The sequence below is a fragment of the Camelina sativa genome, chromosome 2 (assembly GCF_030686135.1).
Source record: "Camelina sativa cultivar CO46 ecotype springtype chromosome 2, ASM3068613v1".
NCBI lineage: Eukaryota > Viridiplantae > Streptophyta > Magnoliopsida > Brassicales > Brassicaceae > Camelina > Camelina sativa.
Window position 1 is genome coordinate 6,059,010 of NC_141881.1, and position 144,179 is coordinate 6,203,188.

The window sequence follows — 144,179 nt, forward strand, 5'->3', positions numbered from 1 at the left end:
CATAGCTGTTTACAGCTTCTAAACAATGTTTTCCTTATTTTAGCCTGTTTTGGGACAAAATGGGTATAAGTGGCTTTTAAACTCTCCACATCTATCTTAAAGTCTTATAATTAGTTAGTTTCAATGGATTAAGACACATTTTAACCCCAGAAACACTAACATAGCTGTTTACAGCTTCTAAGCAATGTTTTCTTGGTTTTAGCCTGTTTTGGGACAAAATGGGTATAAGTGGCTTTTAAACTCTCCACATCTATCTCAAACTCCTATAATTAGCTAATTGCATTGGATTAAGACACATTTTAACCCCATAAACACTAACAAAGCTGTTTAGTGCTTCTAAGTAATGTTTTCTTGGTTTTAGCCTGTTTTGGGACAAAATGGGTATAAGTGGCTTTTAAACTCTCCACATCTATCTCAAACTCTTATAACTAGTCAGTTGCATTGGATTAAGAAACATTTTAACCCCAGAAACACTAACAAAGCTGTTTAGTGCTTCTAAGCAATATTTTCTTGGTTTTAGCCTGTTTTGGGACAAAATGGGTATAAGTGGCTTTTAAACTCTCCACATCTATCTCAAACTCTTATAACTAGTCAGTGGCATTGGATTAAGACACATTTTAACCCCAGAAACATTAACATAGCTGTTTACAGCTTCTAAGCAATGTTTTCTTGGTTTTAGCCTGTTTTGGGACCAAATGGGTATAAGTGGCTTTTAAACTCTCCACATCAATCTCAAACTCTTATAATTAGTTAGTTGCATTTGATTAAGACACATTTTAACCCATAAACACTAACATAGCTGTTTACAGCTTCTAAGCAATGTTTTCTTGGTTTTAGCCTGTTTTGGGACAAAATGGGTATAAGTGGCTTTTAGACTCTCCACATCTATCTCAAACTCTTATAATTAGACAGTTGCATTGGATTAAGACACATTTTAACCCATAAACACTAACATAGCTGTTTACAGCTTCTAAGCAATGTTTTCTTGGTTTTAGCCTCTTTTAGGACAAAATGGGTATAAGTGGCTTTTAAACTCTCCACATCTATCTCAAACTCTTATAATTAGTAAGTTGCATTGGATTAAGACACATTTTAACCCCAGAAACACTAACATAGCTGTTTACAGCTTCTAAACAATGTTTTCTTGGTTTTAGCCTGTTTTGGGACAAAATGGGTATAAGTGGCTTTTAAACTCTCCACATCTATCTCAAACTCCTATAATTAGTTAGTTGCATTGGATTAAGACACATTTTAACCCTAGAAACACTAACAAAGCTGTTTAGTGCTTCTAAACAATGTTTTCCTTGTTGTAGCCAGTTTTGGGACAAAATGGGTATAAGTGGCTTTTAAACTCTCCACATCTATCTTAAAGTCTTATAATTAGTTAGTTTCAATGGATTAAGACACATTTTAACCCCAGAAACACTAACATAGCTGTTTACAGCTTCTAAACAATGTTTTCCTTGTTTTAGCCTGTTTTGGGACAAAATGGGTATAAGTGGCTTTTAAACTCTCCACATCTATCTTAAATTCTTATAATTAGTTAGTTTCAATGGATTAAGACACATTTTAACCCCATAAGCACTAACAAAGCTGTTTAGTGCTTCTAAGCAATGTTTTCTTGGTTTTAGCCTGTTTTGGGACAAAATGGGTATAAGTGCTTTGTTAGTGTTTCTGGGGTTAAAATGTGTCTTAATCAAATGCAACTGTCAAATTATAAGAGTTTGAGATAGATGTGGAGAGTCTAAAAGCCACTTATACCCATTTTGTCCCAAAACAGGCTAAAACCAAGAAAACATTGCTTAGAAGCTGTAAACAGCTATGTTAGTGTTTATGGGTTAAAATGTGTCTTAATCAAATGCAACTAACTAATTATAAGAGTTTGAGATTGATGTGGAGAGTTTAAAAGCCACTTATACCCATTTTGTCCCAAAACAGGCTAAACCCAAGAAAACATTGCTTAGAAGCTGTAAACAGCTATGTTAATGTTTCTGGGGTTAAAATGTGTCTTAATCCAATGCAACTAACTAATTATAGGAGTTTGAGATAGATGTGGAGAGTCTAAAAGCCACTTATACCCATTTTGTCCCAAAACAGGCTAAAACAAAGAAAACATTGCTTAGAAGCTGTAAACAGCTATGTTAGTGTTTCTGGGGTTAAAATGTGTCTTAATCCAATGCAACTGACTAGTTATAAGAGTTTGAGATAGATGTGGAGAGTTTAAAAGCCACTAATACCCATTTTGTCCCAAAACAGGCTAAAACCAAGAAAACATTGCTTAGAAGCACTAAACAGTTTTGTTACTGTTTATGGGGTTAAAATGTGTCTTAATCCAATGCAACTAACTAATTATAGGAGTTTGAGATAGATGTGGAGAGTTTAAAAGCCACTTATACCCATTTTGTCCCAAAACAGGCTAAAACCAAGAAAACATTGCTTAGAAGCTGTAAACAGCTATGTTAGTGTTTCTGGGGTTAAAATGTGTCTTAATCCATTGAAACTAACTAATTATAAGACTTTAAGATAGATGTGGAGAGTTTAAAAGCCACTTATACCCATTATGTCCCAAAACAAGCTAAAACAAAGAAAACATTGCTTAGAAGCTGTAAACAATTATGTTAGTGTTTCTGGGGTTAAAATGTGTCTTAATCTAATGCAACTGACTAGTTATAAGAGTTTGAGATAGATGTGGAGAGTTTAAAAGCCACTAATACCCATTTTGTCCCAAAACAGGCTAAAACCAAGAAAACATTGCTTAGAAGCACTAAACAGCTTTGTTAGTGTTTATGGGGTTAAAATGTGTCTTAATCCAATGCAACTAACTAATTATAGGAGTTTGAGATAGATGTGGAGAGTTTAAAAGCCACTTATACCCATTTTGTCCCAAAACAGGCTAAAACCAAGAAAACATTGCTTAGAAGCTGTAAACAGCTATGTTAGTGTTTCTGGGGTTAAAATGTGTCTTAATCCATTGAAACTAACTAATTATAAGACTTTAAGATAGATGTGGAGAGTTTAAAAGCCACTTATACCCATTTTGTCCCAAAACAGGCTAAAACCAAGAAAATATTGCTTAGAAGCACTAAACAGCTTTGTTAGTGTTTCTGGGGTTAAAATGTGTCTTAATCCAATGCAACTAACTAATTATAGGAGTTTGAGATAGATGTGGAGAGTTTAAAAGCCACTTATACCCATTTTGTCCCAAAACAGGCTAAAACCAAGAAAACATTGCTTAGAAGCACTAAACAGCTTTGTTAGTGTTTATGGGTTAAAATGTGTCTTAATCCATTGAAACTAACTAATTATAAGACTTTAAGATAGATGTGGAGAGTTTAAAAGCCACTTATACCCATTTTGTCCCAAAACAGGCTAAAACCAAGAAAACATTGCTTAGAAGCACTAAACAGCTATGTTAGTGTTTCTGGGGTTAAAATGTGTCTTAATCCAATGCTGTTAGGATTTATGAGACAAAGCTCATAAGAGAGGGTAGACAAACACTTGGTGAATGAATCCCCCTTTACCCACAACAAACTAACTCGATCTCAAGGGGAAGAAGAGGACATCAACTTGTGATGAACTTCCCATAATCTAGGCTTAGTAAAGAGTAAATAAGAAGAGTTTAGGTGGGATTTGATAAGAGAATAGGCTGCCTTAAGGGCAGCCCCTAACCGCTAATCTCCTAAACACTCTACATTGTTGATATGAACAAGAACACAAGTAGAGAGGGAAAACGGTTTCTCTTAGTATTAGGTAATGTTATGATTGTAATACATTGAAGCGGAATTACATCTTAATATAGGAGAACAAGGTCTTGTGACCGTTAGAGAGAAGAAGAAGATGAGAGTGACTTGTGACCGTTTGTCTCGAGTAGAGGAAGTAGAAAGCGACTTCTCTCTTCCTTCACCTAACCAAAAGCTCACGTGAATATCCCTTCCTTCCTTTTCCTTCTTCCTTCCTTTTCCTTGTTCCTTCCTTTTCCTTGTGGGATTTCCTTTCTTCTTCTTATGGGCCTCTCTCTCCCTTGTAAGGCCTCGTTTTCCTTTCTCCCAAGCCTCTCAAACTCGGCCTTTCTATCCCATGGACCGAGAGCAGCCCTAAGGGGACGACCGTACGGACATAAGGGAAGGCTGACCGTACGGACACGAGATTGGCACATCTCTTATGTGCCTTCATGAGCCTCCACGGCCCTTCTTCTTCTGCTCACGGCCTTACAGACCTTTCTCCTTGTGTTGGCAGCCTCACCGGCCGCTTCTCTTCTTCTTCCATGGCTCGGCCTTACCGGCCTCACCTCTCTCTTCCTTCTTACATCCTAATACTCCCCCGCACGCTTGATCGGCGGTCACCATGGGGACCAAAGATCAAGGGTGGACTAGTGTCATCTACCTCATTAAAAACCTCAACAAAGAAAACCTCTTGGGATAAAACTTTGTTAAGGGAAAAAGAGTATAGACTTCACTATCCATGATGTCCCTTGACCTTGGTTTGTAAAGAACCAGCTCTCTTCTCTTCATGTTTTGAACCGCTACTCTTCCTTAGCCCACCAAGAAAATGCCTCCGTGCCGCTTGTTCCTCCTCCGGCTGAACCATGTGCCGAGCCTACTCATGAGGACAATGATCATCTCGTGACCTCAACCGATGCTCTCCCACAGGAATCTATGGTTGCTCTTCCCCGGCGAAGTCAACGTCTAAAGTTTCATCCTTCGACATGGAAAGATAAGCGGGTCTACTACAACAATCAGGCCGTGGCCCATCCTATCCAAGCGGTGTGTTCACTTGACCTGGTTCCTCAGGAACACGCTGCCTTCCTCACCAAGATTGATGCTTAATTCGTTCCTCAAACCTATGATGAAGCCAAAGAGCACAAAGAGTGGTTAGCGGCGGTTGATGATGAGACCGATGCTATGATCCGGAACCACACTTGGGACGAAGAGGATCTTCCCAAGGGAAAGAAGGTGGTCAGCTCAAAATGGGTCTTCACAATTAAGTACCTGAGCAATGGCGATGTGGAGCGCTTTAAGGCTCGCCTTGTGGCTCGCGGTTTTACACAAACATACGGTGCCGACTATACGGACACGTTTGCCCCGGTCGCCAAGCTGCACACCGTTCGTGTCGTTCTCTCCTTGGCTACAAACCTCTCGTGGGACCTTTGGTAGATGGACGTCAAGAATGCCTTCCTTCAGGGGGAGCTTGAAGAGGAAGTGTATATGCACCCACCTCCGGGCTTAGAACATCTTGTGGCTCCGGGCAAAGTTCTCCGCCTTCGCAAGGCCATCTACGGCCTCAAACAATCCCCTCGGGCGTGGTACCACAAACTCAGCTCGACACTTCGCACCAATGGTTTTCGACGCTCGGAAGCCGACCACACATTGTTCACTCTACGGACTGCCGGCGGTCGCGTCGTGGTGCTCGTCTATGTCGATGATATAATCATCACTGGCGATGACAAGGAAGGTATTTCCACTACCAAGACTCTCCTTCACTCAGCCTTTGACATCAAGGACCTCGGCGAACTGAAATATTTCCTTGGGATTGAAATCTCTCGATCGCCGGAAGGACTCTTTCTCTCCCAACGGAAGTACACGCTGGACTTGCTCAAGGAAACTGGTAAGCTGGGGGCTAAACCGGTCTCTACGCCACTAGAAGAAGGCTACCAGGTCAAGCGAAAGGGGGAGATGAAGACGTTACCGAACAAGTTGGCTGAGCCATATGAGGACGTGGGCAGATATAGGCGGCTGGTTGGGAAGCTGATCTACCTCACCATCACACGGCCGGATCTGTGCTATGCTGTGAACCAAGTAAGCCAGCACATGAAAGCACCAACAAACTTTGATTGGAACACTGTTGAGAGGATCCTATGCTATCTAAAGGGAAGCCCTGGCCGCAGCATTTGGATGGGAAAGAACAACAATACCGAGCTCGTTGGCTATTGCGACGCAGATTATGCGGGCGACACAACCGATAGAAGGTCTACAACAGGATACTGTACGTTTGTTGGTGGGAACCTAGTCACTTGGAAGTCGAAGAAACAGAAGGTGGTGTCTCAATCAAGTGCCGAGTCAGAATATAGGGCCATGAAGAAGCTCACAAACGAGCTAACTTGGCTCAAAGGTCTTCTCAAGGACCTTGGAGTGGAGATAGATGAACCCATCACTATGCACTGTGACAACAAGGCGGCAATACATATAGCAACCAACTCTGTTTTCCATGAGAGGACCAAGCATATCGAAGTAGACTGCCACACAGTGCGAGAGAAGATTGAAGAAGGGGTTGTCTTACCATGTCACACGCCGAGCAAGGACCAACTGGCCGATATTTTCACAAAAGCCACTAGTCCACAGATTTGCGAGTATATCTCTAGCAAACTTGGACTAGTCGATCCTACACATCCATGAGAAGACTCCTCTAACCCGTGGAGAGCACACTCTTTTCCTTGATATGGTTTTGTCCCATGTGGTTTTCCATATTAAGGTTTTTAACGAGGTGGTCTTGTGCGGGTTCCAAGCTTAGCCGTTTCACTTGACTAAGCTTGAGGGGGAGTATTGACCATGTTACTTAAGACTTGGAGGTTGTCCGTACGGACGTCCGTACGATCGTCCTAATGGCCACCCTTAAGGTTGAGGCCTATTGAGAGAAATGAGAAGGCTTGGGGTTGGAAACAATACCAAGCCCATTAGAAGGATCTCGAAGAAGAATGTAACCGTTGGAGGATAAGAGTCACGAGATAGCTTCCCTTAGGGAGACAAGGTCACGTCGCTTTCTATCTTGGGATCGCTCCCTTCTCTCTCTTTATGTCTCTATCTACAAGTTGTCGAGTTGGTGGGATTGTTAACCTAGTTTTCATTCTATTTAAGGCCTTTGGCCGACATTGTAAAAGCTATTCTAATACAAGCTCTCATTTTATCTCACATTCTCTCTAATTTGCTTCCGCATACTCAATTTAAACCAACAGAGATTGATGTGGAGAGCTTAAAAGACACTTATACCCATTTTGTCCCAAAACATACTAAAACCAAGAAAACATTGCTTAGAAGCTGTAAACAGCTATGTTAGTGTTTCTGGGGTTAAAATGTGTCTTAATCTAATGCAACTAACTAAGTATAAGAGTTTGAGATAGATCTGGAGAGTCTAAAAGCCACTTATACCCATTTTGTCCCAAAACAGGCTAAAACCAAGAAAACATTGCTTAGAAGCTGTAAACAGCTATGTTAGTGTTTCTGGGGTTAAAATGTGTCTTAATCCAATGCAACTGCCTAGTTATAAGAGTTTGAGATAGATGTGGAGAGTTTAAAAGCCACTTATACCCATTTTGTCCCAAAACAGGCTAAAACCAAGAAAACATTCTAAACAGCTTTGTTAGTGTTTATGGGGTTAAAATGTGTCTTAATCCAATGCAACTAACTAATTATAAGAGTTTGAGATTGATGTGGAGAGCTTAAAAGACACTTATACCCATTTTGTCCCAAAACATACTAAAACCCAGAAAACATTGCTTAGAAGCTGTAAACAGCTATGTTAGTGTTTCTGGGGTTAAAATGTTTCTTAATCCAATGCAGCTAACTAATTATAAGAGTTTGAGATAGATGTGGAGAGTCTAAAAGCCACTTATACCCATTTTGTCCCAAAACAGGCTAAAACCAAGAAAACATTGCTTAGAAGCACTAAACAGCTTTGTTAGTGTTTCTAGGGTTAAAATGTGTCTTAATCCAATGCAACTAACTATTTACAGGAGTTTGAGATAGATGTGGAGAGTTTAAAAGCCACTTATACCCATTTTGTCCCAAAACAGGCTAAAACCAAGAAAACATTGCTTAGAAGCACTAAACAGCTTTGTTAGTGTTTATGGGGTTAAAATATGTCTTAATCCAATGCAACTAACTAATTATAAGAGTTTGAGATTGATGTGGAGAGCTTAAAAGACACTTATACCCATTTTGTCCCAAAACATACTAAAACCAAGAAAACATTGCTTAGAAGCTGTAAACAGCTATGTTAGTGTTTCTGGGTTAAAATGTGTCTTAATCCAATGCAACTGACTAGTTATAAGAGTTTGAGATAGATGTGGAGAGTTTAAAACCCACTTATACCCATTTTGTCCCAAAACAGGCTAAAACCAAGAAAACATTGCTTAGAAGCTGTAAACAGCTATGTTAGTGTTTCTGGGGTTAAAATTTGTCTTAATCCAATGCAACTGTCTAATTATAAGAGTTTGAGATAGATGTGGAGAGTCTAAAAGCCACTTATACCCATTTTGTCCCAAAACAGGCTAAAACCAAGAAAACATTGCTTAGAAGCACTAAACAGCTTTGTTAGTGTTTATGGGGTTAAAATGTGTCTTAATCCAATGCAACTAACTAATTATAGGAGTTTGAGATAGATGTGGAGAGTTTAAAAGCCACTTATACCCATTTTGTCCCAAAACAGGCTAAAACAAAGAAAACATTGCTTAGAAGCTGTAAACAGCTATGTTAGTGTTTCTGGGGTTAAAATGTGTCTTAATCCAATGTAACTAACTAAGTATAAGAGTTTGAGATAGATGTGGAGAGTCTAAAAGCCACTTATACCCATTTTGTCCCAAAACAGGCTAAAACCAAAAAAACATTGCTTAGAAGCTGTAAACAGCTATGTTAGTGTTTCTGGGGTTAAAATGTGTCTTAATCCATTGAAATTAACTAATTATAAGACTTTAAGATTGATGTGGAGAGTTTAAAAGCCACTTATACCCATTTTGTCCCAAAACAGGCTAAAACCAAGAAAACATTGCTTAGAAGCTGTAAACAGCTATGTTAGTGTTTTTGGGGTTAAAATGTGTCTTAATCCAATGCAACTGACTAGTTATAAGAGTTTGAGATAGATGTGGAGAGTTTAAAAGCCACTTATACCCATTTTGTCCCAAAACAGGCTAAAACCAAGAAAACATTCTAAACAGCTTTGTTAGTGTTTATGGGGTTAAAATGTGTCTTAATCCAATGCAACTAACTAATTATAAGAGTTTGAGATTGATGTGGAGAGCTTAAAAGACACTTATACCCATTTTGTCCCAAAACATACTAAAACCAAGAAAACATTGCTTAGAAGCTGTAAACAGCTATGTTAGTGTTTCTGGGGTTAAAATGTGTCTTAATCCAATGCAGCTAACTAATTATAAGAGTTTGAGATAGATGTGGAGAGTCTAAAAGCCACTTATACCCATTTTGTCCCAAAACAGGCTAAAACCAAGAAAACATTGCTTAGAAGCACTAAACAGCTTTGTTAGAGTTTCTAGGGTTAAAATGTGTCTTAATCCAATGCAACTAACTAATTACAGGAGTTTGAGATAGATGTGGAGAGTTTAAAAGCCACTTATACCCATTTTGTCCCAAAACAGGCTAAAACCAAGAAAACATTGCTTAGAAGCACTAAACAGCTTTGTTAGTGTTTATGGGGTTAAAATGTGTCTTAATCCAATGCAACTAACTAATTATAAGAGTTTGAGATTGATGTGGAGAGCTTAAAAGACACTTATACCCATTTTGTCCCAAAACATACTAAAACCAAGAAAACATTGCTTAGAAGCTGTAAACAGCTATGTTAGTGTTTCTGGGGTTAAAATGTGTCTTAATCCAATGCAACTAACTAATCATAAGAGTTTGAGATAGATGTGGAGAGTCTAAAAGCCACTTATACCCATTTTGTCCCAAAACAGGCTAAAACCAAGAAAACATTGCTTAGAAGCTGTAAACAGCTATGTTAGTGTTTCTGGGGTTAAAATGTGTCTTAATCCATTGAAACTAACTAATTATAAGACTTTAAGATAGATGTGGAGAGTTTAAAAACCACTTATACCCATTTTGTCCCAAAACAGGCTAAAACCAAGATAACATTGCTTAGAAGCTGTAAACAGCTATGTTAGTGTTTCTGGGATTATATGTGTCTTAATCCAATGCAACTGACTAGTTATAAGAGTTTGAGATAGATGTGGAGAGTTTAAAAGCCACTTATACCCATTTTGTCCCAAAACAGGCTAAAACCAAGAAAACATTGCTTAGAAGCTGTAAACAGCTATGTTAGTGTTTCTGGGGTTAAAATGTGTCTTAATCCAATGCAACTGTCTAATTATAAGAGTTTGAGATAGATGTGGAGAGTTTAAAAGCCACTTATATCCATTTTGTCCCAAAACAGGCTAAAACCAAGAAAACATTGCTTAGAAGCACTAAACAGCTTTGTTAGTGTTTATGGGGTTAAAATGTGTCTTAATCCAATGCAACTAACTAATTATAAGAGTTTGAGATTGATGTGGAGAGCTTAATAGACACTTATACCCATTTTGTCCCAAAACATACTAAAACCAAGAAAACATTGCTTAGAAGCTGTAAACAGCTATGTTAGTGTTTCTGGGGTTAAAATGTGTCTTAATCCAATGCAACTAACTAATTATAAGAGTTTGAGATAGATGTGGAGAGTCTAAAAGCCACTTATACCCATTTTGTCCCAAAACAGGCTAAAACCAAGAAAACATTGCTTAGAAGCTGTAAACAGCTATGTTAGTGTTTCTGGGGTTAAAATGTGTCTTAATCCATTGAAACTAACTAATTATAAGACTTTAAGATAGATGTGGAGAGTTTAAAAGCCACTTATACCCATTTTGTCCCAAAACAGGCTAAAACCAAGATAACATTGCTTAGAAGCTGTAAACAGCTATGTTAGTGTTTCTGGGATTATATGTGTCTTAATCCAATGCAACTAACTAATTATAAGAGTTTGAGATTGATGTGGAGAGCTTAAAAGACACTTATACCCATTTTGTCCCAAAACATACTAAAACCAAGAAAGCATTGCTTAGAAGCTGTAAACAGCTATGTTAGTGTTTCTGGGGTTAAAATGTGTCTTAATCTAATGCAACTAACTAAGTATACGAGTTTGAGATAGATGTGGAGAGTCTAAAAGCCACTTATACCCATTTTGTCCCAAAACAGGCTAAAACCAAGAAAACATTGCTTAGAAGCTGTAAACAGCTATGTTAGTGTTTCTGGGGTTAAAATGTGTCTTAATCCATTGAAACTAACTAATTATAAGACTTTAAGATAGATGTGGAGAGTTTAAAAGCCACTTATACCCATTTTGTCCCAAAACAAACTAAAACCAAGAAAACATTGCTTAGAAGCTGTAAACAGCTATGTTAGTGTTTCTGGGGTTAAAATGTGTCTTAATACAATGCAGCTAACTAATTATAAGAGTTTGAGATAGATGTGGAGAGTCTAAAAGCCACTTATACCCATTTTGTCCCAAAACAGGCTAAAACCAAGAAAACATTGCTTAGAAGCACTAAACAGCTTTGTTAGTGTTTCTAGGGTTAAAATGTGTCTTAATCCAATGCAACTAACTAATTACAGGAGTTTGAGATAGATGTGGAGAGTTTAAAAGCCACTTATACCCATTTTGTCCCAAAACAGGCTAAAACCAAGAAAACATTGGTCAGAAGCACTAAACAGCTTTGTTAGTGTTTATGGGGTTAAAATGTGTCTTAATCCAATGCAACTAACTAATTATAAGAGTTTGAGATTGATGTGGAGAGCTTAAAAGACACTTATACCCATTTTGTCCCAAAACATACTAAAACCAAGAAAACATTGCTTAGAAGCTGTAAACAGCTATGTTAGTGTTTCTGGGGTTAAAATGTGTCTTAATCCAATGCAACTAACTAATTATAAGAGTTTGAGATAGATGTGGAGAGGCTAAAAGCCACTTATACCCATTTTGTCCCAAAACAGGCTAAAACCAAAAAAACATTGCTTAGAAGCTGTAAACAGCTATGTTAGTGTTTCTGGGGTTAAAATGTGTCTTAATCCATTGAAACTAACTAATTATAAGACTTTAAGATAGATGTGGAGAGTTTAAAAGCCCCTTATACCCCTTTTGTCCCAAAACAGGCTAAAACCAAGATAACATTGCTTAGAAGCTGTAAACAGCTATGTTAGTGTTTCTTGGATTATATGTGTCTTAATCCAATGCAACTGACTAGTTATAAGAGTTTGAGATAGATGTGGAGAGTTTAAAAGCCACTTATACCCATTTTGTCCCAAAACATACTAAAACCAAGAAAACATTGCTTAGAAGCTGTAAACAGCTATGTTAGTGTTTCTGGGGTTAAAATGTGTCTTAATCTAATGCAACTAACTAAGTATAAGAGTTTGAGATAGATGTGGAGAGTCTAAAAGCCACTTATACCCATTTTGTCCCAAAACAGGCTAAAACCAAGAAAACATTGCTTAGAAGCTGTAAACAGCTATGTTAGTGTTTCTGGGGTTAAAATGTGTCTTAATCCATTGAAACTAACTAATTATAAGACTTTAAGATAGATGTGGAGAGTTTAAAAGCCACTTATACCCATTTTGTCCCAAAACAGGCTAAAACCAAGAAAACATTGCTTAGAAGCTGTAAACAGCTATGTTAGTGTTCTGGGGTTAAAATGTGTCTTAATCCAATGCAACTGACTAGTTATAAGAGTTTGAGATAGATGTGGAGAGTTTAAAAGCCACTTATACCCATTTTGTCCCAAAACAGGCTAAAACCAAGAAAACATTGCTTAGAAGCTGTAAACAGCTATGTTAGTGTTTCTGGGGTTAAAATGTGTCTTAATCCAATGCAACTGTCTAATTATAAGAGTTTGAGATAGTTGTGGAGAGTCTAAAAGCCACTTATACCCATTTTGTCCCAAAACAGGCTAAAACCAAGAAAACATTGCTTAGAAGCACTAAACAGCTTTGTTAGTGTTTATGGGGTTAAATGTGTCTTAATCCAATGCAACTAACTAATTATAAGAGTTTGAGATTGATGTGGAGAGCTTAAAAGACACTTATACCCATTTTGTCCCAAAACATACTAAAACCAAGAAAACATTGCTTAGAAGCTGTAAACAGCTATGTTAGTGTTTCTGGGGTTAAAATGTGTCTTAATCTAATGCAACTAACTAAGTATAAGAGTTTGAGATAGATGTGGAGAGTCTAAAAGCCACTTATACCCATTTTGTCCCAAAACAGGCTAAAACCAAGAAAACATTGCTTAGAAGCTGTAAACAGCTATGTTAGTGTTTCTGGGGTTAAAATGTGTCTTAATCCAATGCAACTGACTAGTTATAAGAGTTTGAGATAGATGTGGAGAGTTTAAAAGCCACTTATACCCATTTTGTCCCAAAACAGGCTAAAACCAAGAAAACATTCTAAACAGCTTTGTTAGTGTTTATGGGGTTAAAATGTGTCTTAATCCAATGCAACTAACTAATTATAAGAGTTTGAGATTGATGTGGATAGCTTAAAAGACACTTATACCCATTTTGTCCCAAAACATACTAAAACCAAGAAAACATTGCTTAGAAGCTGTAAACAGCTATGTTAGTGTTTCTGGGGTAAAATGTGTCTTAATCCAATGCAGCTAACTAATTATAAGAGTTTGAGATAGATGTGGAGAGTCTAAAAGCCACTTATACCCATTTTGTCCCAAAATAGGCTAAAACCAAGAAAACATTGCTTAGAAGCACTAAACAGCTTTGTTAGTGTTTCTAGGGTTAAAATGTGTCTTAATCCAATGCAACTAACTAATTACAGGAGTTTGAGATAGATGTGGAGAGTTTAAAAGCCACTTATACCCATTTTGTCCCAAAACAGGCTAAAACCAAGAAAACATTGCTTAGAAGCACTAAACAGCTTTGTTAGTGTTTATGGGGTTAAAATGTGTCTTAATCCAATGCAACTAACTAATTATAAGAGTTTGAGATTGATGTGGAGAGCTTAAAAGACACTTATACCCATTTTGTCCCAAAACATACTAAAACCAAGAAAACATTGCTTAGAAGCTGTAAACAGCTATGTTAGTGTTTCTGGGGTTAAAATGTGTCTTAATCCAATGCAACTAACTAATTATAAGAGTTTGAGATAGATGTGGAGAGTCTAAAAGCCACTTATACCCATTTTGTCCCAAAACAGGCTAAAACCAAAAAAACATTGCTTAGAAGCTGTAAACAGCTATGTTAGTGTTTCTGGGGTTAAAATGTGTCTTAATCCATTGAAACTAACTAATTATAAGACTTTAAGATAGATGTGGAGAGTTTAAAAGCCACTTATACCCATTTTGTCCCAAAACAGGCTAAAACCAAGATAACATTGCTTAGAAGCTGTAAACAGCTATGTTAGTGTTTCTGGGATTATATGTGTCTTAATCCAATGCAACTGACTAGTTATAAGAGTTTGAGATAGATGTGGAGAGTTTAAAAGCCACTTATACCCATTTTGTCCCAAAACAGGCTAAAACCAAGAAAACATTGCTTAGAAGCTGTAAACAGCTATGTTAGTGTTTCTGGGGTTAAAATGTGTCTTAATCCAATGCAGCTAACTAATTATAAGAGTTTGAGATAGATGTGGAGAGTCTAAAAGCCACTTATACCAATTTTGTCCCAAAACAGGCTAAAACCAAGAAAACATTGCTTAGAAGCACTAAACAGCTTTGTTAGTGTTTCTAGGGTTAAAATGTGTCTTAATCCAATGCAACTAACTAATTACAGGAGTTTGAGATTGATGTGGAGAGCTTAAAAGCCACTTATACCCATTTTGTCCCAAAACAGGCTAAAACCAAGAAAACATTGCTTAGCAGCACTAAACAGCTTTGTTAGTGTTTATGGGGTTAAAATGTGTCTTAATCCAATGCAACTAACTAATTATAAGAGTTTGAGATTGATGTGGAGAGCTTAAAAGACACTTATACCCATTTTGTCCCAAAACATACTAAAACCAAGAAAACATTGCTTAGAAGCTGTAAACAGCTATGTTAGTGTTTCTGGGGTTAAAATGTGTCTTAATCCAATGCAACTAACTAATTATAAGAGTTTGAGATAGATGTGGAGAGTCTAAAAGCCACTTATACCCATTTTGTCCTAAAACAGGCTAAAACCAAGAAAACATTGCTTAGAAGCTGTAAACAGCTATGTTAGTGTTTCTGGGGTTAAAATGTGTCTTAATCCATTGAAACTAACTAATTATAAGACTTTAAGATAGATGTGGAGAGTTTAAAAGCCACTTATACCCATTTTGTCCCAAAACAGGCTAAAACCAAGATAACATTGCTTAGAAGCTGTAAACAGCTATGTTAGTGTTTCTGGGATTATATGTGTCTTAATCCAATGCAACTGACTAGTTATAAGAGTTTGAGATAGATGTGGAGAGTTTAAAGGCCACTTATACCCATTTTGTCCCAAAACAGGCTAAAACCAAGAAAACATTGCTTAGAAGCTGTAAACAGCTATGTTAGTGTTTCTGGGGTTAAAATGTGTCTTAATCCAATGCAACTGTCTAATTATAAGAGTTTGAGATAGATGTGGAGAGTTTAAAAGCCACTTATACCCATTTTGTCCCAAAACAGGCTAAAACCAAGAAAACATTGCTTAGAAGCACTAAACAGCTTTGTTAGTGTTTATGGGGTTAAAATGTGTCTTAATCCAATGCAACTAACTAATTATAAGAGTTTGAGATTGATGTGGAGAGCTTAATAGACACTTATACCCATTTTGTCCCAAAACATACTAAAACCAAGAAAACATTGCTTAGAAGCTGTAAACAGCTATGTTAGTGTTTCTGGGGTTAAAATGTGTCTTAATCCATTGAAACTAACTAATTATAAGACTTTAAGATAGATGTGGAGAGTTTAAAAGCCACTTATACCCATTTTGTCCCAAAACAGGCTAAAACCAAGATAACATTGCTTAGAAGCTGTAAACAGCTATGTTAGTGTTTCTGGGATTATATGTGTCTTAATCCAATGCAACTAACTAATTATAAGAGTTTGAGATTGATGTGGAGAGCTTAAAAGACACTTATACCCATTTTGTCCCAAAACATACTAAAACCAAGAAAGCATTGCTTAGAAGCTGTAAACAGCTATGTTAGTGTTTCTGGGGTTAAAATGTGTCTTAATCTAATGCAACTAACTAAGTATACGAGTTTGAGATAGATGTGGAGAGTCTAAAAGCCACTTATACCCATTTTGTCCCAAAACAGGCTAAAACCAAGAAAACATTGCTTAGAAGCTGTAAACAGCTATGTTAGTGTTTCTGGGGTTAAAATGTGTCTTAATCCATTGAAACTAACTAATTATAAGACTTTAAGATAGATGTGGAGAGTTTAAAAGCCACTTATACCCATTTTGTCCCAAAACAAACTAAAACCAAGAAAACATTGCTTAGAAGCTGTAAACAGCTATGTTAGTGTTTCTGGGGTTAAAATGTGTCTTAATACAATGCAGCTAACTAATTATAAGAGTTTGAGATAGATGTGGAGAGTCTAAAAGCCACTTATACCCATTTTGTCCCAAAACAGGCTAAAACCAAGAAAACATTGCTTAGAAGCACTAAACAGCTTTGTTAGTGTTTCTAGGGTTAAAATGTGTCTTAATCCAATGCAACTAACTAATTACAGGAGTTTGAGATAGATGTGGAGAGTTTAAAAGCCACTTATACCCATTTTGTCCCAAAACAGGCTAAAACCAAGAAAACATTGGTCAGAAGCACTAAACAGCTTTGTTAGTGTTTATGGGGTTAAAATGTGTCTTAATCCAATGCAACTAACTAATTATAAGAGTTTGAGATTGATGTGGAGAGCTTAAAAGACACTTATACCCATTTTGTCCCAAAACATACTAAAACCAAGAAAACATTGCTTAGAAGCTGTAAACAGCTATGTTAGTGTTTCTGGGGTTAAAATGTGTCTTAATCCAATGCAACTAACTAATTATAAGAGTTTGAGATAGATGTGGAGAGGCTAAAAGCCACTTATACCCATTTTGTCCCAAAACAGGCTAAAACCAAAAAAACATTGCTTAGAAGCTGTAAACAGCTATGTTAGTGTTTCTGGGGTTAAAATGTGTCTTAATCCATTGAAACTAACTAATTATAAGACTTTAAGATAGATGTGGAGAGTTTAAAAGCCCCTTATACCCCTTTTGTCCCAAAACAGGCTAAAACCAAGATAACATTGCTTAGAAGCTGTAAACAGCTATGTTAGTGTTTCTTGGATTATATGTGTCTTAATCCAATGCAACTGACTAGTTATAAGAGTTTGAGATAGATGTGGAGAGTTTAAAAGCCACTTATACCCATTTTGTCCCAAAACATACTAAAACCAAGAAAACATTGCTTAGAAGCTGTAAACAGCTATGTTAGTGTTTCTGGGGTTAAAATGTGTCTTAATCTAATGCAACTAACTAAGTATAAGAGTTTGAGATAGATGTGGAGAGTCTAAAAGCCACTTATACCCATTTTGTCCCAAAACAGGCTAAAACCAAGAAAACATTGCTTAGAAGCTGTAAACAGCTATGTTAGTGTTTCTGGGGTTAAAATGTGTCTTAATCCATTGAAACTAACTAATTATAAGACTTTAAGATAGATGTGGAGAGTTTAAAAGCCACTTATACCCATTTTGTCCCAAAACAGGCTAAAACCAAGAAAACATTGCTTAGAAGCTGTAAACAGCTATGTTAGTGTTCTGGGGTTAAAATGTGTCTTAATCCAATGCAACTGACTAGTTATAAGAGTTTGAGATAGATGTGGAGAGTTTAAAAGCCACTTATACCCATTTTGTCCCAAAACAGGCTAAAACCAAGAAAACATTGCTTAGAAGCTGTAAACAGCTATGTTAGTGTTTCTGGGGTTAAAATGTGTCTTAATCCAATGCAACTGTCTAATTATAAGAGTTTGAGATAGTTGTGGAGAGTCTAAAAGCCACTTATACCCATTTTGTCCCAAAACAGGCTAAAACCAAGAAAACATTGCTTAGAAGCACTAAACAGCTTTGTTAGTGTTTATGGGGTTAAATGTGTCTTAATCCAATGCAACTAACTAATTATAAGAGTTTGAGATTGATGTGGAGAGCTTAAAAGACACTTATACCCATTTTGTCCCAAAACATACTAAAACCAAGAAAACATTGCTTAGAAGCTGTAAACAGCTATGTTAGTGTTTCTGGGGTTAAAATGTGTCTTAATCTAATGCAACTAACTAAGTATAAGAGTTTGAGATAGATGTGGAGAGTCTAAAAGCCACTTATACCCATTTTGTCCCAAAACAGGCTAAAACCAAGAAAACATTGCTTAGAAGCTGTAAACAGCTATGTTAGTGTTTCTGGGGTTAAAATGTAGCTTAATCCAATGCAACTGACTAGTTATAAGAGTTTGAGATAGATGTGGAGAGTTTAAAAGCCACTTATACCCATTTTGTCCCAAAACAGGCTAAAACCAAGAAAACATTCTAAACAGCTTTGTTAGTGTTTATGGGGTTAAAATGTGTCTTAATCCAATGCAACTAACTAATTATAAGAGTTTGAGATTGATGTGGATAGCTTAAAAGACACTTATACCCATTTTGTCCCAAAACATACTAAAACCAAGAAAACATTGCTTAGAAGCTGTAAACAGCTATGTTAGTGTTTCTGGGGTAAAATGTGTCTTAATCCAATGCAGCTAACTAATTATAAGAGTTTGAGATAGATGTGGAGAGTCTAAAAGCCACTTATACCCATTTTGTCCCAAAACAGGCTAAAACCAAGAAAACATTGCTTAGAAGCACTAAACAGCTTTGTTAGTGTTTCTAGGGTTAAAATGTGTCTTAATCCAATGCAACTAACTAATTACAGGAGTTTGAGATAGATGTGGAGAGTTTAAAAGCCACTTATACCCATTTTGTCCCAAAACAGGCTAAAACCAAGAAAACATTGCTTAGAAGCACTAAACAGCTTTGTTAGTGTTTATGGGGTTAAAATGTGTCTTAATCCAATGCAACTAACTAATTATAAGAGTTTGAGATTGATGTGGAGAGCTTAAAAGACACTTATACCCATTTTGTCCCAAAACATACTAAAACCAAGAAAACATTGCTTAGAAGCTGTAAACAGCTATGTTAGTGTTTCTGGGGTTAAAATGTGTCTTAATCCAATGCAACTAACTAATTATAAGAGTTTGAGATAGATGTGGAGAGTCTAAAAGCCACTTATACCCATTTTGTCCCAAAACAGGCTAAAACCAAAAAAACATTGCTTAGAAGCTGTAAACAGCTATGTTAGTGTTTCTGGGGTTAAAATGTGTCTTAATCCATTGAAACTAACTAATTATAAGACTTTAAGATAGATGTGGAGAGTTTAAAAGCCACTTATACCCATTTTGTCCCAAAACAGGCTAAAACCAAGATAACATTGCTTAGAAGCTGTAAACAGCTATGTTAGTGTTTCTGGGATTATATGTGTCTTAATCCAATGCAACTGACTAGTTATAAGAGTTTGAGATAGATGTGGAGAGTTTAAAAGCCACTTATACCCATTTTGTCCCAAAACAGGCTAAAACCAAGAAAACATTGCTTAGAAGCTGTAAACAGCTATGTTAGTGTTTCTGGGGTTAAAATGTGTCTTAATCCAATGCAGCTAACTAATTATAAGAGTTTGAGATAGATGTGGAGAGTCTAAAAGCCACTTATACCAATTTTGTCCCAAAACAGGCTAAAACCAAGAAAACATTGCTTAGAAGCACTAAACAGCTTTGTTAGTGTTTCTAGGGTTAAAATGTGTCTTAATCCAATGCAACTAACTAATTACAGGAGTTTGAGATTGATGTGGAGAGCTTAAAAGCCACTTATACCCATTTTGTCCCAAAACAGGCTAAAACCAAGAAAACATTGCTTAGCAGCACTAAACAGCTTTGTTAGTGTTTATGGGGTTAAAATGTGTCTTAATCCAATGCAACTAACTAATTATAAGAGTTTGAGATTGATGTGGAGAGCTTAAAAGACACTTATACCCATTTTGTCCCAAAACATACTAAAACCAAGAAAACATTGCTTAGAAGCTGTAAACAGCTATGTTAGTGTTTCTGGGGTTAAAATGTGTCTTAATCCAATGCAACTAACTAATTATAAGAGTTTGAGATAGATGTGGAGAGTCTAAAAGCCACTTATACCCATTTTGTCCTAAAACAGGCTAAAACCAAGAAAACATTGCTTAGAAGCTGTAAACAGCTATGTTAGTGTTTCTGGGGTTAAAATGTGTCTTAATCCATTGAAACTAACTAATTATAAGACTTTAAGATAGATGTGGAGAGTTTAAAAGCCACTTATACCCATTTTGTCCCAAAACAGGCTAAAACCAAGATAACATTGCTTAGAAGCTGTAAACAGCTATGTTAGTGTTTCTGGGATTATATGTGTCTTAATCCAATGCAACTGACTAGTTATAAGAGTTTGAGATAGATGTGGAGAGTTTAAAGGCCACTTATACCCATTTTGTCCCAAAACAGGCTAAAACCAAGAAAACATTGCTTAGAAGCTGTAAACAGCTATGTTAGTGTTTCTGGGGTTAAAATGTGTCTTAATCCAATGCAACTGTCTAATTATAAGAGTTTGAGATAGATGTGGAGAGTTTAAAAGCCACTTATACCCATTTTGTCCCAAAACAGGCTAAAACCAAGAAAACATTGCTTAGAAGCACTAAACAGCTTTGTTAGTGTTTATGGGGTTAAAATGTGTCTTAATCCAATGCAACTAACTAATTATAAGAGTTTGAGATTGATGTGGAGAGCTTAATAGACACTTATACCCATTTTGTCCCAAAACATACTAAAACCAAGAAAACATTGCTTAGAAGCTGTAAACAGCTATGTTAGTGTTTCTGGGGTTAAAATGTGTCTTAATCCAATGCAACTAACTAATTATAAGAGTTTGAGATAGATGTGGAGAGTCTAAAAGCCACTTATACCCATTTTGTCCCAAAACAGGCTAAAACCAAGAAAACATTGCTTAGAAGCTGTAAACAGCTATGTTAGTGTTTCTGGGGTTAAAATGTGTCTTAATCCATTGAAACTAACTAATTATAAGACTTTAAGATAGATGTGGAGAGTTTAAAAGCCACTTATACCCATTTTGTCCCAAAACAGGGTAAAACCAAGATAACATTGCTTAGAAGCTGTAAACAGCTATGTTAGTGTTTCTGGGATTATATGTGTCTTAATCCAATGCAACTGACTAGTTATAAGAGTTTGAGATAGATGTGGAGAGTTTAAAAGCCACTTATACCCATTTTGTCCCAAAACAGGATAAAACCAAGAAAACATTGCTTAGAAGCTGTAAACAGCTATGTGAGTGTTTCTGGGGTTAAAATGTGTCTTAATCCAATGCAACTGTCTAATTATAAGAGTTTGAGATAGTTCTGGAGAGTCTAAAAGCCACTTATACCCATTTTGTCCCAAAACAGGCTAAAACCAAGAAAACATTGCTTAGAAGCACTAAACAGCTTTGTTAGTGTTTATGGGGTTAAATGTGTCTTAATCCAATGCAACTAACTAATTATAAGAGTTTGAGATTGATGTGGAGAGCTTAAAAGACACTTATACCCATTTTGTCCCAAAACATACTAAAACCAAGAAAGCATTGCTTAGAAGCTGTAAACAGCTATGTTAGTGTTTCTGGGGTTAAAATGTGTCTTAATCTAATGCAACTAACTAAGTATAAGAGTTTGAGATAGATGTGGAGAGTCTAAAAGCCACTTATACCCATTTTGTCCCAAAACAGGCTAAAACCAAGAAAACATTGCTTAGAAGCTGTAAACAGCTATGTTAGTGTTTCTGGGGTTAAAATGTGTCTTAATCCATTGAAACTAACTAATTATAAGACTTTAAGATAGATGTGGAGAGTTTAAAAGCCACTTATACCCATTTTGTCCCAAAACAAACTAAAACCAAGAAAACATTGCTTAGAAGCTGTAAACAGCTATGTTAGTGTTTCTGGGGTTAAAATGTGTCTTAATACAATGCAGCTAACTAATTATAAGAGTTTGAGATAGATGTGGAGAGTCTAAAAGCCACTTATACCCATTTTGTCCCAAAACAGGCTAAAACCAAGAAAACATTGCTTAGAAGCACTAAACAGCTTTGTTAGTGTTTCTAGGGTTAAAATGTGTCTTAATCCAATGCAACTAACTAATTACAGGAGTTTGAGATAGATGTGGAGAGTTTAAAAGCCACTTATACCCATTTTGTCCCAAAACAGGCTAAAACCAAGAAAACATTGCTCAGAAGCACTAAACAGCTTTGTTAGTGTTTATGGGGTTAAAATGTGTCTTAATCCAATGCAACTAACTAATTATAAGAGTTTGAGATTGATGTGGAGAGCTTAAAAGACACTTATACCCATTTTGTCCCAAAACATACTAAAACCAAGAAAACATTGCTTAGAAGCTGTAAACAGCTATGTTAATGTTTCTGGGGTTAAAATGTGTCTTAATCCAATGCAACTAACTAATTATAGGAGTTTGAGATAGATGTGGAGAGTTTAAAAGCCACTAATACCCATTTTGTCCCAAAACAGGCTAAAACCAAGAAAACATTGCTTAGAAGCACTAAACAGCTTTGTTAGGGTTTCTTGGGTTAAAATGTGTCTTAATCCAATGCAACTAACTAATTATAGGAGTTTGAGATAGATGTGGAGAGTTTAAAAGCCACTTATACCCATTTTGTCCCAAAACAGGCTAAAACCAAGAAAACATTGCTTAGAAGCACTAAACAGCTTTATTAGTGTTTATGGGTTAAAATGTGTCTTAATCCATTGAAACTAACTAATTATAAGAGTTTGAGATTGATGTGGAGAGTTTAAAAGCCACTTATACCCATTTTGTCCCAAAACAGGCTAAAACAAAGAAAACATTGCTTAGAAGCTGTAAATATTGATCAAGAGAATAAGCCTAAGGCAGCCATGGCCGTCCGTACAATTATGGGGCCGTCCGTACAACCAAGCAATAAGGCCGAGTCATGTAAGTGTGTAAAGACAATGAGGAGGCCTGCTCTCCTTAGGCCCATGAGAAGGATCTAGAATGTCGCTTGTAGCCGTTAGAGAGGAGGAACAAGTGGAGTCACGGGTTATGTTGTGTTTAAGGAGACTAGGACGGGTCACTATCACCGTTGGGATTAGTTCTATCTCTCTCCTTGTCACTATCACTTATACGATCGGTTGGTAGAGGGTGTAGCCCTAATTTTCCCTTGATATATATAGGCTTTAGCCTACATTGTAATATGTATTCTTATGGAACAATAACCTAATCTTTTCTTCTTCCTCATTCTCTTTGTCTACCGATATCTCTCATCAATCTCTTGATTCTCTTCTTTATTCTACAAAGTCTTACAGATAACATTGCTTAGAAGCTGTAAACAGCTATGTTAGTGTTTCTGGGATTATATGTGTCTTAATCCAATGCAACTGACTAGTTATAAGAGTTTGAGATAGATGTGGAGAGTTTAAAAGCCACTTATACCCATTTTGTCCCAAAACATACTAAAACCAAGAAAACATTGCTTAGAAGCTGTAAACAGCTATGTTAGTGTTTCTGGGGTTAAAATGTGTCTTAATCTAATGCAACTAACTAAGTATAAGAGTTTGAGATAGATGTGGAGAGTCTAAAAGCCACTTATACCCATTTTGTCCCAAAACAGGCTAAAACCAAGAAAACATTGCTTAGAAGCTGTAAACAGCTATGTTAGTGTTTCTGGGGTTAAAATGTGTCTTAATCCATTGAAACTAACTAATTATAAGACTTTAAGATAGATGTGGAGAGTTTAAAAGCCACTTATACCCATTTTGTCCCAAAACAGGCTAAAACCAAAAAAACATTGCTTAGAAGCTGTAAACAGCTCTGTTAGTGTTTCTGGGGTTAAAATGTGTCTTAATCCAATGCAACTGACTAGTTATAAGAGTTTGAGATAGATGTGGAGAGTTTAAAAGCCACTTATACCCATTTTGTCCCAAAACAGGCTAAAACCAAGAAAACATTGCTTAGAAGCTGTAAACAGCTATGTTAGTGTTTCTGGGGTTAAAGTGTGTCTTAATCCAATGCAACTGTCTAATTATAAGAGTTTGAGATAGTTGTGGAGAGTCTAAAAGCCACTTATACCCATTTTGTCCCAAAACAGGCTAAAACCAAGAAAACATTGCTTAGAAGCACTAAACAGCTTTGTTAGTGTTTATGGGGTTAAATGTGTCTTAATCCAATGCAACTAACTAATTATAAGAGTTTGAGATTGATGTGGAGAGCTTAAAAGACACTTATACCCATTTTGTCCCAAAACATACTAAAACCAAGAAAACATTGCTTAGAAGCTGTAAACAGCTATGTTAGTGTTTCTGGGGTTAAAATGTGTCTTAATCTAATGCAACTAACTAAGTATAAGAGTTTGAGATAGATGTGGAGAGTCTAAAAGCCACTTATACCCATTTTGTCCCAAAACAGGCTAAAACCAAGAAAACATTGCTTAGAAGCTGTAAACAGCTATGTTAGTGTTTCTGGGGTTAAAATGTGTCTTAATCCAATGCAACTGACTAGTTATAAGAGTTTGAGATAGATGTGGAGAGTTTAAAAGCCACTTATACCCATTTTGTCCCAAAACAGGCTAAAACCAAGAAAACATTCTAAACAGCTTTGTTAGTGTTTATGGGGTTAAAATGTGTCTTAATCCAATGCAACTAACTAATTATAAGAGTTTGAGATTGATGTGGAGAGCTTAAAAGACACTTATACCCATTTTGTCCCAAAACATACTAAAACCAAGAAAACATTGCTTAGAAGCTGTAAACAGCTATGTTAGTGTTTCTGGGGTTAAAATGTGTCTTAATCCAATGCAGCTAACTAATTATAAGAGTTTGAGATAGATGTGGAGAGTCTAAAAGCCACTTATACCCATTTTGTCCCAAAACAGGCTAAAACCAAGAAAACATTGCTTAGAAGCACTAAACAGCTTTGTTAGTGTTTCTAGGGTTAAAATGTGTCTTAATCCAATGCAACTAACTAATTACAGGAGTTTGAGATAGATGTGGAGAGTTTAAAAGCCACTTATACCCATTTTGTCCCAAAACAGGCTAAAACCAAGAAAACATTGCTTAGAAGCACTAAACAGCTTTGTTAGTGTTTATGGGGTTAAAATGTGTCTTAATCCAATGCAACTAACTAATTATAAGAGTTTGAGATAGATGTGGAGAGTCTAAAAGCCACTTATTCCCATTTTGTCCCAAAACAGGCTAAAACCAAAACAACATTGCTTAGAAGCTGTAAACAGCTATGTTAGTGTTTCTGGGGTTAAAATGTGTCTTAATCCATTGAAACTAACTAATTATAAGACTTTAAGATAGATGTGGAGAGTTTAAAAGCCACTTATACCCATTTTGTCCCAAAACAGGCTAAAACCAAGATAACATTGCTTAGAAGCTGTAAACAGCTATGTTAGTGTTTCTGAGATTATATGTGTCTTAATCCAATGCAACTGACTAGTTATAAGAGTTTGAGATAGATGTGGAGAGTTTAAAAGCCACTTATACCCATTTTGTCCCAAAACATGCTAAAACCAAGAAAACATTGCTTAGAAGCTGTAAACAGCTATGTTAGTGTTTCTGGGGTTAAAATGTGTCTTAATCCAATGCAACTGTCTAATTATAAGAGTTTGAGATAGTTGTGGAGAGTCTAAAAGCCACTTATACCCATTTTGTCCCAAAACAGGCTAAAACCAAGAAAACATTGCTTAGAAGCACTAAACAGCTTTGTTAGTGTTTATGGGGTTAAAATGTGTCTTAATCCAATGCAACTAACTAATTATAAGAGTTTGAGATTGATGTGGAGAGCTTAAAAGACACTTATACCAATTTTGTCCCAAAACATACTAAAACCAAGAAAACATTGCTTAGAAGCTGTAAACAGCTATGTTAGTGTTTCTGGGGTTAAAATGTGTCTTAATCTAATGCAACTAACTAAGTATAAGAGTTTGAGATAGATGTGGAGAGTCTAAAAGCCACTTATACCTATTTTGTCCCAAAACAGGCTAAAACCAAGAAAACATTGCTTAGAAGCTGTAAACAGCTATGTTAGTGTTTCTGGGGTTAAAATGTGTCTTAATCCATTGAAACTAACTAATTATAAGACTTTAAGATAGATGTGGAGAGTTTAAAAGCCACTTATACCCATTTTGTCCCAAAACAGGCTAAAACCAAGAAAACATTGCTTAGAAGCTGTAAACAGCTATGTTAGTGTTTCTGGGGTTAAAATGTGTCTTAATCCAATGCAACTGACAAGTTATAAGAGTTTGAGATAGATGTGGAGAGTTTAAAAGCCACTTATACCCATTTTGTCCCAAAACAGGCTAAAACCAAGAAAACATTGCTTAGAAGCTGTTTACAGCTATGTTAGTGTTTCTGGGGTTAAAATGTGTCTTAATCCATTGAAACTAACTAATTATAAGATTTTAAGATAGATGTGGAGAGTTTAAAAGCCACTTATACCCATTTTCGCCCAAAAGAGGCTAAAACCAAGAAAACATTGCTTAGAAGCTGTAAACAGCTATGTTAGTGTTTATGGGTTAAAATGTGTCTTAATCCAATGCAACTAACTAATTATAAGAGTTTGAGATTGATGTGGAGAGTTTAAAAGCCACTTATACCCATTTTGTCCCAAAACAGGCTAAAACAAAGAAAACATTGCTTAGAAGCTGTAAACAGCTTTGTTAGTGTTTATGGGGTTAAAATGTGTCTTAATCCAATGCAACTAACTAATTATAAGAGTTTGAGATTGATGTGGAGAGCTTAAAAGACACTTATACCCATTTTGTCCCAAAACATACTAAAACCAAGAAAACATTGCTTAGAAGCTGTAAACAGCTATGTTAGTGTTTCTGGGGTAAAATGTGTCTTAATCCAATGCAGCTAACTAATTATAAGAGTTTGAGATAGATGTGGAGAGTCTAAAAGCCACTTATACCCATTTTGTCCCAAAACAGGCTAAAACCAAGAAAACATTGCTTAGAAGCACTAAACAGCTTTGTTAGTGTTTCTAGGGTTAAAATGTGTCTTAATCCAATGCAACTAACTAATTACAGGAGTTTGAGATAGATGTGGAGAGTTTAAAAGCCACTTATACCCATTTTGTCCCAAAACAGGCTAAAACCAAGAAAACATTGCTTAGAAGCTGTAAACAGCTATGTTAGTGTTTCTGGGGTTAAAATGTGTCTTAATCCAATGCAACTAACTAATTATAAGAGTTTGAGATTGATGTGGAGAGCTTAAAAGACACTTATACCCATTTTGTCCCAAAACATACTAAAACCAAGAAAACATTGCTTAGAAGCTGTAAACAGCTATGTTAGTGTTTCTGGGGTTAAAATGTGTCTTAATCCAATGCAACTAACTAATTATAAGAGTTTGAGATAGATGTGGAGAGTCTAAAAGCCACTTATACCCATTTTGTCCCAAAACAGGCTAAAACCAAGAAAACATTGCTTAGAAGCTGTAAACAGCTATGTTAGTGTTTCTGGGGTTAAAATGTGTCTTAATCCATTGAAACTAACTAATTATAAGACTTTAAGATAGATGTGGAGAGTTTAAAAGCCACTTATACCCATTTTGTCCCAAAACAGGCTAAAACCAAGATAACATTGCTTAGAAGCTGTAAACAGCTATGTTAGTGTTTCTGGGATTATATGTGTCTTAATCCAATGCAACTGACTAGTTATAAGAGTTTGAGATAGATGTGGAGAGTTTAAAAGCCACTTATACCCATTTTGTCCCAAAACAGGCTAAAACCAAGAAAACATTGCTTAGAAGCTGTAAACAGCTATGTTAGTGTTTCTGGGGTTAAAATGTGTCTTAATCCAATGCAACTGTCTAATTATAAGAGTTTGAGATAGATGTGGAGAGTTTAAAAGCCACTTATACCCATTTTGTCCCAAAACAGGCTAAAACCAAGAAAACATTGCTTAGAAGCACTAAACAGCTTTGTTAGTGTTTATGGGGTTAAAATGTGTCTTAATCCAATGCAACTAACTAATTATAAGAGTTTGAGATTGATGTGGAGAGCTTAATAGACACTTATACCCATTTTGTCCCAAAACATACTAAAACCAAGAAAACATTGCTTAGAAGCTGTAAACAGCTATGTTAGTGTTTCTGGGGTTAAAATGTGTCTTAATCCAATGCAACTAACTAATTATAAGAGTTTGAGATAGATGTGGAGAGTCTAAAAGCCACTTATACCCATTTTGTCCCAAAACAGGCTAAAACCAAGAAAACATTGCTTAGAAGCTGTAAACAGCTATGTTAGTGTTTCTGGGGTTAAAATGTGTCTTAATCCATTGAAACTAACTAATTATAAGACTTTAAGATAGATGTGGAGAGTTTAAAAGCCACTTATACCCATTTTGTCCCAAAACAGGCTAAAACCAAGATAACATTGCTTAGAAGCTGTAAACAGCTATGTTAGTGTTTCTGGGATTATATGTGTCTTAATCCAATGCAACTGACTAGTTATAAGAGTTTGAGATAGATGTGGAGAGTTTAAAAGCCACTTATACCCATTTTGTCCCAAAACAGGCTAAAACCAAGAAAACATTGCTTAGAAGCTGTAAACAGCTATGTGAGTGTTTCTGGGGTTAAAATGTGTCTTAATCCAATGCAACTGTCTAATTATAAGAGTTTGAGATAGTTCTGGAGAGTCTAAAAGCCACTTATACCCATTTTGTCCCAAAACAGGCTAAAACCAAGAAAACATTGCTTAGAAGCACTAAACAGCTTTGTTAGTGTTTCTAGGGTTAAAATGTGTCTTAATCCAATGCAACTAACTAATTACAGGAGTTTGAGATTGATGTGGAGAGCTTAAAAGCCACTTATACCCATTTTGTCCCAAAACAGGCTAAAACCAAGAAAACATTGCTTAGCAGCACTAAACAGCTTTGTTAGTGTTTATGGGGTTAAAATGTGTCTTAATCCAATGCAACTAACTAATTATAAGAGTTTGAGATTGATGTGGAGAGCTTAAAAGACACTTATACCCATTTTGTCCCAAAACATACTAAAACCAAGAAAACATTGCTTAGAAGCTGTAAACAGCTATGTTAGTGTTTCTGGGGTTAAAATGTGTCTTAATCCAATGCAACTAACTAATTATAAGAGTTTGAGATAGATGTGGAGAGTCTAAAAGCCACTTATACCCATTTTGTCCCAAAACAGGCTAAAACCAAGAAAACATTGCTTAGAAGCTGTAAACAGCTATGTTAGTGTTTCTGGGGTTAAAATGTGTCTTAATCCATTGAAACTAACTAATTATAAGACTTTAAGATAGATGTGGAGAGTTTAAAAGCCACTTATACCCATTTTGTCCCAAAACAGGCTAAAACCAAGATAACATTGCTTAGAAGCTGTAAACAGCTATGTTAGTGTTTCTGGGATTATATGTGTCTTAATCCAATGCAACTGACTAGTTATAAGAGTTTGAGATAGATGTGGAGAGTTTAAAAGCCACTTATACCCATTTTGTCCCAAAACAGGCTAAAACCAAGAAAACATTGCTTAGAAGCACTAAACAGCTTTGTTAGTGTTTCTAGGGTTAAAATGTGTCTTAATCCAATGCAACTAACTAATTACAGGAGTTTGAGATTGATGTGGAGAGCTTAAAAGCCACTTATACCCATTTTGTCCCAAAACAGGCTAAAACCAAGAAAACATTGCTTAGAAGCACTAAACAGCTTTGTTAGTGTTTATGGGGTTAAAATGTGTCTTAATCCAATGCAACTAACTAATTATAAGAGTTTGAGATTGATGTGGAGAGCTTAAAAGACACTTATACCCATTTTGTCCCAAAACATACTAAAACCAAGAAAACATTGCTTAGAAGCTGTAAACAGCTATGTTAGTGTTTCTGGGGTTAAAATGTGTCTTAATCCAATGCAACTAACTAATTATAAGAGTTTGAGATAGATGTGGCCACTTATACCCATTTTGTCCCAAAACAGGCTAAAACCAAGAAAACATTGCTTAGAAGCTGTAAACAGCTATGTTAGTGTTTCTGGGGTTAAAATGTGTCTTAATCCATTGAAACTAACTAATTATAAGACTTTAAGATAGATGTGGAGAGTTTAAAAGCCACTTATACCCATTTTGTCCCAAAACAGGCTAAAACCAAGATAACATTGCTTAGAAGCTGTAAACAGCTATGTTAGTGTTTCTGGGATTATATGTGTCTTAATCCAATGCAACTGACTAGTTATAAGAGTTTGAGATAGATGTGGAGAGTTTAAAAGCCACTTATACCCATTTTGTCCCAAAACAGGCTAAAACCAAGAAAACATTGCTTAGAAGCTGTAAACAGCTATGTTAGTGTTTCTGGGGTTAAAATGTGTCTTAATCCAATGCAACTGTCTAATTATAAGAGTTTGAGATAGATGTGGAGAGTTTAAAAGCCACTTATACCCATTTTGTCCCAAAACAGGCTAAAACCAAGAAAACATTGCTTAGAAGCACTAAACAGCTTTGTTAGTGTTTATGGGGTTAAAATGTGTCTTAATCCAATGCAACTAACTAATTATAAGAGTTTGAGATTGATGTGGAGAGCTTAATAGACACTTATACCCATTTTGTCCCAAAACAAACTAAAACCAAGAAAACATTGCTTAGAAGCTGTAAACAGCTATGTTAGTGTTTCTGGGGTTAAAATGTGTCTTAATCCAATGCAACTAACTAATTATAAGAGTTTGAGATAGATGTGGAGAGTCTAAAAGCCACTTATACCCATTTTGTCCCAAAACAGGCTAAAACCAAGAAAACATTGCTTAGAAGCACTAAACAGCTTTGTTAGTGTTTCTAGGGTTAAAATGTGTCTTAATCCAATGCAACTAACTAATTACAGGAGTTTGAGATTGATGTGGAGAGCTTAAAAGCCACTTATACCCATTTTGTCCCAAAACAGGCTAAAACCAAGAAAACATTGCTTAGAAGCACTAAACAGCTTTGTTAGTGTTTATGGGGTTAAAATGTGTCTTAATCCAATGCAACTAACTAATTATAAGAGTTTGAGATTGATGTGGAGAGCTTAAAAGACACTTATACCCATTTTGTCCCAAAACATACTAAAACCAAGAAAACATTGCTTAGAAGCTGTAAACAGCTATGTTAGTGTTTCTGGGGTTAAAATGTGTCTTAATCCAATGCAACTAACTAATTATAAGAGTTTGAGATAGATGTGGCCACTTATACCCATTTTGTCCCAAAACAGGCTAAAACCAAGAAAACATTGCTTAGAAGCTGTAAACAGCTATGTTAGTGTTTCTGGGGTTAAAATGTGTCTTAATCCATTGAAACTAACTAATTATAAGACTTTAAGATAGATGTGGAGAGTTTAAAAGCCACTTATACCCATTTTGTCCCAAAACAGGCTAAAACCAAGATAACATTGCTTAGAAGCTGTAAACAGCTATGTTAGTGTTTCTGGGATTATATGTGTCTTAATCCAATGCAACTGACTAGTTATAAGAGTTTGAGATAGATGTGGAGAGTTTAAAAGCCACTTATACCCATTTTGTCCCAAAACAGGCTAAAACCAAGAAAACATTGCTTAGAAGCTGTAAACAGCTATGTTAGTGTTTCTGGGGTTAAAATGTGTCTTAATCCAATGCAACTGTCTAATTATAAGAGTTTGAGATAGATGTGGAGAGTTTAAAAGCCACTTATACCCATTTTGTCCCAAAACAGGCTAAAACCAAGAAAACATTGCTTAGAAGCACTAAACAGCTTTGTTAGTGTTTATGGGGTTAAAATGTGTCTTAATCCAATGCAACTAACTAATTATAAGAGTTTGAGATTGATGTGGAGAGCTTAATAGACACTTATACCCATTTTGTCCCAAAACAAACTAAAACCAAGAAAACATTGCTTAGAAGCTGTAAACAGCTATGTTAGTGTTTCTGGGGTTAAAATGTGTCTTAATCCAATGCAACTAACTAATTATAAGAGTTTGAGATAGATGTGGAGAGTCTAAAAGCCACTTATACCCATTTTGTCCCAAAACAGGCTAAAACCAAGAAAACATTGCTTAGAAGCACTAAACAGCTTTGTTAGTGTTTCTAGGGTTAAAATGTGTCTTAATCCAATGCAACTAACTAATTACAGGAGTTTGAGATTGATGTGGAGAGCTTAAAAGCCACTTATACCCATTTTGTCCCAAAACAGGCTAAAACCAAGAAAACATTGCTTAGAAGCACTAAACAGCTTTGTTAGTGTTTATGGGGTTAAAATGTGTCTTAATCCAATGCAACTAACTAATTATAAGAGTTTGAGATTGATGTGGAGAGCTTAAAAGACACTTATACCCATTTTGTCCCAAAACATACTAAAACCAAAAAAACATTGCTTAGAAGCTGTAAACAGCTATGTTAGTGTTTCTGGGGTTAAAATGTGTCTTAATCCAATGCAACTAACTAATTATAAGAGTTTGAGATAGATGTGGCCACTTATACCCATTTTGTCCCAAAACAGGCTAAAACCAAGAAAACATTGCTTAGAAGCTGTAAACAGCTATGTTAGTGTTTCTGGGGTTAAAATGTGTCTTAATCCATTGAAACTAACTAATTATAAGACTTTAAGATAGATGTGGAGAGTTTAAAAGCCACTTATACCCATTTTGTCCCAAAACAGGCTAAAACCAAGATAACATTGCTTAGAAGCTGTAAACAGCTATGTTAGTGTTTCTGGGATTATATGTGTCTTAATCCAATGCAACTGACTAGTTATAAGAGTTTGAGATAGATGTGGAGAGTTTAAAAGCCACTTATACCCATTTTGTCCCAAAACAGGCTAAAACCAAGAAAACATTGCTTAGAAGCTGTAAACAGCTATGTTAGTGTTTCTGGGGTTAAAATGTGTCTTAATCCAATGCAACTGTCTAATTATAAGAGTTTGAGATAGATGTGGAGAGTTTAAAAGCCACTTATACCCATTTTGTCCCAAAACAGGCTAAAACCAAGAAAACATTGCTTAGAAGCACTAAACAGCTTTGTTAGTGTTTATGGGGTTAAAATGTGTCTTAATCCAATGCAACTAACTAATTATAAGAGTTTGAGATTGATGTGGAGAGCTTAAAAGACACTTATACCCATTTTGTCCCAAAACATACTAAAACCAAGAAAACATTGCTTAGAAGCTGTAAACAGCTATGTTAGTGTTTCTGGGGTTAAAATGTGTCTTAATCTAATGCAACTAACTAAGTATAAGAGTTTGAGATAGATGTGGAGAGTCTAAAAGCCACTTATACCCATTTTGTCCCAAAACAGGCTAAAACCAAGAAAACATTGCTTAGAAGCTGTAAACAGCTATGTGAGTGTTTCTGGGGTTAAAATGTGTCTTAATCCAATGCAACTGTCTAATTATAAGAGTTTGAGATAGTTCTGGAGAGTCTAAAAGCCACTTATACCCATTTTGTCCCAAAACAGGCTAAAACCAAGAAAACATTGCTTAGAAGCACTAAACAGCTTTGTTAGTGTTTATGGGGTTAAATGTGTCTTAATCCAATGCAACTAACTAATTATAAGAGTTTGAGATTGATGTGGAGAGCTTAAAAGACACTTATACCCATTTTGTCCCAAAACATACTAAAACCAAGAAAACATTGCTTAGAAGATGTAAACAGCTATGTTAGTGTTTCTGGGGTTAAAATGTGTCTTAATCCAATGCAACTAACTAATTATAAGAGTTTGAGATAGATGTGGAGAGTCTAAAAGCCACTTATACCCATTTTGTCCCAAAACAGGCTAAAACCAAAAAAACATTGCTTAGAAGCTGTAAACAGCTATGTTAGTGTTTCTGGGGTTAAAATGTGTCTTAATCCATTGAAACTAACTAATTATAAGACTTTAAGATAGATGTGGAGAGTTTAAAAGCCACTTATACCTCTTTTGTCCCAAAACAGGCTAAAACCAAGATAACGTTGCTTAGAAGCTGTAAACAGCTATGTTAGTGTTTCTGGGATTATATGTGTCTTAATCCAATGCAACTGACTAGTTATAAGAGTTTGAGATAGATGTGGAGAGTTTAAAAGCCACTTATACCCATTTTGTCCCAAAACATACTAAAACCAAGAAAACATTGCTTAGAAGCTGTAAACAGCTATGTTAGTGTTTCTGGGGTTAAAATGTGTCTTAATCTAATGCAACTAACTAAGTATAAGAGTTTGAGATAGATGTGGAGAGTCTAAAAGCCACTTATACCCATTTTGTCCCAAAACAGGCTAAAACCAAGAAAACATTGCTTAGAAGGTGTAAACAGCTATGTTAGTGTTTCTGGGGTTAAAATGTGTCTTAATCCATTGAAACTAACTAATTATAAGACTTTAAGATAGATGTGGAGAGTTTAAAAGCCACTTATACCCATTTTGTCCCAAAACAGGCTAAAACCAAAAAAACATTGCTTAGAAGCTGTAAACAGCTATGTTAGTGTTTCTGGGGTTAAAATGTGTCTTAATCCAATGCAACTGACTAGTTATAAGAGTTTGAGATAGATGTGGATATTAGAATGTACCAAGGAGGAGAGAGGAGAGGCCGGTAAGGCCGAGCCTTGGAAGAAGAGAAGAAAGGCCGGAAAGGCCATGTAAAGGCCGGTAAGGCCATGTCCGTGTCCGTGAGCGACCATGTACCGTGTCCGGTACCATGTACCGTGTCCGGTACCATGTACCGTGTCCGTGAACGGACCCATGTCCGGTGAGCGGCCAGTTAGGCCGTGAACACGATGAAGAGAAGGCCCGTCCGTACAGGCCCGTCCGTACAGGCCCGTCCGTATAGGCCCGTCCGTACGATGAAGAGAAGGCCCGTCCGTACGGTCGTGCTCTTAGGGCTGCTCTCGGTCCATGTGATGGAAAGGCCGAAGTTTGAGTGGCTTAGGAGAAGGAAAACGAGGCCTTACAAGAGAGAGAGGCCCATAAAGAAGAAGAAAGGAAAACCCACAAGGAAAAGGAAGGAAGGGAGAAGATTCACGTGAGCGTTTGGTGAAGGAAGGAAGTCGCTTTCACCAAGTTGAATTGAGAACGTCCCTATCACCTTCCTCTTCTCTCTTTGTGTCTAACGGTCATATGACCCTCTTCTCCTATATTAATGTATAATCTCTCATATGTAATATAACACAACACAATATTATTCAATAGAAGAGAAACCGATTTCCTCTCTATACTTGTGTTCTTGTTTCATATTAACAATGTAGAGAGTTTAGGATTAGCGGTTAGGGGCTGCCCTTAAGGCAGCCTATTCTCTTCTCAAATCCACCTAAACTCTTCTTATTTACTGCTTTACTTAGCCTAGATTACTGATTCTTAATCCTCCTTCTCCTAAGTACACAAACTCTAAGTGTTGTGATACTAGAAGAGGATAAGTCTCAAACTAGTGCTTCTCCTAGTTAGGATCCGCTTACTCTCTAGTATTTGGGTTCTATCTAGCTTGTTTATGGGGAGTTCATCACAAGTTGATGTTCTCTCCTCCCCCTTGAGAATGAGTTAGTTTGTTGTGGGTAAAGGGGGATTCATTCACCAAGTGTTTGTCTACCCTCTCTTGTGAGCTTTGTCTCATAAATCCCAACATGGTATCAGAGCAGGTTCTGTTCTTGGTGATTTAAACTCATTCTCAAAGTCGTTTTCTTAGGAGTTAGCTTAGTTAAAGTTTTAGACTTTGCTTAGGTGTTAAATCGCTTAGCTTAGTTTCTTTAAAGCTTTAATTTTGCTTTTGTTGATTAAATCGATTCTCTAGCAGCTCATTGTTGAGTAAGCTTGGTCTCTTGTCTTGTTAGAATTTGTAGACCAAGTGTGTGGAAAGAAATCGATTTTACAAGCCCCATCCTTAAGCTTTACCGATTTGGTAATAGCTTTGTTTATTTTGGGATGTGTGGGAAGTGATGAACCATTGAGCAAATTGTGTTGTTCATGGTGAGGATTCACGGTTCTTGTGTGCTTGTATGAGCCACGAAATTCTTAGGATTTAGCTCTCTTAGGATTTAGTTAATTTTCCTCTAAAGGTTTGATTTTGCTTTTGTTAAATTTCCTTTAAAGGCTTAATTACTAAATCGCTACTTCTTCTTCTCAATGTTGAGAAAGCTTTGTTTCTGGCCCTATGGTGTGTCCAGATTCAAGCTTGAAGAAGAGAGAGATCTTAATTTTCGCATCTCATGTCCGCTTGGTCAACTAGACTAAAGCTGTTCAAAGATGCATTCTTTTAACCGTTGGACAATAGGCTGTTCCAAAGGCTTTTGTTGTTTCTTCTTTGCTTGGGACCACGAAAAACATCTTCTATATGTTATTTTCGTGGATCTAAAGCCTTAAGTTCTTGGAGAACACTTTGTTTAAGTGATTCTACCATGAGTTAGGTCCAAACCGTTGGAGAAATTAATTTTCCAAACGGTCCATGTGTTTCAGCCATTAAAGCACCAAAGTCTTGTTGAATGTTGGATGCTCTTGGCTGTCAAAGCTTCTGCAAACTCAAGAAAACAGAGTATAACTCTGTCCATAAGAACTCTTGAGCAAATTCTCTATTCTACTCTCCACTCACCTTATACTTCCGCCCATATACTCTACTATACTCTATACTCTTGGTTACTAATTCTCTGGTTACTTATTCTCTAAATTCTATTTTATTTTCAGTAATATTCTATATTCTCTATTCTCTAATCTCTAACAATCTCTTGTTTAGAATCTGTTCCATTGAATTTGGTTTCAGCTTCAGCCTTGAAGATTGTGTGGAGCTCGCCTACTATCTCAAGAAGAAGAAGTGGCGAGGTTGAAGGCTACAAGATAGCCATGTAAGAGCGCAGCACAATGCCTGGAGTTAGAACCAAGGGCCACCAAGTCTTTGTTAAGCTGGTGGAAGGTGATGAATCAGTCCAAGAGCATGTGTGTTAGTGCCAAGTTGTTGATCGGATGTGCACAATGGTCTTTAGGAAAGGTGATGCACAAGGTTTCAACTGTTGATTGGATGTGCACAAGAACGGTGATGCACAAGGCTTCAACTGAGGTGATGAGGTTTCAGCCCATCATCAAGTAAAGGTTACGGGGGAGATCAAGTGACTTCAGACCGTACCTCACAGATTCTGCTCGGCCACAAGCAAAAGTCTTTACTTAAAGCTCAGCCGAAGCGTCTCAAAGATCGACTCGGACGAAACCCTTCCACTGCGATTCGGCTTCCGCGTTCTTCATTAAAGTTCGAGACCACAGAGTCATCTTGCCAGTGGAAGTGGAATCATACCAATCCGAGCAGCCGTTCGAAAGTTATGTCCGATTCAGTGGGCATATGTCAGTCTGACAAATAAAACTGACCGGGTTTAAAACCATGGTTAGAGGAGCGGTCTCAAGGAGGAATTCCAAACCGCAACAGTGATCAACTCTCTCCCTCCTATCCATCAAAACACCATAAAGGCTGTGCTCTAAACTCTTCTCTATTTTAATTCATAAATTCATTACCTTAGCTTCATTACTAGTCTTTAGTCTTTAATATGATTCTTCTTAAATTGTCACACTTTTAGAATTTTTCTTTGATATTCCTCATAGCAAACACTTATTCTTTTCTTCTTTATCACTTGTTCAAGGGTGAAGGAGACTATGAGAGCCTCAAAGGAATTCTAAAGGAACAAGGATGGAGATCATAAGGAATGTGCTAAAGGCAAGGAGGGCTAAGGAAGTGTAGCGGTTCAAAGGCTTAAAGAGAAGAGAGCTGGTTCTTGACAAACCAAGATCATTGCGACATCAAGGAACGTGGAGACTACACTCTTTTTACTTAACAAAGTTTTCTCCCAAGTGGTTTTCTTTGTTAAGGTTTTTAATGAGGTAGTCCTCACGTGTCCACGCTTGATCTTTGGTCCCCATGGTGCCCTGCAGATCAAACGTGCGGGGGAGTATTAGAATGTACCAAGGAGGAGAGAGGAGAGGCCGGTAAGGCCGAGCCTTGGAAGAAGAGAAGAAAGGCCGGAAAGGCCATGTAAAGGCCGGTAAGGCCATGTCCGTGTCCGTGAGCGACCATGTACCGTGTCCGGTACCATGTACCGTGTCCGGTACCATGTACCGTGTCCGTGAACGGACCCATGTCCGGTGAGCGGCCAGTTAGGCCGTGAACACGATGAAGAGAAGGCCCGTCCGTACAGGCCCGTCCGTACAGGCCCGTCCGTATAGGCCCGTCCGTACGATGAAGAGAAGGCCCGTCCGTACGGTCGTGCTCTTAGGGCTGCTCTCGGTCCATGTGATGGAAAGGCCGAAGTTTGAGTGGCTTAGGAGAAGGAAAACGAGGCCTTACAAGAGAGAGAGGCCCATAAAGAAGAAGAAAGGAAAACCCACAAGGAAAAGGAAGGAAGGGAGAAGATTCACGTGAGCGTTTGGTGAAGGAAGGAAGTCGCTTTCACCAAGTTGAATTGAGAACGTCCCTATCACCTTCCTCTTCTCTCTTTGTGTCTAACGGTCATATGACCCTCTTCTCCTATATTAATGTATAATCTCTCATATGTAATATAACACAACACAATATTATTCAATAGAAGAGAAACCGATTTCCTCTCTATACTTGTGTTCTTGTTTCATATTAACAATGTAGAGAGTTTAGGATTAGCGGTTAGGGGCTGCCCTTAAGGCAGCCTATTCTCTTCTCAAATCCACCTAAACTCTTCTTATTTACTGCTTTACTTAGCCTAGATTACTGATTCTTAATCCTCCTTCTCCTAAGTACACAAACTCTAAGTGTTGTGATACTAGAAGAGGATAAGTCTCAAACTAGTGCTTCTCCTAGTTAGGATCCGCTTACTCTCTAGTATTTGGGTTCTATCTAGCTTGTTTATGGGGAGTTCATCACAAGTTGATGTTCTCTCCTCCCCCTTGAGAATGAGTTAGTTTGTTGTGGGTAAAGGGGGATTCATTCACCAAGTGTTTGTCTACCCTCTCTTGTGAGCTTTGTCTCATAAATCCCAACAGTGGAGAGTTTGAAAGCCACTTATACCCATTTTGTCCCAAAACAGGCTAAAACCAAGAAAACATTGCTTAGAAGCTGTAAACAGCTATGTTAGTGTTTCTGGGGTTAAAATGTGTCTTAATCCAATGCAACTGTCTAATTATAAGAGTTTGAGATAGTTGTGGAGAGTCTAAAAGCCACTTATACCCATTTTGTCCCAAAACAGGCTAAAACCAAGAAAACATTGCTTAGAAGCACTAAACAGCTTTGTTAGTGTTTATGGGGTTAAATGTGTCTTAATCCAATGCAACTAACTAATTATAAGAGTTTGAGATTGATTTGGAGAGCTTAAAAGACACTTATACCCATTTTGTCCCAAAACATACTAAAACCAAGAAAACATTGCTTAGAAGCTGTAAACAGCTATGTTAGTGTTTCTGGGGTTAAAATGTGTCTTAATCTAATGCAACTAACTAAGTATAAGAGTTTGAGATAGATGTGGAGAGTCTAAAAGCCACTTATACCCATTTTGTCCCAAAACAGGCTAAAACCAAGAAAACATTGCTTAGAAGCTGTAAACAGCTATGTTAGTGTTTCTGGGGTTAAAATGTGTCTTAATCCAATGCAACTGACTAGTTATAAGAGTTTGAGATAGATGTGGAGAGTTTAAAAGCCACTTATACCCATTTTGTCCCAAAACAGGCTAAAACCAAGAAAACATTCTAAACAGCTTTGTTAGTGTTTATGGGGTTAAAATGTGTCTTAATCCAATGCAACTAACTAATTATAAGAGTTTGAGATTGATGTGGAGAGCTTAAAAGACACTTATACCCATTTTGTCCCAAAACATACTAAAACCAAGAAAACATTGCTTAGAAGCTGTAAACAGCTATGTTAGTGTTTCTGGGGTTAAAATGTGTCTTAATCTAATGCAACTAACTAAGTATAAGAGTTTGAGATAGATGTGGAGAGTCTAAAAGCCACTTATACCCATTTTGTCCCAAAACAGGCTAAAACCAAGAAAACATTGCTTAGAAGCTGTAAACAGCTATGTTAGTGTTTCTGGGGTTAAAATGTGTCTTAATCCAATGCAACTGACTAGTTATAAGAGTTTGAGATAGATGTGGAGAGTTTAAAAGCCACTTATACCCATTTTGTCCCAAAACAGGCTAAAACCAAGAAAACATTCTAAACAGCTTTGTTAGTGTTTATGGGGTTAAAATGTGTCTTAATCCAATGCAACTAACTAATTATAAGAGTTTGAGATTGATGTGGAGAGCTTAAAAGACACTTATACCCATTTTGTCCCAAAACATACTAAAACCAAGAAAACATTGCTTAGAAGCTGTAAACAGCTATGTTAGTGTTTCTGGGGTTAAAATGTGTCTTAATCCAATGCAGCTAACTAATTATAAGAGTTTGAGATAGATGTGGAGAGTCTAAAAGCCACTTATACCCATTTTGTCCCAAAACAGGCTAAAACCAAGAAAACATTGCTTAGAAGCACTAAACAGCTTTGTTTGTGTTTCTGGGGTTAAAATGTGTCTTAATCCAATGCAACTAACTAATTATAAGAGTTTGAGATAGATGTGGAGAGTCTAAAAGCCACTTATACCCATTTTGTCCCAAAACAGGCTAAAACAAAGAAAACATTGCTTAGAAGCTGTAAACAGCTATGTTAGTGTTTCTGGGGTTAAAATGTGTCTTAATCCAATGCAACTGACTAGTTATAAGAGTTTGAGATAGATGTGGAGAGTTTGAAAGCCACTTATACCCATTTTGTCCCAAAACAGGCTAAAACCAAGAAAACATTGCTTAGAAGCTGTAAACAGCTATGTTAGTGTTTCTGGGGTTAAAATGTGTCTTAATCCAATGCAACTGTCTAATTATAAGAGTTTGAGATAGTTGTGGAGAGTCTAAAAGCCACTTATACCCATTTTGTCCCAAAACAGGCTAAAACCAAGAAAACATTGCTTAGAAGCACTAAACAGCTTTGTTAGTGTTTATGGGGTTAAATGTGTCTTAATCCAATGCAACTAACTAATTATAAGAGTTTGAGATTGATTTGGAGAGCTTAAAAGACACTTATACCCATTTTGTCCCAAAACATACTAAAACCAAGAAAACATTGCTTAGAAGCTGTAAACAGCTATGTTAGTGTTTCTGGGGTTAAAATGTGTCTTAATCTAATGCAACTAACTAAGTATAAGAGTTTGAGATAGATGTGGAGAGTCTAAAAGCCACTTATACCCATTTTGTCCCAAAACAGGCTAAAACCAAGAAAACATTGCTTAGAAGCTGTAAACAGCTATGTTAGTGTTTCTGGGGTTAAAATGTGTCTTAATCCAATGCAACTGACTAGTTATAAGAGTTTGAGATAGATGTGGAGAGTTTAAAAGCCACTTATACCCATTTTGTCCCAAAACAGGCTAAAACCAAGAAAACATTCTAAACAGCTTTGTTAGTGTTTATGGGGTTAAAATGTGTCTTAATCCAATGCAACTAACTAATTATAAGAGTTTGAGATTGATGTGGAGAGCTTAAAAGACACTTATACCCATTTTGTCCCAAAACATACTAAAACCAAGAAAACATTGCTTAGAAGCTGTAAACAGCTATGTTAGTGTTTCTGGGGTTAAAATGTGTCTTAATCCAATGCAGCTAACTAATTATAAGAGTTTGAGATAGATGTGGAGAGTCTAAAAGCCACTTATACCCATTTTGTCCCAAAACAGGCTAAAACCAAGAAAACATTGCTTAGAAGCACTAAACAGCTTTGTTAGTGTTTATGGGGTTAAAATGTGTCTTAATCCAATGCAACTAACTAATTATAAGAGTTTGAGATTGATGTGGAGAGCTTAAAAGACACTTATACCCATTTTGTCCCAAAACATACTAAAACCAAGAAAACATTGCTTAGAAGCTGTAAACAGCTATAATAGTGTTTCTTGGGTTAAAATGTGTCTTAATCCAATGCAACTAACTAATTATAAGAGTTTGAGATAGATGTGGAGAGTCTAAAAGCCACTTATACCCATTTTGTCCCAAAACAGGCTAAAACCAAAAAAAACATTGCTTAGAAGCTGTAAACAGCTATGTTAGTGTTTCTGGGGTTAAAATGTGTCTTAATCCATTGAAACTAACTAATTATAAGACTTTAAGATAGATGTGGAGAGTTTAAAAGCCACTTATACCCATTTTGTCCCAAAACAGGCTAAAACCAAGATAACATTGCTTAGAAGCTGTAAACAGCTATGTTCGTGTTTCTGAGATTATATGTGTCTTAATCCAATGCAACTGACTAGTTATAAGAGTTTGAGATAGATGTGGAGAGTTTAAAAGCCACTTATACCCATTTTGTCCCAAAACAGGCTAAAACCAAGAAAACATTGCTTAGAAGCTGTAAACAGCTATGTTAGTGTTTCTGGGGTTAAAATGTGTCTTAATCCAATGCAACTGTCTAATTATAAGAGTTTGAGATAGTTGTGGAGAGTCTAAAAGCCACTTATACCCATTTTGTCCCAAAACAGGCTAAAACCAAGAAAACATTGCTTAGAAGCACTAAACAGCTTTGTTAGTGTTTATGGGGTTAAAATGTGTCTTAATCCAATGCAACTAACTAATTATAAGAGTTTGAGATTGATGTGGAGAGCTTAAAAGACACTTATACCAATTTTGTCCCAAAACATACTAAAACCAAGAAAACATTGCTTAGAAGCTGTAAACAGCTATGTTAGTGTTTCTGGGGTTAAAATGTGTCTTAATCTAATGCAACTAACTAAGTATAAGAGTTTGAGATAGATGTGGAGAGTCTAAAAGCCACTTATACCTATTTTGTCCCAAAACAGGCTAAAACCAAGAAAACATTGCTTAGAAGCTGTAAACAGCTATGTTAGTGTTTCTGGGGTTAAAATGTGTCTTAATCCATTGAAACTAACTAATTATAAGACTTTAAGATAGATGTGGAGAGTTTAAAAGCCACTTATACCCATTTTGTCCCAAAACAGGCTAAAACCAAGAAAACATTGCTTAGAAGCTGTTTACAGCTATGTTAGTGTTTCTGGGGTTAAAATGTGTCTTAATCCATTGAAACTAACTAATTATAAGATTTTAAGATAGATGTGGAGAGTTTAAAAGCCACTTATACCCATTTTCGCCCAAAAGAGGCTAAAACCAAGAAAACATTGCTTAGAAGCTGTAAACAGCTATGTTAGTGTTTATGGGTTAAAATGTGTCTTAATCCAATGCAACTAACTAATTATAAGGGTTTGAGATTGATGTGGAGAGTTTAAAAGCCACTTATACCCATTTTGTCCCAAAACAGGCTAAAACAAAGAAAACATTGCTTAGAAGCTGTAAACAGCTATGTTAGTGTTTCTGGGGTTAAAATGTGTCTTAATCCAATGCAACTGTCTAATTATAAGAGTTTGAGATAGATGTGGAGAGTCTAAAAGCCACTTATACCCATTTTGTCCCAAAACAGGCTAAAACCAAGAAAACATTGCTTAGAAGCTGTAAACAGCTATGTTAGTGTTTATGGGTTAAAATGTGTCTTAATCAAATGCAACTAACTAATTATAAGAGTTTGAGATTGATGTGGAGAGTTTAAAAGCCACTTATACCCATTTTGTCCCAAAACAGGCTAAAACCAAGAAAACATTGCTTAGAAGCTGTAAACAGCTATGTTAATGTTTCTGGGGTTAAAATGTGTCTTAATCCAATGCAACTAACTAATTATAGGAGTTTGAGATAGATGTGGAGAGTTTAAAAGCCACTAATACCCATTTTGTCCCAAAACAGGCTAAAACCAAGAAAACATTGCTTAGAAGCACTAAACAGCTTTGTTAGGGTTTCTTGGGTTAAAATGTGTCTTAATCCAATGCAACTAACTAATTATAGGAGTTTGAGATAGATGTGGAGAGTTTAAAAGCCACTTATACCCATTTTGTCCCAAAACAGGCTAAAACCAAGAAAACATTGCTTAGAAGCACTAAACAGCTTTATTAGTGTTTATGGGTTAAAATGTGTCTTAATCCATTGAAACTAACTAATTATAAGAGTTTGAGATTGATGTGGAGAGTTTAAAAGCCACTTATACCCATTTTGTCCCAAAACAGGCTAAAACAAAGAAAACATTGCTTAGAAGCTGTAAATATTGATCAAGAGAATAAGCCTAAGGCAGCCATGGCCGTCCGTACAATTATGGGGCCGTCCGTACAACCAAGCAATAAGGCCGAGTCATGTAAGTGTGTAAAGACAATGAGGAGGCCTGCTCTCCTTAGGCCCATGAGAAGGATCTAGAATGTCGCTTGTAGCCGTTAGAGAGGAGGAACAAGTGGAGTCACGGGTTATGTTGTGTTTAAGGAGACTAGGACGGGTCACTATCACCGTTGGGATTAGTTCTATCTCTCTCCTTGTCACTATCACTTATACGATCGGTTGGTAGAGGGTGTAGCCCTAATTTTCCCTTGATATATATAGGCTTTAGCCTACATTGTAATATGTATTCTTATGGAACAATAACCTAATCTTTTCTTCTTCCTCATTCTCTTTGTCTACCGATATCTCTCATCAATCTCTTGATTCTCTTCTTTATTCTACAAAGTCTTACATGGTATCAGAGCAAGTTCTTCGATTCTCTACAGTCTAATCTCATTCTCCTACTCATTTCTACACTCTAGTCTCCTTATCTTCGTTTCTTCTTACTCGCATCTCTTTTATTCTCCGGGTAAAAGCTTTACCCATCGGTCCATAGAAATCCGACCATGGAAAACGCCAAGCCCATTGTTTCACCGGTTGTCCTAAAGGGGACAAACTACTTGCTGTGGACAAGAACCACAAGAACCGCCCTTGGAGGTCGTGGCCTTTGGAGTCATGTCGAGTCCGACTATGTCCCAAAGAAAAACCCCAAAGGAGAGGACGCTTCCGAGGCGGAAGCGGAGGAAGAGAGCGAGAGGAAGGCCAAATGGTTCCAAGAAGACCAAGTTGTCCTATCTGTTCTCCAAAACTCTCTGGACACGCCTATCCTTGAGGCCTACTCATATTGCGAGACGGCCAAGGAACTGTGGGAAACACTTAAAGGCGTGTATGGTAATGTCTCTAACATGACTAGAGTCTTTGAGGTCAAGAAGGCCATAAATGATCTTAACCAAGATGATGTGGAGTTCACTAAGCATCTTGGTAAGTTCCGTGCACTATGGTCCGAGCTTGACATGTTGCGGCCAAGTACACTTGAGGCAAGTGTGCTAAACGAAAGAAAGGAGCAAGACAAAGTCTTCGGACTCCTACTTACCTTGAACCCGTCCTTCAACGACCTCTTGAAGCACATCCTAAGGGCAGAGAAGCTCCCCTCCTTTGAAGATATTTGCTCCCAAATTCAGAAAGAGCAAGGATCCCTTGATTTGTTTAGCGGTAAGGGGGAGCTTGCTTCGGCCAACAAAGGAATGTACAAGCAAGAGGAGAGGAAGTTGTTGGTGTGCGACCACTGCAAGAAGCGGGGTCATCTGAAAGACAAGTGCTGGGTTCTCCATCCTCATCTCAAGCCGGCCAAGTTCAAAGCCAACCTCTCAAAGGAAGCGGTTAGCGATAAAGGAGCCGGATCATCAAAGCAGGGAGATGAGGTGGCCATGACCGCAGCCTACGGAGATGTGGTGAGGAAGTCAGACCTTGAGGCTCTCATCCGCTCCATTGCTTCACTCAAGGAGTCTGGTATCTCTTTCTTTACTTCTAGGCCTAGCAAATCGCTTGTTATTGACTCTGGAGCCTCACATCATATGATTAGTAACCCTAGTTTAATTGACAACATAAAACCGGCCTTAGGAAATGTTGTTATTGCAAATGGAGAACAAATACCAGTAAAGGGAATAGGGGACTTGAAACTATTTGATAAAACCTCAAAAGCTTTCTTTATGCCTACCTTTACCTCCAATTTACTATCGGTTAAGAGGGCCACAAATGATTTGAATTGTTATGCAATCTTTGGTCCTAACAATGTTTATTTTCAGGATATTGAGACTGGAAAGGTTCTTGGAGAAGGGCAAGGGAGTGGAGATCTCTATGTCCTAGAGAAAACCGATCCAAATTTATCCTCTACTAAGTCTTGTTTTGTTGTTGATTCGAATATGGTGTGGCATGCTAGGCTAGGCCACCCACATTCACGTGCTTTAGGGTTGATGTTTCCTAATATTTCTTTTGATAATTCTACTTGTGAACCTTGTATTCTTGGAAAACATTGCAAGTCTATCTTTCCTAAGTCAACTACTATTTATGAGAATTGTTTTGATTTAGTTCACTCAGATGTTTGGACATCACCATGCCTATCTAGAGATAATAACAAGTATTTTGTGACTTTTATTGATGAAAAATCAAAATACACTTGGATTACCTTGTTGCCATCTAAAGATAGAGTATTTGATGCCTTTATCAATTTTCAAAATTATGTGACTAATCACTTCAATGCTAAACTTAAGGTACTTAGGTCTGATAATGGGGGGGAATACACAAGTTGCAAGTTCAAAGAACATCTCTCCAAGCATGGCATTCTCCATCAAACTAGTTGTCCCTACACGCCACAACAAAATGGTGTGGCCGAGAGGAAGAACCGGCACCTCATGGAAGTGGCGCGGGCAATCATGTTCCATTCGAGTGTTCCTAAACGATATTGGGGTGATGCCGTGATGACTGCATGCTACCTAATCAACCGAACACCAACTAGAGTTCTTCATGACTTATCTCCATTTGAAGTACTAAACAAATTTAAACCATCTCTTGATCACTTACGAGTTTTCGGCTGTGTTTGTTTTGTGTTAGTACCAGGAGAACAAAGGAGTAAGCTGGATGCCAAAAGTACAAAGTGTATGTTCATTGGCTACTCCACCACACAAAAGGGGTACAAATGTTATGATCCGGCCACAAGTCGACTATATGTCTCTCGAGATGTCCGGTTTCTAGAACATGTGGGCTACCATGACAAGAGGGATTGGAACAGCCTTAAAGATCTCTCTCACTCACCTAATGACCGAGCTTCGAGTCTACGGTTCCTTCTTGATCACCTTGGCAACCCATCTCCACCAACGGGTGCCGTGCGGCCAACACTAAGTCAAATTTCTACCGATGGTGGGTCTGACCAAGGAGATGCAAATGACAATGGTTCAGCCCAAGATGGTGAATCTCTCGAGTCTGGCCTACCCATAACCGGTGTTCCCGTCCCTGGCCCTACAACGGACACGCATGCTCCGGCGGCGGCCTCTACCGAGGAAAACACGGAGACGGCTCCTACGGACGGTACGTCCACCGTGTTGCCTAGCGTGGATCCACTTCCGGCACCAGTCCTGCGTCGGAGCACCAGACCTCGATCGGATCCCTCCACTTGGAAGAACAAGCGTGTCTATTACAACAGCCAAGCTGTCGCTCATCCCATTCAGTCCGTTTGTTCCCTTGAGCTGTTACCTGCTGATCACCAAGCTTTCTTCGGCCAAGTGGACGCCAATTGGATCCCGCAGACATATGATGAAGCCAAGGAACATCAAGTTTGGTTAGATGCGGTCAAGGATGAAACTGGCGCCATGATCCGGAATCATACGTGGGACGAATCGGATCTTCTTCAAGGCAAGCGGGCAGTTAGCTCCAAATGGGTGTTTACCATAAAGTATTTGAGCAATGGTGACATTGAACGGCATAAAGCCAGGTTAGTGGCCCGTGGCTTCACCCAAACCTATGGCGCGGACTACACGGACACCTTTGCACCCGTGGCCAAGCTCCATACGGTTCGGGTTGTGCTGTCTCTTGCTGTCAACCTCTCATGGGACTTATGGCAGATGGATGTGAAGAACGCCTTCCTTCAAGGTGAACTTGATGAAGAAGTGTACATGACGCCTCCTCCCGGCCTTGAAGACATGGTTACACCCGGAAAAGTCTTGAGGCTACGTAAGGCCATCTATGGCCTTAAGCAGTCCCCACGAGCGTGGTACCACAAACTAAGCTCCACTCTCAAGACTGATGGTTTTACGCGATCGGAGGCTGATCATACTCTCTTCACGCGTCGCACCTCTATTGGTTGGGTGGTGGTGCTCATATACGTCGACGACATCATCGTGACTGGTGATGATAAGGCGGCCATTCAGGACACCAAGGACTCTCTCAAGTCGGTATTTGACATCAAGGACCTTGGGGAACTCAAATACTTTCTTGGTATTGAGATTTGTCGCTCACCGGAAGGACTCTTCCTCTCACAACGCAAGTATACTCTTGACTTGTTAGAGGAGACTGGCAAGCTTGGTGTGTCTCCGGTTGCTACGCCCCTTGATGAAGATTACCAGCTCAAGCGAAAGGGGGAGAGCTTACGGGCAAAAGAAGGCCGAGGCCGACCTAAGGAACCAATGGACGAGCCATTCTTAGACGTCACACGCTACCGCCGGCTTGTAGGTAAGCTGATATACCTTACTATCACACGACCTGACATATCCTATGCTGTGAATCAGGTTAGCCAACATATGAAGGCACCAAGCAAGTACCAATGGAGTCAAGTCGAAAGGATCCTAAGCTATCTCAAGGGCAGTCCGGGTCAAGGTATTTGGATGGGCAAGAATGACAACACCGAAATCGTTGGCTATTGTGATGCGGATTACAATGGCGACACGCTGGATAGGAGATCCACCACTGGGTACTGCACGTTTGTTGGAGGCAACTTGGTTACATGGAGGTCTAAGAAACAAAAGGTGGTTTCATGCTCTAGCGCCGAGGCCGAGTATAGAGCTATGAGGAAGCTCACTAACGAGATGACATGGCTGAAGGGCCTACTCAAGGACTTAGGCATCGAGACAAAGCAGCCCATGACCATGCACTGCGACAATGAAGCGGCTATCCACATTGCCACAAACTCAGTCTTTCATGAGAGGACCAAGCACATAGAAAGCGATTGCCACAAGGTGAGAGAGAAGATTGAAGAAGGAGTGGTGTTACCATGCCACACAAGGAGTCAAGATCAGCTAGCTGACATCTTCACCAAGTCTGCAAGCTCCAAGGTTTGTGATCACATCTACAGCAAACTTGGACTTGTAGACATTACACGGCCATGATCAAGCTTCCCTAATCCGTGGACAGCACACTCTTTTTCCCTTGACTTGGTTTTGTCCCATGAGGTTTTCTAAGTCAAGGTTTTTAATGAGGTGCTGCTTCACGGGTTCCAAGCTTAGCCATTTCACTCGGCTAAGCTTAAGGGGGAGTATTGATCAAGAGAATAAGCCTAAGGCAGCCATGGCCGTCCGTACAATTATGGGGCCGTCCGTACAACCAAGCAATAAGGCCGAGTCATGTAAGTGTGTAAAGACAATGAGGAGGCCTGCTCTCCTTAGGCCCATGAGAAGGATCTAGAATGTCGCTTGTAGCCGTTAGAGAGGAGGAACAAGTGGAGTCACGGGTTATGTTGTGTTTAAGGAGACTAGGACGGGTCACTATCACCGTTGGGATTAGTTCTATCTCTCTCCTTGTCACTATCACTTATACGATCGGTTGGTAGAGGGTGTAGCCCTAATTTTCCCTTGATATATATAGGCTTTAGCCTACATTGTAATATGTATTCTTATGGAACAATAACCTAATCTTTTCTTCTTCCTCATTCTCTTTGTCTACCGATATCTCTCATCAATCTCTTGATTCTCTTCTTTATTCTACAAAGTCTTACAGTAAACAGCTAAGTTAGTGTTTCTGTGGTTAAAATGTGTCTTAATCCAATGCAACTGTCTAATTATAAGAGTTTGAGATAGATGTGGAGAGTCTAAAAGCCAGTTATACCCATTTTGTCCCAAAACAGGCTAAAACCAAGAAAACATTGCTTAGAAGCACTAAACAGCTTTGTTAGTGTTTATGGGGTTAAAATGTGTCTTAATCCAATGCAACTAACTAATTATAAGAGTTTCAGATTGATGTGGAGAGTTTAAAAGACACTTATACCCATTTTGTCCCAAAACATACTAAAACCAAGAAAACATTGCTTAGAAGCTGTAAACAGCTATGTTAGTGTTTCTGGGGTTAAAATGTGTCTTAATCCAATGCAACTAACTAATTATAAGAGTTTGAGATAGATTTGGAGAGTCTAAAAGCCACTTATACCCATTTTGTCCCCAAACAGGCTAAAACCAAGAAAACATTGCTTAGAAGCTGTAAACGACTATGTTAGTATTTCTGGGGTTAAAATGTGTCTTAATCCATTGAAACTAACTAATTATAAGACTTTAAGATAGATGTGGAGAGTTTAAAAGCCACTTATACCCATTTTATCCCAAAACAGGCTAAAACCAAGAAAACATTGCTTAGAAGCTGTAAACAGCTATGTTAGTGTTTCTGGGGTTAAAATGTGTCTTTATCCAATGCAACTGACTAGTTATAAGAGTTTGAGATAGATGTGAAGAGTTTAAAAGCCACATATACCCATTTTGTCCCAAAACAGGCTAAAACCAAGAAAACATTGCTTAGAAGCTGTTTACAGCTATGTTAGTGTTTCTGGGGTTAAAATGTGTCTTAATCCATTGAAACTAACTAATTATAAGATTTTAAGATAGATGTGGAGAGTTTAAAAGCCACTTATACCCATTTTGTCCCAAAACAGGCTAAAACCAAGAAAACATTGCTTAGAAGCTGTAAACAGCTATGTTAGTGTTTATGGGTTAAAATGTGTCTTAATCCAATGCAACTGACTAGTTATAAGAGTTTGAGGTAGATGTGGAGTGTTTAAAAGCCACTTATACCCATTTTGTCCCAAAACAGGCTAAAACCAAGAAAACATTGCTTAGAAGCACTAAACAGCTTTGTTAGTGTTTATGGGGTTAAAATGTGTCTTAATCCAATGCAACTAACTAATTATAGGAGTTTGAGATAGATGTGGAGAGTTTAAAAGCCACTTATACCCATTTTGTCCCAAAACAGGCTAAACCAAGAAAACATTGCTTAGAAGCTGTAAACAGCTATGTTAGTGTTTCTGGGGTTAAAATGTGTCTTAATCCATTGAAACTAACTAATTATAAGACTTTAAGATAGATGTGGAGAGTTTAAAAGCCACTTATACCCATTTTGTCCCAAAACAGGCTAAAACCAAGAAAATATTGCTTAGAAGCACTAAACAGCTTTGTTAGTGTTTCTGGGGTTAAAATGTGTCTTAATCCAATGCAACTAACTAATTATAGGAGTTTGAGATAGATGTGGAGAGTTTAAAAGCCACTTATACCCATTTTGTCCCAAAACAGGCTAAAACCAAGAAAACATTGCTTAAAAGCACTGACCAGCTTTCTTAGTGTTTATGGGTTAAAATGTGTCTTAATCCATTGAAACTAACTAATTATAAGACTTTAAGATAGATGTGGAGAGTTTAAAAGCCACTTATACCCATTTTGTCCCAAAACAGGCTAAAACCAAGAAAACATTGCTTAGAAGCACTAAACAGCTTTGTTAGTGTTTCTAGGGTAAAAATGTGTCTTAATCCAATGCAACTAACTAATTATAGGAGTTTGAGATAGATGTGGAGAGTTTAAAAGCCACTTATACCCATTTTGTCCCAAAACAGGCTAAAACAAAGAAAACATTGCTTAGAAGCTGTAAACAGCTATGTTAGTGTTTCTGGGGTTAAAATGTGTCTTAATCCAATGCAACTGACTAGTTATAAGAGTTTGAGATAGATGTGGAGAGTTTAAAAGCCACTAATACCCATTTTGTCCCAAAACAGGCTAAAACCAAGAAAACATTGCTTAGAAGCACTAAACAGCTTTGTTAGTGTTTATGGGGTTAAAATGTGTCTTAATCCAATGCAACTAACTAATTATAGGAGTTTGAGATAGATGTGGAGAGTTTAAAAGCCACTTATACCCATTTTGTCCCAAAACAGGCTAAACCAAGAAAACATTGCTTAGAAGCTGTAAACAGCTATGTTAGTGTTTCTGGGGTTAAAATGTGTCTTAATCCATTGAAACTAACTAATTATAAGACTTTAAGATAGATGTGGAGAGTTTAAAAGCCACTTATACCCATTTTGTCCCAAAACAGGCTAAAACCAAGAAAATATTGCTTAGAAGCACTAAACAGCTTTGTTAGTGTTTCTGGGGTTAAAATGTGTCTTAATCCAATGCAACTAACTAATTATAGGAGTTTGAGATAGATGTGGAGAGTTTAAAAGCCACTTATACCCATTTTGTCCCAAAACAGGCTAAAACCAAGAAAACATTGCTTAAAAGCACTGACCAGCTTTCTTAGTGTTTATGGGTTAAAATGTGTCTTAATCCATTGAAACTAACTAATTATAAGACTTTAAGATAGATGTGGAGAGTTTAAAAGCCACTTATACCCATTTTGTCCCAAAACAGGCTAAAACCAAGAAAACATTGCTTAGAAGCACTAAACAGCTTTGTTAGTGTTTCTAGGGTTAAAATGTGTCTTAATCCAATGCAACTAACTAATTATAAGACTTTAAGATAGATGTGGAGAGTTTAAAAGCCACTTATACCCATTTTGTCCCAAAACAGGCTAAAACCAAGAAAACATTGCTTAGAAGCACTAAACAGCTTTGTTAGTGTTTCTAGGGTTAAAATGTGTCTTAATCCAATGCAACTAACTAATTATAGGAGTTTGAGATAGATGTGGAGAGTTTAAAAGCCACTTATACCCATTTTGTCCCAAAACAGGCTAAAACAAAGAAAACATTGCTTAGAAGCACTAAACAGCTTTATTAGTGTTTATGGGTTAAAATGTGTCTTAATCCAATGCAACTAACTAATTATAAGAGTTTCAGATTGATGTGGAGAGTTTAAAAGACACTTATACCCATTTTGTCCCAAAACATACTAAAACCAAGAAAACATTGCTTAGAAGCTGTAAACAGCTATGTTAGTGTTTCTGGGGTTAAAATGTGTCTTAATCCAATGCAACTAACTAATTATAAGAGTTTGAGATAGATTTGGAGAGTCTAAAAGCCACTTATACCCATTTTGTCCCCAAACAGGCTAAAACCAAGAAAACATTGCTTAGAAGCTGTAAACGACTATGTTAGTGTTTATGGGGTTAAAATGTGTCTTAATCCAATGCAACTAACTAATTATAAGAGTTTGAGATTGATGTGGAGAGTTTAAAAGCCACTTATACCCATTTTGTCCCAGAACAGGCTAAACCAAGAAAACATTGCTTAGAAGCTGTAAACAGCTATGTTAGTGTTTCTGGGGTTAAAATGTGTCTTAATCCATTGAAACTAACTAATTATAAGACTTTAAGATAGATGTGGAGAGTTTAAAAGCCACTTATACCCATTTTGTCCCAAAACAGGCTAAAACCAAGAAAATATTGCTTAGAAGCACAAAACAGCTTTGTTAGTGTTTCTGGGGTTAAAATGTGTCTTAATCCAATGCAACTAACTAATTATAGGAGTTTGAGATAGATGTGGAGAGTTTAAAAGCCACTTATACCCATTTTGTCCCAAAACAGGCTAAAACCAAGAAAACATTGCTTAAAAGCACTGACCAGCTTTCTTAGTGTTTATGGGGTTAAAATGTGTCTTAATCCATTGAAACTAACTAATTATAAGACTTTAAGATAGATGTGGAGAGTTTAAAAGCCACTTATACCCATTTTGTCCCAAAACAGACTAAAACCAAGAAAACATTGCTTAGAAGCACTAAACAGCTTTGTTAGTGTTTCTAGGGTTAAAATGTGTCTTAATCCAATGCAACTAACTAATTATAGGAGTTTGAGATAGATGTGGAGAGTTTAAAAGCCACTTATACCCATTTTGTCCCAAAACAGGCTAAAACCAAGAAAACATTGCTTAAAAGCACTAACCAGCTTTCTTAGTGTTTATGGGTTAAAATGTGTCTTAATCCATTGAAACTAACTAATTATAAGACTTTAAGATAGATGTGGAGAGTTTAAAAGCCACTTATACCCATTTTGTCCCAAAACAGGCTAAAACCAAGAAAACATTGCTTAGAAGCACTAAACAGCTTTGTTAGTGTTTCTAGGGTTAAAATGTGTCTTAATCCAATGCAACTAACTAATTATAGGAGTTTGAGATAGATGTGGAGAGTTTAAAAGCCACTTATACCCATTTTGTCCCAAAACAGGCTAAAACAAAGAAAACATTGCTTAGAAGCTGTAAACAGCTATGTTAGTGTTTCTGGGGTTAAAATGTGTCTTAATCCAATGCAACTGACTAGTTATAAGAGTTTGAGATAGATGTGGAGAGTTTAAAAGCCACTAATACCCATTTTGTCCCAAAACAGGCTAAAACCAAGAAAACATTGCTTAGAAGCACTAAACAGCTTTGTTAGTGTTTCTTGGGTTAAAATGTGTCTTAATCCAATGCAACTAACTAATTCTAGGAGTTTGAGATAGATGTGGAGAGTTTAAAAGCCACTTATACCCATTTTGTCCCAAAACAGGCTAAAACCAAGAAAACATTGCTTAGAAGCACTAAACAGCTTTATTAGTGTTTATGGGTTAAAATGTGTCTTAATCCATTGAAACTAACTAATTATAAGAGTTTGAGATTGATGTGGAGAGTTTAAAAGCCACTTATACCTATTTTGTCCCAAAACAGGCTAAAACAAAGAAAACATTGCTTAGAAGATGTAAACAGCTAAGTTAGTGTTTCTGTGGTTAAAATGTGTCTTAATCCAATGCAACTGTCTAATTATAAGAGTTTGAGATAGATGTGGAGAGTCTAAAAGCCAGTTATACCCATTTTGTCCCAAAACAGGCTAAAACCAAGAAAACATTGCTTAGAAGCACTAAACAGCTTTGTTAGTGTTTATGGGGTTAAAATGTGTCTTAATCCAATGCAACTAACTAATTATAAGAGTTTCAGATTGATGTGGAGAGTTTAAAAGACACTTATACCCATTTTGTCCCAAAACATACTAAAACCAAGAAAACATTGCTTAGAAGCTGTAAACAGCTATGTTAGTGTTTCTGGGGTTAAAATGTGTCTTAATCCAATGCAACTAACTAATTATAAGAGTTTGAGATAGATTTGGAGAGTCTAAAAGCCACTTATACCCATTTTGTCCCCAAACAGGCTAAAACCAAGAAAACATTGCTTAGAAGCTGTAAACGACTATGTTAGTGTTTATGGGGTTAAAATGTGTCTTAATCCAATGCAACTAACTAATTATAAGAGTTTGAGATTGATGTGGAGAGTTTAAAAGCCACTTATACCCATTTTGTCACAAAACAGGCTAAAACAAAGAAAACATTGCTTAGAAGCTGTAAACAGCTATGTTAGTGTTTCTGGGGTTAAAATGTGTCTTAATCCAATGCAACTAACTAATTATAAGAGTTTGAGATAGATGTGGAGAGTTTAAAAGCCACTTATACCCATTTTATCCCAAAACAGGCTAAAACCAAGAAAACATTGCTTAGAAGCTGTAAACAGCTATGTTAGTGTTTCAGGGGTTAAAATGTGTCTTTATCCAATGCAACTGACTAGTTATAAGAGTTTGAGATAGATGTGAAGAGTTTAAAAGCCACATACACCCATTTTGTCCCAAAACAGGCTAAAACCAAGAAAACATTGCTTAGAAGCTGTTTACAGCTATGTTAGTGTTTCTGGGGTTAAAATGTGTCTTAATCCATTGAAACTAACTAATTATAAGATTTTAAGATAGATGTGGAGAGTTTAAAAGCCACTTATACCCATTTTCGCCCAAAAGAGGCTAAAACCAAGAAAACATTGCTTAGAAGCTGTAAACAGCTATGTTAGTGTTTATGGGTTAAAATGTGTCTTAATCCAATGCAACTGACTAGTTATAAGAGTTTGAGGTAGATGTGGAGTGTTTAAAAGCCACTTATACCCATTTTGTCCCAAAACAGGCTAAAACCAAGAAAACATTGCTTAGAAGCACTAAACAGCTTTGTTAGTGTTTATGGGGTTAAAATGTGTCTTAATCCAATGCAACTAACTAATTATAGGAGTTTGAGATAGATGTGGAGAGTTTAAAAGCCACTTATACCCATTTTGTCCCAAAACAGGCTAAACCAAGAAAACATTGCTTAGAAGCTGTAAACAGCTATGTTAGTGTTTCTGGGGTGAAAATGTGTCTTAATCCATTGAAACTAACTAATTATAAGACTTTAAGATAGATGTGGAGAGTTTAAAAGCCACTTATACCCATTTTGTCCCAAAACAGGCTAAAACCAAGAAAATATTGCTTAGAAGCACTAAACAGCTTTGTTAGTGTTTCTGGGGTTAAAATGTGTCTTAATCCAATGCAACTAACTAATTATAGGAGTTTGAGATAGATGTGGAGAGTTTAAAAGCCACTTATACCCATTTTGTCCCAAAACAGGCTAAAACCAAGAAAACATTGCTTAAAAGCACTGACCAGCTTTCTTAGTGTTTATGGGTTAAAATGTGTCTTAATCCATTGAAACTAACTAATTATAAGACTTTAAGATAGATGTGGAGAGTTTAAAAGCCACTTATACCCATTTTGTCCCAAAACAGGCTAAAACCAAGAAAACATTGCTTAGAAGCACTAAACAGCTTTGTTAGTGTTTCTAGGGTTAAAATGTGTCTTAATCCAATGCAACTAACTAATTATAGGAGTTTGAGATAGATGTGGAGAGTTTAAAAGCCACTTATACCCATTTTGTCCCAAAACAGGCTAAAACCAAGAAAACATTGCTTAGAAGCTGTAAACAGCTATGTTAGTGTTTCTGGGGTTAAAACGTGTCTTAATCCATTGAAACTAACTAATTATAAGACTTTAAGATAGATGTGGAGAGTTTAAAAGCCACTTATACCCATTTTGTCCCAAAACAGGTTAAAACCAAGAAAATATTGCTTAGAAGCACTAAACAGCTTTGTTAGTGTTTTTGGGGTTAAAATGTGTCTTAATCCAATGCAACTAACTAATTATAGGAGTTTGAGATAGATGTGGAGAGTTTAAAAGCCACTTATACCCATTTTGTCCCAAAACTGGCTAAAACAAAGAAAATATTGCTTAAAAGCACTAACCAGCTTTATTAGTGTTTATGGGTTAAAATGTGTCTTAATCCATTGAAACTAACTAATTATAAGACTTTAAGATAGATGTGGAGAGTTTAAAAGCCACTTATACCCATTTTGTCCCAAAACAGGCTAAAACCAAGAAAATATTGCTTAGAAGCACAAAACAGCTTTGTTAGTGTTTCTTGGGTTAAAATGTGTCTTAATCCAATGCAACTAACTAATTATAGGAGTTTGAGATAGATGTGGAGAGTTTAAAAGCCCCTTATACCCATTTTGTCCCAAAACAGGCTAAAACCAAGAAAACATTGCTTAGAAGCTGTAAACAGCTATGTTAGTGTTTCTGGGGTTAAAATGTGTCTTAATCCAATGCAACTGACTAGTTATAAGAGTTTGAGGTAGATGTGGAGTGTTTAAAAGCCACTTATACCCATTTTGTCCCAAAACAGGCTAAAACCAAGAAAATATTGCTTAGAAGCTGTAAACAGCTATGTTAGTGTTTCTGGGGTTAAAATGTGTCTTAATCCAATGCCACTGACTAATTATAAGAGATTGAGATAGATGTGGAGAGTTTAAAAGCCACTTATACCCATTTTATCCCAAAACAGGCTAAAACCAAGAAAACATTGCTTAGAAGCAATAAACAGCTATGTTAGTTATTCTGGGGTTAAAATGTGTCTTAATCCATTGAAACTAACTAATTATAAGACTTTAAGATAGATGTGGAGAGTTTAAAAGCCACTTATACCCATTTTGTCCCAAAACAGGCTAAAACCAAGAAAATATTGCTTAGAAGCACTAAACAGCTTTGTTAGTGTTTCTGGGGTTAAAATGTGTCTTAATCCAATGCAACTAACTAATTATAGGAGTTTGAGATAGATGTGGAGAGTTTAAAAGCCACTTATTATTAGAATGTACCAAGGAGGAGAGAGGAGAGGCCGGTAAGGCCGAGCCTTGGAAGAAGAGAAGAAAGGCCGGAAAGGCCATGTAAAGGCCGGTAAGGCCATGTCCGTGTCCGTGAGCGACCATGTACCGTGTCCGGTACCATGTACCGTGTCCGTGAACGGACCCATGTCCGGTGAGCGGCCAGTTAGGCCGTGAACACATTGAAGAGAAGGCCCGTCCGTACAGGCCCGTCCGTACAGGCCCGTCCGTACAGGCCCGTCCGTACGATGAAGAGAAGGCCCGTCCGTACAATGAAGAGAAGGCCCGTCCGTACGGTCTCGGCCCTTAGGCCTGCGCTCGGTCCAGTAGATAGAGAGGCCGAGTTTGAGAGGAGGAAAGCGAGGCCCTACAAGAGAGAGAGGCCTATGGGAAGATCACATGTGCCCTTGGTTGGTGAAGGAAGGAAAGGTCACTCTCACCAACACCAAATCGAGAATGTCACTTTCATCACTCTCTTCTTCTCTCTAACGGTCATATGACCTTGTATTCTCCTATATTAAGCTTTGTATTTCACCTCATATGTAACACAATACAATATTATTCAATAGAAGAGAAACCGATTTCCTCTCTATACTTGTGTTCTTGTTTCATATTAACAATGTAGAGAGTTTAGGATTAGCGGTTAGGGGCTGCCCTTAAGGCAGCCTATTCTCTTCTCAAATCCACCTAAACTCTTCTTATTTACTGCTTTACTTAGCCTAGATTACTGATTCTTAATCCTCCTCCTCCTAAGTACACAAACTCTAAGTGTTGTGATACTAGAAGAGGATAAGTCTCAAACTAGTGCTTCTCCTAGTTAGGATCCGCTTACTCTCTAGTATTTGGGTTCTATCTAGCTTGTTTATGGGGAGTTCATCACAAGTTGATGTTCTCTCCTCCCCCTTGAGAATGAGTTAGTTTGTTGTGGGTAAAGGGGGATTCATTCACCAAGTGTTTGTCTACCCTCTCTTGTGAGCTTTGTCTCATAAATCCCAACATGGTATCAGAGCAGGTTCTGTTCTTGGTGATTTAAACTCATTCTCAAAGTTGTTTTCTTAGGAGTTAGCTTAGTTAAAGTTTTAGACTTTGCTTAGGTGTTAAATCGCTTAGCTTAGTTTCTTTAAAGCTTTAATTTTGCTTTTTGTTGATTAAATCGATTCTCTAGCAGCTCATTGTTGAGTAAGCTTGGTCTCTTGTCTTGTTAGAATTTGTAGACCAAGTGTGTGGAAAGAAATCGATTTTACAAGCCCCATCCTTAAGCTTTACCGATTTGGTAATAGCTTTGTTTATTTTGGGATGTGTGGGAAGTGATGAACCATTGAGCAAATTGTGTTGTTCATGGTGAGGATTCACGGTTCTTGTGTGCTTGTATGAGCCACGAAATTCTTAGGATTTAGCTCTCTTAGGATTTAGTTAATTTTCCTCTAAAGGTTTAATTTTGCTTTTGTTAAATTTCCTTTAAAGGCTTAATTACTAAATCGCTACTTCTTCTTCTCAATGTTGAGAAAGCTTTGTTTCTGGCCCTATGGTGTGTCCAGATTCAAGCTTGAAGAAGAGAGAGATCTTAATTTTCGCATCTCATGTCCGCTTGGTCAACTAGACTAAAGCTGTTCAAAGATGCATTCTTTTAACCGTTGGACAATAGGTTGTTCCAAAGGCTTTAGTTGTTTCTTCTTTGCTTGGGACCACGAAAAACATCTTCTATATGTTATTTTCGTGGATCTAAAGCCTTAAGATCTTGGAGAACACTTTGTTTAAGTGATTCTACCATGAGTTAGGTCCAAACCGTTGGAGAAATTAATTTTCCAAACGGTCCATGTGCTTCAGCCATTAAAGCACCAAAGTCTTGTTGAATGTTGGATGCTCTTGGCTGTCAAAGCTTCTGCAAACTCAAGAAAACAGAGTATAACTCTGTCCATAAGAACTCTTGAGCAAATTCTCTATTCTACTCTTCACTCACCTTATACTTCCGCCCATATACTCTACTATACTCTATACTCTTGGTTACTAATTCTCTGGTTACTTATTCTCTAAATTCTATTTTATTTTCAGTAATATTCTATATTCTCTATTCTCTAATCTCTAACAATCTCTTGTTTAGAATCTGTTCCATTGAATTTGGTTTCAGCTTCAGCCTTGAAGATTGTGTGGAGCTCGCCTACTATCTCAAGGAGAAGAAGTGGCGAGGTTGAAGGCTACAAGATAGCCATGTAAGAGCGCAGCACAATGCCTGGAGTTAGAACCAAGGGCCACCAAGTCTTTGTTAAGCTGGTGGAAGGTGATGAATCAGTCCAAGAGCATGTGTGTTAGTGCCAAGTTGTTGATCGGATGTGCACAATGGTCTTTAGGAAAGGTGATGCACAAGGTTTCAACTGTTGATTGGATGTGCACAAGAACGGTGATGCACAAGGCTTCAACTGAGGTGATGAGGTTTCAGCCCATCATCAAGTAAAGGTTACGGGGGAGATCAAGTGACTTCAGACCGTACCTCACAGATTCTGCTCGGCCACAAGCAAAAGTCTTTACTTAAAGCTCAGCCGAAGCGTCTCAAAGATCGACTCGGACGAAACCCTTCCACTGCGATTCAGCTTCCGCGTTCTTCACAAAAGTTCTAGACCATGGAGTCATCTTGCCAGTGGAAGTGGAATCATACCAATCCGAGCAGCCGTTCGAAAGTTATGCCCGATTCAGTGGGCATATGTCAGTCTGACGAATAAAGCTAGCCGGGTTTAAAACCATGGTTAGAGAAGCGGTCTCAAGGAGGAATTCCAAACCGCATCAGTGATCAACTCTCTCCTTCCTATCCATCAAAACACCATAAAGGCTGTGCTCTAAACCCTTCTCTATTTTAATTCATAAATTCATTATCTTAGCTCTATTACTAGTCTTTACTCTTTAATATGTTCTTTTAAAGTTTTCTTTAGAATTTTCTTTGATATTCCTCATAGCAAACACTTATTCTTTTCTTCTTTATCACTTGTTTAAGGGGTAAAGGAGACTATGAGAGCCTCAAAGGAATTCTAAAGGAACAAGGATGGAGATCATAAGGAATGTGCTAAAGGCAAGGAGGGCTAAGGAAGTGTAGCGGTTCAAAGGCTTAAAGAGAAAGAGAGCTGGTTCTTGACAAACCAAGATCAATGCGACATCAAGGACCGTGGAGACTACACTCTTTTTACTTAACAAAGTTTTCTCCCAAGTGGTTTTCTTTGTTAAGGTTTTTAATGAGGTAGTCCTCACGTGTCCACCCTTGATCTTTGGTCCCCATGGTGTCCCATCGATCAAGCGTGCGGGGGAGTATTAGAATGTACCAAGGAGGAGAGAGGAGAGGCCGGTAAGGCCGAGCCTTGGAAGAAGAGAAGAAAGGCCGGAAAGGCCATGTAAAGGCCGGTAAGGCCATGTCCGTGTCCGTGAGCGACCATGTACCGTGTCCGGTACCATGTACCGTGTCCGTGAACGGACCCATGTCCGGTGAGCGGCCAGTTAGGCCGTGAACACATTGAAGAGAAGGCCCGTCCGTACAGGCCCGTCCGTACAGGCCCGTCCGTACAGGCCCGTCCGTACGATGAAGAGAAGGCCCGTCCGTACAATGAAGAGAAGGCCTGTCCGTACGGTCTCGGCCCTTAGGCCTGCGCTCGGTCCAGTAGATAGAGAGGCCGAGTTTGAGAGGAGGAAAGCGAGGCCCTACCAGAGAGAGAGGCCTATGGGAAGATCACATGTGCCCTTGGTTGGTGAAGGAAGGAAAGGTCACTCTCACCAACACCAAATCGAGAATGTCACTTTCATCACTCTCTTCTTCTCTCTAACGGTCATATGACCTTGTATTCTCCTATATTAAGCTTTGTATTTCACCTCATATGTAACACAATACAATATTATTCAATAGAAGAGAAACCGATTTCCTCTCTATACTTGTGTTCTTGTTTCATATTAACAATGTAGAGAGTTTAGGATTAGCGGTTAGGGGCTGCCCTTAAGGCAGCCTATTCTCTTCTCAAATCCACCTAAACTCTTCTTATTTACTGCTTTACTTAGCCTAGATTACTGATTCTTAATCCTCCTCCTCCTAAGTACACAAACTCTAAGTGTTGTGATACTAGAAGAGGATAAGTCTCAAACTAGTGCTTCTCCTAGTTAGGATCCGCTTACTCTCTAGTATTTGGGTTCTATCTAGCTTGTTTATGGGGAGTTCATCACAAGTTGATGTTCTCTCCTCCCCCTTGAGAATGAGTTAGTTTGTTGTGGGTAAAGGGGGATTCATTCACCAAGTGTTTGTCTACCCTCTCTTGTGAGCTTTGTCTCATAAATCCCAACACTTATACCCATTTTGTCCCAAAACAGGCTAAAACCAAGAAAATATTGCTTAAAAGCACTAACCAGCTTTATTAGTGTTTATGGGTTAAAATGTGTCTTAATCCATTGAAACTAACTAATTATAAGACTTTAAGATAGATGTGGAGAGTTTAAAAGCCACTTATACCCATTTTGTCCCAAAACAGGCTAAAACCAAGAAAATATTGCTTAGAAGCACTAAACAGCTTTGTTAGTGTTTCTAGGGTTAAAATGTGTCTTAATCCAATGCAACTAACTAATTATAGGAGTTTGAGATAGATGTGGAGAGTTTAAAAGCCACTTATACCCATTTTGTCCCAAAACAGGCTAAAACCAAGAAAACATTGCTTAGAAGCACTAAACAGCTTTGTTAGTGTTTCTGGGGTTAAAATGTGTCTTAATCCAATGCAACTAACTAATTATAAGAGTTTGAGATTGATGTGGAGAGTTTAAAAGCCACTAATACCCATTTTGTCCCAAAACACGCTAAAACCAAGAAAACATTGCTTAGAAGCACTAAACAGCTTTGTTAGTGTTTATGGGGTTAAAATGTGTCTTAATCCAATGCAACTAACTAATTATAGGAGTTTGAGATAGATGTGGAGAGTTTAAAAGCCACTTATACCCATTTTGTCCCAAAACAGGCTAAAACCAAGAAAACATTGCTTAGAAGCTGTAAACAGCTATGTTAGTGTTTCTGGGGTTAAAATGTGTCTTAATCCATTGAAACTAACTAATTATAAGATTTTAAGATAGATGTGGAGAGTTTAAAAGCCACTTATACCCATTTTGTCCCAAAACAGGTTAAAACCAAGAAAACATTGCTTAGAAGCACTAAACAGCTTTGTTAGTGTTTCTAGGGTTAAAATGTGTCTTAATCCAATGCAACTAACTAATTATAGGAGTTTGAGATAGATGTGGAGAGTTTAAAAGCCACTTATACCCATTTCGTCCCAAAACAGGCTAAAACCAAGAAAACATTGCTTAGAAGCACTAAACAGCTTTGTTAGTGTTTCTGGGGTTAAAATGTGTCTTAATCCAATGCAACTAACTAATTATAAGAGATTGAGATAGATGTGGAGAGTTTAAAAGCCGTTTATACCCATTTTGTCCCAAAACAGGCTAAAACCAAGAAAACATTGCTTAGAAGCTGTAAACAGCTTTGTTAGTGTTTCTGGGGTTAAAATGTGTCTTAATCCAATGCAACTAACTAATTATAAGAGTTTGAGATAGATGTGGAGAGTTTGAAAGCCACTTATACCCATTTTGTCCCAAAAGAGGCTAAAACCAAGAAAACATTGCTTAGAAGCTGTAAACAGCTATGTTAGTGTTTCTGGGGTTAAAATGTGTCTTTATCCAATGCAACTAACTAATTATAGGAGTTTGAGATAGATGTGGAGAGTTTAAAAGCCACTTATACCCATTTTGTGCCAAAACAGGCTAAAACCAAGAAAACATTGCTTAGAAGCTGTAAACAGCTTTGTTAGTGTTTCTGGGGTTAAAATGTGTCTTAATCCAATGCAACTGACTAGTTATAAGAGTTTGAGATAGATGTGGAGAGTTTAAAAGCCACTTATACCCATTTTGTCCCAAAAGAGGCTAAAACCAAGAAAACATTGCTTAGAAGCTGTAAACAGCTTTGTTAGTGTTTCTGGGGTTAAAATGTGTCTTAATCCAATGCAACTAACTAATTATAAGAGTTTGAGATAGATGTGGAGTGTTTAAAAGCCACTTATACCCATTTTGTCCCAAAACAGGCTAAAACCAAGAAAACATTGCTTAGAAGCTGTTTACAGCTATGTTAGTGTTTCTGGGGTTAAAATGTGTCTTAATCCATTGAAACTAACTAATTATAAGATTTTAAGATAGATGTGGAGAGTTTAAAAGCCACTTATACCCATTTTCGCCCAAAAGAGGCTAAAACCAAGAAAACATTGCTTAGAAGCTGTGAACAACTATGTTAGTGTTTATGGGTTAAAATGTGTCTTAATCCAATGCAACTAACTAATTATAAGAGTTTGAGATTGATGTGGAGAGTTTAAAAGCCACTTATACCCATTTTGTCCCAAAACAGGCTAAAACAAAGAAAACATTGCTTAGAAGCTGTAAACAGCTATGTTAGTGTTTCTGGGGTTAAAATGTGTCTTAATCCAATGCAACTGTCTAATTATAAGAGTTTGAGATAGATGTGGAGAGTCTAAAAGCCACTTATACCCATTTTGTCCCAAAACAGGCTAAAACCAAGAAAACATTGCTTAGAAGATGTAAACAGCTATGTTAGTGTTTATGGGTTAAAATGTGTCTTAATAAAATGCAACTAACTAATTATAAGAGTTTGAGATTGATGTGGAGAGTTTAAAAGCCACTTATACCCATTTTGTCCCAAAACAGGCTAAAACCAAGAAAACATTGCTTAGAAGCTGTAAACAGCTATGTTAATGTTTCTGGGGTTAAAATGTGTCTTAATCCAATGCAACTAGCTAATTATAGGAGTTTGAGATAGATGTGGAGAGTCTAAAAGCCACTTATACCTATTTTGTCCCAAAACAGGCTAAAACAAAGAAAACATTGCTTAGAAGCTGTAAACAGCTATGTTAGTGTTTCTGGGGTTAAAATGTGTCTTAATCCAATGCAACTGACTAGTTATAAGAGTTTGAGATAGATGTGGAGAGTTTAAAAGCCACTAATACCCATTTTGTCCCAAAACAGGCTAAAACCAACAAAACATTGCTTAGAAGCACTAAACAGCTTTGTTAGTGTTTCTAGGGTTAAAATGTGTCTTAATCCAGTGCAACTAACTAATTATAGGAGTTTGAGATAGATGTGGAGAGTTTAAAAGCCACTTATACCCATTTTGTCCCAAAACAGGCTAAAACCAAGAAAACATTGCTTAGAAGCACTAAACAGCTTTGTTAGTGTTTCTGGGGTTAAAATGTGTCTTAATCCAATGCAACTAACTAATTATAAGAGATTGAGATAGATGTGGAGAGTTTAAAAGCCGTTTATACCCATTTTGTCCCAAAACAGGCTAAAACTAAGAAAACATTGCTTAGAAGCTGTAAACAGCTTTGTTAGTGTTTCTGGGGTTAAAATGTGTCTTAATCCAATGCAACTAACTAATTATAAGAGTTTGAGATAGATGTGGAGAGTTTAAAAGCCACTTATACCCATTTTGTCCCAAAACAGGCTAAAACAAAGAAAACATTGCTTAGAAGCTGTAAACAGCTATGTTAGTGTTTCTGGGGTTAAAATGTGTCTTAATCCAATGCAACTGTCTAATTATAAGAGTTTGAGATAGATGTGGAGAGTCTAAAAGCCACTTATACCCATTTTGTCCCAAAACAGGCTAAAACTAAGAAAACATTGCTTAGAAGCTGTAAACAGCTTTGTTAGTGTTTCTGGGGTTAAAATGTGTCTTAATCCAATGCAACTAACTAATTATAAGAGTTTGAGATAGATGTGGAGAGTTTAAAAGCCACTTATACCCATTTTGTCCCAAAACAGGCTAAAACAAAGAAAACATTGCTTAGAAGCTGTAAACAGCTATGTTAGTGTTTCTGGGGTTAAAATGTGTCTTAATCCAATGCAACTGACTAGTTATAAGAGTTTGAGATAGATGTGGAGAGTTTAAAAGCCACTAATACCCATTTTGTCCCAAAACAGGCTAAAACCAACAAAACATTGCTTAGAAGCACTAAACAGCTTTGTTAGTGTTTCTAGGGTTAAAATGTGTCTTAATCCAGTGCAACTAACTAATTATAGGAGTTTGAGATAGATGTGGAGAGTTTAAAAGCCACTTATACCCATTTTGTCCCAAAACAGGCTAAAACCAAGAAAACATTGCTTAGAAGCACTAAACAGCTTTGTTAGTGTTTCTGGGGTTAAAATGTGTCTTAATCCAATGCAACTAACTAATTATAAGAGATTGAGATAGATGTGGAGAGTTTAAAAGCCGTTTATACCCATTTTGTCCCAAAACAGGCTAAAACTAAGAAAACATTGCTTAGAAGCTGTAAACAGCTTTGTTAGTGTTTCTGGGGTTAAAATGTGTCTTAATCCAATGCAACTAACTAATTATAAGAGATTGAGATAGATGTGGAGAGTTTAAAAGCCACTTATACCCATTTTGTCCCAAAACAGGCTAAAACCAAGAAAACATTGCTTAGAAGCACTAAACAGCTTTGTTAGTGTTTCTGGGGTTAAAATGTGTCTTAATCCAATGCAACTAACTAATTATAAGAGATTGAGATAGATGTGGAGAGTTTAAAAGCCGTTTATACCCATTTTGTCCCAAAACAGGCTAAAACTAAGAAAACATTGCTTAGAAGCTGTAAACAGCTATGTTAGTGTTTCTGGGGTTAAAATGTGTCTTAATCCAATGCAACTGTCTAATTATAAGAGTTTGAGATAGATGTGGAGAGTCTAAAAGCCACTTATACCCATTTTGTCCCAAAACAGGCTAAAACCAAGAAAACATTGCTTAGAAGATGTAAACAGCTATGTTAGTGTTTATGGGTTAAAATGTGTCTTAATCAAATGCAACTAACTAATTATAAGAGTTTGAGATTGATGTGGAGAGTTTAAAAGCCACCTATACCCATTTTGTCCCAAAACAGGCTAAAACCAAGAAAACATTGCTTAGAAGCTGTAAACAGCTATGTTAATGTTTCTGGGGTTAAAATGTGTCTTAATCCAATGCAACTAACTAATTATAGGAGTTTGAGATAGATGTGGAGAGTCTAAAAGCCACTTATACCTATTTTGTCCCAAAACAGGCTAAAACAAAGAAAACATTGCTTAGAAGCTGTAAACAGCTATGTTAGTGTTTCTGGGGTTAAAATGTGTCTTAATCCAATGCAACTGACTAGTTATAAGAGTTTGAGATAGATGTGGAGAGTTTAAAAGCCACTAATACCCATTTTGTCCCAAAACAGGCTAAAACCAACAAAACATTGCTTAGAAGCACTAAACAGCTTTGTTAGTGTTTCTAGGGTTAAAATGTGTCTTAATCCAGTGCAACTAACTAATTATAGGAGTTTGAGATAGATGTGGAGAGTTTAAAAGCCACTTATACCCATTTTGTCCCAAAACAGGCTAAAACCAAGAAAACATTGCTTAGAAGCACTAAACAGCTTTGTTAGTGTTTCTGGGGTTAAAATGTGTCTTAATCCAATGCAACTAACTAATTATAAGAGATTGAGATAGATGTGGAGAGTTTAAAAGCCGTTTATACCCATTTTGTCCCAAAACAGGCTAAAACTAAGAAAACATTGCTTAGAAGCTGTAAACAGCTTTGTTAGTGTTTCTGGGGTTAAAATGTGTCTTAATCCAATGCAACTAACTAATTATAAGAGTTTGAGATAGATGTGGAGAGTTTAAAAGCCACTTATACCCATTTTGTCCCAAAAGAGGCTAAAACCAAGAAAACATTGCTTAGAAGCTGTAAACAGCTATGTTAGTGTTTCTGGGGTTAAAATGTGTCTTTATCCAATGCAACTAACTAATTATAGGAGTTTGCGATAGATGTGGAGAGTTCAAAAGCCACTTATACCCATTTTGTCTCAAAACAGGCTAAAACCAAGAAAACATTGCTTAGAAGCTGTAAACAGCTATGTTAGTGTTTCTGGGGTTAAAAGGTGTCTTAATCCAATGCCACTGACTAATTATAAGAGATTGAGATAGATGTGGAGAGTTTAAAAGCCACTTATACCCATTTTATCCCAAAACAGGCTAAAACCAAGAAAACATTACTTAGAAGCAATAAACAGCTATGTTAGTGTTTCTGGGGTTAAAATGTGTCTTAATCCATTGAAACTAACTAATTATAAGACTTTAAGATAGATGTGGAGAGTTTAAAAGCCACTTATACCCATTTTGTCCCAAAACAGGCTAAAACCAAGAAAACATTGCTTAGAAGCTGTAAACAGCTATGTTAGTGTTTCTGGGGTTAAAATCTGTCTTATTCCATTGAAACTAACTAATTATAAGACTTTAAGATAGATGTGGAGAGTTTAAAAGCCACTTATACCCATTTTGTCCCAAAACAGGCTAAAACAAGGAAAACATTGTTTAGAAGCTGTAAACAGCTATGTTAGTGTTTCTTGGGTTAAAATGTGTCTTAATCCAATGCAACTAACTAATTATAAGAGATTGAGATAGATGTGGAGAGTTTAAAAGCCACTTATACCCATTTTATCCCAAAACAGGCTAAAACCAAGAAAACATTACTTAGAAGCAATAAACAGCTATGTTAGTGTTTCTGGGGTTAAAATGTGTCTTAATCCATTGAAACTAACTAATTATAAGACTTTAAGATAGATGTGGAGAGTTTAAAAGCCACTTATACCCATTTTGTCCCAAAACAGGCTAAAACCAAGAAAACATTGCTTAGAAGCTGTAAACAGCTATGTTAGTGTTTCTGGGGTTAAAATCTGTCTTATTCCATTGAAACTAACTAATTATAAGACTTTAAGATAGATGTGGAGAGTTTAAAAGCCACTTATACCCATTTTGTCCCAAAACAGGCTAAAACAAGGAAAACATTGTTTAGAAGCTGTAAACAGCTATGTTAGTGTTTCTGGGGTTAAAATGTGCCTTAATCCAATGCCACTGACTAGTTACAAGAGTTTGAGATAGATGTGGAGAGTTTAAAAGCCACTTATACCCATTTTGTCCCAAAACAGGCTAAAAGAAGGAAAACATTGTTTAGAAGCACTAAACAGCTTTTTTAGTGTTTCTGGGGTTAAAATGTGTCTTAATCCAATGCAACTAACTAATTATAAGACTTTAAGATAGATGTGGAGAGTTTAAAAGCCACTTATACCCATTTTGTCCCAAAACAGGCTAAAACCAAGAAAACATTGCTTAGAAGCTGTAAACAGCTATGTTAGTGTTTCTGGGGTTAAAATCTGTCTTATTCCATTGAAACTAACTAATTATAAGACTTTAAGATAGATGTGGAGAGTTTAAAAGCCACTTATACCCATTTTGTCCCAAAACAGGCTAAAACAAGGAAAACATTGTTTAGAAGCTGTAAACAGCTATGTTAGTGTTTCTGGGGTTAAAATGTGTCTTAATCCAATGCAACTGACTAGTTATAAGAGTTTGAGATAGATGTGCAGAGTTTAAAAGCCACTTATACCCATTTTATCCCAAAACAGGCTAAAACCAAGAAAACATTGCTTAGAAGCTGTAAACAGCTATGTTAGTGTTTCTGGGGTTAAAATCTGTCTTATTCCATTGAAACTAACTAATTATAAGACTTTAAGATAGATGTGGAGAGTTTAAAAGCCACTTATACCCATTTTGTCCCAAAACAGGCTAAAACAAGGAAAACATTGTTTAGAAGCTGTAAACAGCTATGTTAGTGTTTCTGGGGTTAAAATGTGTCTTAATCCAATGCAACTGACTAGTTATAAGAGTTTGAGATAGATGTGCAGAGTTTAAAAGCCACTTATACCCATTTTGTCCCAAAACAGGCTAAAACCAAGAAAACATTGCTTAGAAGCTGTTTACAGCTATGTTAGTGTTTCTGGGGTTAAAATGTGTCTTAATCCATTGAAACTAACTAATTATAAAACTTTAAGATAGATGTGGAGAGTTTAAAAGCCATTTATACCCATTTTGTTCCAAAACAGGCTAAAACAAATAAAACATTGCTTAGAAGCTGTAAACAGCTATGTAAGTGTTTCTGGGGTTAAAATGTGTCTTAATCCAATGCAACTAACTAATTATAAGAGTTTGAGATAGATGTGGATAGTTTAAAAGCCACTTATACCCATTTTGTCCCAAAACAGGCTAAAACATAGAAAACATTGTTTAGAAGCTGTAAACAGCTATGTTAGTGTTTCTGGCGTTAAAATGTGTCTTAATCCAATGCAACTAACTAATTATAAGAGTTTGAGTTTGAGATAGATGTGGAGAGTTTAAAAGCCACATACCCATTTTGTCCCAAAACATACTAAAACCAAGAAAACATTGCTTAGAAGCTGTAAACAGCTATGTTAGTGTTTCTGGGGTTAAAATGTGTCTTAATCCAATGCAACTGACTAGTTATAAGAGTTTGAGATAGATGTGGAGAGTTTAAAAGCCACTTATACCCATTTTGTCCCAAAACAGGCTAAAACCAAGAAAACATTGCTTAGAAGCTGTAAACAGCTATGTTAGTGTTTCTGGGGTTAAAATGTGTCTTAATCCATTGAAACTAACTAATTATAAGACTTTAAGATAGATGTGGAGAGTTTAAAAGCCACTTATACCCATTTTGTCCCAAAACAGGCTAAAACAAAGAAAACATTGCTTAGAAGCTGTAAACAGCTATGTTAGTGTTTCTGGGGTTAAAATGTGTCTTAATCCAATGCAACTGTCTAATTATAAGAGTTTGAGATAGATGTGGAGAGTCTAAAAGCCACTTATACCCATTTTGTCCCAAAACAGACTAAAACCAAAAAAACATTGCTTAGAAGCACTAAACAGCTATGTTAGTGTTTCTGGGGTTAAAATGTGTCTTAATCCATTGAAACTAACTAATTATAAGAATTTAAGATAGATGTGGAGAGTTTAAAAGCCACTTATACCCATTTTGTCCCAAAACAGGATAAAACTATGAAAACATTGCTTAGAAGCTGTAAACAGCTATGTTAGTGTTTCTGGGGTTAAAATGTGTCTTAATCCAATGCAACTGTCTAATTATAAGAGTTTGAGATAGATGTGGAGAGTCTAAAAGCCACTTATACCCATTTTGTCCCAAAACAGGCTAAAACAAAGAAAACATTGCTTAGAAGCTGTAAACAGCTATGTTAGTGTTTCTGGGGTCAAAATGTGTCTTAATCCAATGCAACTAACTAATTATAAGAGTTTGAGATAGATGTGGAGAGTTTAAAAGCCACTAATACCCATTTTGTCCCAAAACAGGCTAAAACCAACAAAACATTGCTTAGAAGCACTAAACAGCTTTGTTAGTGTTTCTAGGGTTAAAATGTGTCTTAATCCAGTGCAACTAACTAATTATAGGAGTTTGAGATAGATGTGGAGAGTTTAAAAGCCACTTATACCCATTTTGTCTCAAAACAGGCTAAAACCAAGAAAACATTGCTTAGAAGCTGTAAACAGCTATGTTAGTGTTTCTGGGGTTAAAAGGTGTCTTAATCCAATGCCACTGACTAATTATAAGAGATTGAGATAGATGTGGAGAGTTTAAAAGCCACTTATACCCATTTTATCCCAAAACAGGCTAAAACCAAGAAAACATTACTTAGAAGCAATAAACAGCTATGTTAGTGTTTCTGGGGTTAAAATGTGTCTTAATCCATTGAAACTAACTAATTATAAGACTTTAAGATAGATGTGGAGAGTTTAAAAGCCACTTATACCCATTTTGTCCCAAAACAGGCTAAAACCAAGAAAACATTGCTTAGAAGCTGTAAACAGCTATGTTAGTGTTTCTGGGGTTAAAATCTGTCTTATTCCATTGAAACTAACTAATTATAAGACTTTAAGATAGATGTGGAGAGTTTAAAAGCCACTTATACCCATTTTGTCCCAAAACAGGCTAAAACAAGGAAAACATTGTTTAGAAGCTGTAAACAGCTATGTTAGTGTTTCTGGGGTTAAAATGTGTCTTAATCCAATGCAACTAACTAATTATAAGAGATTGAGATAGATGTGGAGAGTTTAAAAGCCACTTATACCCATTTTATCCCAAAACAGGCTAAAACCAAGAAAACATTACTTAGAAGCAATAAACAGCTATGTTAGTGTTTCTGGGGTTAAAATGTGTCTTAATCCATTGAAACTAACTAATTATAAGACTTTAAGATAGATGTGGAGAGTTTAAAAGCCACTTATACCCATTTTGTCCCAAAACAGGCTAAAACCAAGAAAACATTGCTTAGAAGCTGTAAACAGCTATGTTAGTGTTTCTGGGGTTAAAATCTGTCTTATTCCATTGAAACTAACTAATTATAAGACTTTAAGATAGATGTGGAGAGTTTAAAAGCCACTTATACCCATTTTGTCCCAAAACAGGCTAAAACAAGGAAAACATTGTTTAGAAGCTGTAAACAGCTATGTTAGTGTTTCTGGGGTTAAAATGTGCCTTAATCCAATGCCACTGACTAGTTACAAGAGTTTGAGATAGATGTGGAGAGTTTAAAAGCCACTTATACCCATTTTGTCCCAAAACAGGCTAAAAGAAGGAAAACATTGTTTAGAAGCACTAAACAGCTTTTTTAGTGTTTCTGGGGTTAAAATGTGTCTTAATCCAATGCAACTAACTAATTATAAGACTTTAAGATAGATGTGGAGAGTTTAAAAGCCACTTATACCCATTTTGTCCCAAAACAGGCTAAAACCAAGAAAACATTGCTTAGAAGCTGTAAACAGCTATGTTAGTGTTTCTGGGGTTAAAATCTGTCTTATTCCATTGAAACTAACTAATTATAAGACTTTAAGATAGATGTGGAGAGTTTAAAAGCCACTTATACCCATTTTGTCCCAAAACAGGCTAAAACAAGGAAAACATTGTTTAGAAGCTGTAAACAGCTATGTTAGTGTTTCTGGGGTTAAAATGTGTCTTAATCCAATGCAACTGACTAGTTATAAGAGTTTGAGATAGATGTGCAGAGTTTAAAAGCCACTTATACCCATTTTGTCCCAAAACAGGCTAAAACCAAGAAAACATTGCTTAGAAGCTGTAAACAGCTATGTTAGTGTTTCTGGGGTTAAAATCTGTCTTATTCCATTGAAACTAACTAATTATAAGACTTTAAGATAGATGTGGAGAGTTTAAAAGCCACTTATACCCATTTTGTCCCAAAACAGGCTAAAACAAGGAAAACATTGTTTAGAAGCTGTAAACAGCTATGTTAGTGTTTCTGGGGTTAAAATGTGTCTTAATCCAATGCAACTGACTAGTTATAAGAGTTTGAGATAGATGTGCAGAGTTTAAAAGCCACTTATACCCATTTTGTCCCAAAACAGGCTAAAACCAAGAAAACATTGCTTAGAAGCTGTTTACAGCTATGTTAGTGTTTCTGGGGTTAAAATGTGTCTTAATCCATTGAAACTAACTAATTATAAGACTTTAAGATAGATGTGGAGAGTTTAAAAGCCATTTATACCCATTTTGTTCCAAAACAGGCTAAAACAAATAAAACATTGCTTAGAAGCTGTAAACAGCTATGTAAGTGTTTCTGGGGTTAAAATGTGTCTTAATCCAATGCAACTAACTAATTATAAGAGTTTGAGATAGATGTGGATAGTTTAAAAGCCACTTATACCCATTTTGTCCCAAAACAGGCTAAAACATAGAAAACATTGTTTAGAAGCTGTAAACAGCTATGTTAGTGTTTCTGGCGTTAAAATGTGTCTTAATCCAATGCAACTAACTAATTATAAGAGTTTGAGTTTGAGATAGATGTGGAGAGTTTAAAAGCCACATACCCATTTTGTCCCAAAACATACTAAAACCAAGAAAACATTGCTTAGAAGCTGTAAACAGCTATGTTAGTGTTTCTGGGGTTAAAATGTGTCTTAATCCAATGCAACTGACTAGTTATAAGAGTTTGAGATAGATGTGGAGAGTTTAAAAGCCACTTATACCCATTTTGTCCCAAAACAGGCTAAAACCAAGAAAACATTGCTTAGAAGCTGTAAACAGCTATGTTAGTGTTTCTGGGGTTAAAATGTGTCTTAATCCATTGAAACTAACTAATTATAAGACTTTAAGATAGATGTGGAGAGTTTAAAAGCCACTTATACCCATTTTGTCCCAAAACAGGCTAAAACAAAGAAAACATTGCTTAGAAGCTGTAAACAGCTATGTTAGTGTTTCTGGGGTTAAAATGTGTCTTAATCCAATGCAACTGTCTAATTATAAGAGTTTGAGATAGATGTGGAGAGTCTAAAAGCCACTTATACCCATTTTGTCCCAAAACAGACTAAAACCAAAAAAACATTGCTTAGAAGCACTAAACAGCTATGTTAGTGTTTCTGGGGTTAAAATGTGTCTTAATCCATTGAAACTAACTAATTATAAGAATTTAAGATAGATGTGGAGAGTTTAAAAGCCACTTATACCCATTTTGTCCCAAAACAGGATAAAACTATGAAAACATTGCTTAGAAGCTGTAAACAGCTATGTTAGTGTTTCTGGGGTTAAAATGTGTCTTAATCCAATGCAACTGTCTAATTATAAGAGTTTGAGATAGATGTGGAGAGTCTAAAAGCCACTTATACCCATTTTGTCCCAAAACAGGCTAAAACAAAGAAAACATTGCTTAGAAGCTGTAAACAGCTATGTTAGTGTTTCTGGGGTCAAAATGTGTCTTAATCCAATGCAACTAACTAATTATAAGAGTTTGAGATAGATGTGGAGAGTTTAAAAGCCACTAATACCCATTTTGTCCCAAAACAGGCTAAAACCAACAAAACATTGCTTAGAAGCACTAAACAGCTTTGTTAGTGTTTCTAGGGTTAAAATGTGTCTTAATCCAGTGCAACTAACTAATTATAGGAGTTTGAGATAGATGTGGAGAGTTTAAAAGCCACTTATACCCATTTTGTCCCAAAACAGGCTAAAACCAAGAAAACATTGCTTAGAAGCACTAAACAGCTTTGTTAGTGTTTCTGGGGTTAAAATGTGTCTTAATCCAATGCAACTAACTAATTATAAGAGATTGAGATAGATGTGGAGAGTTTAAAAGCCGTTTATACCCATTTTGTCCCAAAACAGGCTAAAACTAAGAAAACATTGCTTAGAAGCTGTAAACAGCTTTGTTAGTGTTTCTGGGGTTAAAATGTGTCTTAATCCAATGCAACTAACTAATTATAAGAATTTGAGATAGATGTGGAGAGTTTAAAAGCCACTTATACCCATTTTGTCCCAAAAGAGGCTAAAACCAAGAAAACATTGCTTAGAAGCTGTAAACAGCTATGTTAGTGTTTCTGGGGTTAAAATGTGTCTTTATCCAATGCAACTAACTAATTATAGGAGTTTGCGATAGATGTGGAGAGTTTAAAAGCCACTTATACCCATTTTGTCTCAAAACAGGCTAAAACCAAGAAAACATTGCTTAGAAGCTGTAAACAGCTATGTTAGTGTTTCTGGGGTTAAAAGGTGTCTTAATCCAATGCCACTGACTAATTATAAGAGATTGAGATAGATGTGGAGAGTTTAAAAGCCACTTATACCCATTTTATCCCAAAACAGGCTAAAACCAAGAAAACATTACTTAGAAGCAATAAACAGCTATGTTAGTGTTTCTGGGGTTAAAATGTGTCTTAATCCATTGAAACTAACTAATTATAAGACTTTAAGATAGATGTGGAGAGTTTAAAAGCCACTTATACCCATTTTGTCCCAAAACAGGCTAAAACCAAGAAAACATTGCTTAAAAGCTGTAAATGTAAGTTTGAGAGTAGAGTAATTAAGAGATTATGGAAGAGAGTGAAATCGTGTAAAGAGTGAGGAGAGTGAACGATTGAGAGAGAGAGTGTTAGAGAAAGAGGATAAACTCTTTTCTTACTTCAATTAGAACATACTTACAAACCATATATAGAGCTATACAAAGAGGATATTCTTTCCTAGGGTTCTATGTGCACATTAATGGGAGATAGCGACATCTCCTTATTCCTACATGTGACTAAACCTTTGACTTCCCACTTGCAAGTTGCCTAACGGCTATAATAGAAGGATCTCGATGAAGGGAGATCGTTGGAAGCTCTCCTTAGTGGATTGGGCTTATGAGATACGAGATGGCTTGGTCAGCCCATAGGTTGTCGATCGTACGGACGTCCGTACGGTTGTACGGACGGTGGTGGCCAAGGTGGTGTGCCAAACTCATACTCCCCCTCAAGCTTGACTTAGATGATCAGGCAAGCTTGACAGTCTAGGCACCCACCTCATTAAAAAACCTTAGTATAGAAAACCTCATGGGAAAAACTATACATAAGGGAAAAAGAGTGTAGGTGCCTTGTGAAAGACTCATGGCCGAGTGAGGTCTATAAGGCCGAGCTTCGAGTGAATATATTCGCACACTTGGGGACTTGCAGCTTTGGTGAGGATGTCAGCGAGTTGTTCCTTGCTCTCGGTGTGACATGGTAGGACAACTCCAAGCTTGATTTGCTCTCGCACCTTATGACAGTCCACCTCAATATGTTTGGTCCTCTCATGAAACACTGAATTGGTTGCTATGTGAATGGCAGCTTCATTGTCACAATGCATGGTGATAGGATTTGTGATTTCCACTCCTAAATCCTTGAGGAGTGCTTTGAGCCACATTAGTTCAGTTGTGAGTTTGCGCATGGCCCTATACTCGGATTCGGCACTTGAAAGCGATACGACCTTTTGTTTCTTGCTCTTCCATGTGATCAGGTTGCCTCCAAGGAATGTGCAATAGCCAGTTGTGGAGCGACGGTCTCCACGGTCTCCAGCATAGTCAGCGTCGCAATATCCTACCAACTCGGTGTTCTTGTTGCGGCCCATCCAAATGCCTTGTCCCGGTGAGCCCTTGATGTATTTAAGGATTCGGTCGACCATGTTCCAATGATGGACAGTTGGATTGTTCATGTGCTGGCTCACCTGGTTCACAGCAAAGCAAATATCAGGCCGTGTTATAGTTAAATAGATTAACTTACCTACTAGGCGCCGGTAGCGACCAACGTCCTTGTATGGTGCCTGCTCAAGCTCCCCCTGTCCTCCGGCCTTGTAGTTCTCTTCAAGAGGTGATGCCACTGCCTTTGAACCTAATTTTCCTGTCTCATTTAACAAGTCAAGAGCATATTTTCTTTGTGATAGAAATAAACCTTCCTTTGATCTACATATTTCTATCCCAAGAAAATATTTCAACTCTCCAAGGTCCTTAATATCAAAGACTGATTTCAAGAAGGTTTTAGTGTTTTGAATACCTACCGAGTCACTCCCAGTGATGATGATATCATCAACATACACTAGGATGACTACTATACCTTTGGTGCTTGGTGAGGTAAATAGTGTGTGATCAGCCTCGGATTTGCGAAAGCCTTTGTCAAGGAGGATTGTGCTCAGCTTGTGGTACCACGCCCTTGGCGACTGCTTTAGTCCATAGATGGCTTTGTTGAGCTTGAGAACCTTCCCCGGACCAATGGTGTCTTCTAGGCCCGGTGGTGGCCGCATATACACTTCATCTTCGAGCTCGCCTTGTAGGAAGGCGTTCTTCACATCCATTTGCCATAGCTCCCAATCAAGATTTGTGGCAAGAGAGAGAACCACTCGAACAGTGTGAAGTTTGGCCACCGGAGCAAACGTATCAAGATAGTCCTCCCCATACGTTTGCGTGAATCCCCGGGCTACAAGGCGTGCCTTATACCGTTCTACCTCCCCATTGCTCTTATATTTGATTGTGAAGATATACCGAGATGTGACAGCCTTCTTGCCCTTGGGTAAGTCAGCCTCGTCCCATGTGTGATTTTGCACCATGGCCGTATTCTCGGCGTCCACCGCATCTCTCCATACCTTGTGCTGCTTAGCCTCATCATAGGTCTTGGGGATCCAATGCTCATCAATATGGCCAAGAAACACTTGATGCTCTATCGGAAAATGAGCTAAGGTGCACACGGCCTGAATCGGATGAGCAACGGCCATGTTGTTGTAGTACACACGGGTGTTCTTCCAATGACTAGGAGGATACTTGATACGTTGGCTGCGCCTAAGAGGAACTACAGCCCCAGCTTCGGAGTTGGCCCGTCCCGGAGTTATGATTTCCTCAAGCTGTTCGGCCGACTCCTCGGTTGTTTCGGCCGTGATGTCCGCGGGTGACTCCTCATACTGCTCAGTATGGTCATCGGCATGTATATCAGGATCAGGCTCAGTGAATGGCTCAGATTGTTCTGGTGATGTTGGTCTGGCTGACTCGGTAGAGATCCTATCATTTTCAAGACCTAGCCGCTCAAGAATTACTCGGAGGTTGCGCGTCCGATCAGATGGAGAGTCGGAGAGATTACGGAGCTCATCCCAATTCTTCTCGTCATAAAAGCCGTGTGTCTCCATGAACTTGACATCACGAGATACTAGAATTCTCCTTGTTGTAGGTTCATAGCACTTATACCCCTTTTGTGTAGTAGAATAGCCAAGAAACATAGCCTTTGTACTCTTTGCATCAAGCTTGTCTCTTAGCTCACCTGGTCGCAAAACATAGCACACACAACCAAACACTCGTAAGTGATCAAATGTAGGTTTGTCATTAGTTAATACCTCAAATGGAGACACATCCTTTAGAATTTTTGTTGGTGTGCGGTTAATAAGATAACAAGCGGCTAGCACAGCATCTCCCCAAAACCTCTTTGGAACCCTTGTGTGAAACATCATAGACCTTGCTACCTCCATCAGATGCCTATTCTTCCTCTCAGCCACTCCATTTTGTTGTGGTGTGTAAGGACAACTAGTTTGGTGAAGAATTCCATGTTTGGCTAGATATTGCTTAAAGGCATGGCTTGTGTATTCTCCACCATTATCTGATCTCAAAATTTTAATCTTGGCATGAAAGTGGTTAGTGACATAATTTTGAAAATTAGTAAAGGCCTCAAGAACTCTATCCTTAGAGGGAAGCAAAGTTATCCAAGTATATTTTGATTTTTCATCAATAAAAGTCACAAAATATTTTTGATTATCTCTAGATAAGCAAGGAGATGTCCAAACATCAGAATGAATTAAATCAAAACATTTTTCATAAATAGTAATAGATTTAGGAAAAACAGCCTTGCAATGTTTACCAAGAATACAAGCCTCACACTCATCATTTTGAAAAGAAACATTAGGAAATATTAAAGATAAAGCTCTTGTGTGAGGGTGTCCTAGCCTAGCATGTAAAATAGAATCACTAGGTTTCATAATAACCGAATTAAAACAAGATACATTAGAAGATAAGTTCAAGTCCTCAAGCACATAGAGGTCATCCTTGGATCCTCCTTGACCAAGAACCTTACTTGTCTCAATATCCTGAAAATGAACATTGTTAGGACCAAATATAGCATAACAATTTAAATCAGTAGTGGCTCTCTTAACTGATAGCAAGTTAGAAGTAAAGTTTGGCATATAAAATGCCTTAGTCTCCTTATCAAATAGTTTCAAGTTTCCAATGCCTTTAACTGGTACTTTCTCACCATTTGCTATTATCACATTACCATTAGCAGGTTTAATATCACTAATTAGCCTAGAATCACTAATCATGTGATGGGATGCACCAGAATCAACTATGAGGGGTTTAATTTTGTTTGAGGCAAGAAACGCCTTACCGGTGGCCTCTTTGATGGCTTTGATGAGCGCATCAAGGTCGGACCGCCTTACCAGCTCGGACGATGCTGCAGCAAGAGCAGTTCCACTGGTCACTTGTTGAGGTTGCTCAGAGATTGATGACTCCCCCATGGCTATTGCTTGATGAGCTCTCGGTGGTCCTCCGCGGTTTGGTCGTCCACCTCGGATGGTACCCGGCGGTGGTGCTAGATGAGGGTGTAGAATCCAGCAGCGGCTCTTGAAGTGACCAAGCTTCTTACAATGCTCACAAAATGGCGGGTTGTTCTTGTCCTCCGGCTTGTAGTAGCCCTTGTTTGCTGATGCCGTCTCAGCTTTGTTAGCGGTCACAAGTTCTCCCTTGCCGCCAAACAATCCCATGGAGCCATGCTCCTTTTGAATTTGGTTACAGACATCATCAAGGCTAGGGAGCTTGTCCGACCGTAGAATATGCTTGATAAGGTCATTGTAGGAGGGGTTCAAGGTCAAGAGAAGGCCGAACACCTTATCTTGTTCACGCCTCTCATTCAGAATGGCCGGATCTATAGTCGCCGGCCGGAGCATCTCTAGTTCAGCCCAAAGGGACCTAAACTTCCCAAAGTGCTTGGTGAACTCCATGTCTTCTTGGTTGAGGTTGTTGATGGCCCTCTTAATCTCAAAAATTCGGTTTACATTTGTAACATTCCCAAAAACATTCTTGAGAGTGTCCCACAAGTCTTTTGCTGTCTCGCAATAAGAGTAAGCTTCAAGTATAGGTGCATCTAGAGAGTTTTGAATGATAGCTAGGACTCCCTGATCTTCTTGAAACCACTTGTTCTTCTCATCGACAAGATCCTTGCCGTCTTTGGTGGTCTCGCCACTAGGAGCTTCGCTCGTCTCAACATGGGACCAAAGTCCTCGGCCGCATAGGGCTGTCTTTGTGGTTCTAGCCCACAGTAAGTAATTCTCTCCCTTGAGAGTAACTGGAACAATGAGAGTTTTGGTAGTTTCCATGAAAAAAAAGATGAAGAGACCGTTGGTTAAAGCTATTGTCCAACGGTTAAAGAAAGAAGATTCAAGAACAAGAAATTTCAAGAACAAGAAAGAGAATGCGGAAGGGAGTGATGGAGATTTGAGGCAAGAACAGAATCAAATCTGCTCTGATACCATGTAAGTTTGAGAGTAGAGTAATTAAGAGATTATGGAAGAGAGTGAAATCGTGTAAAGAGTGAGGAGAGTGAACGATTGAGAGAGAGAGTGTTAGAGAAAGAGGATAAACTCTTTTCTTACTTCAATTAGAACATACTTACAAACCATATATAGAGCTATACAAAGAGGATATTCTTTCCTAGGGTTCTATGTGCACATTAATGGGAGATAGCGACATCTCCTTATTCCTACATGTGACTAAACCTTTGACTTCCCACTTGCAAGTTGCCTAACGGCTATAATAGAAGGATCTCGATGAAGGGAGATCGTTGGAAGCTCTCCTTAGTGGATTGGGCTTATGAGATACGAGATGGCTTGGTCAGCCCATAGGTTGTCGATCGTACGGACGTCCGTACGGTTGTACGGACGGTGGTGGCCAAGGTGGTGTGCCAAACTCATAGTAAACAGCTATGTTAGTGTTTCTGGGGTTAAAATGTGTCTTAATCCAATGCAACTGACTAGTTATAAGAGTTTGGGATAGATGTGCAGAGTTTAAAAGCCACTTATATCCATTTTGTCCCAAAACAGGCTAAAACCAAGAAAACATTGCTTAGAAGCTGTTTACAGCTATGTTAGTGTTTCTGGGGTTAAAATGTGTCTTAATCCATTGAAACTAACTAATTATAAGACTTTAAGATAGATGTGGAGAGTTTAAAAGCCATTTATACCCATTTTGTCCCAAAACAGGCTAAAACAAATAAAACATTGCTTAGAAGCTGTAAACAGCTATGTAAGTGTTTCTGGGGTTAAAATGTGTCTTAATCCAATGCAACTAACTAATTATAAGAGTTTGAGATAGATGTGGATAGTTTAAAAGCCACTTATACCCATTTTGTCCCAAAACAGGCTAAAACATAGAAAACATTGTTTAGAAGCTGTAAACAGCTATGTTAGTGTTTCTGGCGTTAAAATGTGTCTTAATCCAATGCAACTAACTAATTATAAGAGTTTGAGTTTGAGATAGATGTGGAGAGTTTAAAAGCCACATACCCATTTTGTCCCAAAACATACTAAAACCAAGAAAACATTGCTTAGAAGCTGTAAACAGCTATGTTAGTGTTTCTGGGGTTAAAATGTGTCTTAATCCAATGCAACTGACTAGTTATAAGAGTTTGAGATAGATGTGGAGAGTTTAAAAGCCACTTATACCCATTTTGTCCCAAAACAGGCTAAAACCAAGAAAACATTGCTTAGAAGCTGTAAACAGCTATGTTAGTGTTTCTGGGGTTAAAATGTGTCTTAATCCATTGAAACTAACTAATTATAAGACTTTAAGATAGATGTGGAGAGTTTAAAAGCCACTTATACCCATTTTGTCCCAAAACAGGCTAAAACAAAGAAAACATTGCTTAGAAGCTGTAAACAGCTATGTTAGTGTTTCTGGGGTTAAAATGTGTCTTAATCCAATGCAACTGTCTAATTATAAGATTTTAAGATAGATGTGGAGAGTCTAAAAGCCACTTATACCCATTTTGTCCCAAAACAGACTAAAACCAAAAAAACATTGCTTAGAAGCACTAAACAGCTATGTTAGTGTTTCTGGGGTTAAAATGTGTCTTAATCCATTGAAACTAACTAATTATAAGAATTTAAGATAGATGTGGAGAGTTTAAAAGCCACTTATACCCATTTTGTCCCAAAACAGGATAAAACTATGAAAACATTGCTTAGAAGCTGTAAACAGCTATGTTAGTGTTTCTGGGGTTAAAATGTGTCTTAATCCAATGCAACTGTCTAATTATAAGAGTTTGAGATAGATGTGGAGAGTCTAAAAGCCACTTATACCCATTTTGTCCCAAAACAGGCTAAAACAAAGAAAACATTGCTTAGAAGCTGTAAACAGCTATGTTAGTGTTTCTGGGGTCAAAATGTGTCTTAATCCAATGCAACTAACTAATTATAAGAGTTTGAGATAGATGTGGAGAGTTTAAAAGCCACTTATACCCATTTTGTCCCCAAACAGGCTAAAACCAAGAAAACATTGCTTAGTGTTGGGATTTATGAGACAAAGCTCACAAGAGAGGGTAGACAAACACTTGGTGAATGAATCCCCCTTTACCCACAACAAACTAACTCATTCTCAAGGGGGAGGAGAGAACATCAACTTGTGATGAACTCCCCATAAACAAGCTAGATAGAACCCAAATACTAGAGAGTAAGCGGATCCTAACTAGGAGAAGCACTAGTTTGAGACTTATCCTCTTCTAGTATCACAACACTTAGAGTTTGTGTACTTAGGAGAAGGAGGATTAAGAATCAGTAATCTAGGCTAAGTAAAGCAGTAAATAAGAAGAGTTTAGGTGGATTTGAGAAGAGAATAGGCTGCCTTAAGGGCAGCCCCTAACCGCTAATCACCTAAACAATCTACATTGTGAATATGAACAAGAACACAAGTAGAGAGGGGAAATCGGATTCTCTTCTATTAGATAATATTGTGATGTGTTTCATATGAGAGAATTACAGCTTAATATAGAGAAAACAAAGGCATAGAGCCGTTAGGCACACAAGGGATTCAAAGGAGAGATGAAAGGGACAGCTCCTTGTCTTTGGTTGACTCGCTATGCTTCCCAACCAAAGCCACACGTGATTTCCTTCCCTTCCATGCCTTGTGACCGTTAGATCTCCTTCCCTTATGGCCATTGGATCCTTCTTCCCTTCCTTGTGAGATATTTCCTTCTTCTTGGGCTTCTTCTTCTTATAAGGCCTTTGTTCTTCTTATATTGCACTTATGGCCTTGCTGACCACTCTCCTTGCTCTCACGGCCCACATGGCCTTATTGGCCACTCTTATTGTGCTCACGGCCTTACTGGCCGCTCCCACACCACTCATGGCCTTACCGGCCACACTTCTTGTACTAGCAGCCTTACCGGCCACTCTCTTCTTCCTTGTGCAGCTCGGCCTCACCGGCCTCACTCTCTCTTCTCCTTCATATATACTAATACTCCCCCGCACGTTTGATCTGCAGGGCACCATGGGGACCAAAGATCAAGCGTGGACACGTGAGGACTACCTCATTAAAAACCTTAACAAAGAAAACCACTTGGGAGAAAACTTTGTTAAGTAAAAAGAGTGTAGTCTCCACGTTCCTTGATGTCGCAATGATCTTGGTTTGTCAAGAACCAGCTCTCTTCTCTTTAAGCCTTTGAACCGCTACACTTCCTTAGCCCTCCTTGCCTTTAGCACATTCCTTATGATTTCCATCCTTGTTCCTTTAGAATTCCTTTGAGGCTCTCATAGTCTCCTTTACCCTTAAACAAGTGATAAAGAAGAAAAGAATAAGTGTTTGCTATGAGGAATATCAAAGAAAATTTCTAAAAGTGTGACAATTTAAGGAGAATCATATTAAAGACTAAAGACTAGTAATGAAGCTAAGGTAATGAATTTATGAATTAAAATAGAGAAGAGTTTAGAGCACAGCCTTTATGGTGTTTTGATGGATAGGAGGGAGAGAGTTGATCACTGTTGCGGTTTGGAATTCCTCCTTGAGACCGCTCCTCTAACCATGGTTTTAAACCCGGTCAGTTTTATTTGTCAGACTGACATATGCCCACTGAATCGGACATAACTTTTGAACGGCTGCTCGGATTGGTATGATTCCACTTCCACTGGCAAGATGACTCTGTGGTCTCGAACTTTAATGAAGAACGCGGAAGCCGAATCGCAGTGGAAGGGTTTCGTCCGAGTCGATCTTTGAGACGCTTCGGCTGAGCTTTAAGTAAAGACTTTTGCTTGTGGCCGAGCAGAATCTGTGAGGTACGGTCTGAAGTCACTTGATCTCCCCCGTAACCTTTACTTGATGATGGGCTGAAACCTCATCACCTCAGTTGAAGCCTTGTGCATCACCGTTCTTGTGCACATCCAATCAACAGTTGAAACCTTGTGCATCACCTTTCCTAAAGACCATTGTGCACATCCGATCAACAACTTGGCACTAACACACATGCTCTTGGACTGATTCATCACATTCCACCAGCTTAACAAAGACTTGGTGGCCCTTGGTTCTAACTCCAGGCATTGTGCTGCGCTCTCCTCATGGCTATCTTGTAGCCTTCAACCTCGCCACTTCTTCTTCTTGAGATAGTAGGCGAGCTCCACACAATCTTCAAGGCTGAAGCTGAAACCAAATTCAATGGAACAGATTCTAAACAAGAGATTGTTAGAGATTAGAGAATAGAGAATATAGAATATTACTGAAAATAAAATAGAATTTAGAGAATAAGTAACCAGAGAATTAGTAACCAAGAGTATAGAGTATAGTAGAGTATATGGGCGGAAGTATAAGGTGAGTGGAGAGTAGAATAGAGAATTTGCTCAAGAGTTCTTATGGACAGAGTTATACTCTGTTTTCTTGAGTTTGCAGAAGCTTTGACAGCCAAGAGCATCCAACATTCAACAAGACTTTGGTGCTTTAATGGCTGAAACACATGGACCGTTTGGAAAATTAATTTCTCCAACGGTTTGGACCTAACTCATGGTAGAATCACTTAAACAAAGTGTTCTCCAAGATCTTAAGGCTTTAGATCCACGAAAATAACATATAGAAGATGTTTTTCGTGGTCCCAAGCAAAGAAGAAACAACAAAAGCCTTTGGAACAGCCTATTGTCCAACGGTTAAAAGAATGCATCTTGGACCAACTTGAATCTATTTGACCAAGCGGGCTCTACATGCTAAAATAAAGTCTCTCTCTTCCTCAAACTCGAACCTGGACACACCATATGACCAGAAACAAAGCTTTCTCAACCTTGAGAAGAAGAAGAAGCGATTTAGTAATTAAGCCTTTAAAGGAAATTTAACAAAAGCAAAATTAAACCTTTAGAGGAAAAATTAACTAAATCCTAAGAGAACTAAATCCTAAGAATTTCGTGGCTCATACAAGCACACAAGAACCGTGAATCCTCACCATGAACAACACAATTTGCTCAATGGTTCATCACTTCCCACACATCCCAAAATAAACAAAGCTATTACCAAATCGGTAAAGCTTAAGGATGGGGCTTGTAAAATCGATTTCTTTCCACACACTTGGTCTACAAATTCTAACAAGACAAGAGACCAAGCTTACTCAACAATGAGCTGCTAGAGAATCGATTTAATCAACAAAAGCAAAATTAAAGCTTTAAAGAAACTAAGCTAAGCGATTTAACACCTAAGCAAAGTCTAAAACTTTAACTAAGCTAACTCCTAAGAAAACGACTTTGAGAATGAGTTTGAATCACCAAGAACAGAACCTGCTCTGATACCATGTTGGGATTTATGAGACAAAGCTCACAAGAGAGGGTAGACAAACACTTGGTGAATGAATCCCCCTTTACCCACAACAAACTAACTCATTCTCAAGGGGGAGGAGAGAACATCAACTTGTGATGAACTCCCCATAAACAAGCTAGATAGAACCCAAATACTAGAGAGTAAGCGGATCCTAACTAGGAGAAGCACTAGTTTGAGACTTATCCTCTTCTAGTATCACAACACTTAGAGTTTGTGTACTTAGGAGAAGGAGGATTAAGAATCAGTAATCTAGGCTAAGTAAAGCAGTAAATAAGAAGAGTTTAGGTGGATTTGAGAAGAGAATAGGCTGCCTTAAGGGCAGCCCCTAACCGCTAATCACCTAAACAATCTACATTGTGAATATGAACAAGAACACAAGTAGAGAGGGGAAATCGGATTCTCTTCTATTAGATAATATTGTGATGTGTTTCATATGAGAGAATTACAGCTTAATATAGAGAAAACAAAGGCATAGAGCCGTTAGGCACACAAGGGATTCAAAGGAGAGATGAAAGGGACAGCTCCTTGTCTTTGGTTGACTCGCTATGCTTCCCAACCAAAGCCACACGTGATTTCCTTCCCTTCCATGCCTTGTGACCGTTAGATCTCCTTCCCTTATGGCCATTGGATCCTTCTTCCCTTCCTTGTGAGATATTTCCTTCTTCTTGGGCTTCTTCTTCTTATAAGGCCTTTGTTCTTCTTATATTGCACTTATGGCCTTGCTGACCACTCTCCTTGCTCTCACGGCCCACATGGCCTTATTGGCCACTCTTATTGTGCTCACGGCCTTACTGGCCGCTCCCACACCACTCATGGCCTTACCGGCCACACTTCTTGTACTAGCAGCCTTACCGGCCACTCTCTTCTTCCTTGTGCAGCTCGGCCTCACCGGCCTCACTCTCTCTTCTCCTTCATATATACTAATACTTAGAAGCACTAAACAGCTTTGTTAGTGTTTCTAGGGTTAAAATGTGTCTTAATCCAATGCAACTAACTAATTATAGGAGTTTGAGATAGATGTGGAGAGTTTAAAAGCCACTTATACCCATTTTGTCCCAAAACAGGCTAAAACAAAGAAAACATTGTTTAGAAGCTGTAAACAGCTATGTTAGTGTTTCTGGGGTTAAAATGTGTCTTAATCCAATGCAACTGACTAGTTATAAGAGTTCGAGATAGATGTGGAGAGTTTAAAAGCCACTTATACCCATTTTGTCCCAAAACAGGCTAAAACCAAGAAAACATTGCTTAGAAGCTGTTTACAGCTATGTTAGTGTTTCTGGGGTTAAAATGTGTCTTAATCCATTTAAATTAACTAATTATAAGACTTTAAGATAGATGTGGAGAGTTTAAAAGCCACTTATACCCATTTTGTCCCAAAACAGGCTAAAACCAAGAAAACATTGCTTAGAAGCTGTAAACAGCTATGTTAGTGTTTCTGGGGTTAAAATGTGTCTTAATCCAATGCAACTGACTAGTTATAAGAGTTTGAGGTAGATGTGGAGTGTTTAAAAGCCACTTATACCCATTTTGTCCCAAAACAGGCTAAAACCAAGAAAACATTGCTTAGAAGCTGTGTACAGCTATGTTAGTGTTTCTGGGGTTAAAATGTGTCTTAATCCATTGAAACTAACTAATTATAAGATTTTAAGATAGATGTGGAGAGTTTAAAAGCCACTTATACCCATTTTCGCCCAAAAGAGGCTAAAACCAAGAAAACATTGCTTAGAAGCTGTAAACAGCTATGTTAGTGTTTATGGGTTAAAATGTGTCTTAATCCAATGCAACTAAGTAATTATAAGAGTTTGAGATTGATGTGGAGAGTTTAAAAGCCACTTATACCCATTTTGTCCCAAAACAGGCTAAAACAAAGAAAACATTGCTTAGAAGCTGTAAACAGCTATGTTAGTGTTTCTGGGGTTAAAATGTGTCTTAATCCAATGCAACTGTCTAATTATAAGAGTTTGAGATAGATGTGGAGAGTCTAAAAGCCACTTATACCCATTTTGTCCCAAAACAGGCTAAAACCAAGAAAACATTACTTAGAAGCTGTAAACAGCTATGTTAGTGTTTATGGGTTAAAATGTGTCTTAATCAAATGCAACTAACTAATTATAAGAGTTTGAGATTGATGTGGAGAGTTTAAAAGCCACTTATACCCATTTTGTCCCAAAACAGGCTAAAACCAAGAAAACATTGCTTAGAGGCTGTAAACAGCTATGTTAATGTTTCTGGGGTTAAAATGTGTCTTAATCCAATGCAACTAACTAATTATAAGAGTTTGAGATAGATGTGGAGAGTTTAAAAGCCACTTATACCCATTTTGTCCCAAAAGAGGCTAAAACTAAGAAAACATTGCTTAGAAGCTGTAAACAGCTATGTTAATGTTTCTGGGGTTAAAATGTGTCTTAATCCAATGCCACTGACTAGTTATAAGAGTTTGAGATAGATGTGGAGAGTTTAAAAGCCACTTATACCCATTTTGTCCCAAAACAGGCTAAAACCAAGAAAACATTGCTTAGAGGCTGTAAACAGCTATGTTAATGTTTCTGGGGTTAAAATGTGTCTTAATCCAATGCAACTAACTAATTATAGGAGTTTGAGATAGATGTGGAGAATCTAAAAGCCACTTATACCCATTTTGTCCCAAAACAGGCTAAAACAAAGAAAACATTGCTTAGAAGCTGTAAACAGCTATGTTAGTGTTTCTGGGGTTAAAATGTGTCTTAATCCAATGCAACTGACTAGTTATAAGAGTTTGAGATAGATGTGGAGAGTTTAAAAGCCACTAATACCCATTTTGTCCCAAAACAGGCTAAAACCAAGAAAACATTGCTTAGAAGCACTAAACAGCTTTGTTAGTGTTTATGGGGTTAGAATGTGTCTTAATCCAATGCAACTAACTAATTATAGGAGTTTGAGATAGATGTGGAGAGTTTAAAAGCCACTAATACCCATTTTGTCCCAAAACAGGCTAAAACCAAGAAAACATTGCTTAGAAGCACTAAACAGCTTTATTAGTGTTTATGGGTTAAAATGTGTCTTAATCCATTGAAACTAACTAATTATAAGACTTTAAGATAGATGTGGAGAGTTTAAAAGCCACTTATACCCATTTTGTCCCAAAACAGGCTAAAACCAAGAAAACATTGCTTAGAAGCACTAAACAGCTTTGATAGTGTTTCTAGGGTTAAAATGTGTCTTAATCCAATGCTACTTACTAATTATAGGAGTTTGAGATAGATGTGGAGAGTTTAAAAGCCACTTATACCCATTTTGTCCCAAAACAGGCTAAAACCAAGAAAACATTGCTTAGAAGCACTAAACAGCTTTGTTAGTGTTTCTGGGGTTAAAATGTGTCTTAATCCAATGCAACTAACTAACTATAAGAGATTGAGATAGATGTGGAGAGTTTAAAAGCCGTTTATACCCATTTTGTCCCAAAACAGGCTAAAACCAAGAAAACATTGCTTAGAAGCTGTAAACGGCTTTGTTAGTGTTTCTGGGGTTAAAATGTGTCTTAATCCAATGCAACTAACTAATTATAAGAGTTTGAGATAGATGTGGAGAGTTTAAAAGCCACTTATACCCATTTTGTCCCAAAAGAGGCTAAAACTAAGAAAACATTGCTTAGAAGCTGTAAATAGATATGTTAGTGTTTATGGGTTAAAATATTAGAGAGTAAGGAGGAAGAGAGAGGAGAGGCCGGTAAGGCCGAGCCTTGGAAGAAGAGAAGAAAGGCCGGAAAGGCCATGTAAAGGCCGGTAAGGCCATGTCCGTGTCCGTGAGCGACCATGTACCGTGTCCGGTACCATGTACCGTGTCCGTGAACGGACTCATGTCCGGTGAGCGGCCAGTTAGGCCGTGAACACGATGAAGAGAAGGCCCGTCCGTACAGGCCCGTCCGTACAGGCCCGTCCGTACAGGCCCGTCCGTACGATGAAGAGAAGGCCCGTCCGTACTATTAGTATATATGAAGGAGAAGAGAGAGTGAGGCCGGTGAGGCCGAGCTGCACAAGGAAGAAGAGAGTGGCCGGTAAGGCTGCTAGTACAAGAAGTGTGGCCGGTAAGGCCATGAGTGGTGTGGGAGCGGCCAGTAAGGCCGTGAGCACAATAAGAGTGGCCAATAAGGCCATGTGGGCCGTGAGAGCAAGGAGAGTGGTCAGCAAGGCCATAAGTGCAATATAAGAAGAACAAAGGCCTTATAAGAAGAAGAAGCCCAAGAAGAAGGAAATATCTCACAAGAAAGGGAAGAAGGATCCAATGGCCATAAGGGAAGGAGATCTAACGGTCACAAGGCATGGAAGGGAAGGAAATCACGTGTGGCTTTGGTTGGGAAGCATAGCGAGTCAACCAAAGACAAGGAGCTGTCCCTTTCATCTCTCCTTTGAATCCCTTGTGTGCCTAACGGCTCTATGCCTTTGTTTTCTCTATATTAAGCTGTAATTCTCTCATATGTAATACACTACAATATTATTCAATAGAAGAGAAACCGATTTCCTCTCTATACTTGTGTTCTTGTTTCATATTAACAATGTAGAGAGTTTAGGATTAGCGGTTAGGGGCTGCCCTTAAGGCAGCCTATTCTCTTCTCAAATCCACCTAAACTCTTCTTATTTACTGCTTTACTTAGCCTAGATTACTGATTCTTAATCCTCCTTCTCCTAAGTACACAAACTCTAAGTGTTGTGATACTAGAAGAGGATAAGTCTCAAACTAGTGCTTCTCCTAGTTAGGATCCGCTTACTCTCTAGTATTTGGGTTCTATCTAGCTTGTTTATGGGGAGTTCATCACAAGTTGATGTTCTCTCCTCCCCCTTGAGAATGAGTTAGTTTGTTGTGGGTAAAGGGGGATTCATTCACCAAGTGTTTGTCTACCCTCTCTTGTGAGCTTTGTCTCATAAATCCCAACATGGTATCAGAGCAGGTTCTGTTCTTGGTGATTTAAACTCATTCTCAAAGTCGTTTTCTTAGGAGTTAGCTTAGTTAAAGTTTTAGACTTTGCTTAGGTGTTAAATCGCTTAGCTTAGTTTCTTTAAAGCTTTAATTTTGCTTTTGTTGATTAAATCGATTCTCTAGCAGCTCATTGTTGAGTAAGCTTGGTCTCTTGTCTTGTTAGAATTTGTAGACCAAGTGTGTGGAAAGAAATCGATTTTACAAGCCCCATCCTTAAGCTTTACCGATTTGGTAATAGCTTTGTTTATTTTGGGATGTGTGGGAAGTGATGAACCATTGAGCAAATTGTGTTGTTCATGGTGAGGATTCACGGTTCTTGTGTGCTTGTATGAGCCACGAAATTCTTAGGATTTAGCTCTCTTAGGATTTAGTTAATTTTCCTCTAAAGGTTTGATTTTGCTTTTGTTAAATTTCCTTTAAAGGCTTAATTACTAAATCGCTACTTCTTCTTCTCAATGTTGAGAAAGCTTTGTTTCTGGCCCTATGGTGTGTCCAGATTCAAGCTTGAAGAAGAGAGAGATCTTAATTTTCGCATCTCATGTCCGCTTGGTCAACTAGACTAAAGCTGTTCAAAGATGCATTCTTTTAACCGTTGGACAATAGGCTGTTCCAAAGGCTTTTGTTGTTTCTTCTTTGCTTGGGACCACGAAAAACATCTTCTATATGTTATTTTCGTGGATCTAAAGCCTTAAGTTCTTGGAGAACACTTTGTTTAAGTGATTCTACCATGAGTTAGGTCCAAACCGTTGGAGAAATTAATTTTCCAAACGGTCCATGTGTTTCAGCCATTAAAGCACCAAAGTCTTGTTGAATGTTGGATGCTCTTGGCTGTCAAAGCTTCTGCAAACTCAAGAAAACAGAGTATAACTCTGTCCATAAGAACTCTTGAGCAAATTCTCTATTCTACTCTCCACTCACCTTATACTTCCGCCCATATACTCTACTATACTCTATACTCTTGGTTACTAATTCTCTGGTTACTTATTCTCTAAATTCTATTTTATTTTCAGTAATATTCTATATTCTCTATTCTCTAATCTCTAACAATCTCTTGTTTAGAATCTGTTCCATTGAATTTGGTTTCAGCTTCAGCCTTGAAGATTGTGTGGAGCTCGCCTACTATCTCAAGAAGAAGAAGTGGCGAGGTTGAAGGCTACAAGATAGCCATGTAAGAGCGCAGCACAATGCCTGGAGTTAGAACCAAGGGCCACCAAGTCTTTGTTAAGCTGGTGGAAGGTGATGAATCAGTCCAAGAGCATGTGTGTTAGTGCCAAGTTGTTGATCGGATGTGCACAATGGTCTTTAGGAAAGGTGATGCACAAGGTTTCAACTGTTGATTGGATGTGCACAAGAACGGTGATGCACAAGGCTTCAACTGAGGTGATGAGGTTTCAGCCCATCATCAAGTAAAGGTTACGGGGGAGATCAAGTGACTTCAGACCGTACCTCACAGATTCTGCTCGGCCACAAGCAAAAGTCTTTACTTAAAGCTCAGCCGAAGCGTCTCAAAGATCGACTCGGACGAAACCCTTCCACTGCGATTCGGCTTCCGCGTTCTTCATTAAAGTTCGAGACCACAGAGTCATCTTGCCAGTGGAAGTGGAATCATACCAATCCGAGCAGCCGTTCGAAAGTTATGTCCGATTCAGTGGGCATGTGTCAGTCTGACAAATAAAACTGACCGGGTTTAAAACCATGGTTAGAGGAGCGGTCTCAAGGAGGAATTCCAAACCGCAACTGTGATCAACTCTCTCCTTCCTATCCATCAAAACACCATAAAGGCTGTGCTCTAAACTCTACTCTATTTAAATTTCTTAAATTCATTACCTTAGCTTCATTACTAGTCTTTACTCTTTAATATGTTCTCTTAAATTGTCACACTTTTAGAAATTTTCTTTGATATTCCTCATAGCAAACACTTATTCTTTTCTTCTTTATCACTTGTTTAAGGGGTAAAGGAGACTATGAGAGCCTCAAAGAAACTCTAAAGGCGCAAGGATGGAGATCATAAGGAATGTGCTAAAGGCAAGGTGGGCTAAGGAGTAGGAGCGGTTCAAATCATGAAGAGAAGGGAGCTAGTTCTTTGCAAACCAAGGTCAAGGGACATCATGGATAGTGGAGTCTATACTCTTTTTCCCTTAACAAAGTTTTATCCCAAGAGGTTTTCTTTGTTGAGGTTTTTAATGAGGTAGATGACACTAGTCCACCCTTGATCTTTGGTCCCCATGGTGCCCTGCAGATCAAGCGTGCGGGGGAGTATTAGAGAGTAAGGAGGAAGAGAGAGGAGAGGCCGGTAAGGCCGAGCCTTGGAAGAAGAGAAGAAAGGCCGGAAAGGCCATGTAAAGGCCGGTAAGGCCATGTCCGTGTCCGTGAGCGACCATGTACCGTGTCCGGTACCATGTACCGTGTCCGTGAACGGACTCATGTCCGGTGAGCGGCCAGTTAGGCCGTGAACACGATGAAGAGAAGGCCCGTCCGTACAGGCCCGTCCGTACAGGCCCGTCCGTACAGGCCCGTCCGTACAGGCCCGTCCGTACGATGAAGAGAAGGCCCGTCCGTACTATTAGTATATATGAAGGAGAAGAGAGAGTGAGGCCGGTGAGGCCGAGCTGCACAAGGAAGAAGAGAGTGGCCGGTAAGGCTGCTAGTACAAGAAGTGTGGCCGGTAAGGCCATGAGTGGTGTGGGAGCGGCCAGTAAGGCCGTGAGCACAATAAGAGTGGCCAATAAGGCCATGTGGGCCGTGAGAGCAAGGAGAGTGGTCAGCAAGGCCATAAGTGCAATATAAGAAGAACAAAGGCCTTATAAGAAGAAGAAGCCCAAGAAGAAGGAAATATCTCACAAGGAAGGGAAGAAGGATCCAATGGCCATAAGGGAAGGAGATCTAACGGTCACAAGGCATGGAAGGGAAGGAAATCACGTGTGGCTTTGGTTGGGAAGCATAGCGAGTCAACCAAAGACAAGGAGCTGTCCCTTTCATCTCTCCTTTGAATCCCTTGTGTGCCTAACGGCTCTATGCCTTTGTTTTCTCTATATTAAGCTGTAATTCTCTCATATGTAATACACTACAATATTATTCAATAGAAGAGAAACCGATTTCCTCTCTATACTTGTGTTCTTGTTTCATATTAACAATGTAGAGAGTTTAGGATTAGCGGTTAGGGGCTGCCCTTAAGGCAGCCTATTCTCTTCTCAAATCCACCTAAACTCTTCTTATTTACTGCTTTACTTAGCCTAGATTACTGATTCTTAATCCTCCTTCTCCTAAGTACACAAACTCTAAGTGTTGTGATACTAGAAGAGGATAAGTCTCAAACTAGTGCTTCTCCTAGTTAGGATCCGCTTACTCTCTAGTATTTGGGTTCTATCTAGCTTGTTTATGGGGAGTTCATCACAAGTTGATGTTCTCTCCTCCCCCTTGAGAATGAGTTAGTTTGTTGTGGGTAAAGGGGGATTCATTCACCAAGTGTTTGTCTACCCTCTCTTGTGAGCTTTGTCTCATAAATCCCAACATAAAATGTGTCTTTATCCAATGCAACTAACTAATTATAGGAGTTTGAGATAGATGTGGAGAGTTTAAAAGCCACTTATACCCATTTTTTCCCAAAACAGGCTAAAACCAAGAAAACATTGCTTAGAAGCTATAAACAGCTATGTTAGTCTTTCTGGGGTTAAAATGTGTCTTTATCCAATGCCACTGAAAATTTCACAAATACTAAAATAAATGGATTAGTTTGCAACTTTTATAAGTAAAAAGGTATTAATAGTAAAATAAAAAAAGGAATCTTATGGAATATTCTTTTTAAGAGGAAAAAATAGAGGTATCCATTGGAGCAAAAGTCACCTCTATTATAGAGTTCCTCTATTTTAGAGGTAAAAATAGGGAAAACCATTGGAGATGGTCTTAGAAGCAATAAACAGCTATGTTAGTGTTTATGGGGTTAAAATGTGTCTTAATCCATTGAAACAAACTAATTATAAGACTTTAAGATAGATGTGGAGATTTTAAAAGCCACTTATACCCATTTTGTCCCAAAACAGGCTAAAACCAAGAAAACATTGCTTAAAAGCTGTAAACAGCTATGTTAGTGTTTCTGGGGTTAAAATGTGCCTTAATCCAATGCAACTGACTAGTTATAAGAGTTTGAGATAGATGTGCAGAGTTTAAAAGCCACTTATACCCATTTTGTCCCAAAACAGGCTAAAACCAAGAAAACATTGCTTAGAAGCTGTTTACAGCTATGTTAGTGTTTCTGGGGTTAAAATGTGTCTTAATCCATTGAAACTAACTAATTATAAGACTTTAAGATAGATGTGGAGAGTTTAAAAGCCATTTATACCCATTTTGTCCCAAAACAGGCTAAAACAAATAAAACATTGCTTAGAAGCTGTAAACAGCTATGTTAGTGTTTCTGGGGTTAAAATGTGTCTTAATCCAATGCAACTAACTAATTATAAGCGTTTGAGATAGATGTGGAGAGTTTAAAAGCCACTTATACCCATTTTGTCCCCAAACAGGCTAAAACCAAGAAAACATTGCTTAGAAGCACTAAACAGCTTTGTTAGTGTTTCTAGGGTTAAAATGTGTCTTAATCCAATGCAACTAACTAATTATAGGAGTTTGAGTTTGAGATAGATGTGGAGAGTTTAAAAGCCACATACCCATTTTGTCCCAAAACATACTAAAACCAAGAAAACATTGCTTAGAAGCTGTAAACAGCTATGTTAGTGTTTCTGGGGTTAAAATGTGTCTTAATCCAATGCAACTGACTAGTTATAAGAGTTTGAGATAGATGTGGAGAGTTTAAAAGCCACTTATACCCATTTTGTCCCAAAACAGGCTAAAACCAAGAAAACATTGCTTAGAAGCTGTAAACAGCTATGTTAGTGTTTCTGGGGTTAAAATGTGTCTTAATCCATTGAAACTAACTAATTATAAGACTTTAAGATAGATGTGGAGAGTTTAAAAGCCACTTATACCCATTTTTGTCCCAAAACAGGCTAAAACAAAGAAAACATAGCTTAGAAGCTGTAAACAGCTATGTTAGTGTTTCTGGGGTTAAAATGTGTCTTAATCCAATGCAACTGTCTAATTATAAGAGTTTGAGATAGATGTGGAGAGTCTAAAAGCCACTAATACCCATTTTGTCCCAAAACAGGCTAAAACCAAGAAAACATTGCTTAGAAGCACTAAACAGCTTTATTAGTGTTTATGGGTTAAAATGTGTCTTAATCCATTGAAACTAACTAATTATAAGACTTTAAGATAGATGTGGATAGTTTAAAAGCCACTTATACCCATTTTGTCCCAAAACAGGCTAAAACCAAGAAAACATTGCTTAGAAGCACTAAACAGCTTTGATAGTGTTTCTAGGGTTAAAATGTGTCTTAATCCAATGCTACTTACTAATTATAGGAGTTTGAGATAGATGTGGAGAGTTTAAAAGCCACTTATACCCATTTTGTCCCAAAACAGGCTAAAACCAAGAAAACATTGCTTCGAAGCTGTAAACAGCTATGTTAGTGTTTCTGGGGTTAAAATGTGTCTTAATCCAGTGCAACTAACTAATTATAAGAGTTTGAGATAGATGTGGAGAGTTTAAAAGCCGTTTATACCCATTTTGTCCCAAACCAGGCTAAAACCAAGAAAACATTGCTTAGAAGCTGTAAACAGCTATGTTAGTGTTTATGGGTTAAAATGTGTCTTAATCTAATGCAACTAACTAATTAGAAGAGTTTGAGATAGATGTGGAGAGTTTAAAAGCCACTTATACCCATTTTGTCCCAAAAGAGGCTAAAACCAAGAAAACATTGCTTAGAAGCTGTAAATAGATATGTTAGTGTTTATGGGTTAAAATGTGTCTTTATCCAATGCAACTAACTAATTATAGGAGTTTGAGATAGATGTGGAGAGTTTAAAAGCCACTTATACCCATTTTTTCCCAAAACAGGCTAAAACCAAGAAAACATTGCTTAGAAGCTATAAACAGCTATGTTAGTCTTTCTGGGGTTAAAATGTGTCTTTATCCAATGCCACTGACTAATTATAAGAGATTGAGATAGATGTGGAGAGTTTAAAAGCCACTTATACCCATTTTATCCCAAAACAGGCTAAAACCAAGAAAACATTGCTTAGGGCATCTCCAACCCACCTCTATATTTGCTTTTTAACTCTATTTTAGAGTAAAATCTACTCCAACCCATCTCTATTTCTACCTCTATAATAGAGATCTCTATTTTTTCCTCTATATATAGAGGAACTCTATTTTTTCCTCTATAATAGAGTTGAACTTTTTTATTTATAAAATGGTCCTTGAACTTTTAACACTTTTATATTTATGATCAAAATAAATAAAATATATATATTTAAATAGTTTAATAATAATTCTCATAATTTAATGAAGTATATTAATAGGATAACTGATTATAAAGTTAAATTTGACTAATTTTAATATTTTGGTTTAAAATTTTAAAAGGTTTTCATATAGAAAAGGTTTTTGTATAGAAAAAAAATTTTAAAATTTGAGACTATCATTTGCAAAAGAAAATTTATATAAAATCTTATTAAATATAAATAACTTAAATATTTTAGTTTTTATTCATGCCATAACATTATTTTTAATACAACAAAGACTAATTATTTAATATTCTGGTAAATTACTTCTGGATCCAATAATAACATTATTTTTATATGATGCAATATATTTCTTTTAATAAATGTGATATTTAAATAATATTTATGAATGTTAAAAATTTAAATAATATCATAATTTTATGAAAATTTCACAAATACTAAAATAAATGGATTAGTTTGCAACTTTTATAAGTAAAAAGGTATTAATAGTAAAATAAAAAAAGGAATCTTATGGAATATTCTTTTTAAGAGGAAAAAATAGAGGTATCCATTGGAGCAAAAGTCACCTCTATTATAGAGTTCCTCTATTTTAGAGGTAAAAATAGGGAAAACCATTGGAGATGGTCTTAGAAGCAATAAACAGCTATGTTAGTGTTTATGGGGTTAAAATGTGTCTTAATCCATTGAAACAAACTAATTATAAGACTTTAAGATAGATGTGGAGATTTTAAAAGCCACTTATACCCATTTTGTCCCAAAACAGGCTAAAACCAAGAAAACATTGCTTAAAAGCTGTAAACAGCTATGTTAGTGTTTCTGGGGTTAAAATGTGCCTTAATCCAATGCAACTGACTAGTTATAAGAGTTTGAGATAGATGTGCAGAGTTTAAAAGCCACTTATACCCATTTTGTCCCAAAACAGGCTAAAACCAAGAAAACATTGCTTAGAAGCTGTTTACAGCTATGTTAGTGTTTCTGGGGTTAAAATGTGTCTTAATCCATTGAAACTAACTAATTATAAGACTTTAAGATAGATGTGGAGAGTTTAAAAGCCATTTATACCCATTTTGTCCCAAAACAGGCTAAAACAAATAAAACATTGCTTAGAAGCTGTAAACAGCTATGTTTGTGTTTCTGGGGTTAAAATGTGTCTTAATCCAATGCAACTAACTAATTATAAGCGTTTGAGATAGATGTGGAGAGTTTAAAAGCCACTTATGCCCATTTTGTCCCCAAACAGGCTAAAACCAAGAAAACATTGCTTAGAAGCACTAAACAGCTTTGTTAGTGTTTCTAGGGTTAAAATGTGTCTTAATCCAATGCAACTAACTAATTATAGGAGTTTGAGATAGATGTGGAGAGTTTAAAAGCCACTTATACCCATTTTGTCCCAAAACAGGCTAAAACAAAGAAAACATTGTTTAGAACCTGTAAACAGCTATGTTAGTGTTTCTGGGGTTAAAATGTGTCTTAATCCAATGCAACTAACTAATTATAAGAGTTTGAGTTTGAGATAGATGTGGAGAGTTTAAAAGCCACATACCCATTTTGTCCCAAAACATACTAAAACCAAGAAAACATTGCTTAGAAGCTGTAAACAGCTATGTTAGTGTTTCTGGGGTTAAAATGTGTCTTAATCCAATGCAACTGACTAGTTATAAGAGTTTGAGATAGATGTGGAGAGTTTAAAAGCCACTTATACCCATTTTGTCCCAAAACAGGCTAAAACCAAGAAAACATTGCTTAGAAGCTGTAAACAGCTATGTTAGTGTTTCTGGGGTTAAAATGTGTCTTAATCCATTGAAACTAACTAATTATAAGACTTTAAGATAGATGTGGAGAGTTTAAAAGCCACTTATACCCATTTTTGTCCCAAAACAGGCTAAAACAAAGAAAACATTGCTTAGAAGCTGTAAACAGCTATGTTAGTGTTTCTGGGGTTAAAATGTGTCTTAATCCAATGCAACTGTCTAATTATAAGAGTTTGAGATAGATGTGGAGAGTCTAAAAGCCACTTATACCCATTTTGTCCCAAAACAGGCTAAAACCAAAAAAACATTGCTTAGAAGCACTAAACAGCTATGTTAGTGTTTCTGGGGTTAAAATGTGTCTTAATCCATTGAAACTAACTAATTATAAGACTTTAAGATAGATGTGGAGAGTTTAAAAGCCACTTATACCCATTTTGTCCCAAAACAGGATAAAACTATGAAAACATTGCTTAGAAGCTGTAAACAGCTATGTTAGTGTTTCTGGGGTTAAAATGTGTCTTAATCCAATGCAACTGTCTAATTATAAGAGTTTGAGATAGATGTGGAGAGTCTAAAAGCCACTTATACCCATTTTGTCCCAAAACAGGCTAAAACAAAGAAAACATTGCTTAGAAGCTGTAAACAGCTATGTTAGTGTTTATGGGGTTAAAATGTGTCTTAATCCATTGAAACTAACTAATTATAAGACTTTAAGATAGATGTGGAGAGTTTAAAAGCCACTTATACCCATTTTGTCCCAAAACAGGCTAAAACCAAGGAAACATTGCTTAGAAGCTGTAAACAGCCATGTTAGTGTTTCTGGGGTTAAAATGTTTCTTAATCCAATGCAACTAACTAATTATAAGAGATTGAGATAGATGTGGAGAGTTTAAAAGCCACTTATACCCATTTTGTCCCAAAACAGGCTAAACCCAAGAAAACATTGCTTAGAAGCACTAAACAGCTTTGTTAGTGTTTATGGGTTAAAATGTGTCTTAATCCATTGAAACTAACTAATTATAAGACTTTAAGATAGATGTGGAGAGTTTAAAAGCCACTTATACCCATTTTGTCCCAAAACAGGCTAAAACCAAGAAAACATTGCTTAGAAGCACTAAACAGCTTTGTTAGTGTTTCTAGGGTTAAAATGTGTCTTAATCCAATGCAACTAACTAATTATAGGAGTTTGAGATAGATGTGGAGAGTTTAAAAGCCACTTATACCCATTTTGTCCCAAAATAGGCTAAAACCAAGAAAACATTGCTTAGAAGCACTAAACAGCTTTGTTAGTGTTTCTGGGGTTAAAATGTGTCTTAATCCAATGCAACTAACTAATTATAAGAGATTGAGATAGATGTGGAGAGTTTAAAAGCCGTTTATGCCCATTTTGTCCCAAAACAGGCTAAAACCAAGAAAACATTGCTTAGAAGCTGTAAACAGCTTTGTTAGTGTTTCTGGGGTTAAAATGTGTCTTAATCCAATGCAACTAACTAATTATAAGAGTTTGAGATAGATGTGGAGAGTTTAAAAGCCACTTATACCCATTTTGTCCCAAAAGAGGCTAAAACCAAGAAAACATTGCTTAGAAGCTGTAAACAGCTATGTTAGTGTTTATGGGTTAAAATGTGTCTTTATCCAATGCAACTAACTAATTATAGGAGTTTGAGATAGATGTGGAGATTTTAAAAGCCAGTTATACCCATTTTGTCCCAAAACAGGCTAAAACTAAGAAAACATTGCTTAGAAGCAGTAAACAGCTATGTTAGTGTTTCTGGGGTTAAAATGTGTCTTAATCCAATGCCCCTGACTAATTATAAGAGATTGAGATAGATGTGGAGAGTTTAAAAGCCACTTATACCCATTTTATCCCAAAACAGGCTAAAACCAAGAAAACATTGCTTAGAAGCAATAAACAGCTATGTTAGTGTTTCTGGGGTTTAAATGTGTCTTAATCCATTGAAACTAACTAATTATAAGACTTTAAGATAGATGTGGAGAGTTTAAAAGCCACTTATACCCATTTTGTCCCAAAACAGGCTAAAACCAAGAAAACATTGCTTAGAAGCTGTAAACAGCTATGTTAGTGTTTCTGGGGTTAAAATGTGTCTTAATCCAATGCAACTGACTAGTTATAAGAGTTTGAGATAGATGTGGAGAGTTTAAAAGCCACTTATACCCATTTTGTCCCAAAACAGGCTAAAACCAAGAAAACATTGCTTAGAAGCTGTTTACAGCTATGTTAGTGTTTCTGGGGTTAAAATGTGTCTTAATCCATTGAAACTAACTAATTATAAGACTTTAAGTTAGATGTGGAGAGTTTAAAAGCCACTTATACCCATTTTGTCCCAAAACAGGCTAAAACAAAGAAAACATTGTTTAGAAGCACTAAACAGCTTTGTTAGTGTTTACGGGGTTAAAATGTGTCTTAATCCAATGCAACTAACTAATTATAAGAGTTTGAGATAGATGTGAAGAGTTTAAAAGCCACTTATACCCATTTTGTCCCCAAACAGGCTAAAACCAAGAAAACATTGCTTAGAAGCACTAAACAGCTTTGTTAGTGTTTCTAAGGTTAAAATGTGTCTTAATCCAATGCAACTAACTAATTATAGGAGTTTGAGATAGATGTGGAGAGTTTAAAAGCCACTTATACCCATTTTGTCCCAAAACAGGCTAAAACAAAGAAAACATTGTTTAGAAGCTGTAAACATCTATGTTAGTGTTTCTGGGGTTAAAATGTGTCTTAATCCAATGCAACTAACTAATTATAAGAGTTTGAGTTTGAGATAGATGTGGAGAGTTTAAAAGCCACATACCCATTTTGTCCCAAAACATACTAAAACCAAGAAAACATTGCTTAGAAGCTGTAAACAGCTATGTTAGTGTTTCTGGGGTTAAAATGTGTCTTAATCCAATGCAACTAACTAATTATAAGCGTTTGAGATAGATGTGGAGAGTTTAAAAGCCACTTATACCCATTTTGTCCCCAAACAGGCTAAAACCAAGAAAACATTGCTTAGAAGCACTAAACAGCTTTGTTAGTGTTTCTAGGGTTAAAATGTGTCTTAATCCAATGCAACTAACTAATTATAGGAGTTTGAGATAGATGTGGAGAGTTTAAAAGCCACTTATACCCATTTTGTCCCAAAACAGGCTAAAACAAAGAAAACATTGTTTAGAAGCTGTAAACAGCTATGTTAGTGTTTCTGGGGTTAAAATGTGTCTTAATCCAATGCAACTAACTAATTATAAGAGTTTGAGTTTGAGATAGATGTGGAGAGTTTAAAAGCCACATACCCATTTTGTCCCAAAACATACTAAAACCAAGAAAACATTGCTTAGAAGCTGTAAACAGCTATGTTAGTGTTTCTGGGGTTAAAATGTGTCTTAATCCAATGCAACTGACTAGTTATAAAAGTTTGAGATAGATGTGGAGAGTTTAAAAGCCACTTATACCCATTTTGTCCCAAAACAGGCTAAAACCAAGAAAACATTGCTTAGAAGCTGTAAACAGCTATGTTAGTGTTTCTGGGGTTAAAATGTGTCTTAATCCATTGAAACTAACTAATTATAAGACTTTAAGATAGATGTGGAGAGTTTAAAAGCCACTTATACCTATTTTTCTCCCAAAACAGGCTAAAACAAAGAAAACATTGCTTAGAAGCTGTAAACAGCTATGTTAGTGTTTCTGGGGTTAAAATGTGTCTTAATCCAATGCAACTGTCTAATTATAAGAGTTTGAGATAGATGTGGAGAGTCTAAAAGCCACTAATACCCATTTTGTCCCAAAACAGGCTAAAACCAAAAAAACATTGCTTAGAAGCACTAAACAGCTATGTTAGTGTTTCTGGGGTTAAAATGTGTCTTAATCCATTGAAACTAACTAATTATAAGACTTTAAGATAGATGTGGAGAGTTTAAAAGCCACTTATACCCATTTTGTCCCAAAACAGGATAAAACTATGAAAACATTGCTTAGAAGCTGTAAACAGCTATGTTAGTGTTTCTGGGGTTAAAATGTGTCTTAATCCAATGCAACTGTCTAATTATAAGAGTTTGAGATAGATGTGGAGAGTCTAAAAGCCACTTATACCCATTTTGTCCCAAAACAGGCTAAAACAAAGAAAACATTGCTTAGAAGCTGTAAACAGCTATGTTAGTGTTTATGGGGTTAAAATGTGTCTTAATCCATTGAAACTAACTAATTATAAGACTTTAAGATAGATGTGGAGAGTTTAAAAGCCACTTATACCCATTTTGTCCCAAAACAGGCTAAAACCAAGAAAACATTGCTTAGAAGCTGTAAACAGCCATGTTAGTGTTTATGGGGTTAAAATGTTTCTTAATCCAATGCAACTAACTAATTATAAGAGATTGAGATAGATGTGGAGAGTTTAAAAGCCACTTATACCTATTTTGTCCCAAAACAGGCTAAACCCAAGAAAACATTGCTTAGAAGCACTAAACAGCTTTGTTAGTGTTTATGGGTTAAAATGTGTCTTATCCATTGAAACTAACTAATTATAAGACTTTAAGATAGATGTGGAGAGTTTAAAAGCCACTTATACCCATTTTGTCCCAAAACAGGCTAAAACCAAGAAAACATTGCTTAGAAGCACTAAACAGCTTTGTTAGTGTTTCTAGGGTTAAAATGTGTCTTAATCCAATGCAACTAACTAATTATAGGAGTTTGAGATAGATGTGGAGAGTTTAAAAGCCACTTATACCCATTTTGTCCCAAAATAGGCTAAAACCAAGAAAACATTGCTTAGAAGCACTAAACAGCTTTGTTAGTGTTTCTGGGGTTAAAATGTGTCTTAATCCAATGCAACTAACTAATTATAAGAGTTTGAGATAGATGTGGAGAGTTTAAAAGCCACTTATACCCATTTTGTCCCAAAAGAGGCTAAAACCAAGAAAACATTGCTTAGAAGCTGTAAACAGCTATGTTAGTGTTTATGGGTTAAAATGTGTCTTTATCCAATGCAACTAACTAATTATAGGAGTTTGAGATAGATGTGGAGAGTTTAAAAGCCAGTTATACCCATTTTGTCCCAAAACAGGCTAAAACTAAGAAAACATTGCTTAGAAGCAGTAAACAGCTATGTTAGTGTTTCTGGGGTTAAAATGTGTCTTAATCCAATGCCCCTGACTAATTATAAGAGATTGAGATAGATGTGGAGAGTTTAAAAGCCACTTATACCCATTTTATCCCAAAACAGGCTAAAACCAAGAAAACATTGCTTAGAAGCAATAAACAGCTATGTTAGTGTTTCTGGGGTTAAAATGTGTCTTAATCTAATGCAACTAACTAAGTATAAGAGTTTGAGATAGATGTGGAGAGTCTAAAAGCCACTTATACCCATTTTGTCCCAAAACAGGCTAAAACCAAGAAAACATTGCTTAGAAGCTGTAAACAGCTATGTTAGTGTTTCTGGGGTTAAAATGTGTCTTAATCCAATGCAACTGACTAGGTATAAGGGTTTGAGATAGATGTGGAGAGTTTAAAAGCCACTTATACCCATTTTGTCCCAAAACAGGCTAAAACCAAGAAAACATTGCTTAGAAGCTGATTACAGCTATGTTAGTGTTTCTGGGGTTAAAATGTGTCTTAATCCATTGAAACTAACTAATTATAAGACTTTAAGATAGATGTGGAGAGTTTAAAAGCCACTTATACCCATTTTGTCCCAAAACAGGCTAAAACAAAGAAAACATTGTTTAGAAGCACTAAACAGCTTTGTTAGTGTTTACGGGGTTAAAATGTGTCTTAATCCAATGCAACTAACTAATTATAAGAGTTTGAGATAGATGTGGAGAGTTTAAAAGCCACTTATACCCATTTTGTCCCCAAACAGGCTAAAACCAAGAAAACATTGCTTAGAAGCACTAAACAGCTTTGTTAGTGTTTCTAAGGTTAAAATGTGTCTTAATCCAATGCAACTAACTAATTATAGGAGTTTGAGATAGATGTGGAGAGTTTAAAAGCCATTTATACCCATTTTGTCCCAAAACAGGCTAAAACAAATAAAACATTGCTTAGAAGCTGTAAACAGCTATGTTTGTGTTTCTGGGGTTAAAATGTGTCTTAATCCAATGCAACTAACTAATTATAAACGTTTGAGATAGATGTGGAGAGTTTAAAAGCCACTTATACCCATTTTGTCCCCAAACAGGCTAAAACCAAGAAAACATTGCTTAGAAGCACTAAACAGCTTTGTTAGTGTTTCTAGGGTTAAAATGTGTCTTAATCCAATGCAACTAACTAATTATAGGAGTTTGAGATAGATGTGGAGAGTTTAAAAGCCACTTATACCGATTTTGTCCCAAAACAGGCTAAAACAAAGAAAACATTGTTTAGAACCTGTAAACAGCTATGTTAGTGTTTCTGGGGTTAAAATGTGTCTTAATCCAATGCAACTAACTAATTATAAGAGTTTGAGTTTGAGATAGATGTGGAGAGTTTAAAAGCCACATACCCATTTTGTCCCAAAACATACTAAAACCAAGAAAACATTGCTTAGAAGCTGTAAACAGCTATGTTAGTGTTTCTGGGGTTAAAATGTGTCTTAATCCAATGCAACTGACTAGTTATAAGAGTTTGAGATAGATGTGGAGAGTTTAAAAGCCACTTATACCCATTTTGTCCCAAAACAGGCTAAAACCAAGAAAACATTGCTTAGAAGCTGTAAACAGCTATGTTAGTGTTTCTGGGGTTAAAATGTGTCTTAATCCATTGAAACTAACTAATTATAAGACTTTAAGATAGATGTGGAGAGTTTAAAAGCCACTTATACCCATTTTTGTCCCAAAACAGGCTAAAACAAAGAAAACATTGCTTAGAAGCTGTAAACAGCTATGTTAGTGTTTCTGGGGTTAAAATGTGTCTTAATCCAATGCAACTGTCTAATTATAAGAGTTTGAGATAGATGTGGAGAGTCTAAAAGCCACTTATACCCATTTTGTCCCAAAACAGGCTAAAACCAAAAAAACATTGCTTAGAAGCACTAAACAGCTATGTTAGTGTTTCTGGGGTTAAAATGTGTCTTAATCCATTGAAACTAACTAATTATAAGACTTTAAGATAGATGTGGAGAGTTTAAAAGCCACTTATACCCATTTTGTCCCAAAACAGGATAAAACTATGAAAACATTGCTTAGAAGCTGTAAACAGCTATGTTAGTGTTTCTGGGGTTAAAATGTGTCTTAATCCAATGCAACTGTCTAATTATAAGAGTTTGAGATAGATGTGGAGAGTCTAAAAGCCACTTATACCCATTTTGTCCCAAAACAGGCTAAAACAAAGAAAACATTGCTTAGAAGCTGTAAACAGCTATGTTAGTGTTTATGGGGTTAAAATGTGTCTTAATCCATTGAAACTAACTAATTATAAGACTTTAAGATAGATGTGGAGAGTTTAAAAGCCACTTATACCCATTTTGTCCCAAAACAGGCTAAAACCAAGGAAACATTGCTTAGAAGCTGTAAACAGCCATGTTAGTGTTTCTGGGGTTAAAATGTTTCTTAATCCAATGCAACTAACTAATTATAAGAGATTGAGATAGATGTGGAGAGTTTAAAAGCCACTTATACCCATTTTGTCCCAAAACAGGCTAAACCCAAGAAAACATTGCTTAGAAGCACTAAACAGCTTTGTTAGTGTTTATGGGTTAAAATGTGTCTTAATCCATTGAAACTAACTAATTATAAGACTTTAAGATAGATGTGGAGAGTTTAAAAGCCACTTATACCCATTTTGTCCCAAAACAGGCTAAAACCAAGAAAACATTGCTTAGAAGCACTAAACAGCTTTGTTAGTGTTTCTAGGGTTAAAATGTGTCTTAATCCAATGCAACTAACTAATTATAGGAGTTTGAGATAGATGTGGAGAGTTTAAAAGCCACTTATACCCATTTTGTCCCAAAATAGGCTAAAACCAAGAAAACATTGCTTAGAAGCACTAAACAGCTTTGTTAGTGTTTCTGGGGTTAAAATGTGTCTTAATCCAATGCAACTAACTAATTATAAGAGATTGAGATAGATGTGGAGAGTTTAAAAGCCGTTTATGCCCATTTTGTCCCAAAACAGGCTAAAACCAAGAAAACATTGCTTAGAAGCTGTAAACAGCTTTGTTAGTGTTTCTGGGGTTAAAATGTGTCTTAATCCAATGCAACTAACTAATTATAAGAGTTTGAGATAGATGTGGAGAGTTTAAAAGCCACTTATACCCATTTTGTCCCAAAAGAGGCTAAAACCAAGAAAACATTGCTTAGAAGCTGTAAACAGCTATGTTAGTGTTTATGGGTTAAAATGTGTCTTTATCCAATGCAACTAACTAATTATAGGAGTTTGAGATAGATGTGGAGAGTTTAAAAGCCAGTTATACCCATTTTGTCCCAAAACAGGCTAAAACTAAGAAAACATTGCTTAGAAGCAGTAAACAGCTATGTTAGTGTTTCTGGGGTTAAAATGTGTCTTAATCCAATGCCCCTGACTAATTATAAGAGATTGAGATAGATGTGGAGAGTTTAAAAGCCACTTATACCCATTTTATCCCAAAACAGGCTAAAACCAAGAAAACATTGCTTAGAAGCAATAAACAGCTATGTTAGTGTTTCTGGGGTTTAAATGTGTCTTAATCCATTGAAACTAACTAATTATAAGACTTTAAGATAGATGTGGAGAGTTTAAAAGCCACTTATACCCATTTTGTCCCAAAACAGGCTAAAACCAAGAAAACATTGCTTAGAAGCTGTAAACAGCTATGTTAGTGTTTCTGGGGTTAAAATGTGTCTTAATCCAATGCAACTGACTAGTTATAAGAGTTTGAGATAGATGTGGAGAGTTTAAAAGCCACTTATACCCATTTTGTCCCAAAACAGGCTAAAACCAAGAAAACATTGCTTAGAAGCTGTTTACAGCGATGTTAGTGTTTCTGGGGTTAAAATGTGTCTTAATCCATTGAAACTAACTAATTATAAGACTTTAAGATAGATGTGGAGAGTTTAAAAGCCACTTATACCCATTTTGTCCCAAAACAGGCTAAAACAAAGAAAACATTGTTTAGAAGCACTAAACAGCTTTGTTAGTGTTTACGGGGTTAAAATGTGTCTTAATCCAATGCAACTAACTAATTATAAGAGTTTGAGATAGATGTGAAGAGTTTAAAAGCCACTTATACCCATTTTGTCCCCAAACAGGCTAAAACCAAGAAAACATTGCTTAGAAGCACTAAACAGCTTTGTTAGTGTTTCTAAGGTTAAAATGTGTCTTAATACAATGCAACTAACTAATTATAGGAGTTTGAGATAGATGTGGAGAGTTTAAAAGCCACTTATACCCATTTTGTCCCAAAACAGGCTAAAACAAAGAAAACATTGTTTAGAAGCTGTAAACATCTATGTTAGTGTTTCTGGGGTTAAAATGTGTCTTAATCCAATGCAACTAACTAATTATAAGAGTTTGAGTTTGAGATAGATGTGGAGAGTTTAAAAGCCACATACCCATTTTGTCCCAAAACATACTAAAACCAAGAAAACATTGCTTAGAAGCTGTAAACAGCTATGTTAGTGTTTCTGGGGTTAAAATGTGTCTTAATCCAATGCAACTAACTAATTATAAGCGTTTGAGATAGATGTGGAGAGTTTAAAAGCCACTTATACCCATTTTGTCCCCAAACAGGCTAAAACCAAGAAAACATTGCTTAGAAGCACTAAACAGCTTTGTTAGTGTTTCTAGGGTTAAAATGTGTCTTAATCCAATGCAACTAACTAATTATAGGAGTTTGAGATAGATGTGGAGAGTTTAAAAGCCACTTATACCCATTTTGTCCCAAAACAGGCTAAAACAAAGAAAACATTGTTTAGAAGCTGTAAACAGCTATGTTAGTGTTTCTGGGGTTAAAATGTGTCTTAATCCAATGCAACTAACTAATTATAAGAGTTTGAGTTTGAGATAGATGTGGAGAGTTTAAAAGCCACATACCCATTTTGTCCCAAAACATACTAAAACCAAGAAAACATTGCTTAGAAGCTGTAAACAGCTATGTTAGTGTTTCTGGGGTTAAAATGTGTCTTAATCCAATGCAACTGACTAGTTATAAAAGTTTGAGATAGATGTGGAGAGTTTAAAAGCCACTTATACCCATTTTGTCCCAAAACAGGCTAAAACCAAGAAAACATTGCTTAGAAGCTGTAAACAGCTATGTTAGTGTTTCTGGGGTTAAAATGTGTCTTAATCCATTGAAACTAACTAATTATAAGACTTTAAGATAGATGTGGAGAGTTTAAAAGCCACTTATACCTATTTTTCTCCCAAAACAGGCTAAAACAAAGAAAACATTGCTTAGTATTAGAATGTACCAAGGAGGAGAGAGGAGAGGCCGGTAAGGCCGAGCCTTGGAAGAAGAGAAGAAAGGCCGGAAAGGCCATGTAAAGGCCGGTAAGGCCATGTCCGTGTCCGTGAGCGACCATGTACCGTGTCCGGTACCATGTACCGTGTCCGGTACCATGTACCGTGTCCGTGAACGGACCCATGTCCGGTGAGCGGCCAGTTAGGCCGTGAACACGATGAAGAGAAGGCCCGTCCGTACAGGCCCGTCCGTACAGGCCCGTCCGTACAGGCCCGTCCGTACGATGAAGAGAAGGCCCGTCCGTACGGTCGTGCTCTTAGGGCTGCTCTCGGTCCATGTGATGGAAAGGCCGAAGTTTGAGTGGCTTAGGAGAAGGAAAACGAGGCCTTACAAGAGAGAGAGGCCCATAAAGAAGAAGAAAGGAAAACCCACAAGGAAAAGGAAGGAAGGGAGAAGATTCACGTGAGCGTTTGGTGAAGGAAGGAAGTCGCTTTCACCAAGTTGAATTGAGAACGTCCCTATCACCTTCCTCTTCTCTCTTTGTGTCTAACGGTCATATGACCCTCTTCTCCTATATTAATGTATAATCTCTCATATGTAACATAACACAACACAATATTATCTAATAGAAGAGAATCCGATTTCCCCTCTCTACTTGTGTTCTTGTTCATATTCACAATGTAGATTGCTTAGGTGATTAGCGGTTAGGGGCTGCCCTTATGGCAGCCTAATTCTCTTCTCAAACCCACCTAAACTCTTCTTTATTTACTGCTTTACTTAGCCTAGATTACTGATTCTAATCCTCCTTCTCCTAAGTACACAAACTCTAAGTGTTGTGATACTAGAAGGGGATACTCTCAAACTAGTGCTTCTCCTAGTTAGGATCCGCTTACTCTCTAGTATTTGGGTTCTATCTAGCTTGTTTATGGGGAGTTCATCACAAGTTGATGTTCTCTCCTCCCCCTTGAGAATGAGTTAGTTTGTTGTGGGTAAAGGGGGATTCATTCACCAAGTGTTTGTCTACCCTCTCTTGTGAGCTTTGTCTCATAAATCCCAACATGGTATCAGAGCAGGTTCTGTTCTTGGTGATTTAAACTCATTCTCAAAGTCGTTTTCTTAGGAGTTAGCTTAGTTAAAGTTTTAGACTTTGCTTAGGTGTTAAATCGCTTAGCTTAGTTTCTTTAAAGCTTTAATTTTGCTTTTGTTGATTAAATCGATTCTCTAGCAGCTCATTGTTGAGTAAGCTTGGTCTCTTGTCTTGTTAGAATTTGTAGACCAAGTGTGTGGAAAGAAATCGATTTTACAAGCCCCATCCTTAAGCTTTACCGATTTGGTAATAGCTTTGTTTATTTTGGGATGTGTGGGAAGTGATGAACCATTGAGCAAATTGTGTTGTTCATGGTGAGGATTCACGGTTCTTGTGTGCTTGTATGAGCCACGAAATTCTTAGGATTTAGCTCTCTTAGGATTTAGTTAATTTTCCTCTAAAGGTTTGATTTTGCTTTTGTTAAATTTCCTTTAAAGGCTTAATTACTAAATCGCTACTTCTTCTTCTCAATGTTGAGAAAGCTTTGTTTCTGGCCCTATGGTGTGTCCAGATTCAAGCTTGAAGAAGAGAGAGATCTTAATTTTCGCATCTCATGTCCGCTTGGTCAACTAGACTAAAGCTGTTCCAAGATGCATTCTTTTAACCGTTGGACAATAGGCTGTTCCAAAGGCTTTTGTTGTTTCTTCTTTGCTTGGGACCACGAAAAACATCTTCTATATGTTATCTTCGTGGATCTAAAGCCTTAATCTCTTGAAGAACACTTGTTTAAGTGATTCTACAAGGAGTTTTGTTGTTAAACCTTTGGAGAAACTAATTTTCCATAAGGTCCATTGTGTTTCAGCCATTAAAGCACCAAAAGAGATTGTCTTCTTGGATGTTCTTGGCTGTCAAAGCTTCTTTCAACTCAAGAAAACAGAGTTAAACTCTGTCCATAAGAACTCTTGAGCAGATTCTCTATTCTACTCTCCATTCATCTTATACTACCGCCAATACTCTCCCTTATACTCTCACTTTCTATTCTCCATATATACTCTTATTAATTCTCTAAATTCTCTATTTAATTTCAGTAATATTCTCTATACTCTAATCTCTAACAATCTCTTGTTTAGAATCTGTTCCATTGATTTTTGGTTTCAGTTTCAGCATTGAAGATTGTGTGGAGCTCGCTCACTATCTCAAGGAGAAGAAGTGGCGAGGTTGAAGGCTACAAGATAGCCATGTAAGAGCGCAGCACAATGCCTGGAGTTAGAACCAAGAGCCACCAAGTCTTTGTTAAGCTGGTGGAAGGTGATGAATCAGTCCAAGAGCATGTGTGTTAGTGCCAAGTTGTTGATCGGATGTGCACAATGGTCTTTAGGAAAGGTGATGCACAAGGTTTCAACTGTTGATTGGATGTGCACAAGAACGGTGATGCACAAGGCTTCAACTGAGGTGATGAGGTTTCAGCCCATCATCAAGTAAAGGTTACGGGGGAGATCAAGTGACTTCAGACCGTACCTCACAGATTCTGCTCGGCCACAAGCAAAAGTCTTTACTTAAAGCTCAGCCGAAGCGTCTCAAAGATCGACTCGGACGAAACCCTTCCACTGCGATTCGGCTTCCGCGTTCTTCATTAAAGTTCGAGACCACAGAGTCATCTTGCCAGTGGAAGTGGAATCATACCAATCCGAGCAGCCGTTCGAAAGTTATGTCCGATTCAGTGGGCATATGTCAGTCTGACAAATAAAACTGACCGGGTTTAAAACCATGGTTAGAGGAGCGGTCTCAAGGAGGAATTCCAAACCGCAACAGTGATCAACTCTCTCCCTCCTATCCATCAAAACACCATAAAGGCTGTGCTCTAAACTCTTCTCTATTTTAATTCATAAATTCATTACCTTAGCTTCATTACTAGTCTTTAGTCTTTAATATGATTCTTCTTAAATTGTCACACTTTTAGAATTTTTCTTTGATATTCCTCATAGCAAACACTTATTCTTTTCTTCTTTATCACTTGTTCAAGGGTGAAGGAGACTATGAGAGCCTCAAAGGAATTCTAAAGGAACAAGGATGGAGATCATAAGGAATGTGCTAAAGGCAAGGAGGGCTAAGGAAGTGTAGCGGTTCAAAGGCTTAAAGAGAAGAGAGCTGGTTCTTGACAAACCAAGATCATTGCGACATCAAGGAACGTGGAGACTACACTCTTTTTACTTAACAAAGTTTTCTCCCAAGTGGTTTTCTTTGTTAAGGTTTTTAATGAGGTAGTCCTCACGTGTCCACGCTTGATCTTTGGTCCCCATGGTGCCCTGCAGATCAAACGTGCGGGGGAGTATTAGAATGTACCAAGGAGGAGAGAGGAGAGGCCGGTAAGGCCGAGCCTTGGAAGAAGAGAAGAAAGGCCGGAAAGGCCATGTAAAGGCCGGTAAGGCCATGTCCGTGTCCGTGAGCGACCATGTACCGTGTCCGGTACCATGTACCGTGTCCGGTACCATGTACCGTGTCCGTGAACGGACCCATGTCCGGTGAGCGGCCAGTTAGGCCGTGAACACGATGAAGAGAAGGCCCGTCCGTACAGGCCCGTCCGTACAGGCCCGTCCGTACAGGCCCGTCCGTACGATGAAGAGAAGGCCCGTCCGTACGGTCGTGCTCTTAGGGCTGCTCTCGGTCCATGTGATGGAAAGGCCGAAGTTTGAGTGGCTTAGGAGAAGGAAAACGAGGCCTTACAAGAGAGAGAGGCCCATAAAGAAGAAGAAAGGAAAACCCACAAGGAAAAGGAAGGAAGGGAGAAGATTCACGTGAGCGTTTGGTGAAGGAAGGAAGTCGCTTTCACCAAGTTGAATTGAGAACGTCCCTATCACCTTCCTCTTCTCTCTTTGTGTCTAACGGTCATATGACCCTCTTCTCCTATATTAATGTATAATCTCTCATATGTAACATAACACAACACAATATTATCTAATAGAAGAGAATCCGATTTCCCCTCTCTACTTGTGTTCTTGTTCATATTCACAATGTAGATTGCTTAGGTGATTAGCGGTTAGGGGCTGCCCTTATGGCAGCCTAATTCTCTTCTCAAACCCACCTAAACTCTTCTTTATTTACTGCTTTACTTAGCCTAGATTACTGATTCTAATCCTCCTTCTCCTAAGTACACAAACTCTAAGTGTTGTGATACTAGAAGGGGATACTCTCAAACTAGTGCTTCTCCTAGTTAGGATCCGCTTACTCTCTAGTATTTGGGTTCTATCTAGCTTGTTTATGGGGAGTTCATCACAAGTTGATGTTCTCTCCTCCCCCTTGAGAATGAGTTAGTTTGTTGTGGGTAAAGGGGGATTCATTCACCAAGTGTTTGTCTACCCTCTCTTGTGAGCTTTGTCTCATAAATCCCAACACTTAGAAGCTGTAAACAGCTATGTTAGTGTTTATGGGGTTAAAATGTGTCTTAATCCAATGCAACTGTCTAATTATAAGAGTTTGAGATAGATGTGGAGAGTCTAAAAGCCACTTATACCCATTTTGTCCCAAAACAGGCTAAAACCAAAAAAACATTGCTTAGAAGCACTAAACAGCTATGTTAGTGTTTCTGGGGTTAAAATGTGTCTTAATCCATTGAAACTAACTAATTATAAGACTTTAAGATAGATGTGGAGAGTTTAAAAGCCACTTATACCCATTTTGTCCCAAAACAGGATAAAACTATGAAAACATTGCTTAGAAGCTGTAAACAGCTATGTTAGTGTTTCTGGGGTTAAAATGTGTCTTAATCCAATGCAACTGTCTAATTATAAGAGTTTGAGATAGATGTGGAGAGTCTAAAAGCCACTTATACCCATTTTGTCCCAAAACAGGCTAAAACAAAGAAAACATTGCTTAGAAGCTGTAAACAGCTATGTTAGTGTTTATGGGGTTAAAATGTGTCTTAATCCATTGAAACTAACTAATTATAAGACTTTAAGATAGATGTGGAGAGTTTAAAAGCCACTTATACCCATTTTGTCCCAAAACAGGCTAAAACCAAGAAAACATTGCTTAGAAGCTGTAAACAGCCATGTTAGTGTTTCTGGGGTTAAAATGTTTCTTAATCCAATGCAACTAACTAATTATAAGAGATTGAGATAGATGTGGAGAGTTTAAAAGCCACTTATACCCATTTTGTCCCAAAACAGGCTAAACCCAAGAAAACATTGCTTAGAAGCACTAAACAGCTTTGTTAGTGTTTATGGGTTAAAATGTGTCTTATCCATTGAAACTAACTAATTATAAGACTTTAAGATAGATGTGGAGAGTTTAAAAGCCACTTATACCCATTTTGTCCCAAAACTGGCTAAAACCAAGAAAACATTGCTTAGAAGCACTAAACAGCTTTGTTAGTGTTTCTAGGGTTAAAATGTGTCTTAATCCAATGCAACTAACTAATTATAGGAGTTTGAGATAGATGTGGAGAGTTTAAAAGCCACTTATACCCATTTTGTCCCAAAATAGGCTAAAACCAAGAAAACATTGCTTAGAAGCACTAAACAGCTTTGTTAGTGTTTCTGGGGTTAAAATGTGTCTTAATCCAATGCAACTAACTAATTATAAGAGTTTGAGATAGATGTGGAGAGTTTAAAAGCCACTTATACCCATTTTGTCCCAAAAGAGGCTAAAACCAAGAAAACATTGCTTAGAAGCTGTAAACAGCTATGTTAGTGTTTATGGGTTAAAATGTGTCTTTATCCAATGCAACTAACTAATTATAGGAGTTTGAGATAGATGTGGAGAGTTTAAAAGCCAGTTATACCCATTTTGTCCCAAAACAGGCTAAAACTAAGAAAACATTGCTTAGAAGCAGTAAACAGCTATGTTAGTGTTTCTGGGGTTAAAATGTGTCTTAATCCAATGCCCCTGACTAATTATAAGAGATTGAGATAGATGTGGAGAGTTTAAAAGCCACTTATACCCATTTTATCCCAAAACAGGCTAAAACCAAGAAAACATTGCTTAGAAGCAATAAACTGCTATGTTAGTGTTTCTGGGGTTAAAATGTGTCTTAATCTAATGCAACTAACTAAGTATAAGAGTTTGAGATAGATGTGGAGAGTCTAAAAGCCACTTATACCCATTTTGTCCCAAAACAGGCTAAAACCAAGAAAACATTGCTTAGAAGCTGTAAACAGCTATGTTAGTGTTTCTGGGGTTAAAATGTGTCTTAATCCAATGCAACTGACTAGGTATAAGAGTTTGAGATAGATGTGGAGAGTTTAAAAGCCACTTATACCCATTTTGTCCCAAAACAGGCTAAAACCAAGAAAACATTGCTTAGAAGCTGTTTACAGCTATGTTAGTGTTTCTGGGGTTAAAATGTGTCTTAATCCATTGAAACTAACTAATTATAAGACTTTAAGATAGATGTGGAGAGTTTAAAAGCCACTTATACCCATTTTGTCCCAAAACAGGCTAAAACAAAGAAAACATTGTTTAGAAGCACTAAACAGCTTTGTTAGTGTTTACGGGGTTAAAATGTGTCTTAATCCAATGCAACTAACTAATTATAAGAGTTTGAGATAGATGTGGAGAGTTTAAAAGCCACTTATACCCATTTTGTCCCCAAACAGGCTAAAACCAAGAAAACATTGCTTAGAAGCACTAAACAGCTTTGTTAGTGTTTCTAAGGTTAAAATGTGTCTTAATCCAATGCAACTAACTAATTATAGGAGTTTGAGATAGATGTGGAGAGTTTAAAAGCCACTTATACCCATTTTGTTCCAAAACAGGCTAAAACAAAGAAAAGATTGTTTAGAAGCTGTAAACATCTATGTTAGTGTTTCTGGGGTTAAAATGTGTCTTAATCCAATGCAACTAACTAATTATAAGAGTTTGAGTTTGAGATAGATGTGGAGAGTTTAAAAGCCACTTATACCCATTTTGTCCCAAAACAGGCTAAAACCAAGAAAACATTGCTTAGAAGCTGTAAACAGCTATGTTAGTGTTTATGGGTTAAAATGTGTCTTTATCCAATGCAACTAACTAATTATAGGAGTTTGAGATAGATGTGGAGAGTTTAAAAGCCAGTTATACCCATTTTGTCCCAAAACAGGCTAAAACTAAGAAAACATTGCTTAGAAGCAGTAAACAGCTATGTTAGTGTTTCTGGGGTTAAAATGTGTCTTAATCCAATGCCCCTGACTAATTATAAGAGATTGAGATAGATGTGGAGAGTTTAAAAGCCACTTATACCCATTTTATCCCAAAACAGGCTAAAACCAAGAAAACATTGCTTAGAAGCAATAAACAGCTATGTTAGTGTTTCTGGGGTTAAAATGTGTCTTAATCTAATGCAACTAACTAAGTATAAGAGTTTGAGATAGATGTGGAGAGTCTAAAAGCCACTTATACCCATTTTGTCCCAAAACAGGCTAAAACCAAGAAAACATTGCTTAGAAGCTGTAAACAGCTATGTTAGTGTTTCTGGGGTTAAAATGTGTCTTAATCCAATGCAACTGACTAGGTATAAGAGTTTGAGATAGATGTGGAGAGTTTAAAAGCCACTTATACCCATTTTGTCCCAAAACAGGCTAAAACCAAGAAAACATTGCTTAGAAGCTGTTTACAGCTATGTTAGTGTTTCTGGGGTTAAAATGTGTCTTAATCCATTGAAACTAACTAATTATAAGACTTTAAGATAGATGTGGAGAGTTTAAAAGCCACTTATACCCATTTTGTCCCAAAACAGGCTAAAACAAAGAAAACATTGTTTAGAAGCACTAAACAGCTTTGTTAGTGTTTACGGGGTTAAAATGTGTCTTAATCCAATGCAACTAACTAATTATAAGAGTTTGAGATAGATGTGGAGAGTTTAAAAGCCACTTATACCCATTTTGTCCCCAAACAGGCTAAAACCAAGAAAACATTGCTTAGAAGCACTAAACAGCTTTGTTAGTGTTTCTAAGGTTAAAATGTGTCTTAATCCAATGCAACTAACTAATTATAGGAGTTTGAGATAGATGTGGAGAGTTTAAAAGCCACTTATACCCATTTTGTCCCAAAACAGGCTAAAACAAAGAAAACATTGTTTAGAAGCTGTAAACATCTATGTTAGTGTTTCTGGGGTTAAAATGTGTCTTAATCCAATGCAACTAACTAATTATAAGAGTTTGAGTTTGAGATAGATGTGGAGAGTTTAAAAGCCACATACCCATTTTGTCCCAAAACATACTAAAACCAAGAAAACATTGCTTAGAAGCTGTAAACAGCTATGTTAGTGTTTCTGGGGTTAAAATGTGTCTTAATCCAATGCAACTGTCTAATTATAAGAGTTTGAGATAGATGTGGAGAGTCTAAAAGCCACCTATACCCATTTTGTCCCAAAACAGGCTAAAACCAAGAAAACATTGCTTAGAAGCTGTAAACAGCTATGTTAGTGTTTCTGGGGTATAAAATGTGTCTTTATCCAATGCAACTGACTAGTTATAAGAGTTTGAGATAGATGTGGAGAGTTTCAAAGCCACTTATACCCATTTTGTCCCAAAACAGGCTAAAACCAAGAAAACATTGCTTAGAAGCTGTAAACAGCTATGTTAGTGTTTATGGGTTAAAATGTGTCTTAATCAAATGCAACTAACTAATTATAAGAGTTTGAGATTGATGTGGAGAGTTTAAAAGCCACTTATACCCATTTTGTCCCAAAACAGGCTAAAACCAAGAAAACATTGCTTAGAAGCTGTAAACAGCTATGTTAGTGTTTCTGGGGTTAAAATGTGTCTTAATCCAATGCAACTGTCTAATTATAAGAGTTTGAGATAGGTGTGGAGAGTTTAAAAGCCACTTATACCCATTTTGTCCCAAAACAGGCTAAAACAAAGAAAACATTGCTTAGAAGCTGTAAACAGCTATGTTAATGTTTCTGGGGTTAAAATGTGTCTTAAATCAATGCAACTAACTAATTATAAGAGATTGAGATAGATGTGGAGAGTTTAAAAGCCACTTATACCCATTTTGTCCCAAAACAGGCTAAAACAAAGAAAACATTGCTTAGAAGCTGTAAACAGCTATGTTAGTGTTTCTGGGGTTAAAATGTGTCTTAATCCAATGCAACTGTCTAATTATAGGAGTTTGGGATAGATGTGGAGAGTCTAAAAGCCACTTATACCCATTTTGTCCCAAAACAGGCTAAAACCAAGAAAACATTGCTTGGAAGCTGTAAACAGCTATGTTAGTGTTTCTGGGGTTAAAATGTGTCTTAATCCATTGAAACTAACTAATTATAAGACTTTAAGATAGATGTGGAGAGTCTAAAAGCTACTTATACCCATTTTGTCCCAAAACAGGCTAAAACAAAGAAAACATTGCTTAGAAGCTGTAAACAGCTATGTTAGTGTTTCTTGGGTTAAAATGTGTCTTAATCCAATGCAACTAACTAATTATAAGAGATTGAGATAGATGTGGAGAGTTTAAAAGCCACTTGTACCCATTTTGTCCCAAAACAGGCTAAAACAAAGAAAACATTGCTTAGAAGCTGTAAACAGCTATGTTAGTGATTATGGGGTTAAAATGTGTCTTAATCCAATGCAACTAACTAATTATAAGAGTTTGAGATAGATGTGGATATGAGTTTGGCACACCACCTTGGCCACCACCGTCCGTACAACCGTACGGACGTCCGTACGATCGACAACCTATGGGCTGACCAAGCCATCTCGTATCTCATAAGCCCAATCCACTAAGGAGAGCTTCCAACGATCTCCCTTCATCGAGATCCTTCTATTATAGCCGTTAGGCAACTTGCAAGTGGGAAGTCAAAGGTTTAGTCACATGTAGGAATAAGGAGATGTCGCTATCTCCCATTAATGTGCACATAGAACCCTAGGAAAGAATATCCTCTTTGTATAGCTCTATATATGGTTTGTAAGTATGTTCTAATTGAAGTAAGAAAAGAGTTTATCCTCTTTCTCCAACACTCTCTCTCTCAATCGTTCACTCTCCTCACTCTTTACACGATTTCACTCTCTTCCATAATCTCTTAATTACTCTACTCTCAAACTTACATGGTATCAGAGCAGATTTGATTCTGTTCTTGCCTCAAATCTCCATCACTCCCTTCCGCATTCTCTTTCTTGTTCTTGAAATTTCTTGTTCTTGAATCTTCTTTCTTTAACCGTTGGACAATAGCTTTAACCAACGGTCTCTTCATCTTTTTTCATGGAAACTACCAAAACTCTCATTGTTCCAGTTACTCTCAAGGGAGAGAATTACTTACTGTGGGCTAGAACCACAAAGACAGCCCTATGCGGCCGAGGACTTTGGTCCCATGTTGAGACGAGCGAAGCTCCTAGTGGCGAGACCACCAAAGACGGCAAGGATCTTGTCGATGAGAAGAACAAGTGGTTTCAAGAAGATCAGGGAGTCCTAGCTATCATTCAAAACTCTCTAGATGCACCTATACTTGAAGCTTACTCTTATTGCGAGACAGCAAAAGACTTGTGGGACACTCTCAAGAATGTTTTTGGGAATGTTACAAATGTAAACCGAATTTTTGAGATTAAGAGGGCCATCAACAACCTCAACCAAGAAGACATGGAGTTCACCAAGCACTTTGGGAAGTTTAGGTCCCTTTGGGCTGAACTAGAGATGCTCCGGCCGGCGACTATAGATCCGGCCATTCTGAATGAGAGGCGTGAACAAGATAAGGTGTTCGGCCTTCTCTTGACCTTGAACCCCTCCTACAATGACCTTATCAAGCATATTCTACGGTCGGACAAGCTCCCTAGCCTTGATGATGTCTGTAACCAAATTCAAAAGGAGCATGGCTCCATGGGATTGTTTGGCGGCAAGGGAGAACTTGTGACCGCTAACAAAGCTGAGACGGCATCAGCAAACAAGGGCTACTACAAGCCGGAGGACAAGAACAACCCGCCATTTTGTGAGCATTGTAAGAAGCTTGGTCACTTCAAGAGCCGCTGCTGGATTCTACACCCTCATCTAGCACCACCGCCGGGTACCATCCGAGGTGGACGACCAAACCGCGGAGGACCACCGAGAGCTCATCAAGCAATAGCCATGGGGGAGTCATCAATCTCTGAGCAACCTCAACAAGTGACCAGTGGAACTGCTCTTGCTGCAGCATCGTCCGAGCTGGTAAGGCGGTCCGACCTTGATGCGCTCATCAAAGCCATCAAAGAGGCCACCGGTAAGGCGTTTCTTGCCTCAAACAAAATTAAACCCCTCATAGTTGATTCTGGTGCATCCCATCACATGATTAGTGATTCTAGGCTAATTAGTGATATTAAACCTGCTAATGGTAATGTGATAATAGCAAATGGTGAGAAAGTACCAGTTAAAGGCATTGGAAACTTGAAACTATTTGATAAGGAGACTAAGGCATTTTATATGCCAAACTTTACTTCTAACTTGCTATCAGTTAAGAGAGCCACTACTGATTTAAATTGTTATGCTATATTTGGTCCTAACAATGTTCATTTTCAGGATATTGAGACAAGTAAGGTTCTTGGTCAAGGAGGATCCAAGGATGACCTCTATGTGCTTGAGGACTTGAACTTATCTTCTAATGTATCTTGTTTTAATTCGGTTATTATGAAACCTAGTGATTCTATTTTACATGCTAGGCTAGGACACCCTCACACAAGAGCTTTATCTTTAATATTTCCTAATGTTTCTTTTCAAAATGATGAGTGTGAGGCTTGTATTCTTGGTAAACATTGCAAGGCTGTTTTTCCTAAATCTATTACTATTTATGAAAAATGTTTTGATTTAATTCATTCTGATGTTTGGACATCTCCTTGCTTATCTAGAGATAATCAAAAATATTTTGTGACTTTTATTGATGAAAAATCAAAATATACTTGGATAACTTTGCTTCCCTCTAAGGATAGAGTTCTTGAGGCCTTTACTAATTTTCAAAATTATGTCACTAACCACTTTCATGCCAAGATTAAAATTTTGAGATCAGATAATGGTGGAGAGTACACAAGCCATGCCTTTAAGCAATATCTAGCCAAACATGGAATTCTTCACCAAACTAGTTGTCCTTACACACCACAACAAAATGGAGTGGCTGAGAGGAAGAATAGGCATCTGATGGAGGTAGCAAGGTCTATGATGTTTCACACAAGGGTTCCAAAGAGGTTTTGGGGAGATGCTGTGCTAGCCGCTTGTTATCTTATTAACCGCACACCAACAAAAATTCTAAAGGATGTGTCTCCATTTGAGGTATTAACTAATGACAAACCTACATTTGATCACTTACGAGTGTTTGGTTGTGTGTGCTATGTTTTGCGACCAGGTGAGCTAAGAGACAAGCTTGATGCAAAGAGTACAAAGGCTATGTTTCTTGGCTATTCTACTACACAAAAGGGGTATAAGTGCTATGAACCTACAACAAGGAGAATTCTAGTATCTCGTGATGTCAAGTTCATGGAGACACACGGCTTTTATGACGAGAAGAATTGGGATGAGCTCCGTAATCTCTCCGACTCTCCATCTGATCGGACGCGCAACCTCCGAGTAATTCTTGAGCGGCTAGGTCTTGAAAATGATAGGATCTCTACCGAGTCAGCCAGACCAACATCACCAGAACAATCTGAGCCATTCACTGAGCCTGATCCTGATATACATGCCGATGACCATACTGAGCAGTATGAGGAGTCACCCGCGGACATCACGGCCGAAACAACCGAGGAGTCGGCCGAACAGCTTGAGGAAATCATAACTCCGGGACGGGCCAACTCCGAAGCTGGGGCTGTAGTTCCTCTTAGGCGCAGCCAACGTATCAAGTATCCTCCTAGTCATTGGAAGAACACCCGTGTGTACTACAACAACATGGCCGTTGCTCATCCGATTCAGGCCGTGTGCACCTTAGCTCATTTTCCGATAGAGCATCAAGTGTTTCTTGGCCATATTGATGAGCATTGGATCCCCAAGACCTATGATGAGGCTAAGCAGCACAAGGTATGGAGAGATGCGGTGGACGCCGAGAATACGGCCATGGTGCAAAATCACACATGGGACGAGGCTGACTTACCCAAGGGCAAGAAGGCTGTCACATCTCGGTATATCTTCACAATCAAATATAAGAGCAATGGGGAGGTAGAACGGTATAAGGCACGCCTTGTAGCCCGGGGATTCACGCAAACGTATGGGGAGGACTATCTTGATACGTTTGCTCCGGTGGCCAAACTTCACACTGTTCGAGTGGTTCTCTCTCTTGCCACAAATCTTGATTGGGAGCTATGGCAAATGGATGTGAAGAACGCCTTCCTACAAGGCGAGCTCGAAGATGAAGTGTATATGCGGCCACCACCGGGCCTAGAAGACACCATTGGTCCGGGGAAGGTTCTCAAGCTCAACAAAGCCATCTATGGACTAAAGCAGTCGCCAAGGGCGTGGTACCACAAGCTGAGCACAATCCTCCTTGACAAAGGCTTTCGCAAATCCGAGGCTGATCACACACTATTTACCTCACCAAGCACCAAAGGTATAGTAGTCATCCTAGTGTATGTTGATGATATCATCATCACTGGGAGTGACTCGGTAGGTATTCAAAACACTAAAACCTTCTTGAAATCAGTCTTTGATATTAAGGACCTTGGAGAGTTGAAATATTTTCTTGGGATAGAAATATGTAGATCAAAGGAAGGTTTATTTCTATCACAAAGAAAATATGCTCTTGACTTGTTAAATGAGACAGGAAAATTAGGTTCAAAGGCAGTGGCATCACCTCTTGAAGAGAACTACAAGGCCGGAGGACAGGGGGAGCTTGAGCAGGCACCATACAAGGACGTTGGTCGCTACCGGCGCCTAGTAGGTAAGTTAATCTATTTAACTATAACACGGCCTGATATTTGCTTTGCTGTGAACCAGGTGAGCCAGCACATGAACAATCCAACTGTCCATCATTGGAACATGGTCGACCGAATCCTTAAATACATCAAGGGCTCACCGGGACAAGGCATTTGGATGGGCCGCAACAAGAACACCGAGTTGGTAGGATATTGCGACGCTGACTATGCTGGAGACCGTGGAGACCGTCGCTCCACAACTGGCTATTGCACATTCCTTGGAGGCAACCTGATCACATGGAAGAGCAAGAAACAAAAGGTCGTATCGCTTTCAAGTGCCGAATCCGAGTATAGGGCCATGCGCAAACTCACAACTGAACTAATGTGGCTCAAAGCACTCCTCAAGGATTTAGGAGTGGAAATCACAAATCCTATCACCATGCATTGTGACAATGAAGCTGCCATTCACATAGCAACCAATTCAGTGTTTCATGAGAGGACCAAACATATTGAGGTGGACTGTCATAAGGTGCGAGAGCAAATCAAGCTTGGAGTTGTCCTACCATGTCACACCGAGAGCAAGGAACAACTCGCTGACATCCTCACCAAAGCTGCAAGTCCCCAAGTGTGCGAATATATTCACTCGAAGCTCGGCCTTATAGACCTCACTCGGCCATGAGTCTTTCACAAGGCACCTACACTCTTTTTCCCTTATGTATAGTTTTTCCCATGAGGTTTTCTATACTAAGGTTTTTAATGAGGTGGGTGCCTAGACTGTCAAGCTTGCCTGATCATCTAAGTCAAGCTTGAGGGGGAGTATGAGTTTGGCACACCACCTTGGCCACCACCGTCCGTACAACCGTACGGACGTCCGTACGATCGACAACCTATGGGCTGACCAAGCCATCTCGTATCTCATAAGCCCAATCCACTAAGGAGAGCTTCCAACGATCTCCCTTCATCGAGATCCTTCTATTATAGCCGTTAGGCAACTTGCAAGTGGGAAGTCAAAGGTTTAGTCACATGTAGGAATAAGGAGATGTCGCTATCTCCCATTAATGTGCACATAGAACCCTAGGAAAGAATATCCTCTTTGTATAGCTCTATATATGGTTTGTAAGTATGTTCTAATTGAAGTAAGAAAAGAGTTTATCCTCTTTCTCCAACACTCTCTCTCTCAATCGTTCACTCTCCTCACTCTTTACACGATTTCACTCTCTTCCATAATCTCTTAATTACTCTACTCTCAAACTTACAGTGGAGAGTTTAAAAGCCACTTATACCCATTTTGTCCCAAAACAGGCTAAAACCAAGAAAACATTGCTTAGAAGCTGTAAACAGCTATGTTAGTGTTTCTGGGGTTAAAATGTTTCTTAATCCAATGCAACTGACTAAGTATTAGATTTTGAGATAGATGTGGAGAGTTTAAAAGCCACTTATGCCCATTTTGTCCCAAAACAGGCTAAAACCAAGAAAACATTGCTTAGAAGCTGTAAACAGCTATGTTAGTGTTTCTGGGGTTAAAATGTGTCTTAATCCAATGCAACTGACTAGTTATAAGAGTTTGAGATAGATGTGGAGAGTTTAAAAGCCACTAATACCCATTTTGTCCCAAAACAGGCTAAAACCAAGAAAATATTGCTTAGAAGCACTAAACAGCTTTGTTAGTGTTTCTGGGGTTAAAATGTGTCTTAATCCAATGCAACTAACTAATTATAGGAGTTTGAGATAGATGTGGAGAGTTTAAAAGCCACATACCCATTTTGTCCCAAAACAGGCTAAAACCAAGAAAACATTGCTTAGAAGCTGTAAACAGCTATGTTAATGTTTCTGGGGTTAAAATGTGTCTTAATCCAATGCAACTAACTACTTATAAGAGTTTGAGATTGATGTGGAGAGTTTAAAAGCCACTTATACTCATTTTGTCCCAAAACAGGCTAAAACCAAGAAAACATTGCTTAGAAGCTGTAAACAGCTATGTTAGTGTTTCTGGGGTTAAAATGTGTCTTAATCCAATGCAACTGACTAGATATAAGAGTTGGAGATAGATGTGGAGAGTTTAAAAGCCACTAATACCCATTTTGTCCCAAAACAGGCTAAAACCAAGAAAACATTGTTTAGAAGCTGTAAACAGCTATGTTAATGTTTCTGAGGTTAAAATGTGTCTTAATCCAATGCAACTGTCTAATTATAGGAGTTTGGGATAGATGTGGAGAGTCTAAAAGCCACTTATACCCATTTTGTCCCAAAACAGGCTAAAACCAAGAAAACATTGCTTGGAAGCTGTAAACAGCTATGTTAGTGTTTCTGGGGTTAAAATGTGTCTTTATCCAATGCCACTGACAAGTTATAAGAGTTTGAGATAGATCTGGAGAGTTTAAAAGCCACTTATACCCATTTTGTCCCAAAACAGGCTAAAACCAAGAAAACATTGCTTAGAAGCTGTAAACAGCTATGTTAGTGTTTCTGGGGTTAAAATGTGTCTTTATGCAATGCAACTAACTAATTATAGGAGTTTGAGATAGATGTGGAGAGTTTAAAAGCAACTTATACCCATTTTGTCCCAAAACAGGCTAACACCAAGAAAACATTGCTTAGAAGCTGTAAACAGCTATGTTAGTGTTTCTGGGGTTAAAATGTGTCTTAATCCATTGAAACTAACTAATTATAAGACTTTAAGATAGATGTGGAGAGTTTAAAAGCCACTTATACCCATTTTGTCCCAAAACAGGCTAAAACCAAGAAAACATTGCTTAGAAGCTGTAAACAGCTATGTTAGTGTTTCTGGGGTATAAAATGTGTCTTTATCAAATGCAACTAACTAATTATAGGAGTTTGAGATAGATATGGAGAGTTTAAAAGCCACTTATACCCATTTTGTCCCAAAACAGGCTAAAACCAAGAAAACATTGCTTAGAAGCTGTAAACAGCTATGTTAGTGTTTCTGGGGTTAAAATGTGTCTTAATCCAATGCAACTGTCTAATTATAAGAGTTTGAGATAGATGAGGAGAGTTTAAAAGCCACTTATACCCATTTTGTCCCAAAACAGGCTAAAACAAAAAAAACATTGCTTAGAAGCTGTAAACAGCTATGTTAATGTTTCTGGGGATAAATGTATCTTAATCCAATGCAACTAACTAATTATAAGAGATTGAGATAGATGTGGAGAGTTTAAAAGCCACTTATACCCATTTTGTCCCAAAACAGGCTAAAACAAAGAAAACATTGCTTAGAAGCTGTAAACAGCTATGTTAGTTTTTCTGGGGTTAAAATGTGTCTTAATCCAATGCAACTGTCTAATTATAGGAGTTTGGGATAGATGTGGAGAGTCTAAAAGCCACTTATACCCATTTTGTCCCAAAACAGGCTAAAACCAAGAAAACATTGCTTGGAAGCTGTAAACAGCTATGTTAGTGTTTCTGGGGTTAAAATGTGTCTTAATCCATTTAAACTAACTAATTATAAGACTTTAAGATAGATGTGGAGAGTTTAAAAGCTACTTATACCCATTTTGTCCCAAAACAGGCTAAAACAAAGAAAACATTGCTTAGAAGCTGTAAACAGCTATGTTAGTGTTTCTGGGGTTAAAATGTGTCTTAATCCAATGCAACTGTCTAATTATAAGAGTTTGAGATAGATGTGGAGAGTCTAAAATACACTTATACCCATTTTGTCCCAAAACAGGCTAAAACCAAGAAAACATTGCTTAGAAGCTGTAAACAGCTATGTTAGTGTTTCTGGGGTTAAAATGTGTCTTAATCCAATGCAACTGTCTAATTATAGGAGTTTGGGATAGATGTGGAGAGTCTAAAAGCCACTTATACCCATTTTGTCCCAAAACAGGCTAAAACAAAGAAAACATTGCTTAGAAGCTGTAAACAGCTATATTAATGTTTCTGGGGTTAAAATGTGTCTTAATCCAATGCAACTAACTAATTATAAGAGATTGAGATAGATGTGGAGAGTTTAAAAGCCACTTATACCCATTTTGTCCCAAAACAGGCTAAAACCAAGAAAACATTGCTTAGAAGCTGTAAACAGCTATGTTAGCGTTTCTGGGGTTAAAATGTGTCTTATTCCAATGCAACTAACTAATTATAAGAGTTTGAGATTGATATGGAGAGTCTAAAAGCCACTTATACCCATTTTGTCCCAAAACATACTAAAACCAAGAAAACATTGCTTAGAAGCTGTAAACAGCTATGTTAATGTTTCTGGGGTTAAAATGTGTCTTTATCCAATGCAACTAACTAATTATAGGAGTTTGAGATAGATGTGGAGAGTTTAAAAGCCACTTCTACCCATTTTGTCCCAAAACAGGCTAAAACCAAGAAAACATTGCTTAGAAGCACTAAACAGCTTTGTTAGTGTTTCTGGGGTTAAAATGTGTCTTAATCCAATGCAACTAACTAATTATAGGAGTTTGAGATAGATGTGGAGAGTTTAAAAGCCACATACCCATTTTGTCCCAAAACAGGCTAAAACCAAGAAAACATTGCTTAGAAGCTGTAAACAGCTATGTTAATGTTTCTGGGGTTAAAATGTGTCTTAATCCAATGCAACTAACTACTTATAAGAGTTTGAGATTGATGTGGAGAGTTTAAAAGCCACTTATACCCATTTTGTCCCAAAACTGGCTAAAACCAAGAAAACATTGCTTCGAAGCTGTAAACAGCTATGTTAGTGTTTCTGGGGTTAAAATGTGTCTTAATCCAATGCAACTGTCTAATTATAGGAGTTTGGGATAGATGTGGAGAGTCTAAAAGCCACTTATACCCATTTTGTCCCAAAACAGGCTAAAACAAAGAAAACATTGCTTAGAAGCTGTAAACAGCTATGTTAGTGTTTATGGGGTTAAAATGTGTCTTAATCCAATGCAACTGTCTAATTATAAGAGTTTGGGATAGATGTGGAGAGTCTAAAATACACTTATACCCATTTTGTCCCAAAACAGGCTAAAACCAAGAAAACATTGCTTAGAAGCACTAAACAGCTTTGTTAGTGTTTCTGGGGTTAAAATGTGTCTTAATCCAATGCAACTATCTAATTATAAGAGATTGAGATAGATGTGGAGAGTTTAAAAGACACTTACCCATTTTGTCCCAAAACAGGCTAAAACCAAGAAAACATTGCTTAGAATCTGTAAACAGCTATGTTAATGTTTCTGGGGTTAAAATGTGTCTTAATCCAATGCAACTAACTAATTATAAGAGATTGAGATTGATGTGGAGAGTTTAAAAGCCACTTATACCCATTTTGTCCCAAAAGAGGCTAAAACCAAGAAAACATTGCTTAGAAGCTGTAAACAGCTATGTTAGCGTTTCTGGGGTTAAAATGTGTCTTAATCCAATGCAACTAACTAATTATAAGAGTTTGAGATTGATATGGAGAGTCTAAAAGCCACTTATACCCATTTTGTCCCAAAACATACTAAAACCAAGAAAACATTGCTTAGAAGCTGTAAACAGCTATGTTAATGTTTCTGGGGTTAAAATGTGTCTTTATCCAATGCAACTAACTAATTATAGGAGTTTGAGATAGATGTGGAGAGTTTAAAAGCCACTTCTACCCATTTTGTCCCAAAACAGGCTAAAACCAAGAAAACATTGCTTAGAAGCACTAAACAGCTTTGTTAGTGTTTCTGGGGTTAAAATGTGTCTTAATCCAATGCAACTAACTAATTATAAGAGTTTGAGATTGATGTGGAGAGTTTAAAAGCCACTTATACCCATTTTCTCCCAAAAGAGGCTAAAACCAACAAAACATTTCTTAGAAGCTGTAAACAGCTATGTTAATGTTTCTGGGGTTAAAATGTGTCTTAATCCAATGCCACTGACTAGTTATAAGAGTTTGAGATAGATGTGGAGTGTTTAAAAGCCACTTATACCCATTTTGTCCCAAAACAGGCTAAAACCAAGAAAACATTGCTTAGAAGCTGTAAACAGCTATGTTAGTGTTTATGGGGTATAAAATGTGTCTTTATCAAATGCAACTAACTAATTATAGGAGTTTGAGATAGATGTGGAGAGTTTAAAAGCCACTTATACCCATTTTGTCCCAAAACTGGCTAAAACCAAGAAAACATTGCTTCGAAGCTGTAAACAGCTATGTTAGTGTGTCTGGGGTTAAAATGTGTCTTTATCCAATGCAACTAACTAATTATAGGAGTTTGAGATAGATGTGGAGAGTTCAAAAGCCACTTATACCCATTTTGTCCCAAAACAGGCTAAAACCAAGAAAACATTGCTTAGAAGCACTAAACAGCTTTGTTAGTGTTTCTGGGGTTAAAATGTGTCTTAATCCAATGCAAGTAACTAATTATAAGAGTTTGAGATTGATGTGGAGAGTTTAAAAGCCACTTATACCCATTTTCTCCCAAAAGAGGCTAAAACCAAGAAAACATTGCTTAGAAGCTGTAAACAGCTATGTTAATGTTTCTGGGTTAAAATGTGTCTTAATCCAATGCAACTAACTAATTATAAGAGATTGAGATAGATGTGGAGAGTTTAAAAGCCACTTATACCCATTTTGTCCCAAAACAGGCTAAAACAAAGAAAACATTGCTTAGAAGCTGTAAACAGCTATGTTAGTGTTTCTGGGGTTAAAATGTGTCTTAATCCATTGAAACTAACTAATTATAAGACTTTAAGATAGATGTGGAGAGTTTAAAAGCCACTTATACCCATTTTGTCCCAAAACAGGCTAAAACCAAGAAAACATTGCTTAGAAGCTGTAAACAGCCATGTTAGTGTTTCTGGGGTTAAAATGTTTCTTAATCCAATGCAACTAACTAATTATAAGAGATTGAGATAGATGTGGAGAGTTTAAAAGCCACTTATACCCATTTTGTCCCAAAACAGGCTAAAACCAAGAAAACATTGCTTAGAAGCTGTAAACAGCTATGTTAGTGCTTCTGGGGTTAAAATGTGTCTTAATCCATTGAAACTAACTAATTATATGACTTTAAGATAGATGTGGAGAGTTTAAAAGCCACTTATACCCATTTTGTCCCAAAACAGGCTAAAACAAGAAAACATTGCTTAGAAGCTGTAAACAGTTATGTTAATGTTTCTGGGGTTAAAATGTGTCTTTATCCAATGCAACTAACTAATTATAGGAGTTTGAGATAGATGTGGAGAGTTTAAAAGCCACTTCTACCCATTTTGTCCCAAAACAGGCTAAAACAAAGAAAACATTGCTTAGAAGCTGTAAACAGCTATGTTAGTGTTTCTGGGGTTAAAATGTGTCTTTATCCAATGCAACTAACTAATTATAGGAGTTTGAGATAGATGTGGAGAGTTTAAAAGCCACTTCTACCCATTGAGTTTAAAAGCCACTTATACCCATTTTGTCCCAAAACAGGCTAAAACCAACAAAACATTGCTTAGAAGCTGTAAACAGCTATGTTAATGTTTCTGGGGTTAAAATGTGTCTTAATCCAATGCCACTGACTAGTTATAAGAGTTTGAGATAGATGTGGAGAGTTTAAAAGCCACTTATACCCATTTTGTCCCAAAACAGGCTAAAACCAAGAAAACATTGCTTAGAAGCTGTAAACAGCTATGTTAGTGTTTCTGGGGTATAAAATGTGTCTTTATCAAATGCAACTAACTAATTATAGGAGTTTGAGATAGATGTGGAGAGTTTAAAAGCCACTTATACCCATTTTGTCCCAAAACTGGCTAAAACCAAGAAAACATTGCTTCGAAGCTGTAAACAGCTATGTTAGTGTGTCTGGGGTTAAAATGTGTCTTTATCCAATGCAACTAACTAATTATAGGAGTTTGAGATAGATGTGGAGAGTTCAAAAGCCACTTATACCCATTTTGTCCCAAAACAGGCTAAAACCAAGAAAACATGGCTTAGAAGCACTAAACAGCTTTGTTAGTGTTTCTGGGGTTAAAATGTGTCTTAATCCAATGCAAGTAACTAATTATAAGAGTTTGAGATTGATGTGGAGAGTTTAAAAGCCACTTATACCCATTTTCTCCCAAAAGAGGCTAAAACCAAGAAAACATTGCTTAGAAGCTGTAAACAGCTATGTTAATGTTTCTGGGTTAAAATGTGTCTTAATCCAATGCAACTAACTAATTATAAGAGATTGAGATAGATGTGGAGAGTTTAAAAGCCACTTATACCCATTTTGTCCCAAAACAGGCTAAAACCAAGAAAACATTGCTTAGAAGCTGCAAACAGCTATGTTAGTGTTTCTGGGGTTAAAATGTGTCTTAATCCATTGAAACTAACTAATTATAAGACTTTAAGATAGATGTGGAGAGTTTAAAAGCCACTTATACCCATTTTGTCCCAAAACAGGCTAAAACAAGAAAACATTGCTTAGAAGCTGTAAACAGCTATATTAATGTTTCTGGGGTTAAAATGTGTCTTAATCCAATGCAACTAACTAATTATAAGAGATTGAGATAGATGTGGAGAGTTTAAAAGCCACTTATACCCATTTTGTCCCAAAACAGGCTAAAACAAGAAAACATTGCTTAGAAGCTGTAAACAGTTATGTTAATGTTTCTGGGGTTAAAATGTGTCTTTATCCAATGCAACTAACTAATTATAGGAGTTTGAGATAGATGTGGAGAGTTTAAAAGCCACTTCTACCCATTTTGTCCCAAAACAGGCTAAAACAAAGAAAACATTGCTTAGAAGCTGTAAACAGCTATGTTAGTGTTTCTGGGGTTAAAATGTGTCTTTATCCAATGCAACTAACTAATTATAGGAGTTTGAGATAGATGTGGAGAGTTTAAAAGCCACTTCTACCCATTGAGTTTAAAAGCCACTTCTACCCATTTTGTCCCAAAACAGGCTAAAACCAAGAAAACATTGCTTAGAAGCACTAAACAGCTTTGTTAGTGTTTCTGGGGTTAAAATGTGTCTTAATCCAATGCAACTAACTAATTATAAGAGTTTGAGATTGATGTGGAGAGTTTAAAAGCCACTTATACCCATTTTCTCCCAAAAGAGGCTAAAACCAAGAAAACATTGCTTAGAAGCTGTAAACAGCTATGTTAATGTTTCTGGGGTTAAAATGTGTCTTAATCCAATGCAACTAACTAATTATAAGAGATTGAGATAGATGTGGAGAGTGTAAAAGCCACTTATACCCATTTTGTCCCAAAACAGGCTAAAACCAAGAAAACATTGCTTAGAAGCTGTAAACAGCTATGTTAGTGTTTCAAGGGTTAAAATGTGTCTTAATCCATTGAAACTAACTAATTATAAGACTTTAAGATAGATGTGGAGAGTTTAAAAGCCACTTATACCCATTTTGTCCCAAAACAGGCTAAAACAAGAAAACATTGCTTAGAAGCTGTAAACAGCTATATTAATGTTTCTGGGGTTAAAATGTGTCTTAATCCAATGCAACTAACTAATTATAAGAGATTGAGATAGATGTGGAGAGTTTAAAAGCCACTTATACCCATTTTGTCCCAAAACAGGCTAAAACCAAGAAAACATTGCTTAGAAGCTGTAAACAGGGGTTAAAATGTGTCTTAATCCATTGAAACTAACTAATTATAAGACTTTAAGATAGATGTGGAGAGTTTAAAAGCCACTTATACCCATTTTGTCCCAAAACAGGCTAAAACAAGAAAACATTTTTTAGAAGCTGTAAACAGCTATGTTAATGTTTCTGGGGTTAAAATGTGTCTTTATCCAATGCAACTAACTAATTATAGGAGTTTGAGATAGATGTGGAGAGTTTAGAAGCCACTTATACCCATTTTGTCCCAAAACAGGCTAAAACCAAGAAAACATTGCTTAGAAGCACTAAACAGCTTTGTTAGTGTTTCTGGGGTTAAAATGTGTCTTAATCCAATGCAACTAACTAATTATAAGAGATTGAGATAGATGTGGAGAGTTTAAAAGCCACTTATACCCATTTTGTCCCAAAAGACGCTAAAACCAAGAAAACATTGCTTAGAAGCTGTAAACAGCTATGTTAGCGTTTCTGGGGTTAAAATGTGTCTTAATCCAATGCAACTAACTAATTATAAGAGTTTGAGATTGATATGGAGAGCTTAAAAGACACTTATACCCATTTTGTCCCAAAACATACTAAAACCAAGAAAACATTGCTTAGAAGCTGTAAACAGCTATGTTAATGTTTCTGGTGTTAAAATGTGTCTTTATCCAATGCAACAAACTAATTATAGGAGTTTGAGATAGATGTGGAGAGTTTAAAAGCCACTTCTACCCATTTTGTCCCAAAACAGGCTAAAACCAAGAAAACATTGCTTAGAAGCACTAAACAGCTTTGTTAGTGTTTCTGGGGTTAAAATGTGTCTTAATCCAATGCAACTAACTAATTATAAGAGTTTGAGATTGATGTGGAGAGTTTAAAAGCCACTTATACCCATTTTCTCCCAAAAGAGGCTAAAACCAAGAAAACATTGCTTAGAAGCTGTAAACAGCTATGTTAGTGTTTCTGGGGTTAAAATGTGTCTTTATCCAATGTCACTGACAAGTTATAAGAGTTTGAGATAGATGTGGAGAGTTTAAAAGCCACTTATACCCATTTTGTCCCAAAACTGGCTAAAACCAAGAAAATATTGCTTCGAAGCTGTAAACAGCTATGTTAGTGTGTCTGGGGTTAAAATGTGTCTTTATGCAATGCAACTAACTAATTGTAGGAGTTTGAGATAGATGTGGAGAGTTTAAAAGCCACTTATACCCATTTTGTCCCAAAAGAGGCTAAAACCAAGAAAACATTGCTTAGAAGCACTAAACAGCTTTGTTAGTGTTTCTGGGGTTAAAATGTGTCTTAATCCAATGCAACTAACTAATTATAAGAGTTTGAGATTGATGTGGAGAGTTTAAAAGCCACTTATACCCATTTTCTCCCAAAAGAGGCTAAAACCAAGAAAACATTGCTTAGAAGCTGTAAACAGCTATGTTAATGTTTCTGGGTTAAAATGTGTCTTAATCCAATGCAACTAACTAATTATAAGAGATTGAGATAGATGTGGAGAGTTTAAAAGCCACTTATACCCATTTTCTCCCAAAACAGGCTAAAACCAAGAAAACATTGCTTAGAAGCTGTAAACAGCTATGTTAGTGTTTCTGGGGTTAAAATGTTTCTTAATCCAATGCGACTGTCTAATTATAAGAGTTTGAGATAGATGTGGAGAGTCTAAAAGCCACTTATACCCATTTTGTCCCAAAACAGGCTAAAACCAAGAAAACATTGCTTAGAAGCTGTAAACAGCTATGTTAGTGTTTATGGGTTGAAATGTGTCTTAATCCAATGCAACTGTCTAATTATAAGAGTTTGAGATAGATGAGGAGAGTTTAAAAGCCACTTATACCCATTTTGTCCCAAAACAGGCTAAAACAAAAAAAACATTGCTTAGAAACTGTAAACAGCTATGTTAGTGTTTATGGGGTTAAAATGTGTCTTAATCCAATGTAACTAACTAATTATAGGAGTTTGAGATAGATGTGGAGAGTCTATAAGCCACTTATACCCATTTTGTCCCAAAACAGGCTAAAACAAAGAAAACATTTCTTAGAAGCTGTAAACAGCTATGTTAGTGTTTCTGGGGTTAAAATGTGTCTTAATCCAATGCAACTATCTAATTATAAGAGTTTGAGATAGATGTGGAGAGTCTAAAAGCCACATACCCATTTTGTCCCAAAACAGGCTAAAACCAAGAAAACATTGCTTAGAAGCTGTAAACAGCTATGTTACTGTTTATGGGTTAAAATGTGTCTTAATCAAATGCAACTAACTAATTATAAGAGTTTGAGATTGATGTGGAGAGTTTAAAAGCCACTTATACCCATTTTGTCCCAAAACAGGCTAAAACCAAGAAAACATTGCTTAGAAGCTGTAAACAGCTATGTTAATGTTTCTGGGGTTAAAATGTGTCTTAATCCAATGCCACTGACTATTTATAAGAGTTTGAGATAGATGTGGAGAGTTTAAAAGCCACTTATACCCATTTTGTCCCAAAACAGGCTAAAACCAACAAAACATTGCTTAGAAGCTGTAAACAGCTATGTTAATGTTTCTGGGGTTAAAATGTGTCTTAATCCAATGCCACTGACTATTTATAAGAGTTTGAGATAGATGTGGAGAGTTTAAAAGCCACTTATACCCATTTTGTCCCAAAACAGGCTAAAACCAAGAAAACATTGCTTAGAAGCTGTAAACAGCTATGTTAGTGTTTCTGGGGTTAAAATGTGTCTTTATCCAATGCAACTAACTAATTATAGGAGTTTGAGAGAGATGTGGAGAGTTTAAAAGCCACTTATACCCATTTTGTCCCAAAACAGGCTAAAACAAATAAAACATTGCTTAGAAGCTGTAAACAGCTATGTTAGTGTTTCTGGGGTTAAAAGGTGTCTTAATCCAATGCAACTGTCTAATTATAAGAGTTTGAGATAGATGTGGAGAGTCTAAAAGCCACTTATACCCATTTTGTCCCAAAATAGGCTAAAACCAAGAAAACATTGCTTAGAAGCTGTAAACAGCTATGTTAGTGTTTCTGGGGTTAAAATGTGTCTTAATCCAATGAAACTAACTAATTATAAGACTTTAAGATAGATGTGGAGAGTTTAAAAGCCACTTATACCCATTTTCTCCCAAAACAGGCTAAAACCAAGAAAACATTGCTTAGAAGCTGTAAACAGCTATGTTAGTGTTTCTGGGGTTAAAATGTGTCTTAATCCAATGCAACTGACTAGTTATAAGAGTTTGAGATAGATGTGGAGAGTTTAAAAGCCACTTATACCCATTTTGTCCCAAAACAGGCTATTACCAAGAAAACATTGCTTAGAAGCTGTAAACAGCTATGTTAGTGTTTATGGGTTAAAATGTGTCTTAATCAAATGCAACTAACTAATTATAAGAGTTTGAGATTGATGTGAAGAGTTTAAAAGCCACTTATACCCATTTTGTCCCAAAACAGGCTAAAACCAAGAAAACATTGCTTAGAAGCACTAAACAGCTATGTTAGTGTTTCTGGGGTTAAAATGTGTCTTAATCCAATGCAACTAACTAATTATAGGAGTTTGAGATAGATGTGGAGAGTTTAAAAGCCACTTATACCCATTTTCTCCCAAAACAGGCTAAAACCAAGAAGACATTGCTTAGAAGCTGTAAACAGCTATGTTAGTGTTTCTGGGGTTAAAATGTTTCTTAATCCAATGCGACTGTCTAATTATAAGAGTTTGAGATAGATGTGGAGAGTCTAAAAGCCACTTATACCCATTTTGTCCCAAAACAGGCTAAAACCAAGAAAACATTGCGTAGAAGCTGTAAACAGCTATGTTAGTGTTTATGGGTTGAAATGTGTCTTAATCAAATGCAACTAACTAATTATAAGAGTTTGAGATTGATGTGGAGAGTTTAAAAGCCACTTATACCCATTTTGTCCCAAAAGAGGCAAAAACCAAGAAAACATTGCTTAGAAGCTGTAAACAGCTATGTTAGTGTTTATGGGGTTAAAATGTGTCTTAATCCATTGTAACTAACTAATTATAGGAGTTTGAGATAGATGTGGAGAGTCTAAAAGCCACTTATACCCATTTTGTCCCAAAACAGGCTAAAACAAAGAAAACATTGCTTAGAAGCTGTAAACAGCTATGTTAGTGTTTCTGGGGTTAAAATGTGTCTTAATCCAATGCAACTATCTAATTATAAGAGTTTGAGATAGATGTGGAGAGTCTAAAAGCCACATACCCATTTTGTCCCAAAACAGGCTAAAACCAAGAAAACATTGCTTAGAAGCTGTAAACAGCTATGTTACTGTTTATGGGTTAAAATGTGTCTTAATCAAATGCAACTAACTAATTATAAGAGTTTGAGATTGATGTGGAGAGTTTAAAAGCCACTTATACCCATTTTGTCCCAAAACAGGCTAAAACCAAGAAAACATTGCTTAGAAGCTGTAAACAGCTATGTTAATGTTTCTGGGGTTAAAATGTGTCTTAATCCAATGCCACTGACTATTTATAAGAGTTTGAGATAGATGTGGAGAGTTTAAAAGCCACTTATACCCATTTTGTCCCAAAACAGGCTAAAACCAAGAAAACATTGCTTAGAAGCTGTAAACAGCTATGTTAGTGTTTCTGGGGTTAAAATGTGTCTTTATCCAATGCAACTAACTAATTATAGGAGTTTGAGATAGATGTGGAGAGTTTAAAAGCCAGTTATACCCATTTTGTCCCAAAACAGGCTAAAACAAAGACAACATTGCTTAGAAGCTGTAAACAGCTATGTTAGTGTTTCTGGGGTTAAAATGTGTCTTAATCCAATGCAACTGTCTAATTATAAGAGTTTGAGATAGATGTGGAGAGTCTAAAAGCCACTTATACCCATTTTGTCCCAAAATAGGCTAAAACCAAGAAAACATTGCTTAGAAGCTGTAAACAGCTATGTTAGTGTTTCTGGGGTTAAAAAGTGTCTTAATCCAATGAAAATAACTAATTATAAGACTTTAAGATAGATGTGGAGAGTTTAAAAGCCACTTATACCCATTTTGTCCCAAAACAGGCTAAAACCAAGAAAACATTGCTTAGAAGCTGTAAACAGCTATGTTAGTGTTTCTGGGGTTAAAATGTGTCTTAATCCAATGCAACTGACTAGTTATAAGAGTTTGAGATAGATGTGGAGAGTTTAAAAGCCACTTATACCCATTTTGTCCCAAAACAGGCTAAAACCAAGAAAACATTGCTTAGAAGCTGTAAACAGCTATGTTAGTGTTTCTGGGGTTAAAAAGTGTCTTAATCCAATGAAAATAACTAATTATAAGACTTTAAGATAGATGTGGAGAGTTTAAAAGCCACTTATACCCATTTTGTCCCAAAACAGGCTAAAACCAAGAAAACATTGCTTAGAAGCTGTAAACAGCTATGTTAGTGTTTCTGGGGTTAAAATGTGTCTTAATCCAATGCAACTGACTAGTTATAAGAGTTTGAGATAGATGTGGAGAGTTTAAAAGCCACTTATACCCATTTTGTCCCAAAACAGGCTAAAACCAAGAAAACATTGCTTAGAAGCTGTAAACAGCTATGTTAATGTTTCTGGGGTTAAAATGTGTCTTAATCCAATGCCACTGACTATTTATAAGAGTTTGAGATAGATGTGGAGAGTTTAAAAGCCACTTATACCCATTTTGTCCCAAAACAGGCTAAAACCAAGAAAACATTGCTTAGAAGCTGTAAACAGCTATGTTAGTGTTTCTGGGGTTAAAATGTGTCTTTATCCAATGCAACTAACTAATTATAGGAGTTTGAGATAGATGTGGAGAGTTTAAAAGCCAGTTATACCCATTTTGTCCCAAAACAGGCTAAAACAAAGACAACATTGCTTAGAAGCTGTAAACAGCTATGTTAGTGTTTCTGGGGTTAAAATGTGTCTTAATCCAATGCAACTGTCTAATTATAAGAGTTTGAGATAGATGTGGAGAGTCTAAAAGCCACTTATACCCATTTTGTCCCAAAATAGGCTAAAACCAAGAAAACATTGCTTAGAAGCTGTAAACAGCTATGTTAGTGTTTCTGGGGTTAAAAAGTGTCTTAATCCAATGAAAATAACTAATTATAAGACTTTAAGATAGATGTGGAGAGTTTAAAAGCCACTTATACCCATTTTGTCCCAAAACAGGCTAAAACCAAGAAAACATTGCTTAGAAGCTGTAAACAGCTATGTTAGTGTTTCTGGGGTTAAAATGTGTCTTAATCCAATGCAACTGACTAGTTATAAGAGTTTGAGATAGATGTGGAGAGTTTAAAAGCCACTTATACCCATTTTGTCCCAAAACAGGCTAAAACCAAGAAAACATTGCTTAGAAGCTGTAAACAGCTATGTTAGTGTTTCTGGGGTTAAAAAGTGTCTTAATCCAATGAAAATAACTAATTATAAGACTTTAAGATAGATGTGGAGAGTTTAAAAGCCACTTATACCCATTTTGTCTCAAAACAGGCTAAAACCAAGAAAACATTGCTTAGAAGCTGTAAACAGCTATGTTAGTGTTTCTGGGGTTAAAATGTGTCTTAATCCAATGCAACTGACTAGTTATAAGAGTTTGAGATAGATGTGGAGAGTTTAAAAGCCACTTATACCCATTTTGTCCCAAAACAGGCTAAAACCAAGAAAACATTGCTTAGAAGCTGTAAACAGCTATGTTAGTGTTTATGGGTAAAATGTGTCTTAATCAAATGCAACTAACTAATTATAAGAGTTTGAGATTGATGTGGAGAGTTTAAAAGCCACTTATACCCATTTGGTCCCAAAATAGGCTAAAACCAAGAAAACATTGCTTAGAAGCTGTAAACAGCTATGTTAGTGTTTATGGGGTTAAAATGTGTCTTAATCCAATGCAACTAACTAATTATAGGAGTTTGAGATAGATGTGGAGAGTCTAAAAGCCACTTATACCCATTTTGTCCCAAAACAGGCTAAAACAAAGAAAACATTGCTTAGAAGCTGTAAACAGCTATGTTAGTGTTTCTGGGGTTAAAATGTGTCTTAATCCAATGCAACTGACTAGTTATAAGAGTTTGAGATAGATGTGGAGAGTTTAAAAGCCACTTATACCCATTTTGTCCCAAAACAGGCTAAAACCAAGAAAACATTGCTTAGAAGCTGTAAACAGCTATGTTAGTGTTTCTGGGGTTAAAAAGTGTCTTAATCCAATGAAAATAACTAATTATAAGACTTTAAGATAGATGTGGAGAGTTTAAAAGCCACTTATACCCATTTTGTCCCAAAACAGGCTAAAACCAAGAAAACATTGCTTAGAAGCTGTAAACAGCTATGTTAGTGTTTATGGGGTTAAAATGTGTCTTAATCCAATGCAACTGACTAGTTATAAGAGTTTGAGATAGATGTGGAGAGTTTAAAAGCCACTTATACCCATTTTGTCCCAAAACAGGCTAAAACCAAGAAAACATTGCTTAGAAGCTGTAAACAGCTATGTTAGTGTTTCTGGGGTTAAAATGTGTCTTAATCCAATGCAACTATCTAATTATAAGAGTTTGAGATAGATGTGGAGAGTCTAAAAGCCACATACCCATTTTGTCCCAAAACAGGCTAAAACCAAGAAAACATTGCTTAGAAGCTGTAAACAGCTATGTTACTGTTTATGGGTTAAAATGTGTCTTAATCAAATGCAACTAACTAATTATAAGAGTTTGAGATTGATGTGGAGAGTTTAAAAGCCACTTATACCCATTTTGTCCCAAAACAGGCTAAAACCAAGAAAACATTGCTTAGAAGCTGTAAACAGCTATGTTAATGTTTCTGGGGTTAAAATGTGTCTTAATCCAATGCCACTGACTATTTATAAGAGTTTGAGATAGATGTGGAGAGTTTAAAAGCCACTTATACCCATTTTGTCCCAAAACAGGCTAAAACCAAGAAAACATTGCTTAGAAGCTGTAAACAGCTATGTTAGTGTTTCTGGGGTTAAAATGTGTCTTTATCCAATGCAACTAACTAATTATAGGAGTTTGAGATAGATGTGGAGAGTTTAAAAGCCAGTTATACCCATTTTGTCCCAAAACAGGCTAAAACAAAGACAACATTGCTTAGAAGCTGTAAACAGCTATGTTAGTGTTTCTGGGGTTAAAATGTGTCTTAATCCAATGCAACTGTCTAATTATAAGAGTTTGAGATAGATGTGGAGAGTCTAAAAGCCACTTATACCCATTTTGTCCCAAAATAGGCTAAAACCAAGAAAACATTGCTTAGAAGCTGTAAACAGCTATGTTAGTGTTTCTGGGGTTAAAAAGTGTCTTAATCCAATGAAAATAACTAATTATAAGACTTTAAGATAGATGTGGAGAGTTTAAAAGCCACTTATACCCATTTTGTCCCAAAACAGGCTAAAACCAAGAAAACATTGCTTAGAAGCTGTAAACAGCTATGTTAGTGTTTCTGGGGTTAAAATGTGTCTTAATCCAATGCAACTGTCTAATTATAAGAGTTTGAGATAGATGTGGAGAGTTTAAAAGCCACTTATACCCATTTTGTCCCAAAACAGGCTAAAACCAAGAAAACATTGCTTAGAAGCTGTAAACAGCTATGTTAGTGTTTCTGGGGTTAAAAAGTGTCTTAATCCAATGAAAATAACTAATTATAATACTTTAAGATAGATGTGGAGAGTTTAAAAGCCACTTATACCCATTTTGTCTCAAAACAGGCTAAAACCAAGAAAACATTGCTTAGAAGCTGTAAACAGCTATGTTAGTGTTTCTGGGGTTAAAATGTGTCTTAATCCAATGCAACTGACTAGTTATAAGAGTTTGAGATAGATGTGGAGAGTTTAAAAGCCACTTATACCCATTTTGTCCCAAAACAGGCTAAAACCAAGAAAACATTGCTTAGAAGCTGTAAACAGCTATGTTAGTGTTTATGGGTAAAATGTGTCTTAATCAAATGCAACTAACTAATTATAAGAGTTTGAGATTGATGTGGAGAGTTTAAAAGCCACTTATACCCATTTGGTCCCAAAATAGGCTAAAACCAAGAAAACATTGCTTAGAAGCTGTAAACAGCTATGTTAGTGTTTATGGGGTTAAAATGTGTCTTAATCCAATGCAACTAACTAATTATAGGAGTTTGAGATAGATGTGGAGAGTCTAAAAGCCACTTATACCCATTTTGTCCCAAAACAGGCTAAAACCAAGAAAACATTGCTTAGAAGCTGTAAACAGCTATGTTAGTGTTTCTGGGGTTAAAATGTGTCTTAATCCAATGCAACTATCTAATTATAAGAGTTTGAGATAGATGTGGAGAGTCTAAAAGCCACATACCCATTTTGTCCCAAAACAGGCTAAAACCAAGAAAACATTGCTTAGAAGCTGTAAACAGCTATGTTACTGTTTATGGGTTAAAATGTGTCTTAATCAAATGCAACTAACTAATTATAAGAGTTTGAGATTGATGTGGAGAGTTTAAAAGCCACTTATACCCATTTTGTCCCAAAACAGGCTAAAACCAAGAAAACATTGCTTAGAAGCTGTAAACAGCTATGTTAATGTTTCTGGGGTTAAAATGTGTCTTAATCCAATGCCACTGACTATTTATAAGAGTTTGAGATAGATGTGGAGAGTTTAAAAGCCACTTATACCCATTTTGTCCCAAAACAGGCTAAAACCAAGAAAACATTGCTTAGAAGCTGTAAACAGCTATGTTAGTGTTTCTGGGGTTAAAATGTGTCTTTATCCAATGCAACTAACTAATTATAGGAGTTTGAGATAGATGTGGAGAGTTTAAAAGCCAGTTATACCCATTTTGTCCCAAAACAGGCTAAAACCAAGAAAACATTGCTTAGAAGCTGTAAACAGCTATGTTAGTGTTTCTGGGGTTAAAATGTGTCTTAATCCAATGCAACTGACTAGTTATAAGAGTTTGAGATAGATGTGGAGAGTTTAAAAGCCACTTATACCCATTTTGTCCCAAAACAGGCTAAAACCAAGAAAACATTGCTTAGAAGCTGTAAACAGCTATGTTAGTGTTTCTGGGGTTAAAAAGTGTCTTAATCCAATGAAAATAACTAATTATAAGACTTTAAGATAGATGTGGAGAGTTTAAAAGCCACTTATACCCATTTTGTCTCAAAACAGGCTAAACACAAGAAAACATTGCTTAGAAGCTGTAAACAGCTATGTTAGTGTTTCTGGGGTTAAAATGTGTCTTAATCCAATGCAACTGACTAGTTATAAGAGTTTGAGATAGATGTGGAGAGTTTAAAAGCCACTTATACCCATTTTGTCCCAAAACAGGCTAAAACCAAGAAAACATTGCTTAGAAGCTGTAAACAGCTATGTTAGTGTTTATGGGGTTAAAATGTGTCTTAATTTAATGCAACTGCCTAATTATAAGAGTTTGAGATAGATGTGGAGAGTCTAAAAGCCACATACCCATTTTGTCCCAAAACAGGCTAAAACCAAGAAAACATTGCTTAGAAGCTGTAAACAGCTATGTTAGTGTTTATGGGTTAAAATGTGTCTTAATCAAATGCAACTAACTAATTATAAGAGTTTGAGATTGATGTGGAGAGTTTAAAAGCCACTTAGACCCATTTTGTCCCAAAACAGGCTAAAACCAACAAAACATTGCTTAGAAGCTGTAAACAGCTATGTTAATGTTTCTGGGGTTAAAATGTGTCTTAATCCAATGCCACTGACTAGTTATAAGAGTTTGAGATAGATGTGGAGAGTTTAAAAGCCACTTATACCCATTTTGTCCCAAAACAGGCTAAAACCAAGAAAACATTGCTTAGAAGCTGTAAACAGCTATGTTAGTGTTTCTGGGGTTAAAATGTGTCTTTATCCAATGCAACTAACTAATTATAGGAGTTTGAGAGAGATGTGGAGAGTTTAAAAGCCACTTATACCCATTTTGTCCCAAAACAGGCTAAAACAAATAAAACATTGCTTAGAAGCTGTAAACAGCTATGTTAGTGTTTCTGGGGTTAAAAGGTGTCTTAATCCAATGCAACTGTCTAATTATAAGAGTTTGAGATAGATGTGGAGAGTCTAAAAGCCACTTATACCCATTTTGTCCCAAAATAGGCTAAAACCAAGAAAACATTGCTTAGAAGCTGTAAACAGCTATGTTAGTGTTTCTGGGGTTAAAATGTGTCTTAATCCAATGCAACTGTGTAATTATAAGAGTTTGAGATAGATGTGGAGAGTCTAAAAGCCACTTATACCCATTTTGTCCCAAAATAGGCTAAAACCAAGAAAACATTGCTTAGAAGCTGTAAACAGCTATGTTAGTGTTTCTGGGGTTAAAATGTGTCTTAATCCAATGAAACTAACTAATTATAAGACTTTAAGATAGATGTGGAGAGTTTAAAAGCCACTTATACCCATTTTGTCCCAAAACAGGCTAAAACCAAGAAAACATTGCTTAGAAGCTGTAAACAGCTATGTTAGTGTTTCTGGGGTTAAAATATGTCTTAATCCAATGCAACTGACTAGTTATAAGAGTTTGAGATAGATGTGGAGAGTTTAAAAGCCACTTATACCCATTTTGTCCCAAAACAGGCTAAAACCAAGAAAACATTGCTTAGAAGCTGTAAACAGCTATGTTAGTGTTTATGGGTTAAAATATGTCTTAATCAAATGCAACTAACTAATTATAAGAGTTTGAGATTGATGTGGAGAGTTTAAAAGCCACTTATACCCATTTTGTCCCAAAACAGGCTAAAACCAAGAAAACATTGCTTAGAAGCTGTAAACAGCTATGTTAGTGTTTATGGGGTTAAAATGTGTCTTAATCCAATGC